This window comes from Electrophorus electricus, chromosome 10, assembly GCF_041902795.1.
Source record: "Electrophorus electricus isolate QZ-2024a chromosome 10, ASM4190279v1, whole genome shotgun sequence".
Lineage (NCBI taxonomy): Eukaryota > Metazoa > Chordata > Actinopteri > Gymnotiformes > Gymnotidae > Electrophorus > Electrophorus electricus.
In genome coordinates this window covers 20,875,902-21,020,080 of record NC_137506.1, presented here as the reverse complement: position 1 = coordinate 21,020,080, position 144,179 = coordinate 20,875,902, and the positions used below count along the sequence as shown (strand labels likewise).

The window sequence follows — 144,179 nt, the reverse complement described above, 5'->3', positions numbered from 1 at the left end:
CGCACCTCATCTTCACACTCTGCACTCGCACCAGAAGTGTATGTGTGAGCCAGAGGAAGGAAACACTGGTGGCATGGATGCTATGAAAAGGACAGCATTCCTGCTAGCCTGCCTCTGGTCACTGTTTTATCTTCATGGCAAATATAAACAATGCTCTAGGTGAGTTAGCACTTAATTACGAGCATCTTTCACTACTATTATCAAGAAGAAATGATGATAGTCTGCTATGGAACTTAATATCCAAGTTGCAACACTTTATACCGTCTGTTACACCATTAAAAACAGAGTAATGTATATAGTGATAATCTGTACTTGTTCTTTTATGCCATTATTGCATTATTACATGCTACTCCTTATATAATAGTTATTGCTATTACAGCATTACAGCATTGATTATTAGTTTTGTTGTGTTTGTTGTATTAGTTTTCGCTGTTGTGTTGGGGTGTGGTTTTTTGCGTATTTGTCAAGAAAACTGAATACGTGCAGGGCAAGCGTTTTTGCATTTTAAAAATAAGGACAGGACCCGTAAACAGTTCCATTCTTGATTTTATAACTCTGTTTAGCCAGCAGTGTAAACCTACCAGGCCAGCACTGATGGGCAAGTAGTATAAACTGTGGTGTCTGGATTGTTTAAAACAAAAAAGCACCCAACAACCACGCAATAGAAAAGCACTTACTCTTCCAAACCACATTAGCTGGTGGATGGGAAGACGTGCCAGCAGCCACTCAGCAGGCGGGCGGCTGAGCCTCGCTGCAGTAATGAAACCCTAGGGGAAATCTCCAATTTTGCAGCATCATAGCTGCTTCTCTCTCTTTTTTATTTTGGAAAGCAAGTGCAATATCTCCCAACATGGGACAGATGGACTGTTTTGACACATGATCTTTATAAATACATGTTATTAAAGTCTGACAAATTTGCATTGAACTACATAGGTGCCTCCAGGGTGCTTGGTACAGACATGGCTTCCAGGAGGGGCTTTATGTGGTCAGAAACGACTGATCAGTGCATCTCAAAATAAAGTTCAATTTAGGGCACACAGCTGAACCTCACAACTGTCTTTTCTATTTGCACAGCAAGTGAAGTATAAATTAATTAGCAAGAGCTCCAGAAACTGCCCTGGGTGGTAATTAGAAAACATGTTTAACCCTTAGGAGTCTTGGACTATTTTCACCATTTTTTAATACTTCTGATTTTGTCTTTATATACCACCTTAAATAATGTTTACTATGCCAGTGTTTTATATCTTTTTTTTCCAGCACATCATCACATATATAACCTCTTGTCAACTAATTACTTTTTTCCTCTTTGACATATTTTAAAATACTGGACCCAAAAAACACAAATTCAAATTAGAATTTTTTATTTATTTATTTATTTTACAAACATACTCAAAGAAAAGACAGGTTGCAAATATGAATGTAAAATAAAAATAAGAGAAAATAAAACTCTATGCAAATATTGCATTGTTTCTACTTGGTCTATGGACAGCAAAGAGAAGCAAACCCTTTCGACACAGGTTGACTGTGTTTTTATGCTGTGCCATCTTGATCCAGTCCTGTGGTTTGATCACACAGGCATGATCAGCAACTCCAGAGGGCTCCAAGGGACAAAGAAAGGGAGTATCTTCTTGTACAAGGCTTAGAGTTTGACAGCACAGCACCAGCGCCAGAGTGGGCACCCACGGTCGTGTGGGAGGGAGGGTGTGCTAGGTGGGAGCTGATCAGGCCAACAGCCCCCCCCCCCACACACACACCACCATTTATTCACCAGTGCAGGGAGCTGGATCCATCCTCCACCCACCTGCTACAACACATGCCCTGCACCAGCTGCCCCCGGTCTCCAGTGCCCGGTCACCTCGCATGCCATGCTGGACACTCTGGCCTCCGTGAGTGGTGCCCTGTGGCGATCACTGCTGCGCTTTGGTGCCGTGAGCGATTGGTGGCATGTGCTGATGGGGGAGTTATACATATAACTCTACCCCTACCAACCTCAAACAAGGCAGGCATGAATGAGCGCCACATTCTCCTGGGTTTTCTTAATAATTGATCAGTAATGGTGGTCAGTGGTTTCGAATTGAAATGATGCATTTCTGTGCCCTTTCTTTCAAATTCTACTTCCCATAAGTTTCACAACTTGATTATCGAAGATCAATATTGAAGAACAAGAAATCTTTGACTGTGGTTTGTAAGCCAAACACTAGTAGAACAGATTATTTTTCTGCAGTAACACAATAAAAATTCCAGAAGGTCATCGTGCATGTAGCCCCTGTAGCCCCTCTGATTGGTTCCTTCCAGAATGGCCCCCTTCCTCTGGATGTTGGCAGGTGTGCTTAATCTTATTTAGTCAAGGAACTAATGCAGTTAAACTCTTGCTGGAGGATGACTGGGCAGCATGTAGTTGAGGAGATCAGTAGATGGAGAGAGCCCTGCCACTCTCAGGCCCGAGCACTGTGGCTGTGGACCAGAACAAGAGCGTAATGAATGAAAGGGTCTAGCTGCAATGGATTTGCAATGCAGTGCAGTCACAAGTAATGCCAGCCTTCCCAAACCTTCACTGTGGGGTTAACTAGCATGATATGGGCTAGTGACTTTTGAAATTTGATTAGGGAAAACCTAAATGAACAGTTAATGTTTCATTATACATGTTACAAGTGCTGTTATTGGAGGACAAATATATGACAAGAAAAAGGAATGCAAACCACTCACGGTGTGCGTCATTCTCAAAGTTCTAAATACCTTCTGTCCAGGCAGCTGGTCATCCCCAGCTTCTCCACTCAAACCAGTAATGCATGTGGTCCTTTCCAACTGGGAACTCCCATAAGACACATCTGCTACCAGCCCCCCAACCAGACGTCACCCTAGCGAGGGAGACATCAGGGGAATCACAGAGCATTGAGAATTTTTACTGCCTTTTTGTTCATCAAAGAAGAATAATGACTAAATCCTGGGCTTTATATTGGAATAGCAATGCAGCCCCTGTGTGTCAAAAATCAATACAAATATGGGACTAAACAGTATGAGGGGAAAAAATGCAAAGAAGCACCCATGCGTGTTGGCTGATATAGGAGTAGCATTTTAAAATGATCGATGAAGCAGCGCTGCCGATGAAGCATCTGCCGTTCTCAGCTGTTGGCAAGCTTACGTCCGGGATGCTACTAGGAACACTTGCGGAATAATGGGAGATTAGGGCTGCTGTAAAGCGTTAGGACAGAGCAGGACGGCGCTCGAGGTGCTTGTGTCAGCCTCAGCCAGGAGACGTTCCCACACGAGGTGTTGAAGGCCTGATGGAGCTACGCCACAGTCCGTGGGGTCACGATGTTCCAGGCGTCAGGCCAGCCATGCGTCACGGTGACAGGGCAACTCTCCTCAGAGCTGTCCGTCCTCTACTCACTCGCCGTGACCTTCACTCCCTCGTCGGCACTGGGGGAGAACTGTCAGAAAGCTGATGTGGGCTTTGCTGTTTGATGTGCATCTGTACGCTGGTTCAGAGATCTGCTCGTTCACTTTGCACTGAAAAGCAAAAATACATTTGTGAAGAGCACATGGATGAAATGGTAATGATCGTTACAATGATCAATGATCCAACAATATTGGAATCAGTTCAAATGGACAAGACTGTTTTTTGTTGTTGTTTTTGTTTTGTTTTGTGTGTTCTTGTTTTTTTTTATTTTCTGAGTTCCTAATTTATTGCAGTTGTATATCGTCTTTCCATGGATGCTTGCACACGAGAATGGTTAAGCCTGTTTTCTGTTGATTAGATATTCCCTCAACAGTGCCTGTTCCGGGCAGTTGCTCGAGTTTCAGGTAAAAGATGAATCTGTATGCGTTCATGGTGCGTGTTGGTGTAGAGCTCAGTACTTCCCTCATGTTTGTCCTTCCCAAATCACTCCTGGCTCTTGAGGGCGCCTGGTTTTAAGGCAACATAACATGGCCGGAGGGCACCAGGGGGTTCTGGATTAAAGAAGCTCCTATTGCTGCTACAGAATGAATCTCCTTTGGGAAGAAGAGTACGAGCTGTGCACCACCCCACCCCCACCCTGCATATCTAGTGTACAGTGCAGAGAACTCCTTCCTGACCTTGAGGGATCAATGCGTTGGCGTGCGGGAGCTCATAAATACAAGTGAAGGATTGCCCCAGGGGTCCCGAGGGAGGGGCAGAATTGGGACGGGCACGGCAGCTCAGCTCACCCAGCCACACCTGCCCGCAGATTAATTACAGCCGCTGCCACGTTGCCACCTGACCCTTCCGCCAGACCCTGCGGGAGAAACCCCCGGAAAAAAGCCTCTTTGGCTTCTCTCCTCCCTCTCTGCCCAGGGGACAGGAGGTAACGGGCTGACCAATGCCAGTCCTCTCCGTTACTCACTAACGCCGGCATCGGAGCCGGACTCGGCAAAGGCAGGGTGCGGTTACGAGGCATTCTGTTCCCATGCCAAAATTGTGTTTCCTCTTTAGTGTGTTTCCCGCTGATTGGGACTGATACTTGTGGTGCAGAAGCACGTCTCCTTTTGACCATTAGCGTCCCTGCCTGATGCCGAAGCATAGCGAAACCCACCATTTACCATCTCTCCCCTAGGAGTCTGCGCAATCATTAGCCAGCGCTCGACGCAGCCATAAGTAATCCTGAAGAAAATGAGGTAAAAAAGAAAACACGAGGCCATTAAAACCGCCAAAGGCAGAGCATTAATGTGTAATGATGCTTAATGTCTCTGGAATGCGCCTGTATATCAGTCATCAATTACCCCAGTGGAGTATGGCATTTAGAAAAGAAGGATCTATAAACATGAACCTGCCCTGGGCTGCTCAGACCCTGCGCAGTGCAGGGTTGGGGGTGAAGGCCTGGGGGGGGGGGGTTAGCGGGGGCCAGAGAGAAGTGAGCCACAGCGGTACACCACAGATGGAGCTGTAAAGCTGTGGGCAGCCGTGTGCAGTGATACATCGGCTCACCTTGTAACAAAGTGGGATGAGGTGACAGTCCGTTGACAGGACATCTATCAACCCGTTTAATAGTGACAAATGGCAATGGATTGCTACGTGGGGCCCAGCTCCATGGCCAAGCTGCTCCTAACGGTGGTACCAGGCCGTGATGAGAAAATTCAGGCCCTGCAGGTTTGTGGTGGACAGCCGAAAAATGGAAGTGGAAGCCACTCTCTCTGGAAAATTGCTCGGGGTTCAAAGGAAAACTACTAAACCCCTCTACTTCACATCTATCTGTTGAAAACACAGCGGCGAGAGACGCAGGCAACACGAAGGAAAACATTAGATCAAAGAACTTTTGAATCTTTGGTTCTAGTTGAAAGTTAGTGGAGCAGGGAGGAACCTTTTGTGCAGTGGTGCACAGCAGGAGGATGTACAGTGGTTGTCTTTAACCCAAAGCAGGTCTTCATTTGTGTGAGAGGCACACATGGTAAAGGCATGTCAGCGCACTGCCATAGATTTAAGTCCTTCTGCAGTTACTGGGGCTTTGTGTGCAGGCTGTCTGTGTCATGTGCCATCTGTGGCCAGGTGTCCTTGAGGATGGGTGCCCTCCCACACCTCTCTCCAGCCACGGTGCTCACAGGTCATTCTGGTTGCACGGCCAAGCTGAGGCCTAGTGAATAGCTCCAGTGCACCAAACTGATTTGATATTGTTGTTAGTGACTATTATTATTCTTAGAGATTCGTTACCAAATTAAAACTAAATTACAACTCTGGCTTATGTAAATTTATGCAAAATTCAAAAAGGGTTAGAAAAGTCAAATTTGAGGTGTCACATATGTCGCATGCCCACTGATTAGCAAACGTTGGTGCTTAATTGGATTAGAATTTGAAGTCTATTTTGGATGGTTTGTGAATGTCAAATAGGCAGGTAGTTTGTGGTGTAAGAATCAAGATTCCCACAGGAGTCGGCAGGAGACAGCCTGTCAGACGTTTCTGAATGTCATAAGCCTCATTTACTGCCACAAACCAAACAAAGGCTCTGTATCTCCATTCGTCAGCTCCAGGCGTGAGGTGTTGTTCTCTAAGAGATTTGCATAGTGCTTCAGCTTGTAACTTTGTCCTTGTCTCACCTCTTGAAGGGAGCACCAGCTTGGAGATACGGACTCAAATACAGCTTCTTCCCCAAATAACACACAGCTGTTTAACCCTGCAAACTTGAATACATATGGAATAAAGGGGAAAATGTTTGTTTGTTGTTGTTGTCAGGATCATTTCAATGTGCGTTAGATATAATTTATATGGCATTAACTCCATCTCTTACAAACAGAACCTGGCAAAGGTTTTTTGTCTCGTCTCTTTGTTCTCTGCTATTTGTACACCACCCCTTCATCCTCCGTGGTAGGAGAGGCTCCACAATTAGATTGTAGGTGACAGACACAGCCAGATATTCTGGATATTCTTGAGTGACAGCAGGTTTGCGCATGTCTGCTTTCACTGCCTACTTTGAGTGTTAGGCTCTGCAACCAGCACTCAGGGGCATTTAAAACAAAGTTTAGATTTGATATGGAAGAGCCTGTATGTCATGTCACCATCACTCTCCAAGGTTTTTTGTTTGAGGATGTGCGCGTGGGCATGCATGCGTTCGTGTGCGTGTGTGCCGGCTCGGGAGGTGTCATTTGCGGTTCGGAGGGCTGGGAAGCCGGTTTTCCTCAGCTTTCCTCCGCACTGCAGAGGAAGGTGAAGGCGTGCGCCATGTATCAATCCAGCTAAAGCTGGCGTGCCTGAACTGGCCCAGAAGCAGCAGCACCACCAGTCGCACTGCTGAGAGCGGCTGGACGTGGGATAGGAGCGCTCTGCGACAGAGGGGAGCACACCCGTTCCACCCCACACGCCGGCACGCGAATGCGGAAGTGTCCACAGCTCACCACATGCACTCCCAGCCTTCTTAACCAAAAGACTAGAATACCCTCACACCACTGACCTGCCCTGGTGAGATATGACCGTGTATGAAACACGTGACGTAGTATGAGGCAAAAAAACAGACATTCCTGGAACATGTGAACTAGCCCGTGAGCTGCTTCTGGGGGTAGAGCCTGCGAAGGGGCATGATGTTATTCATGAAGGGTTGCATGCCAAAAGAACATGAAGTGATGCAGCCAAGTGGGTGTGTGTTCCTCTCACTGTGATGTGGGTGTTGGATCGGGTCCCCATGGTGGGATGTAATCCCTCCCCCTTCACTGCCTCTGAGGCATTTGCTGTTTCATGTCTCATAAAACTACTGGCCTCCTTCATCCGGAAACAACACCAATCCCATAATCCACGTGATTTCATCACGGAGCGATTAAAACAGGAGCTGAGAGAATGAACACGGTTTTACATAACGAAATATAATGTGCTTCTCCAAGGACTCCAAGAGATGAGGCAAGAGTGATAGACAGACAAAGCATGGCAGGGTGTCCAGTAGTGACAGTGGCCTAGAGTAACAGTGACGAGAGGCAGTGACAACTCTTGAACGTTTTTTCACACATGGTTAGACGCTAAGGCTAATGGAAATGCAGATGTATGTGACTGCACACGCGAGACCCTCCACGCTTTAACCCTGCTCCTGCCAGCTGTTGGGTAGCAACCTTCCCATTGCGAGGCCACAGCTGTATGACTGGGAAGGGCTTGCCATGCCCGGCTCAAAATGTGATGCATAATTAGCATTTTTGGCACCGCCCACTTCCTCTTCCATGGTGAACAGAAGGACGCTGTGAGATGGAGGGAGGATAAAGGAGGAAACAGAGGTGAGGGCAAAGAGAAAGGGAAGCTCGTGCTTTTAGATGAGACAGCGCTAAGCTCGAACGAGAGCCTCTAAGCACGAGGGAGACGGCCTGGATTCAAGATGGCTGTTTGTGTTATCATGTTCCTCCAGAAAGTTAAATGAGCACAGTATTTGTGTTATCCTGTCCCTCCAAAATATTAAATGAGTGCAGTGACCCCAAATAGTTCGATGTTTCACCCTGATTTGACTGCCAATCTCAGTTGAATCATCCCAAAATGTGGTTGTGGAATTAGGATAATTCCATTCTGGATACATGGGGGTGCTGAATGTCGGAATTGCTTGGCTTCTCCCGACAGTGTCACAGTTCCTGTGAACCATGTGTTCTGTTTTTGTGGTCAGTCTGTTTCCATGGCGATGCACACCATGTAATTTTGTTCTGGATTCTGTCCCTGATCCCATTTAGAGTCCTGTCTGCCTGACCTGTTACTGGATTCAGGTGTTGCTAGTTTCTGTTCATTTACCTGTGTGTAGACAATATATAACCAATGTGCTCAGTTCTGTTTTGTCTGTTATTATGGCTATGCCCACATGTTATTACTGTCGTTCATTATGTGCTGTATTCCCCTCCATGTTTCGCTTTGTTTTGACTGTGTTCAGTTTAGTTTCTTTGTTTCGTTTTGTGTGTGTGCCATGTATTGGATTCACTTTGGCTTCTGTTTATGAATTTTCCCTTATCTACAAGCCTGTGTCCTCATTGCACTCGTTGTTACATCTATATTCTAAATATTTATTTGTTATTGTTAGAGGTCACCATTATTCGTACCTTTTAAGTAATGACTGAAAAAGGATGGAACACGTCCAAATATAAAATAAATTCTTATGCCATGTTAAGAAGGCAAATTGTTTAATTGGGTGTTTCAGCTCTTTTGTCTGGTGTGGAAAAAATGGAAGCCAATATCACAAATGAGAATATGAACAAAAAACTAAAACATTCAAACGGTTCATCATAGGCAAGATTTGACCGATTAGATTTGATTATGTAAAGTCTTAGGTTACACACCCAAACATTATGGTCATGCAAAGGAAAAACATTTAAAACCCTGAAAAGTGGTCCTAGCCAAACTTTTCCCACTTTCCACATTACCACTTCTATGAGCTCAGGGGGACTCCGAAAAGGCTTTGATATTTGCCCAGCTCCTGAACTCAGCAGGTCCAGCAACAGTGAGCTTATAGGGATGCCCTTGTCTGGGGACATGGGGGCTTAACTGTGCTTTTCGCCATACTGCACAAATCCCAGGAACCCCAGGCCTGGACGGTCACCGAGACATTCAGTGCAGTGTGAAAAAAGAAGGAGCGAGTGCAAGTACTGTTGGGAGGAATCAGGCTAAAAGTGAACATTCTCATGTTTAGTAGCGCTGTGGTTTTCTCGCAATGTGCGAGTTGATGTTGGGTTCTGTTTTGTTGCCTTGCTCCTGGTGCATAGTCACACCGGGTGTGTTTAGGTAAAATAGTGAGACCGACATAGAAACTGCAACACTGCATTCATGTGAGCGGGCTAGCATTGGCATTTATTCAGACCCAATACACACAGCCTTATGAACCAACACACAGCCATCAGGTTAGAAAGCTACACAGGCCACCTGCTTCATACTAGCCCTGCATGAACCAGAGACAGACTTTATGCTAATATGTCCAACAGCACCTGCTGTGAATGTGGCATATTCAGAACAAACTCTTTACTGGTGATTCTAGGTAATGTTGTGGATGTAATAATAGCAGACCACACCTTCACATGAACAGCATTGTCCTAAACTGCTAGCCATTCATTATGAGAGTTCAAACTAGGAACCTGTATTTTGAAAGAAATAGTTGTAACACAACATCTTTTATCTTTTACTTCTCACTCATATCTTCCACCTTTAAGGCAGCTGGTCTAAAGCCTCCAATTGTAGGATGTGTTATTTATGCATGCTGCATAAAAATTTATAATTTCGATACAGGATAATAGCTTCTGTTCTGAACAGTGCTAAAACAGTGTTCTTGGCAAACTCTTATATAGTTAGAGACTAGGAAGTTTGACATGAATTATTCACACTGATCCAGTTTAGTGCTTGAGTAGCAGATATCAGCCATGGATATGTGTATCTGTGAAGGCATGTTTTTAAAGCCCCTGCCCCCTAAAGGAGACTCTCAGAGAAGACACCCATGCTGATTAACCCTTCACTATACTAGGAGCTGTTTTTACACATCAGTAGATTTTGTTAATTTATTTGTATGTTTATTTGAATGGAATTACCCTCTCCCCGTGAGTCTGGCCCTGTAGTGCCTTCATATCAGGAGTGAGTGGGGACAGAGTTCTCAGGGCTGTTGCTGGGGTAACCTGTAAATCTCCTGCTTGAGTAGCACGGTTTCCCTAAGCCTGTCTCCTGATGGCTGATATGTCCTCGCTGGATCAGGACATCGCTGCTCCTTGCTCTGCTCTGATTGGCCGACCTGACCCTGCTGAAAGAGGGTGCTCAACACTGCCATTTAAGCTCACTGCAGAAGGGTTCAACATGAAAACATGGTCTTCTCTTTTCTGTATAATAACCCACACAATGTTATGTTCCATTTGTGTGTGTGTGTGGCTGCATGCGTATGTGAATGTTTTGTGTGTATTTAATATGCTAAACGTACAGTGTAATGTGTGTTGATCTTGAACCGTGGTTAGTGTGTAAAATGACCTCTCAGACCAGGTGTTTAAATCTGGTCTATGTTGCTACACTTCCGGTATGAATCTTACCGGAAGTGTAAGTGAAAGGAGCGGAGGCCCTTTGATCTCTCGCCTGCTGCTCGTTAATCTGGAGCAGGTCATTATTCCTCGCTTTTTACTTCTCAAACGTCTTATGATAAACCCACTGCTCTCATTAAGACAGCCTTTGTGGAAGCTCTTTCCCTGTACACAGGTCAGTCTCACTCACAGAAATGGCCAACACTACCTGCTTATCTTGCTGCGTTCATTCCCAGTTTAACGCAGTCACAAGAGCCTCCCAGTGCATTGTGGGGATTCTCCTGCAGTTCTCCGGGCTGCGAGGGCTGGCAGAGGCCACGGTGGCTGTGGGATCAGAGTGCATCCCGTGTGTGAGTAAGCCTAATGCACTCCAGTGCCTCCGTATTGGACGGCACCTTGCTGTCCTGCCCTACGTGCCCTTGGGCCCGGGGTACTTGTCTTCCCTAACTCATCCCCAAACTAACTCCTCTCCTCTGTGTCACTGTGAGGAGACTGAACGCCTTTTGGAGACCTGTGGGACGAGAGGCGGAGGCCGCTAAGGCGCCGGGAGCCGTTACGACACCTGCGTCTACCCCGTCATCACACAGACCCCTCTGCTCTCCCTGTTTACCCGCGGCTCACACTCAGCCACCTCATGTGGGAAAGAGCTCTAGTAAATCTTTCACATGCTGTATTTATACTCCACTGCCTTCAAGCAGTTGTGACCAGCTGTTATGAATGAATCTGGCGAGTCAGCCCTTGTGAAACATTTTATTACCATGAATTAATGAGCTTTATGGTGGTCTGATTGATGGAAAAAGCAAACAAAAATTGCTCCAGAGTGGTTTTTTTGTCCTGTTTTGAAGTGAACTGTGGTGCATGTTGGGAGGGGGTGTGTATGTAGTCAAACACACAAGCACATGTGCATCTCACACGTTCTTTTACTTTTAATCAATTAACACGAGGACTCACTGAGCTCACTGTTCATTTCAAACCAGTATTTTCTGTTTTGTATTTGTATTCAAATTCGATATTGATGGCCAGTTGCGGTTGCATGGACGTGGGCCTGCTGTGACAGATGGACAAGAGGAAGCGCCTCAGCCAGTCTGGGCCTTCAGCTAAACATCTACACACGCAGGCTAGACACAGTGGGACTCTTCTCACGGATAAAACTGACTGACCTACGGGAAGAATATTTTTGTTGTTGACATGGTTTGTAATTTGAAACATGACCATATTTGGTACAGGATGATAAAGGATGGAGTCGATACAGGAACTAAAATTCAATTGTTTCTGTATGTGTGTATATGTGTGTGTTCAGTATAGAATAATATATGATGTCTGTAACATTTAATGAGGTCCTCTGTAGCACATACTAACAATGTTTTTGCCAATATAATTGATGGGTCGAGCATGACTTTGCATTATGGGGTGTGTGTGTGTGTGTGTGGGCGTGTGTGTGTGTTTTAATGGGGGCTAGATTGGATGATAGCACTGACTTTCAATACCTTTGAGTGATGCGCACCTGCTCGGGCGTGGCAGTAGTCGACTACTCCTCTCTTAATGCAGGCCATGGCTGCACGGCCCGTTCTCTCTCCTACCCGTCTGCTTATCGATCGCAGATTTTCATCAGGGCCAGACAGTCAGGGGCAGTGCGAGGCAGGGCCACAGGTAGTACGTAAATCTGCACGGGAGCATAGCAGCGGCCATAAGTCAGCGTGGCAGCTCAGGCGTGGCTCAGAGCTTCGCAGCCCTCCTCTGCCTAAACGCCCTCCTGGACCATAAATCCAGCAGCAGGCTGAAACATGGCTGGCAGGGCCGACGGATGCTCTTAATGCTGCTGGACTGACCGCTTAATCACAAACTACTGCCCGGGCAAGCTGCTACTTCTCGCCTCTAAACACACACCTCTGCACTCTCTCTCACCTTAAGCCTGGATCACTGATATTTAGTCCTCCTTTATCTACTGAAAGAATGTTTTATTAGGTATAAAAATGTATTTATTTATTATTAATAAAATTTATTATTATGATTAATGATTAAAAAAAAAAACTAAGTGGTTATTTGTGTATTGTGTAAAGTATGGATGCCTGAGGATTTTCCCATGCAGAAAGACATGGTGAAGTTATGGTGAACATAACTTCTCTGTGACTGTTTCTACAGTACATAATGGTCAGCTAGGTGCAGTATGTATTAGTCTTCATTTGCAGTGGTAGATTACAGGCTCCCTACTTCTTCTTTATTGACCAGCTATTGGGAAGGCCGAACTGGAATGCAGTGCACACTGTGCTTGGTGACATACACTCTTAAACCCCTTTCCTGTTCTCCCTTTATTAACCGTCTACAGGGGATACTACATTACCCATGTATCCGCTGGAAAAGCTCGGCTGTTGTTGCAGGAATGCTTTAAAGCCGTGTTTGTGTGTCGGACCCGGAGCGTCAGTGTTGCATCAGCTGGACTGACGTGGAACTCTGCAAGCTGGGGATGAGACAGGAGGAAGTGGTAGTGGAGTGTGGTATGGAAGATTCATCTCTGTTCCACTCCATTTGGAATGGCTTTCCCGTTACTGTACAGCCAAAAGGACTGCCATTTCTACAACTGCCTTAGCACTCAGGAGAACGTCCACAAACCAATCGGTGCTAGCAGGGCCAGTCATCCGCTTGGGCTGTCTGAGTGATAAAAGCAAAAGTGTTTCCTGTCTGGACCACATCACTCGTGTATTACTCCACCTGGTGTTGCATGCAGCCAGTTGAAAAGTATAAGGGCCTTAAATGGCACTCCCTGAGTTCTGTGACTTATGCCCCCACCATATGCCTGGAAAGCCCCTTCAACCTTAAGCGAAGGTAGTTGAAACCTTCACATCTGGATTGGCTCGATGTCTTTACTTTGCGTCAAGTTAAGACATCTCTCTCTCTCTCTCTTGCTCGCAAAAGACCACAATGCAACAGGGCCTCTCACTGTTTATCTGACAGGGGCTGCCTGTTTGGATTATAAATTAACTGTTATTTTCTACAGTCACAGCACAGGAACGGGCTGAGGAGGATAGTGTAGGTGAGTCACTAATATAGCATGTGCCTATAGAATTTCTGCTCCTTTCATGGTGCAGGGAAAGTGACACGTTTTTCAGGCTGGCATATCTGTGTTGTGTTGTGTTACTGTGTTGTGTGGCAGAGAAGGCGAGAGAGTGCATATACTTCTGTGTGATGGTGCGATCTGTCCATGTGTGTGTGTGTCTGTGTGATGGAAGCTGCTCCCAGAGATTTACTGACGTGTGACAGGTGTGCTGATCCATAGACAGGCCCATGATAAATGCACACGTCATTCAGGACACCAGGGAGCCGTCTCTCACCCACACGCTTCTGAAGCAGCTCAATCCACACTGGTCAGCAGAGACATGGAGCTGAGGGAGGCTACACTCCCCCACCCCAACCACACACACACACACACACACACACACATACACGCACACTCATGCATAACCTCACAACCTCATTGCTCTGATGAGCCTAAAGTCTGATTCAGTATTTTTTTGAATGCTATAGCTCTGTAATCTGTAATCCCCAAAAATGATGCTCACAACTACAAAAAGATTTTGTACTCCAACTGAAGTGAGTTAGATTGCCTGGCACATAGGCCTCTACATCTGCTGACATGCCATTACTGAATGTGTCATTGTGCATCTCATCAGCGGGAAGCGGCAGCTCTCTCTCACTGAGGCTACGGTACTGAGGGCTCAGTCTCGTGGTAACCTGAACCCTCCGCTTTATAAATACATTGACATTGTGCAGCAGGACATGCAGAGGCCAGGCATTTTCACTGGCTATTTGCTTTCACAAGTGACAGGTAATACTCTGCTAGGGCATTGCCTCCACTCAGCACACCTTGGATCTGGATGACTGTGCTTTCTTTGGTGCTGGAACGCACACAATGCTTGTTAAAGGCATCAGCAGGTGGGCTCTTCCTACAGAAAGAATCAGAGAGCTCTCCTCTCCTCTCCATTTACGGCATTTAGCCGACGCTTTGGATAAAAGCCGCTTACCCTCCCTCCCCTCCCCAGTTTTTGGTCCTGTGTTCCTAGAGGTCTACAGGCAGAGATAGCAGGACAACCAGAGTAGCCCATCGACCCCCTGGACATTTCCGTAAGGACCACCTTTTTCTGTGGTATTTTAACCATATCCCTTAAGGTGCTGGTCTGAGTTCAGCTCTGTCCCTTAGGCCAGAATCAGAAATGAGATTGAAAAAGGCTGATCCAGGGTCAGTAAGTGAAATGTATGCTGCAGCTAATAAGCGAACTTGGAACAACTCCAGCTTCTTTCTCATGCCTACTTTGGCAGAGCTGTAGCGTAATGGGGGTGGGGGACAGCATTGCTCATTAACAGCCAATGAATTTTTAACAAGGTCAACAAATCAGGCTCAGGAGTAATCGCTGCATCGTTCATGGATCTCTTGAAATGGGAGGCAGAACTTGTATGAGTTTGCAGGAACCTATGAGCACACACTGGAACCCACAGCAACGGGCCCCCAGCCATAATGGCATTATCCTATGCTTCAGAAGTGCTCTTGTGTGTGTGTGTGTGTGTGTGTGCATGATTCAGTGATCCAGGATGCATGTTGTGCATTAAATTATGATGTACCCTTTGGAAACCTCAATCCCTGATTCCCCAACTCCTACAATGACCTTCACCTAGAATATCAGCACCTGGCACATTGCATAAAACAACAGCATGTGAAAAACAGGGAGCATTCATCCACAAAACTTGTCGAGTTGTGTGTGTGTGTGTGTGTGTGCGTGTGTGTGTGTGTGTGTGTGTGTGTGAGTGAGTGAGTGAGAGACAGATTGTGTGTGTGGTTCTGAGTCTGCAAGGCCTCATGGGACTCATAATGTCCAGATCCAATTAACATCAATATTGACAGAACCTATATATCCACTACATACCTGTCTTCTTTTATTTAAAATGTGCAGTTTGCTTTGCAGTTAATGCACATAGCTTCATGTTTTATTTGAATTTAGTAATATTTTCACTGATGAAAGAAATATTGGACATTTTGTGTAACCTTTCATATAAGTTATATGTGTAAAATATATATAACGCTCTCCTCCCACGAGTCACGTGGTTTGGCCCGCCCCGTGCAGTGGGAGGATTTGTTTGTTACTGTATTTGTAACCGCGCCTACACACACCTGCACTTCGTTGGTGTTTTATTTTTGTGTGTTTACGCCCCTGTCAGTGTGTGCAGCGCTGTTGGTCATTGCCTTTGTTCATGTCGTTTACATGCTTGTTCAAGTTCACAGCGTTACTGTTAAACGTATCCGTGGCCGTTCTCAATATGTCAATGCCCCTGTTGTTGTGTTTATCGTTTACGTTACATGTGAGGGCCTTTGTCTTCCATCTTTTTCAATCAATGTCTGTCTACATCTGTGCGTCCTGCGCCTCGCCCTGCGGCACTCGTAACACTGCTGTTTACACTGGTCAGCACATCGTGACCGACCAGCAACACGAGGGAGCTACTGTCAGTCATGAACAGAAAATTTCATACAGGAGCTTTAGTTTCCCCAAACCACAGAATCCGAAAGTCACAGGATGAGGAAAGGTTAACATCAGCCTCTGAGGCCCCTGCGGTCCCCATCATCCCCAGGCAAACCCAGGATCCTGAAGTCCTCAGGAACACAATTACAATTATTACAATACCTAGCGATGTATAGTCCACTCTTCATTCTCCATCAATGTGTGTTGGAATTGCAAACAAAATAGCAGATTGTATTGTATGGTTTTCCTGCTGTTGGAAATGCATGCCTCATGTCTACTGCAGATAAGACACTATTATAGCAATTTTTTTCAATTTTTATATAATGAATAGCCAGGAAGACCAACTGTGATATAAAAATTCTGGAACCTCAAAATTGTCCACTTTTATTATTAATTTAAGCCCATTGCACAAGTAATGCATCCAGTGTAAAACCTCTGGATTTTATCATTTTGTAGAACCTTTATAAACATATAATAGACATTCATGAGGGCTAACATTTATATTTAATGTTTCAACTGTGCATTTTCACACTTTACCAGTGATTTAGCCATCGTAGCCTCAGTGGAAATCCCATAAGCATCTTCATCGCAACCTCGTCTCCTGTCCTCATTAAAATAACATTAACATTGTGATCCCAGGTCATCACATTTGCCCTATAGTATGTGACATGTCTTTGATAGAGGCCTTGGCCTTGACTTGGGGAGTGACTCAGCCTGAGAGCTGCCCACCCTCTGCTCACATTCTGCCCACCCTCTGCCCACCCTCTGCTCACCCTCTGCCCACCCTCTGCTCACATTCTGCCCACCCTCTGCCCACCCTCTGCCCACCCTCTGCTCACCCTCTGCTCACATTCTGCCCACCCTCTGCTCACCCTCTGCCCACACTCTGCCCACCCTCTGCTCACATTCTGCTCACCCTCTGCTCACCCTCTGCCCACACTCTGCCCACCCTCTGCCCACAATCTGCCCACCCTCTGCTCACCCTCTGTTCACCCTCTGCTCACCCTCTGCCCACACTCTGCCCACCCTCTGCTCACCCTCTGCCCACCCTCTGCCCACCCTCTGCTCACCCTCTGCCCACCCTCTGCCCACCCTTTGCTCACATTCTGCCCACCCTCTGCTCACCCTCTGCTCACCATCTGCCCACCCTCTGCCCACCCTCTGCCCACCCTGTTTCCCACACTCTGCCCACCCTCTGCTCACCCTCTGCCCACCCTCTGCTCACCCTCTGCCCACGCTCTGCCCACCCTCTGCTCACATTCTGCCCACCCTCTGCTCACACTCTGCCCACACTCTGCCCACCCTCTGCTCACCCTCTGCCCACCCTCTGCCCACCCTCTGCTCACACTCTGCCCACACTCTGCCCACCCTCTGCTCACCCTCTGCCCACCCTCTGCCCACCCTCTGCTCACATTCTGCCCACCCTCTGCTCACACTCTGCTCACACTCTGCCCACCCTCTGCTCACCCTCTGCTCACACTCTGCCCACACTCTGCTCACCCTCTGCTCACACTCTGCCCACCCTCTGCTCACACTCTGCCCGACATCTGCGTGAGATCTACCAGAATGGGCAGTGCCAGGCGACCTGGGTTGGCGACCTGGGTTGGCGACGGTGTGATGTGGACAGCTCCAGTCAGAGCCTGGCATGTGCGTGCATGTGTTTGTGGTCGCCTGGTTGATTTGTGACATTTTGTGTGTGTGTGTGTTTGCGTGTGTGTACACGTGTATGTATGTGTGTCTGCCCAATTCTGGTCTGGTAATAGGCGTCTGACAGACAGGGGTAGTTGAGTGTGCATCGCATACAGAACAAGCAAATCAGGGGAACTATGTCTCTGTGGATCGGCCTGCCCATCATTACTGTGCATCAGGAGCGCGGGCCTGCTGTCCTGTCCGCATACTTTAACAGTGGACAGTGGACCAACGGGTGGGAGCGGGGGCTGAACTACATGCCCTTATTTGTATGTAGAATGGCAGCTCTCTATTTGAGGTACAGACCGTGTGGGGGTGGTGCCAGTGGGGAGGGGGGTTGTTGATTGGTTGACGGGGAACATAAACAGACCAGGATGATTGATGTACTGGGAATTTTATTTTGATGAACAGTGTTGGATTAATGTGCTTTGATTTGCTGCAGGCAATTAGAAATTAGAACAGCAGGGGTCAGGCCGACATCTTTCCCTTATCCTCCAAACGCAATCCAGGTACAGACAAGACAGATGATTGTTTTCTCATCACTCCCCTTTTCATCAGTCCCTTTGAAAAACATGCATGATACTGTGTTCCTTATTTTTGGGCAATTGTTCCACGAGTTCAGCCAGGTTGGCCAGGTTGGATATAATTAGCAATTAAGGGGACAGTGTGTTTGGGTAAAGCATGCAATGAAAATATGAAACAGCACTTACAAATTAAATAAATAATCTTGAAAATGGAGCAACATTCATAGCCCAAGCTTTGTAACATCCCCGCCCTAGATATTAGACTTTCTCATTCGACTTCCCTTTTTAAGAAAAAAAAAAGTTCTGCTTCAGCCTTCATGAGTGATGATCGTAGGTAATAGGTCTGTTGTGTTCTGTTTGTGCCTTTAGTGCATATTTATTGTCTGTTTTAGTCTCAATGTGTTTTGGTGTTCACTTTGCATTTTATTAATTATTTTTTATTAAACATTTTATTGTGCAGTACTTTGTAGCCTTGTTTTAGAAAGCTGCTATATCAATAAATTACTTGATTGAAATTTCATTCTGCTGTACCCAGCAACTTCACAGAATTTAACTGTTCTATAAACCGTAATGTAGTGCTTTCAGTTTTGAACACCTGTTTTTATTTTTCAATAACTGATGCAAGGGAATGAAGCTAAGAGATGCTGTAACAATTCAATGGGAGTTGGTTAAACATCACTCTTTATGCATTCAGCAACCACTCTGCAAGGCCCTGTTTTACCGCTCCATTAATCCATGTTGCGCTGCTCCTGAGGTTTGAAGTGGCTGGGAGTTGCAGCCCTGTGTTTACAGCTACCCATTACCAAATGACTGAGTGTTGTCCTTCAGTTCAGAGCACATCTCCACACAAACACACAGGTGCACACGTGCCCCCCCCCACACGTACTAGGGGCGGCGTGAGGGAGTGGCCAACAGTGCGCTGGCAGTGCAGTGTGTGCGTTCCGCACCGGAGGGTTGCTGCAGGGGAGGCCTGGCCTTTGATTCCCCCACTGCCTCATTTTGCACCCCGACCCTCACCCGCTGACGGCCTCAAAGCTTACCCACGGTGCCATAGTAACCGGCCTGAATGAGACAGACAGGGGAGGGAGCAGAAAGAGAGATTGGCAGCTGGGACACTAGAGAGCACTGTCTGACTCATCCTGCAGGCCTTGTGTGTGTGTGTGTGTGTGTGTGTGTGTGTGTGTGTGTGTGTGATTGTGTGAGTGAAGGAGGGTATTCTAGATGCAGGAGTGCTCTGTGTGCTATTATAAGATGATAGGCACCTAATCATTGCTATCCTGTTGGCCAAATTATGAGCATGGAATGAAGTGATTGTGATGTATTGAGTGTTTCTTATAGGTCTAATGATGTCCAGCACAGAGCCTTTTATTAATTTACACACAGCTCTGGCATGATTAAACATACACTTCACTCTCCAAATAATCAGCCATGGAGTGGAAATACAGTTCATGGCTATATTGAGGTTTCACATCTAGTGAATTTGCCAGATTAGTAGCATTTTAATATTTGGATTCCTGAAGGGATTATGACATTATGGGAATATAACATAGGGGAAGAGCCCTGATGCAGCCTCAGCAGCCTGACCACTGCAGGGTCTATAGGGCGCGGTGTGCAGCCAAGCTGGCCTACGCTCACTACATCCGACACATGACACAGCACCTCAGTGCTGCCCCCAGCCATTCTGCACAGGCATGTGGAAAGTGAGCAGCTGTTTTAATCCCCGCCCACCCGCCTCTCAGCCCGAGGCTGCTGCGTCTGAGGCCAGTCTTGAGAGCCTCATGCTGGAGATTATGGGAAGCTGTAAATGTAGGTATTTAGAGAAGCATCACTAAACATGTACAGTAGAACACCCAGAGGCTATGACTCAGAAGTACAGAGGTATTTGAGATCCTGACTGGGAGGTTACGCCATAATGCTTAATGTCTTGCTTTCCTGTCCTGACACCATGAATAGCCACAAAATACATGGTGGGAAAAAAAATTAATCAAACTGCGCATGAATGATTAAGGAGAAAAAAAAAAAAACCCTCCCTCTCTACGCAAGGTCAGCAGATAGGAAAGGAAGAGGGGAAGAGAGGTCAAAAGTGTGTGTGTGTGTGTGTGTGTGTGTGTGTGTGTGTGATGGGGGGGTGGGAGGGAATGTAATTGATCATGGTTGAGGATGGCCTCATGAATAGTTTTTTCAGTTATAGTCTCTAATATAGTGGCAACATCCTATAGGGGATGCACTCACGGAGGTGGCTTTTCTCACCACCTGGGAGCACTAGGATGCGGGGACGCCCCTGCCAGGGACTGTGGAAGGGTGAATTGGGCTCAGCAGCCCTACAGCACTGGGGCCACCCTGCAGTGGCCACTGCTGGACGAGGCAGCCGGTAGAGCTGGATTGGTGTGAATGTGGGATGCTCTCCTGTGTGCGTATGAGCATACGAGCATTCTGGTTTTGTAGTGGGTGTCGGGCAGCAAATGATGACCCCAAGGTGGCAGTAAGGGGGAGCCAGGACTCCCTAAGTGGGAGGCTAGCTCAGCACTGTACTGCCAGATGCTGAACCTATGGACCCCAGTTTCCACTATAGGATTAGTAACTATGCCATTCAACTCTACACTTCTCATCATGTTATTCATAATTTATAGAACAGACCATTGGTAGAATGGAACAGAATTTGCAGGTATTGACCGACTTACAGGTATTGACAACCTCAGGAGAATGAACAGCTGGTCTTGCATTTAGTGTCTTGTTCATAAACTTTTAAGCGTTTTCAACGTTTCAACGCTAATACACTTACGTAAGATGCATTTGCACAAAGTTTTTACATGACTACAGTTACTGGACACATGCTGTTGATGCTTATAGAGGAAATGACACTAAGAGTGTATCAAAGTTGTAATGGGACATGAGCCCCACCCCCAAAGGCTCAATTGGCCCCTCCCCCCGTCTGGCATGGTGTCAAAGATGGGTGGGGCCCACCTGGCAACCCATCCTGTGCCTCCATATTCGTTTGCATTTCCGCCAGCAGGCAGTCCGGAACTGCTTTCCACTGTGAGGACTTCCAGAAGCTGACAATGTTTTGACAGTAGCGGTGAAAGTTCTGGAGCAAGTTGTAAGGCTGCTCAGTGACTTTTGTTCACAGATTAGTAATCCAACAAAAAGCAAATACACCATATAATCCCTACCTTCCGAGGCCTGAGTACGAGTTAAATGTCTGGACATTTTGTGAGTCGTTCGGAGAATCCTGTTTGTATCAGGAAGCGTCAAAAAGGCCATACTGACATACAGCATGAAGTAGGACACAGCATTAAATTTCCATATAAGAAAGCTAACAGGCTAGTTACCTTATGTTGGGACACACCCATACACACACTCATGCACACACACATCCACATGTACACAAGGCCCCTCAGAGGTTTTATTTTTTCTAACACATTGAACATTACCGTGGTGATTAGCATGACAGCCAATGCTCGTAAACAGTGTTGATTTGAGTGTCTAACCGCTGAGGTGAACCGCTGGGAGAATTATGCGTGTCAGCACAGTTGAGGCTAAAACGAGGCTCCATCCATCACTCTGCTCCCAGAGGCCTCAAGAGTCATTGGGCTGCGATAAATGGGCCATGAATTTCAGGCAAGAAAAATGAAGGAAAAAGCAAGTCAAAACAGAGCCATTGGAATCCAAATCCAGGGCACAAGCCAAAACAGAGCCATCAGAATCCAATAATGGGGCGCAAGCCAAAGAGCAGAGAACCGGCGTGGAATAAAGAACAGGCCCATTACCGAGGGTTTCTCACAGGGCCATGACACTGCAGTTCTCGTCCCTGTACAGCAGGTATTCCCCTCTCACAATAAGCTTTTAAAGCCCCCAGTGGAGTCCCCAGCCAGCGCCTCACAATTCTAATTAGCCTTGAATTCTAATTAGTTGGCCCAAATGAAACAAGCCAGAGGATTAATCTATAAAGATAAATGGAATAGCACCATTGTACAGTATAAGACAGCAGAAATCTGTTTTGCTAATTTAAAAAGGAGGCAGTGAGGATTAGAAGTTTAAAAGTTGACTCAGGGCTGTTGACTCGGGGGTGAAGCCTCATGCTGTCTGCTGTAGCCCCCCATTCATGTTAGCTCCTAAGAGAAGCATAGAGCACCAGAGCTTCCAGACTCAGGACCACCTGTTCTCTTGTGCCTGGCTGCATAGCTCCTCCGCTCCGGCAGAAGGTGGTGGCTGATCCGTAGTCCCTGATTCATAGCGCGGGGAGGAGGTGCACTGGGGGGGGCGATAACTCACAGTGCAAAACCTGAGCTTTGCGGTTGCTGTAGACAGTGATTCGGTGCCTGGGAACCAGTCAGACTGTGAGAGGTGTGAGCTGTGAGCTGCACATATGCACCCGCGAAGGCTTCCATGCAGTAATACAGTTCCACAGTCTCCCCTCCCTACTCCACCCACCCACCCAGCTGCGCTCCCTTCTCCTCTCCTGCCCTTTGTTTTTTTCCTTGCACAGACTGTACCCCCCCACCACCCACCCCCAGCACCACCACACCCCTCCCCCGTCTGTTGGTCCGCCTCGTGCTCCACTCTGCCTCCGCTCTACCATCGGATCCGTGGCCTGCAGTCTGACAGGCAGCCAGGCTCCCGCTGAGACCCAGGCGAGCGGAGCTTCCCCGAGCATCTCCACTGGGCGTGGGCTGCAGTCACCCCAGACGCAAGCAGCGCTTCACCTGCGCAGGATGGGAACGCTCTCCTCCACATTATTGCTCATTCTCCATTTGATTAATGCATTCGTCTGCACCGTACCACTGGATCCAGGATGCTGTAGAGACCACGTATTGTTGTCAGTACAGAAAAAATTGTCCACAAACAGTAGTGTCCTATTACATGAATTACCATAATATTGCCTCACATTCAGTCATGGTCTTTGAATGTATTGGAATCTATTAGCATTCAGTATACAATTACGTTCTTGGTGACTGAGATTTAAAATATATTATGAATTAGATTTCCAAATTAGTAACAGAAGTACACTTGGTTTTGTTTACATACATTTTATGAAGGAAATGTTGTGCTTTAGTAAAGGTGATGCAGGAGCAGGATGTATACTTCCGTTCTTTAATTTACTTACTTTCAAGGATAATTATATAAAACTGCTGATACTGATGAGAAGATGCAGGTAGACTGGATTATAGCTACCAGCTGCTGTTGCATCATTACACACACACACACACACACACACACACATGGAAGATGACGCTTATGCTTTTAACTAGACTGCACTGGGCCTGGCATGCTGCCTGTCATCCGCACCTTGCTATCACCTTACATTTACCTTGCTGCCTGTCACCGCTAGCTTTCTGCTGGCTCAGAAGGCAGTGCTGCAGAAGATATAGGCTGTGTGATGGCTTACTCTGTTACAAACTAGTCCACTTTCTTAACATGGTGAATATTTTGCTCTTATGTTTAGACATCAGTCACACAAATTGTTTCTTGTCACCAAAAGCTATAAACAATCTTCAGTTTTCGTCAATATTTTACCAAACTGTGGTCACTGAAATCTCATTAATATAATGAGTCGTGGCAACAGCGGTGATTTTGCTGGGCTTTTGCCTGAGATGCCGCCGCACTAGCGTAGCCCTGTGGAAGGTGAGCACTGAACGTCACTGTAGCACCCAACACACTTTCATTGACTTTGCGTGCTGTTCTTAGAATTCGCTCTGACTCATTTTCCTTTTCTGATGTCGCTGCCTGATGGAGGATAAGTTCACACAGAGACTTTTACAGTCATCTGTGTGCGTTTAATTTCCCAGAAGACATGCTTTCCCTAGTAATGACAAGGTTTAGTATTGAAACAGAATTATTTATGAGGTCAAATTAATTGAATCTCTGCTGTTCCCAAAAAGTAGAAATACTTGCTACTTTTTCACAGCTCATGGAGTCCTCAACAGACGGGGTAATTCCAAAACTCTTGAATACATTGTTCCACCTTCATTTTATGTGTTAATTGCTGTATGAAACATGAACCAGCATGAGAGTGAATAACAGTGTTAAGTCACCAAGGTCCATTCTCACCATGGCCCATTCTCCAGGGAATACTAAGTGCGGCATTAGAGGGAGATCGGATCAAGGGGAGATCGGGGGAAATGGCGCTATTTGCCCTTCTGGGTATTACCCCGCCCATGAAGCAGTGGAGCCAGCAAACACAAGCTCCTCATCTGAGTTGTTTGAGAAGGGGGTGACGCACTGTTGGTGAGAAGATAAGATGCGGTTTGCTAATGAAATGAGCCTGCCAAGGTCTGCAGCCTCAAAAAGAGACTGGGAGCTGACCTCTTCTGCAGGAGGACGTTGTTAAATTTTGCACTTCTCTGACTCGACGCCATCCATTCGACCACAATTTGCTTTTTTATTTAGGGGTATCTTCCTTTAATTAAATGGTTAAGCACACCACACCTAAAACTAAATTCATTTTTTGCTCTTGTAGTGCAGCCAACATACAAACAAACAAACAAACAAATAAATCTCCTCATTCTTAATTCTGGGCATCTGTTCCACTATCACTCACTGGACCATTCTTCTCTGATGCAATGGCTTTGTGCCATGATCAATGTCTGCTGAATTCTAAGGACCTTTTTGGAGTAAGCAGTTAAATATATTAATTCTCAGGGTTTTCCATTCTAGCAGTCTGATCCCTTCTCTCTCGAGACACTATCTGCAGGGACATCAGAATGACTGGAGGTGAGGGCGGGGCATACGTTTGATGAAGACGGGGATAATTGGAGAGACATGAAGGAGGCATCAGTGATGTGATGAAAGGGCACAGTGCCGATCTTCACGGGTTGGCCTGGATTCCACCGAGGGCTGTGCTGACTTACCAGGCAGCTGTCACTGCGACTCTGTCAGTCGTGAGTCGGACTTTTCTGGAGAAAAAAAACTTTCTCACGCATGCTTCCATTGCATCCTTCTCCTGTCAACCCAAGCAGCACAGACAGCACAAAAAAGTTCCGTGAGGAGCAAAGACTACACCCTGGTTCTGCTTGTTTTTATCTTCTCCAGCCAAGATGTATTAAAATGTGCAGCATAAAGACTGAACTTGCCATTAGCCAGTGAAACCAGAAAGTGGTAGACACCTTTGCCTAGAGAAATCACACTATTTGTGCCTCTCACATAATCTGTCTGGCAAGGAAGTGTTAAAAAATAGCAAGTGTTTGGAGTGCGAGGTGTTTCTGGTAGGAGCAGCTGTTAGATAGTCAGTTTTCAGTCTGCTTTCACTTCTGCTCCTTCTCTGAGTGGTAAAGGGGCAGCGGGGAGGAACACGTCAGTTTCTGCACACAACGCTGTTAGAATCCCATGTTGGCCATGAGGACACGTCAGGACAGCAGGCATCTGCATGGCCTTCGCATGGGACTCTGAATGAGAAATAAAGTGTCAGAGCAAGATTGCCTGAGGGTAGTACTGGGAGCTGCTCCATGGACAGTTAGTCCTGCTCAGGTATGTGGCTTTGCGTAGACACAACACGGAAACCTGTCATGCACGGCCATCGTGTTAAAGGCACAGCGGGCAGAGCAAGGTGCTAGCAACACCAAGAGCTCGGTTTCAGGGAGCCCACATCCGGACTCACTGATAAGGGTGTAAGCTGCTCTGGATAAGAATGACTGTCCGAAGCTGCAAATGTAAAGTGCGTGCGCATGTAAGCACGGTACTGTGTCTTAGGCACACCAGTAGAGACATGTTTAACTCCAGAGCTCCACTTTTATTTGTTCTTTCCACAGGTTCCAACCCAGAATACTGGACACCCTGGCATGAGGATAACTCTTGTTTTTATTTGCAATGCACCTCTTCACATTGCAAGGCCTGCAAAATCTCCATCCCTTACTCACAGCTCTTAAGGCTTAAGCGAGATGAACTTAGAATGAACATCTTCTCCAGAAAAGTATGGAAATGTGTGGATATTTCTGTGGATTTCCTAAGGAGGTGATAGATGATGCCTCGTGTTTCACCTGTTCAGAGAGTGGATGCACTGATCTATAAACCACCTGCTGGTAAGCCAACAAGAATTCCCTTGGTGCTCACGTATCATCCTACAAACAAAACAGTGGCCAACATTAAAACTTAAACCCTTCAGAATCCTCCAGGACGATGGAGAGACCACATCCCTTTATAAGGATTCTTCACTAATCTCCTACAGATGACACACAAACATCAAAGACGTGCTCTTCTCAAAAGTGAGATAAATGACCACTCAGATAATAACTGTGCTACTGTAGTCTGCAACCACTCTGGATGTGCTAAATGTCCTAACACAACAACTAAAATAACCAGCATGAAAGGATCGATTGCTATCACCCATTTCTCCTCATGCATTACTGCAGGAGTTGTCTATTGTATCTCTTACAAGAGATGAATCAGCTTTACGTTGGAGAAACCATTATTTAGTTGAACATCTTTGGACCATCAGAATTAAGGATTTGTCATTCCACTCGACCGGCATTTATATGTTAATGGACACTGCATTACTGACATGTCTGTTTGCATTGCCAGTTGTTGCTATGGCAGCAATAAAGTTATTAAACTCAAAGAAAAAGAACTATTCTGCACTCCCTGAACTTGAGAACCCCATGAAATTAATGATACGCTTTAAACATCTGCTTTTTCTAATATAAACTTGTTTCACCTCCTAGAACTTAATAACAACTGTGCTTGCTTAGCTGATGAAGCGCCTCTATTCAAAGCGCAGTTTCTCTGGAAACCTTGTGTACTTCTCTGCAATTTTGAATGCGGCTACGTTTTTTTTTTTACAACAGGATATATAGAGTACTGTAAAAACAGCCACCATTAGCTTTGCAATAGTATAATGACTATATATAATTATTTCTGTCAACACAGAACAAACAGAAAATATAGGAAATATGTACACATAATTTTTAAAAACACAATTTTCATAACAAAATGGCTTCTACGGGCAAAAGATGATATTTAGTGTGACCACCCTTGCACATCTTGAAATCTTTTGGAGAGACAATTTTCTGGTATATTCCACCTGATTTCTTTCAGCACTTCCCAGAGTTCTTCTTTAGATGTAGGCTTTTCCTGCTATTGCTCAAGTGTAAGAGCAGGTCACTAAACACTTGCCACTGTAGCCTATACAAGCTGTTTTTTAATACAGCAAACACATTTCCTGTATTTTCTGGTTGTATTTTAATAAAGAGATGGAAAAAATTATATATGGTCATTACCATTGCTAAAACAACAAATATAATGGTGGCCTAAGGCTTTTGCACAGTATAGTAAAAATGTGTGTGTGTGTGTGTGTGTGTGTGTGTGTGTGTATATATATATATATATATATATATATATATATATATATATATATATATATATATACACAAAGAACATTCCAGTAGCAATTTACCTGCACAGATAATGAAGGACCTCTGTCCAAAACCTTGTGTATTTCACTACAATTTTGAATATAGGTTATACATACATAAAGCAGATGAAGGACCTTTGTCCAAACTAAATTGTCCTGTTTCTCTGATGTGTGTGTGTGACCACATGTGTTTTAATAAATGAATTTTAATATGAATTTTAATAAATGAATGGAAATGAAATAACATAGCTTATTCACTTTTTTTCAGTGTACATTAAGTATGTACTGTACATAGTGAGCAATAGCCATTAAGCTCCACTAATGTGACTCTTCTCTCAGGAGATATACGATGTAAGCAAATCTTGTACACTCACCTTTGAGCAGTATGACCCAGAATCCCTGGTTGAGGTTTCTGTCCTGAATATTTTGCTCCCGCTCCAGCACAACCCCAAGCGGGGGTGTGTGGATTCATGGATTTGTGATGTCCCAGCACTGTGGCAGGGAGTACTGGGGCTTTCATCCTCAATCTGATGATGCTGAAGAAAGCAGACAGTGATCAGACAGCTCTGCGGCGGCACGTCCCCTGTGTCGGGAACGGAGGGGCCGAAGCAGAGCCGCAGACGGCTGGAGACGCCCACCATGACACAGAGAAGAGCAGCAGACAGGAGACACGGTGGGCTAGTGCTCCACTGTGGAGTAGTAGATAGATGTGACATGGTCAAAATGCAGTTAGGTGGTGCAAGCAAATATGAAAAAATAGATTTGCTGATACATTCTCTTGTTTGTAATGGGGAGGGTGATCATCAGTAATAAAGTTAGAGCTTGATCTGTAAGAATAAAAAGGGGTCATGAGACATGCATTTGTGATTAATAGGTGTTTATTATAGACCCATACAAATTATTTTTTGTTTTAGGTATGAATGTATTAAAATAGGCAAGCATCTCAGGTAAGGTTTTCAGGATACTAGTATACATTTGAACCTCAGCAAAGATTTTGGGGCGTGCAGGTTCAACATTTCTTAACTTATCAATCAGGAGTAACAGCTTGTAGCTTCTCATGGTATGAATGATAATCATTGAAATTCTCTAGAGATTAAGTCATCTCTGAATATTAGGTCATGTCTAGCACAGGCGCCGTGACTGGAACTAGACTTACATATTGCGAAGCCTGAAACGGACCCTTCCTCCATTCGCTGCTTTTCTCATTCTCAGTCTCTCACTCCCTTTCCTCTTTCTTTCTTTCCTTCTGTTGTGGTGTTTTAAACACATTTCGCATTATCTAGAGCGTCTGAGATTATGTAATGCACAGTTATGTCTAGGTGCAATTCCACAATCCATCATTCTTCTTAAACCATATCTCTAGCTCCTTCTGAAGAATACTACAGCTCCTGCACTTTCAGCCCTCTTTACCTGACAAATAAAATCTTTGTAATTTTTTTACTTATTAAATGTATTAGTAGAGTGAGACTGAGAGAGGGGGATGAAGAGAGAAGAACCAGAGTTACTACAGCTCAGCCCTAGTAATGGTGCCAGCTACCACAAATGTGCAGTGCCGCCCCCCAGGGAAATGGAGGCTGGGAGAACGAAAAGCGTAATTAAAAAGAGGGGGCCTGACCGGGGCTATCGGGAAGCAGCAGCGCTACAGTGTTCCTGTATGCTGAGCTGGGTGGAGAAAGAGGCCCTGCTGTAGCGCACTCTGGGTGGAGAAGGAGGCACTGATGTAGCGCACTCTGGGTGGAGAAGGAGGCACTGATGTAGCGCACTCTGGGTGGAGAAGGAGGCACTGATGTAGCGCACTCTGGGTGGAGAAGGAGGCACTGATGTAGCGCACTCTGGGTGGAAGTGATTGATCGCCCTTCTGCACAAATGTTTCCAGCATAAATTGTGCACACAGGCTGCAAGACGGCGATGGGAGGGCCGATGGCACATGAATCACACGTTAAAATGGAATCCAATAAACGGGAAGGGATGATGGGAAATCTTAGTTTGTCCCACAGGCTCTTCATTCCATGCTCCAATACTGCATGAAACAACTAGTGCAGGATCGCAGAAGCCTGCGGTTTTTTCTCCTCCGAGAAAAATTCCGGGACAGGAATATGGGTGTGGTGGGAGCAGAGCCTCGGCCAGGCACACAAGGCTTAGATTCCTGTCCCTGCCCCTGCATACCTGGCGATGATGGACGTGTGTGTCCATGACATCCTTGGAGGTGAATTACATGGTCGTAACAGACTGTTCCCATATCTCATGGACTGGCATGAAAGAAGGGTAGGAAATAGTGCATCTCACATTAACCATGTGGAGTGTAGAACTCTTCTTGGATTTTGTAATTAAGATCTATAGTTCTCTGTATATTTCTGTATATTAATCGATATGAATTAATTCTACTTTCACAGATATTTACACATGCATTAAATATGCCATCATAACCCATATGATGCATGATCTCAGACCTCCCCACTCCCCTACAGGACTTGGCTATGGTGTAGAGCACAGTACTGTGGCACGGGCACATCTATAGCTGTCCCTGCTCGTCATGTGACCCCAAAGCCTCCTTTAGAGGGACTCCAAAGTGTCCTCATCTCAGTATAACCATGCTCTCTCCGTGCTTCACTTTGTACATTGTGAGCAGTCATTGACACAGAATGTCAGCAACTAGTTAAATGCATTATGTGAGGTGTAATCTTTAAATGGCTGTTTTCTCTCTTTCGCCCTGTTCCTTATTTATTGGCTCATCTTGTTCTTTGGAACGAACCTGGTTTATTAATATGTAAAGTGCAACTTGGTCATTTGCTTTTGGTGGAACAGGCAGAAATGGCCTGGGACCTACTTTGGGACAGACCACGGGACATGTGCATGCAAGAATGCCATGAGGGATTCCTGCAGCACTGATTTACACAGCTGGAGGATGCTGGTTTCAGCTAGAACGTGCCGTGTCCTTTCCAAACAACTTTGGAATGACTTGTCCTTCTTTCCCGCTGCAAAGAATATAACCTGTTCAACCTTATTACAGCCACCCTCTTTTAATTACTCTGATTTATTTTTAAGGACACATGACCATTCCACTGCCTGTAAAATACAGCCAAACTTGCTTAAAATTTACAACTGATATCATTGTGGATGTTGTTGTTTACTCTTTGAGACTACACATCAGTGTGCAACATTTATCTTAACGTGCTTCATGAAAACACTCCTTGATTCTACTCATACGATACTTTTATTTTAAAGCTTCTTAAGATGTTCTTAAGATAGTGCCAACTACTGTGACACAGTCAACAATGCCATCTCACCAAGGTTTTTTACAGGGCCTTGTCAGACCTGTCATGGCTCTAGTGTGAAGGATATTGACCACCTTAGACATCAGGCCATACTTGGACATTGGACACCTCCAATGTGGATGGTAGATTATCCTAATATAAAACAATATGGAATAACTTCAGTATTAATGCATCTTTTGGCAAGCTGAGTTGGTATTTTGGTCCTCTATTTGTCTTAATGTAATGTATTGAGCATATACAAGTTTAGTGTACAGTAATGTACACCAGATAAGTATACCCGCCTTTTCTAAGTCTTACTTCATTTTAGTGTAATGGTTTGCTTTAGTATAGAATACATACCTAGAAGTTGTACTATATGATTTAGAGAAATTTTCTATTCATCACTATTAATTAATATTAATAGGAAAAATACACAAAAGTGGATGTTAAAACATATATGAGTTGTATCTCAAATCAATATGAAATCTGTATTAGTTCTATTGGCGTATAAATTACTCTAGCCCTGTATATGTTCATGATATGTGAGGACGATAATTTGCCTTTATTTACAACATGCACACCAGTGAGAGTGAGAATATGTCAGCAGTCATAACCTGAGAGTAGCATCTGTGAAGTGTGATTTAATCAGCTAGCCAGTGAGTCCCACAAGAATAAAGATCTTTACACTACAGTGTCTTACACAAATTGAGAGGGAGGGGTGCCCTAGTTCCAAAAGAGTAGAGGGACAAACACCAGTGTCATACTTAGATTTTAAAAAGAAAAATCTCTGCTGGGAGTCTGTGTGCAGATCACATCAATCAGGAAAAAAAATGTGGAAAGTGCCATATGTTGTGGGCTGATTTTACTAGTTCATCTTTATGCAGTTTTCTAGCGCTGTTTGTGCTGCAACCTCACACTAACTGTCAGAGCTGTGCTAGTGGATAATTAAAGCTCTCCTGTGCGCTCTCTCTCTCTCTCGCTCACTCTCCTCTGTTTCATTTGGCTGTGTTGGACCTAATCCCATTGGACAGGGAGTACTTTGTTACTGATGAAGGTTTGTCGTCCGGCGTTTTTTATTGGCTGACCAATGGTGCGTAGCATATACATTTATCAGGAACAATTGGTTATCCAGCCAGGGGTGTCCACCCCACCTGCCAGTTGGGTTAGAGAGAGAGGAAAAGAGGTGAGAGAGAGATGGTGGAGGTAGGGATCCCAGTGCAAACAAGCAACAAATTACAGATGACATCAAAGAAAATCACTGACTTAAATTTACTGTGTCAGGGTTCTGATCCCAAGCAGTCTAATTGGGGACTGCCTGCCAGACACAAATTTTCAGTGTAATGGCTCAATAACAAGCCTTTTTTATTGTCTGTTTGTAACTAGATCTCTCAAATGCACTCACATATCCATCTGGAAATTCAACTTTAGTTTAGTGTTGTGAACTCAGTGTTTGGTAATAGTGGTAGATATTGAACTCTTCCGGTTTTCTGGCTTTAATCCAGTCTCTGAGAACAGCTAATACTGTAAAAAAAAAAACTACATTTCATCTACAGTAATATATAGAGTGATAATGTAAAGAATGCATTAAACAATTCATTCATTCATTCATTCATTCATTCATTCATTCATATGCATTTAAATAACCAAAGTAGTTGAGGAAACACCACAATTTAAATGTAATAATATAATTATAGTATTAAATTGTGAGACTGTATTTATTTATTATTATTTTGTATCATATATATCATGTTTTTTATGTTAAATCTCCCCCAAACACACAGACATTAATCACCATATGAATTGAAAAACTGTCAAACCAAAAGAGATTTGGAACCAAAAGAGATTTAGAAATATATTTTATTTTGGATAAAGAGGTCAGTAACAGACACAGTAGAATTGTGTGACTTCCTGAATCATTTTGGATTGTGTAATGAAGAACAGGGAGGTGAAAAACATCAACTTCATCCATGATTTCTTTCTAATCTGCGGGTGATATTAAATGTACATGCCAGTATGATTATTCTACTGTCTCTTTCCTCCTAGTAAACACTGACAATCAAAAATCATCCAAACACATTATGAGAGAGACAGATAGAAATAGTGGAACATTGACAGAAAGGCAGATTAGGTGCCCTGAGATGACAGTCTCTAAATTTTGTGTGAAATACATTTTTTGTAGATGAACCTCCTTCTCTTGGAATTCAAAATAGAGATGTGCAGTCTGAATACATGAAGTGGGTTTTTCTTCAGAGGATCATTCACAAGGATCTGAGAAGCAGGAAGCTTCTACGTACTCTGCCAGTGATAGGTGACCACACTGCAGTGCTTGACTGCATTGTAAGCAGACAAATTTCATAGCTGCTGGCTCAGTGCATGAAATATACCAGCTTTGGATTTTTTTTGTCTTTTTCTGTTTGTTTGCAAAGCTTTGAAGAAACAGTGTGAAACCTGATCTGGCCTGGGAACACGTGTCTCCCTTTCAGTGAGTTTAAAAGCCAGACAGAAAGGGCAGTGGGGAATGGGAAACAACACTTTTCTTTTCATCAATGTTACTATATGATGCTGGCTTTTTACGATTAAAGACGCAAATAAATGAGCTGGGTCAAACCTAAGGTCAAATTTGAGGGTTTGAATACTTCTCTAAGGTGACTGGTTTGGTGACTGGCCATTGCAGAGTTTGGGTTGTGCCTTCCTTTACATGCTGAGTTACCACTGATACTGTTAAAGTGCAGCAGACAGTGCACAGGCAGGGAATGATCTCAACTCGAGTTGTGATCATTTAAACTAGCAAATAAAATGGCAACAGGAAATGTACCTGCACCTTCTTTATTTGCTAGATCTGGCTGGGAAGGATTTTATAAGCGAAAAATCAAAGATGAATAAAAAGTACTCATGACACGGCACCTGCCAGTAGCTGAGACATATGACATTATGTAAGAATATCAGTAAATATTTCTGTTATGGTGATCTAATCTCCAGAATGTATTGTAGACTTAGTGTAGAATAGGAAAGCAAATAATTTATTTTACATCTGAGAGATTAATTATTTAGGGATTATTGTTACGGTTTCCTAAAAAGTCCTATATAGGTGGAGTATAAATAGTCACATGACTGTATGTATGTGGAGTATAAATAGTCAAATAACTGTGCATATGACAAGTTTTCAGTGATATCTTGAAATCAAAATCAACCTCCACTGACCATAAAAAGTCATTACAATTTATTTTCACTCTATAGACTGCCTTGAACCTTCATATTGCTCCTGTGTCTACCATAATACCAATTATCATTTTCTCCTTTTTTTTAATTAACATTTAAAGGAACACTCTGCTTATTGTATGTTTGACTCCTACAGATACCTAGAATTTAGTTGTGTCTATGTTAGAGCACAAACGTAGCACACAATACTAAACATTTCCTAATATAATTAGAACATACACCAACAAAAAAGTATTTTTGATGGTTGTTTATATACTGCTGGATTTATCTTCACCAGTATGTAAAAATGTCTAACAAATTTGTATTTATTTTAATGTGCATTCACTTCCAAGTGCATTGTAATATTTGATGTAATTCAATTAGTTGCATATTGTTACTACGGTTGTATGATGTGAGCAGTAAACTATAATAACATGCTTTTAATTGAAAAATCAGGATTTAAAATAAATTAATAATCTGTAAATAAGCAAAAAGGCTTGATGAACATTTAACATTTCTGATTATAATAAAGGTGTGCTTGTCAAAAGGAAAGAAAGAAATAAGTAGTTTGTGCATTGCAGAGTTTCATCCTGTAGTCAAAAGAATCTAAGAAAGGTTTGTGCAGGAACTCGAGCACACGTCTTATGAAATGACACCTCAGCGCCACCATATGCGTTCTCATCTGTGAGAGCCTGGATTTAATTCACACTACTTCATTCCATTTACATTTACACAGATGTCTCTACACTTGAGTAAAAATGGAAAGGACTGGAGGCTTGGTTGCTTAGAAAAAGGACAGTGTAGTGCTATCCAGTGTAAGCTTGCAAGGCTCTTTAGATCAGAATTAGGATAAAGTTACACTAAGAACTCCCAAAGAGTACCTGCAGGGGTTTAGACATAGCTATTAGACTGATTTTCTTTTCCTTTAACATTTGACACAGTTGCTCAGTAGACAGTCTCTGGAATAAATGAGCCTGTTTAATCTCTGAAATTCTGTCATATTTTAGGCACCTGCAAATTTCAGATGAAATTGCTGGAATTCCTGAGGATTTTGTTTGCATCTTAAAAGAAATGGCATTTCAGGAAGTTTAATATCACTCTTGGGCAGATCAAAAGATAACAAGTGTTTTGAAAGAATGTAGTCAGTAGTGTTTGTCAGTAATTAGGATTTGTCAGTGTCAGGAGCCACAGGATCATCTGGCTGTGTGCGGGGGTGGTGTCCTGTGTCTCTATTGATCTGTCCATGTTAAGCATCCTACATTGTGCCTCACAGATATGAATTGAAATCTGATGCAGAGAAACAAGTAGCACGGATAGCATTAAATATATTTAACCGAGCCTCGCAACACTCACATGATGTAAAATGCATCACAGCATGCATAATTGCATTCATACATAAACCAATCATTTTAAACCATGAAAATACCAGGATGAATATTGCAGAAATCTACTAGGGAGAGAGAGAGGGAGAGAGAGAGAGAGAGGGAGAGAGAGAGAGAGAGAGAGAGAGAGAGAGACTGCAGTACATGACCCATGTACAGTTATTTTCACATTTGGCAGGGGGGTTTGAGTTTATTAAAGCTTTTTTTCTTTGTTCCCATACACAATGAAATTCTCTCTGCTCTGTTCAGTGACATCTTCCTTCAGCTCGCTTCCCAGTTTATCAGAAAAGTCTGCAAGAATCTCACAGATTCAAGATCAGTGTGCAGTCTTGGAATGTTGGTCATAAGACTGAAGAGGGGAGCAGAGACAGAGGACTCGAGTATTGCACTGCGCTGTCCGGCCAAACAGGCATCATGCGTTTTCTGTCCTTTTGGATAGTCCTGCTATGGTTTCTGAGTGTTGGCAGCTGTGGTGGTCCCCTCTGAGGTGCCGAGCGACACGGCCGTGTCCGGCTCCTCTGTGCTGAGGCAGACCCTGCAGAATCATCCCGGCAGCTGCTGCAGTGAGCCCAGCCCCACGTCATCCTGGACGCTCGTTTTGCAAGCTGCAAGCCACAGTGTGGCTACAGTGTTCATCACTTTTACTTGATCCTTTCTGTTTGTGTTTTGTTTTTCCTCCTGACCTTCAGGAAGGGCAGGCAGTGGCGCCCACAGCTAGAGCCACTGCTCTGTGCTCTTTCTCTAGCAGCAGATAGGAACACCAGCGGGAAAGACCAAGTCCCAAGCAAATGCAGTGTAGGCCCAAACTTTCTTGACAGCATTCAAATACTCTCTAATATACTCTCTTAAACATGCATCTCTTTACTTGACTTTAGAATTCTGAAAATCATACACAAAACAGGCCTGAAGATGAGAAAACAAAGAATGCAAAATGTTTCAAATAGGCTTAATTAAATCTTTAGTATCTCTGGGCACAATTATGGATAGTGTTTGGAATAAATGTAAAAAAAAAAAAAAAAAAAAATTCAGTGAAATATTTTCATAACCTATACTGACAGTTAATGCAGCACTTTTTTCTCAGCCAAGGCCTTAAAAAGACTGCACGCGCCTGAGAAGCATGCAAGGTCATAGGGAGCACGAGGTGCTCCTGAGTTGCACAAAAGCCTTGGGTCTCAAAACGGCACTGGTTTGCATTCCTTCGGTTTTTATTTGGAAGAAAATAGTTTTGTTCTGATTTGCCTGGGTTACACAGACTCAGTGAAAAATGTAGCACCAGAGCAGCTTCTCATTGTCCATGTTTTTGCTTGTTATAAAATTATATTTGTGCCATCGTAATTGAGCTAATTTTAATATGGTGAATAAAGAGATTACTGTACGTATATAAAAAGACCAGCATTTTATTTCTTTTCCGGTCATTTGCAAAGTTAAAAGAGAGAAAATGCTGTATATAATTTTCATTTAAATCACAACGAATACAGTTAAAGCAAACCTGTGCGCCGTTTAGCATAATCCAAGCAAGGAATACGTTTTCATAATGTATATAATTATCATTATTAGAGATTGTTATATGTATACATATATATTTTATGTACAAGTATGGCACTTAATTACACGAAAGCAATAAAAGAGTTCACAGATGAAAGCAGTGGGCGCTTTGGTGTGTTTGAAATGAAGGACGTCACAGACCTAAGCGGCTGCAGCAAATCCACCCGACAATGGTTTGCAGGTTAGCGATGAAATGGTGACATACGTTAAGGTCAGTGGTACAACATAGGCAACAAAAGAGGTTTATTGTATTAATCTGTTCTTAATCTAGGGTGATCCACAGCCTAGATACCATCATAGGCTAGATTAAATTGCGATCAAGATTCTCCTTCAGTCAACCGCTGTGCGTTGTGTTGCTAAATATGATGGTGTGAAAAAATCGGTGGAAAATCGTTTAAAAACACCGTTAAAAGCCCATCGAGACGCAGTTGGCTCCCGGTGTTAACTTTTTTTTTTAGTGCAAAACGTATTTACTCTCTTCAAGTACGATTGAGATCACAAGAGTAAATACGTGAACACATCAATATGCTCTCTTCGTGTAGCGCTTTTGTGCTACAAGCGTCGCTAAAAAGTTGCATCAGTGCAAGTAATAAATCGGTTGACAAACGTGCCATCCATCCTTGTCGCTTAAGTCCTTTAAAAGACTATCAAATAAAAATCTAACCACTCTTTTAGCTGATGAAACGTTAGTGGCGAATGGAATCGTCCATCTTATTGTTAGATCTTTATACATAGCATATATTCATTCAGAGTTGTCTCCTCAGTTACACATAGGCAGAGTCACTCGACTGAGTGCGACCGAAATTAGGCACACTCATACGGGGCAAGTCTTTATTTCTGATCTCATAAATTGACTTCCTCCTGGCCTGCACTCCTCTTACGGCCGTTTTGATTTTCCTCCATCCCAAATGGTTAAGTTCGGCCAAATTCAGCACCACACAAAAACCACTGACCGCAAACATGAAGACGAGAAAAACCGTTTTCTCTGTGGGTCTGGAGACATAACACTCAACCTCTTTTATGCACGGGTATCGATCACACTCATACACTGCGGGGACATTGAATCCGTACAGGAAATACTGACCCACCAAAAACCCGATTTCCAGAACGTTTCTGAAAACAACTTGAATGATGTAAAATCTCGAGATGCCCTCTTGTCGCCTCATTTTGGACTTTGGAGGCTTCGTGTTCGCATTGGGAATCTCTTTGACTTCCAAACAGTCGGGCTCGGCTTCTTTTGTCGAATTTTCTGTGTTCTGAAGTACTCCGTTTACAATTGTGTTTTTTATCTTTTTGCTGTCCTCGCGTTTCAGTGGATCTTGATCCTTATTATCCACTGTAAGATACACAGTGGAATACCGTCGGTCCCTTTTTGCTGACTGATGAACAGAGTAAGTGATAAAGCAAAGACTCGGCGTGCAAACCATTATTATTTGAAATACCCAATATCTGATGTGCGAGATCGGAAATGCTTTGTCGTAACAAGCTTGGTTACAGCCCGGTTGTAACGCGTTACAGATAAACATGGTTTGTTCATCATCATAAACTGTCTCTCCAACTATGGCTACAATTAGAATCCGGAAGATCACCACCACAGTTAGTAGGATCCTAAAAACAAGCACAAAAGGGAACGTATAAATGTTTGACCTTTTACAATGTATTAAATCAGTTTCATTTATTTAAATGAAAACGAGCTCATTCAAGAAACACTGAGCTCGCGAATGTTTGGGAGCTGTCCAGTGCTGAAAGTGAAGCGCTCTCGCTGATGTGTGCCTGAACGCGAGGTATATGGCGCACGGATGCATTCTATTCTTTACACATCCGCATAACTAAAATAATTTTTATTCAATTATGAATTCAGTAAATGTGTGCGCACGTGTTTCTGAGAACAGATTTGATTTGTACTTCTCTCTTTTTCTTTCCAAAATGAGTGAAGCAGGCGTTATCGCCAGTCTTGACATACATACGAATGAAAAACTCCTACACTCTAAAAACCTAAGTGTGAAATTAAAAATGTATTCACAGTCACAGACAAATATGATGGACTTTTGTCTTACCTTCCTATCATAGTAGAGTGCTGCTGGACAGCAGCTTCCAAGAGCCTCTCGAGTATGGTCCATTCCCCCATGGCTGTTCATTCGGAGACGGGAACACACTGCACGAAATCCACGGGAAAAGGTACTATTTCCTTTTTTTTTTACTCTCCAGAGGGCTCGATTTGATCTGCCACACGCATCGATCGCGAACCTTTTCCCCGCGCTGTGGCAGTAGCAATGCCAAAGCAGAACGCGGCGATCCCACGTTTACTTATCTTCGAGTCTGAAGCGCTGATTAATATAAGCCCTCCTATTTCCGATCTTCAGATCAAGTTTATAGGTGGCGCGGAGTCTGGGTGGCGGTAGGTTGGGTTTAATGTCTTGCTCGTGCTAATCCCCCTTAAGTAGTCGCCTCCTGCGTCACGCGCAGACAGGTTTGTGGATATCTGCCAAAAAATGTTATTTGCAATGTTCTCTAGATATCAATGTAACATTTGATGAAACAGAAAAAGCGAGCGGTCTCTGACTGGCACTGGTAGAATTACTGAGTTCGGCACAGCGATGCTGAAACTAAATAAACTCAAGGATGCAGGCTACGTATTCGGGGCTGAGCAGTTATTGTTTAGAAGACAGAAAGCGTCCCGTTTTTCTTGAAGTCAAATACTTGTTGCTATTATGGACACGACTGTCAGCAAAGGAATAAGGCCTTTGCTTCTGCAATCCTCTCACGGATTGTAGTAGTCTAAGTTATTGTTACTGCGACCATTGATAATGCATTTGTTGGGCCACCGCGAGCGACTCATCGCAAATACTACCTGAGATTCTTATCGCTTTACCACTGCCTCTTGTCTAAAAATAGAAGCTTCATCTCTGACCCCGCCCTTCGTTTCCCACCCCCCACTGATATATTCAAGTCTACCACGACGTCCAGATCACATCCACATGAATTTTCATTGGGCTATTTTAGAGAACGAATAAGTATATCAGCTAATGTGATTTGTGATGGTTTTGAAGGTATTAGATTAATTGCCTAACGAGGCCTACTGTAATCATCGAGTGGGGGTACATTTGAAAACATTTATAGAAATCTGGGACACATAAAGGTTTTAATGAACACACATTTACTGTATTTATCACTGAATTTATACAAACGCTATCGACTAGATACTATCTGCATGGGACCAAGTGGAAAACCAATCCAGCAAACCATTTTTATGTGAGGACATTACCATTTCAAGGACAGTATTAAGGGTAGGGATTAAAGCAGCTGTTCACGTGACATTGTTTTCCCCCTGAATTAAAGTCTGAGGTCAATTTGTCATAAGATGGCTTATCCTAGCACAGTTGGATAATCTTTTATAAACTCAAGTTAAGTCTTAAGTTAAGTTTTAACCTCCTAGTGAAGGCATTGCTTAAAAGACTTCAGGTACATTAATCCAGGGATACCTGAAATTTAAATATGTACAAACTGCAAGTTTTCATCCACCTGTTTTTTGTTTATACCCCAAATACCTGCAGGTTTCTTTGCAAGAGACCATTGATTTCATGGAGTAAAACTCCAACCTTCTTGTATATGCAGGACATTATAAATCCATATGTAAAATTTTAATTCAAAATGACATTTATGTCTGTAAATGTTTAGTTACTAAATGATGATGATAACTGCAAATGTAACAGAGACCAAGGTGCTGACTGTAGTAATAAAGATTCATATGGCTTTAAAAAGCAATTTTGAGGAACTTTAGAAGGTGTGATAAAGGCTCAGAGCAGCAACCACACCATATAATAGTATTATATCATACAGTGATTTCTGTATTATGGCATAAGTTCAATTGGATGCAGAATGTGTCTGGGCTGCCTCCCAATGAAAGAGGGCTGTAAGAGAATCTTGGGACAGTGGAATCTCATTTCTGATGGAGATCCCCTAGCCATCAGCCAGCTCATAAATCTTCTCCAGGGAGGAGAATGAGACAGCAGGAGCTGTCTCATTATCCAGGTCCAAGGCCAAAGAGCAAAGCCTCTCCTTAATGTCTCATACAATCTCATGCTCAGCTATGAATGGTTGTGATATTTAAATCCTTTCATGTATAATTTGCCATACTGTAAAAGATATTTTCTGCTGCAGCTATGCATAGTCATCCTGTCCAGACAATGACATGCAACCTGAAGGCACAGTCTCATGATAGTATGACCAAACCCATAACCCTCCTAAATGAGTACACTGTAGGTCACACCATATCCTGAGTCAAGGACTATACTTAAAATAGTATCATAATAGTAAAAACATTAAATGTCTAGTAGTGAGGCTATCTTGCTCGAATTTATCCCAATCGTGGCAAAGCATAACCTGTTGTATATCCAGAAGCATAGAGGGAAACTCCAGCCTGGAGAGTGACATGCATGATTGGGATGTTTAAGTTCTCGAACATGATCTGGGTCGTCTTCTCTCTGTCAGGATTGGGGTTGAGTGAGGCCTTGATGGGCAGAGTGTGGCTCCTCAGGGGCCATACAGACATTGCTATAAAAAGTGTGGTGCCAGACATCCATCATCCCAGCTGATGAGGCCATGCTCAGTCGAATACTTCATTATCTCTCTTGCTCTGAGCCTCATGTAAGGATCGTTTTGCCCCAAAGGGCTTCTCATACAAATCAAATGGAAAACATATGTGGTCAGAGACAATTCAGTTAGGTAAACAAAGATGTGATTTCCAGCTGGTAAAGACTGAAGATTAAAACTTAAGATTTCTCTGAAGTAGCTTAGTTAGGTTTATGGAATGAGTGATTGTTCGAAATCATGGTGCAAATCAGTGAATAAGGCCTACAGCTCACCGTTTATTTAAGAAAATTGTTTTGTTTTGTTTTTTGTGAGATGTGATTGTATTTTGTATTGTACGTCACGTCACTTTTAAAACATGTTTTTTTTTATGCAGTAGCTAAATTTGCTACGTAGTCTTGTTTCTTTCCTATGAAATGTTTAAAAGCACAAACTCTGTATTCGTATTAGCGTTACGCGCAGATATTCACTGGGAATCCTGTTAAACGTTTTGATGCTGTGATCCCAACTAATGTACTCGGCGCACTCAACGGATAAGCAGCGACAAAAGCCTTTACAAAGGACTGCGCTTCCACGCGCAAGTTCTCGGTTTGTGCTCTGATACCCAGCCGGCGGGGGCGGGTTCACTTCATTTAATTAGTCCGAAGGCCACCAGAAGATTCGCCGTAATGAATGGGACGCCATTAGATTACTTTACGCTTGCTAACGTCTTTCATTATAAAACTAGTCTTCAGACGTTTCGTTTGCTTCAATTGTTCAATTCGACACTGGATCCAGATTTTGATTGATGTAGTGTGAATCGGTTTCAGTTTTCCGAAGGCAAATTTATATATATATATCACTGTTATTAAAACACTGCAGGGAAACGAAATTCAATACGTTTTGCGTATTCGGTGATAACATGTAATATGAGTTATTCGGGGAATAAAATTTCCTAATTATTCTTTGATTACAGCATCTAAGTTCCCGTTTTTATACACCAGAATGAAGCTAGTAGGTCTACAAATGCCAGAGTCAAGGGTGGTTAAGAAACGATTTTGAGTAGTCGATGTTACGGTGTCTGTTCTTGTGGCCCTCCTTGCTCGAAAGGTTATTCCAAATTCAGCGTGCTATAGCGTTCAGATATACACAGTGCATTAAAGCTTCACTGTGACATACAGCTGTGTGCGGCATGAAATTAAATCAAACCCCAGGGCCTGTCTGTTATTACTGTCTGTTATACTGTCTATCAGTATGACCTTTAAATAAGCATACGTATCCCAGTGCGTGATTTGACACAGCGTTTGAGTCGATATGAAAAAGATGCTCAATCATCTATAGAAAGTATGAATACATTTCGTCCTTTGCTGAACAGTACCTGTGACTTGCACCATGACGTTTCCAGGACAGAGCATACTGAGTAAAGACATATTTAAACAAACGCATATTTAAACAAACGCCTAAAGCTAGTCATATGACACATAATTGGGCAGAATCTTTTGCATTGGTCCTACTGTGTAATTGTGCTCTGGCCTGACCTACGGGTGTCTGTGGTTTTAATGCAAGGAAGTATTAAATCTGTGAAGGACACAGGGGGTGAGGTTTTATTTATGTAACACATGCTCACACACGTACACAGGAAGTAAATTCCATTTGAAATCAGTAATTGAACTTGGGTGTGTATCACCACTGCCACCCTTCACGGTGGAGATGGAGGCAGCCCTAAGATTCCCTGAGCCAGCATTACACGTGGGTCCTCTCCTTGGCTGGTGCGCAAGGGCCAAATTAGAAAAGCAGCATGAGGTTAATTGGATGCTGCATGTCCCATATCCTTCCTGTGAGTCCATCACATATTAGCGCAGCAAGGCGGCCGGTCCTTTCTCCACCCTTGGTCTCCCACTCGAAAGAAATATCTATAGCCAGGGCCCAGTCTTAGCTCCCGGTCACACATGGCTCCTGCACGTCACACTGGGCCCTCACTGCATCGTCTGCCTTCCACCAGCACTACGTGGGGGGGAGAGTGGTGGTTAAAAAAAGAACAGACTTGAAACTGGGATGACTTTGGCCAAAATAATCTTTGCTTGGAGTATTTGGAAGCAAGAGCTGAGTCTGCACGCATGCCATCGAAGGAAGGCTCACAAGGCGCACCCATAAATATTGAGTTTTGTAAAACAGCCCGAAAGAATCATTGTCACTTACATCATACAGTAGTGACACGGAGAAACTAATGTTAAACAGCCCTTTGAAATGATCATGAAATATTCATGGGTCATATATAAAAGGTTTAATCTACAGCTGCCATGCTGTCTGTATGAGTGCAGCACATGTTTCCAGCATATTCTGGGTGAGTCTAAATGGGGGAGATTTGGAAGCTGGAATGCCATACTTTCAAAATGGATAACATGGCAACGGGTCTGTTAAAGTACAAGAGTATTAATTTAACTATATGTTTTGTGTGTCAGAACAGCCTGAATAATAAAGGAACTGCAGTGCAATGGTCATGCCACACACAAGCCCTTCAATATGTACCTAAAATGAAGGAGTTTTGTTCATTTTGTGTATGGCCCTTCAAACCAGTGCTAAGGAAACTTGGCCATTTTCGTAATCAAAGCAGGCATATGGGTGAATAGAGAATCCTCTTTAAAGGGATGCAAAAGTGAGTGGAGTTGGGACGATAATTCCATGAGATTCTCTTGCACTCCCACCGGTCAGCTTTCTGCCCTCTGCCTCTAGAGGGCAGGAGTGAGTGAAGCTTCAGGAAGCAGTCACCAGGATGACGACCCCACTCCATAGTGCGCTGAAGTAAGTAGCACTGTGTTATGTTGGGAATACTTCTACATGCAAGCAATGTTACTTGTCAACATTCACAGAGATTATATTTAGTCTGGGACAGGGATGCTGAAGTACATTTTTACTAACAGAACATGATAAAAAGAGCTTACGGGGCAATCTAAGAGTCCTTGAGTGGCAACTTTGCTTCTTCTCTCTAGCAGCAGTGAAAGCTTCTCAGGTGACATTTTTTGGGAACTGACTGTTTCCAATAACTTTTTATAGGGCAAAACAGCATTTCAAAACCTCATCATCTAGACAAAAGGTGGGGGATTTTTGTATTATTAGGTATAACAATACACAATAAATCTCAGCAAATATTTTGCCACAGAAACGGAGAATTGAAGTAAATATCTTTCTGGACCATTTACATCCAGTCTTGGATTAATTTCTAGATCAATAGGCCAGTTTCCCACCAGAAGCCTACACCTCGAAATTCCAGTGGTGATGCAATTTAGTCTACACTTAATCCATGTCCAGGAAATGGGTCCCAACAAGAGTTCTATTTTCAAGATTTAATTGGAGATAAAGACATAAAACCTTCCTTAATTTAGATTATTTTAAAATTTCTCTTGGACATAAATATATATGCTTTTATTTTCTGTATATTCAAGGAAGTACAGTCTACAAGAAAGCTGATCTACATCGAAATCTTTGCTTGTATTGGATTATTAGTGTTTTCAGGTTTCATTTTAACATTCTGATCACCATTCAGCTGACTGTTTAAATAAACAAATGAAGTTCAATTTTTGCAAGTCAAATATAAAGCAGGTGGAGCAGGGATGTACAAGAAAGTCAGTACAATAGTAAACTGAAGGACATGAGCAAATTACACAATTAATGCTTTTAAATGCCATCACAGCTTGTTATAAACTTCAAACAATTTCTAAGCTTTTTATAGAAAAAAAAAAGCAATAAAAAGGCTCTTGATGGTGTGCCTCTAGGGTGAGTAGGTGGGCCAGGTGCTCAGCACAGAGGTTTGCCATGCCTCATGTTCTGGGCGCAGGTACGGCCTAGGTTGGCGCCCTCCAGCAGCAGGTCTGAGAGTCGGTCCAGGCCGAGGCAGGCAGTGAGGGGGACGATGAGACCATACAGCCCTCCCAGGAAGATGCTGAGTGGCCAGCCCAACACTAGTAGCACGAGCAGCCAGATGATGGCCCAGAAGCAGGAGCTGCAGCTTGCCATCCTGGAGAATGAAGCAGATGAAGTGTGCTATAGTTGCAAGCTCATCTGTGAGGGCATTCTAGCATCACTTTGTTCCCCTTTACTTCACAAACAGACCAGGACACAAACTCCATCATTTACGCCTAAACTCTCCCTTTTAATTTCACTCACAAATACTCTGGGTGGGCATATGTTTAGTGGACAAGGCTTTCCTTTACTCATTGTGTACTTAGCACATTACATGTGATACAGCCTTTGAATACTGATCCTTCACAATTTTGAGGAACACCGTTTTGTTGTCGTTACATGAAGCAAGGCATTGTGTTCCTTCAGTGAGCTTGTTAAAGACATTGCGTGACTATTGGGCAATTCTGCACATGTGCACTATGTATGTGACAATAAGTTCAGTCTCAGTCTGTCACATTCAAGTTCCAGGGTCTTTAGGATATGGCACCTGGGGAGTTCAAAAGGTGTGATGGTGTCAAACAGAACATTTGGTTCTCTATGCTGGCCTGTTGTAATTCCATTGAGTGTCAACAATTATTGCCCAACCGTTGCTGCCTAGGCCGTATGTGAAGAGTTTCTGGAATTATATGGGGCACATGTGAAACCTTTATACATTACACTGTATCCACAATGAAACTGAACCCTCTGAGACAATTAGTATATACACGTGTCACTATGTCCTGAACCAAGGTGTTAATGCAGGAGGGTCAAAGTTGCAAATCAAAGTGAAAAGAGAAGCACAATAACCATCATCACGTTGCATAAAATCAATGTTGGGAAAGGGTGATTTTCGTCAGTGATGGAACAGACTAGAGAAGTGAAACTGCATGTAGTTAGCCACTGCTGACACAGTGCTGTTTGTTTACACCCACTCAGCGGCAATCTTGTGCTTATCTCGTGTTTCTGGTTTATGTTCATTGTCCTTCCCCCCCCCTCCCGGCAACAGCAAAAGTCCATTTTACGAGTTATTGCTAAACACTGAAAATAATTTAGGGGGGGATTTATTATATATATAAATTTAAAAAAAGTGTGTATATGTATATAACACGCATTATATGCACACACAATATATACACATAAATAACTAAATTAACTTCAACAATGAGTGAATGACAAATACTTAGCTACACTCAAACCCAAAAGACACACGGACATTTACAACACTACCAGCTGGATTAAAAAAAAGGTCAAAGTCCGAGAATATAGAAAGCAGTACAAACCTAGCAGGAGATCCTTCCTGAGTCAAGAAGAAAAATTTGAAGATAACCCGTGTTTGATAAGTGAATAATTTCTGATCTTCAGGATTTCAGGACCCTGTATCCCAGACCGTACATAGAGATGGCTAACTGGATCTGCCCACGTGAAGCCAGCAAATTCCTTCTGGTTATGGTTAATGTCTTAGGAGGTACTGGACAGGCACAGACACGGGAGGGGCAGTGAAGCAGTAACCGTACTACACTATAAGGAAGGAAGACTTCAATGGAAAGTTGCACAATTCACACATTCATATATGACTGCATTCACAACAAAATGACATTGATGGTGAAAATGACAATAATGGTTTGTTAAACTGGCCCAAATAAGGCTCCATGTGGAGCCACGAGAAGGCTCAAATTTCACAAACTGAGAAACAGTATTGCAATTAATCAGTTTTCCAATACTGCTTGATGCAACGTGTGATTGATACTTTTTTTAAAAAGAAAAAAAATTAGAAGACAAGATCAGTGAATACAATGGACTGATTTTACCATTTCATTTTATTACAAAAGATCATTTGCTACAAAAGTTACAAAAGGCAAAATAATCACTCTATATCATCCCATTTCTCAATAGTAATCAGAACGGTAGGAAATTAAAGACAAAACCAATCCTCTCCGGTGGATGGAATGGCAGACTGACCAATCAGAATCACTGCGACTGGGCTAATTCTGAGGCTCCTCCTCCTCCTCACTGTCCCCACTGTCGCTGTCTCTACCTGGGTGTTCAGGCATTTTAGCATGCTCCTCCACCTGCTGCTCCGTCACGCTGGGCTCCTGCTCCATCTTCGCCTCTGCCTCATCACCTGCGTCCTCAGTCTTCTCTGCGTTCTGGCCTTCCTCGGTCCCCTCATCCCGCTCCTCCCCCTCCCGCATATCCACGTCAGGCTCTTCGGCTGCCAGCACCTGGCGAGGTGGGGGCAGGAGCTGCTGCTGCTGCCATACGTGCACAGAAAGGAAAAGAGGCAAACCGCACTCACTGTGGGGAAACACCAGCATCCAGAGGACAGGCACTATACTGAAAATTACGCTCAGTGGGTTTTCACCTTGCAACACTCAACTCTGACCCCGCCCATGCCCCAGATGGAGTGAGGAAGTGAGTGTAGACGGTATATGGAATGGATATGTCTCACAGGCTGAGCGCTCCTGATTTGGGAAGACTAATAGCTGAAAACCATTAACATTTTGCTCCAATGTGGAACTATAAGGCGGGGGGGAGGCACAGTCTCCACAATACAGCACATACAGCACAGCATGCCTTCATTAGCACTAATTTATTCCTCATCTAAAACTTTATGCTTCAGCATGCAGAGCTAAAAGAATTGTTACATCTCACCCAGTTCCAGCTCCATTAAACATTCTAAAAAAAATTATCACTTCTTTAAAAAACAAACAAACAAACAAAAAAACCCAGAGATGAACATATCGGTTTGATCTGATGTCAGGGAGAGCAGAATGCGAGGGAGCCTTACCTGTCTGTACTGCTGGCTGTTCTGTATCATTTGCATGTACATATTGTACACCAGGTTAGCCATCTCAGGCATGCTCTGTATGACTCGATCAGGCTGGTTGGAGCGCTCCTCAGTCTGTGGGGAGACACAGGGAGAGAGCGCGAGACACGCAGTGCTCCTTTACTCTCATTTTCCTTCCAGAAATTCACATGAAATTGAACAGCCTGTCTGTGTAGTGTCTGATGAGTGCACACTGCAGAAGAGGGACAGGAGGACACATCAAGAGCAGTGCATTCGCTTCACTGACAGAGGAAGAGAAGGAAGAGAGATCTTCCCACTGAAACAAATCCACTCAAAGACTGTTGCAGCACAACCTCCTGACACAGCATAGAGGCCACCTAAATGCATTTATTCCATTTATAATGTTTTCTTTCCAGTCGTATTTAAAATGCAAAGGACAGTGCATCAATGCCCCCACCCCCAATGCCACGTTCACCCGCAGCTTGGTAACGGCCATCCCACAGTGGCCAGCTCACGCCGATCTTCACCTCTCAACAGTGGTTTTCACCTTCAGACATTCAGGAGAGTGTAGTTTTAAAGCACACCTCTTATCCAGGAGCTGCACATGTGCCAAGGGATGTTTAAGACAGGCTGGGTGAAGAACAAAAGGTGTTCACAGTGCTGAGCTAATCCAGCCTGCTTGTGCTATGGAGCAGTGTGCCAGAGAAATTAACTGCTCCTGTAATTAAATGTTCTCAAACAACTCGTCGGGGTCGGCTTCATTTTCACTGTTAATTGCTGCAGCCAATGCACATGCATGTCCGTGTGTCTGGGCGTGTGGATACTCACCGAGGCGTAGTACTCGTGAGGGCGAATATGCAGCTGCAGCGGCCGGGCGGTGAGCTGGTTGAAGGCTGGCGTCAGCTCAAAGCAGTTCTGGAAGAGGGAGACCCGGGCGAAGATATACAGGCCCAGACGGGCTCTGGACATGGCCACCACCAAGCGACGAACGTCCCTGTACGCATGCGGAAGAGAGGACAGAGAGAAGAGAAAGGTAAAAGTCAGGAAAGGTGGTGATGGAGAGGAAGAGAGAGAGAGAAGAAATGCAGAGCATAACAGAGCAGGTATTTTTCTATCCATGCAGAGGAATTAAAAGACGAGCTGGCCAGGGATACACAGTCTCTCCTAGTAATAAAAGCTAGTTAAATTAAAGATGTTTTACAGTCTGGACTGAGAATCCCCATGGACATCCCCTTTAATGAAGGTAATCCAGTTCATTTAAAAAGCCTGATAAGACTTGTGCCAAAATTATTTTAACCACTTACAGTCCACACAGCAGTCTGCTCTCCTGTACATGTTCTTGGGCTCTGCAGCCCCTTGCGCCCACGCGCACACACACAAGCACGCCCAAAGTACTACTACCCTTACTATATGAGAGGACAGGATTATCACTGCAAATTTCCGACTCATCTGTGTGTGTGTCCATGTCTGTCTATAAAATAAAAAACACAAATCACTGTAATACAATTCGATGCTGTCTATCAATGAAAGGTAAGGATGCCGTCAATAAAAAGCTTCCATTGGCCAGGGGGGAAAAAAAAAAAACACAACCAAAAACTAAAAGGTGCCGAAAATGGTATTTACTAATTTGCTTAGCTGTTAAACGGCTTGCGTTGGAGTGTATGAGTGTATACAGGGTCTCCTCTGCAGGACTCTTCTGAGTCACTTATTTGTATCTTACCAGGTCAGCGGCGCAGCAAGACACTCTGTGGTGAAACGCAACACTAGCATTAATGCACGAGCACACGGTGCCTCTGTGTCTGGACAGAGGCTGCTGCCAAACCACTTCAGCATGAGTCACTGCTTCCCCCATCATTCAGAGGCCAGTGGAGAAAAGGGCAACTCATTATGAATGGAGCTGGGGCAGGTGCAGTTGTACGGGATTAGCACTGCGCTGCCTGCTTGATGATAACAAGATGTCTCACAATGCTAATGAGCTTCATAGCCACAACAGCTCCCTGCCGAGAAAAGAAAAAAAAAAAAAAAAAAAAAAAAGGAAAAAAAGCCAAACAGACCTCTCGTACGGTTTGACTGCTGCACGGCTATGAAATGACTACATCTACTCAAGACATCTTCACCAAGTCCAAGCTAAATGGAGTGCAGTGGAAATCATTTGGCAGCTGGAACCCTGCGTCTTGGACTGAATTAGGCCACAGAGTGTTTGGATGGACAAAGTGGAGCCCCATTTACACCCCAAGATGGCAGTCTGGATTAGGACTGTATAAAACATTGATTGTTAATCGCTATGATTACACAATACTGGTACTGTAGAATTACTGATATAATTCTGGCATTATGTGTGGCTCTTTACACTTCCCTTTTGTCCTGCACAGGGAGCGTGCTATCTAAGCTCAGAATGTACATCATGTAAGATAAAGCATGCCCATCTTTAACCATGTCTTGGCATGGGTTCACCAATTGTTTTTCAATCATTTCGAGGCCCATCACATTCGTAGTATGCGGTCTTGTGATCATATGTGATATTTGTGTGTTACCATTGCCTGCATGCTGTGGTTAGCTGAATGGTCCAGCTTCGCTGACAGAGCCAGGTGTGCTAGGCACAGGAAAACGATTTCACTGGTTGATGTCCTGCTATTTCAGCTAGCTTTGGAGCTTATGGAAACAGCATACAAAACGGATATGTCCATTGTCTTTACTTGTGCAGTAATCCAATGCTTTCCTTCCATCAGCATTGTAGTCAGCTCCGTTTTCCCCATTTGCTTTGAGAGGTCTTCCTAAGTACCACTATTTCCATAGCAACCATCCAGTTTTACCTGAATAGTACTGTCACCCCACAAAGCCATCAGATATGAGATGAGAACAAGAGTAACCTATTTTTAGCACCAGAACCATAGTTTGTGGGGCTTTCTGGAACAATATGAATGATCTGTTGATCAGAACCTGTGGGCTACTACGTTTTCCCATATCAAGATAACATGAACACACTACAGTCTTGCATTATGCTTTCTAGAGTGTTTCTCTTTTTTTTTTTTTTTTTTTTTTTAAATGTTGGATCAAGTGAATACTGAGAACACCTCAGAATATTCATCTGGGATTTGGTCAGGATACTTAAAGCGCACACAGACAGACACACAGACAGACTTACTTAAATGTTTTGGTTGCACATTAATGTCCTGCAATGTTAGTACCGCAAAGACAAATACCGAAATAACGATAATACATAGATATATTGTAGAACCCTGTCTCTAATACAAACACACTCTACAGACTACTTTTTCACCTGAGTGTCTGCGCCTGAGGTCTGATTCGATGTGAAGGAGACCATCTCCGGAGGTGGTCAGGCTGATGCAATTACATTTTCACCGAGGCCCATGCTGTGTACGCACTTATGTTTTTCCTTATCCATATAAAGTATCCAGAGTCGGATCACATTTCAACGCAAGGTGTAAACGGCGTCTGACACTCAAGGGCATGATGAGAGTTCCGCTATGTTTTTCTATGGGGCTCTTTCAGGTGTTCTCAATGGCGACGGTGCTTTTAAGGAAATGATGCTAGTGGAGCATAGATACAAGGCCATAACTTATTCATTAGGTAGAAACTCCATTTTCAGACTGCAGTTTCAGCTTGCGTGGCCGAGCCTCCATCAGCGGCTGCAGTAAACCAGCTCCTCTGAGCTACCAGGCATGCTCATTCTCAGGGGGGAAAAAGGCACGATCGCTCTCTCAGGGAACAAAACAGCATTAAGTCAATCTTGAGCCATCTATTAAATATGTAACGGATTACAATAAGAGTTATTAGTGTCACATACCCGCTTGGAAATAAAAAGGCTTTTCTGTCTGCATGAACGGAGAGCACACGCAGTCAAAGACACACACACACACACACACACAGAATTATGAACATGGTTTTTAAGAATGGGCCTTACAAGATGGAGCTTTGCTTTGTTTGATATTTCAGCACAATCATCAAGATGATGACATGGAATGTTTGGTTTCCACCGTAGCCAACCGGCTCATATCATCCCGCTCATATCATATCACCCTGGTCATATCATGCCTCTACTTCTAAATGAAAACCTGCTTTTAAAATGCAGGCTAACGCTTCTGACTCTAAATGGGGTTCAATAAAGGGAGCAAGAGAGTGATGGCAGAGGGGGAACAGCAGTGAGGCAAGAGGGAGCGTCGGCTCAACGCCGCTGCTGCCTGCGAAGGTAAACTGCTTACCTCAAGTGTCCCACGGCTTTGGTGCGCACCAGTGAGAGAATGATGTAGTCATTCTGCTGACCCTGGAACCTGTCCACTGTTGTCACCTGCATGAGAACATCTAAATTTGTAAAGGCTTTTTAAACAACCCCCCCCCCCCCCCACACACACACACATACACACACTACTGCCAGCAGAGAGAGAGAAGCTGCTCCAGGCTGATAAAATCAGTGTAGGCATCAGGACAGGACTGCCAGAATGGTGACTGCCTCTGACTGATCAGGGCCTGATAAAAAGAGAAATGAGCCTATGTATTACTCCACTAAGCAGCCCTGATAGCCCTGCCCCACCGCACCCAGGCGGAGAGCAAATAAATCTTAGCTTGGAACTCGTCCTAGACATCCAACATGGCGGTGCTGGGCCTTTTCGCTGGACCACAGCAAAGGAAAATCAGCAAAGGAAATATAGGAACATCTATTTCAAGCTCCCTGTTGCTATATAGAACAGGTGTAGCACCAGGAGCAACAACATGTCACTTTACAATAGTGTGAGGTGGGGAGATCTGCAGGTCTTGACAGGCCTGTCCAGAGCTACAAAGCTGGCCTGGCACGACCCTCTCCCCTGAACAAACAACCCCAGGGCCAGGCGTGAGCAGTCATTCCCGACCCCTAGAGGATCAGGGGTCTGTCTTCAGAAATGCCATGAGCTAAATATGCCGCGCTGTCTCATCCAAAACGCTTCGCCCCGCTTTTTCTGGAGCCTGCGGCGCAGCAAAGCGGAGTGGGTTATTTTTAGAGGCCGGCGAGAGCTCTCCAAGGCGGAGTGTTTTCTGTTCCGCTAAGCCATTTGTGCGGAATGGACAGAAGTGTGGAGTCACAAGCCACAGCTCGGTGTCACCCTGTTGAGGAGCAAAGGTGCTCCTGGAGAGGCCCGGGACCTAACCCAGGCTGAGCTGTGGGACGGGCGGACCAGACAGGCAGGTGCCACTCATTAGCACCCTGGGCCTGCTCCGGCCAGGGGCCAGGGGCAGGCGTCTCCTCTTGGCAGATGGCTGTTGAAGGGGAATATGGACGTGCGCGCCAGGCTGTCTGGCTCTGCCTAATTAATGGCTTGGGCATTACGTGGGCTCGAAGCAGAACAGCTAACTGCTCCATTTTTTGCAGGCAGCGTGGTGTGGTGTGAGACAGAAGCGAGGACTTGTCACCGTGGTGTGGAGCTCCAGTGATATGCTGTATCCCTCTTCATGTCTCATTCCCTATCCTCCGACCGCCCTTCATACCTGCCATACTGCAGGGTGGTCCTGCGTGTGCGCATATATGTGTGTGTGTGTGTGTGTGTGTGTGTGTGTGCGCGCGCGGTGTGGCTGAGCTCTAAAGCAGTGGGAGGAGTCCCAAGGGACATGAGGCAGGCCTAATCTCCCCTGTGCTCTGTTCCACTCTCCTGCGCGAGCACCTCCACTGGCTTCGCAATGAATACAAACCAGCCTGACGCCCATTACCCACATCACATTCACAAAGGGCTCCATCAGTGTCCATCTCACTCAGGCTGCTTCTGTGTGGGAGAAGGGCAGCTATTGGTTTATACCCCCTTGGTGTTGATGCAGTTTTTATGCTCATCAAAAGGCTTCTTAACCAAGAAAAAGGGCCTGAACTGATGAGGAGGAAAAGGGCCTGAGATTGTGAAATAAACATTCCTCCCCAAAGGTAATGAGCTGAATTTCATCTCCATATTTCTCCCACTCCAAGCCCGCATGCATATGGAAATGTGGTGCCAATTTCCTCTGTGGCCGTGTACGGGGTGTGCAGCACCCCCCCCCCCCCCCACCACACACACACACACACACACACACACACACACACACACACACACACACACATGTGCAGAGTCTAGTATGTGTCTAGTTTGTGGACTTATGTTTGCTAGATTGCCTTTCTCCTCTAGCCTCTAATTAGAGTGCTGCTAGCAGCCTCCTGAAGAGGCATTTGTTTAGTTTTAGCAGGCATGACAGAGTCAGCTGAGTGCTGGCCATGCGCTGACCTGACTGACCTTTCTGCTGCTCAGCAGCCCTCCCTCCCTTCCTTCCTTCCCTGCCTGTCACTCAAACAAACCAGTCACTTTCATGAGAGAGAGAGGGGGGGGGGGGGTGGCTTTAAATACAAAAGTTTGTGGTGGTTAAGAAAAACGTTCACTGTAACATGGTAGAACCTGATTTTAAAACATTTAAACGTTTTTTGGTTGTTGTTTTAAATGTTGCAGATGTTACCTCGACTAGGTCCCCCACCCGCACACAGCAAAGAAACAATCCATCTGTCTGAATCCATCTCCTTTAGGTAACAACATTAAAATTTGTTAATCTTGCTTAGCTTTGCACATAAAATATACCAGTTGGGGCTCGCAAACTCTACAGGACAGCTGTAGTAATCAGTGTCTTTTTCAGTTTGCAACTGCTCGTAACTAACAGTAAATGAAATTTCTACATGAAACAGAGATTAGTAATAGAAAAGAGTAGATAAGCTTTTAGTCCCTGACTGTTTTATATGTGCTCTAAAACACTGTAGCTAGGTAGAGAAGTCGTTAGCATGCTGATATTTGTAAATCTAAGATAACACCAGTATTGTGGTCTGAAGCAGCAGCAAACAGACTGTGTGTGATGCACTGTGTGGGTGGAGTGGCTAGCAAGGCACACCATGGGAGAAGAGAACCTGTGAATGCTGGAATCATGCCTTCATCAGTGCGACGGTGGAAGTAACCCTTCGCCAAGCCCCCCCCTTACTGTTGCCTGTCAAGCTCTCACACCCACAATGTTAGTCTATTAATTTTTCAGTAATGCCAGTGAGTGATATTCCAAAGGAAATAATAGCAAATTTCTGGAATAATAGTTGTGAAATATCAGTAATAAGCAGACAAACACTACAATAAGAACACATCTGCGAGTCTCCCTCAAGATCAAAAGACAGGGCAGACTGCACAAGCATGGTGCCAAGGGCCAGGCAGAGGCGGAGACGTCATGCTTACCTTGCTTGGCTGACCGAAGAAGGGGTTGTTGGCACACCGCTGGTTAATGACGTCACGGATTAAGTGCTTCTGCCCGTTGTATGTGGTCAGTATGCTGATGCGCTCTGCCGGGTAACCAAGCAGACGCATGTACATGAACAGCGCAACGGAGTACTCAGCCTCGGCCAGGTTCTACACACACACACACACACAAACACAAACAACAAGCAAACAATGGACAGTTGTTCATCTGAATACGTCTCCTTTAGCCTGAGCTCTTGCTCAGCTGTGGACATAAAAGATGATTCGTGTACTGTACAGTTACAATAACTACAGTTCAGTTCTAATGGTTGCCGTCATTGATTTTGGAGTCTGGTACCTCAACATCATAATCAGAACAAATGTGTAACATTAGAACTAACAATGTACTGCAGAGACAACTGCAGAAAATACAAATAATGATTTAAAAAGCCTCTATTTAAATGTTTTGTAGCCAGTGCAATCAAAAGCTGTACAACAGCTAGAATTTATATCATATATGATTTAGCAGTTTAGTCTGAGTGTACCATAAGTGTGATGCACAACACTGGCTACACACATCCCTGATAGAGGCTTGAAGCATGGAGTCTCACCCACGTCCTGAACTTTGAACTGGAATATAAATTACGTGAGATGAGTTCAAACCACTTGCAGCATAGGGAATCACTGCAATGAAATACATCAGCGGGACTCTGGGAAATCATGTGTGCGCACACGACAGAGTCCGAGAACTTGGAAGAAGCGTCTAGCTGTGGCTTACTGACCTGCTGCTGAATCCCACACAAAAACATCTGACTTCTGACTGACAATACATTAAAAATGCAACAAACTGGTCTACGAATAAATGTGGGTTCTCAATGATGGCCTCTCTCTCTCTCTCTCTCTCTCTCTGTACACACATCTGGGCACTCAGCTGTGAACACCTGTTAACAGAGGGCTCATACTGCAAGAATGTATCTCTGCATCTCTACAAAGCCACGAATTAAACATGAGCACCGATACTATGTTCAAGAGGCTGTTATTGGTGTAACTTTCATCATCATAATAAAAAGAAATAAACAAAAAACAAAAACCCACTTCATAAATAATGACAAGCATCCCTTTTTTGAACAAGCCAGCATGGATTGTCTATTGTTGCCCAGTGTAGGGGCTTGAAGATATGACTGCCAAACATTCTGATGAGATTCAATTTCCATCCATGCATAGAAAGCCTCAAAGGAGCTGTTTATTTCAGAACAATTAAGATCCTAATTGAGAGCCATGCGTGTCCGAATCAGTATGATACCTGTGGTCGAATACGACAGCCTCTCAATGTGCATTTCACCATCACATTACAGTTCTTCACTACTGAAACAGACAGGTTCTTACTTCTTAGACGCCCATGGTCCTTCACTGCTGTTGGCTTTCAGCTGTTTAGCCACATTGTACACGTTGTCTAAGAACTGCAGCGCGGTATGGAGCAACATTCTACGACATTATCCAGGTTACCATGCATTACAGCACCACCCGAGCTACGCCACCACCGCCCTTCTCTGCCCTCTCTGTTGCACCATCCATTGCCCCCCCTGCTTGGCCAATTGCCCATGACCTCCTCCCAAGCCCTATGGGCAGGAATCACCAACCAGCAGCTTCATTTACTACAGCACCACTGCTTTGGAGAGTGACTCAGTGCTGTGGTACGGATGGCCCTTGGTCTAGGTGAAAACCAAAGGACAGCATTAGCATGTTTCATAATCTCCTCCAACTCTTACGCCGTGCTATAACGTAGAAGGTATGCAGTTAATTCAGTGACTGGCAATAAATAAAAAGGGCATTTCAGTATTGGGGACAAGAACAAATATCTGAGCAGCTGAATATTTAAAAGGCTAAACAACTGAACAACCCACTCTAAAAAGTACTTCAAATGTAATAAAAGCATACTTTCTTAAGTTTAACTATCCAATATCGCAAATATGGAAATAAAAGACGGTAGAGGACATCTGAGAAATTAATTATGCTTCATTAATAATTATTCTTCAGTGCGGACCATCCTTCAAATGTCAAAGGTGGTTTTATTTCTTAAAGAAAGTTTTATTTCTTAATAAAACCTTTAAATACCTCTGAAATGCTAACAAAACAGAACTCACACAAGCTAATAAAGGATGCAGATTTGTGCATATTTACTTAGCTGTCTCCCCATACCTCCTATACCCACTGAGTTATTGTGTTTACTTTGTCTTTTTCTGTACAAGCTGTTTCTCTTCATAGCGCACACACACACACACACACACACACACACACACACACACACACAGCTATGAGGAAAGCAGGCATTTTTCCTGTGGCTCTCTTCCACCTTCCCTCCTGTTCATGTCCTTATACAAACATGATCTAATATGCTGCAACTGAACAGACCTCAGTAACCATGGAAACAGTGTAGCCTCAAACCATGGCCTCAGTTGGTGCAGTGGCTGAAGACTGACACATCACTGATAGTGAGGAGGAGGAGGAGGAAGAGGAGATGGAGAGAAGCTGATAGTATATCCCTCTCTTCTTGCAGGAAGGAGGTTTCATTTTTAGCATCAACTTCACCACAGATGTCCATTCAGTAAACCAGAGGGCATATGTGAATCAGCATACATAGACAGACTGTCTCACAAACATGCACACGCACACACTTCATGCCCCCTCTGAAAAACCAGCACCTAGCCTAATAAACATAGCCTTCAACGACCCCGTAACTAAATCCTCTCAACAATTAGTTGGCCAGCGAGAAAATCAATACTTCACATTAGGCTTGATTAAGCGGAGTGAGAACGGCCCAACTGAAGTGTGACATTTTACAAGCGGGGGCGAGAGGGACAGGCCTTCATACTGCATCCGATGGGCTGGTGAACAGAGCCATTGGCAGCAGTTGAGGTGGAACATTAGTGTGAATGTACTTTGCCTAATGAGGTGGAGCTAATGGGCCTGGGAGTAAGTTCTGGCTGGCTGGGAGTGTACCAGCCCTGCGGAGGCCCATGGCGGTTTGCTCAGCTGGGCCAGGAGCCTTTAGTGATCCTCCAGTCACTACTTCTCCCCTATACTCTATAGTTCAGTTGTGTGTGCATGTGTGTGTGTGTGTGTATAAGAGAGGAGAGTGAGTGTATGAGAGGCAGATCTAATGAAGGCAGCTTCCACTAAATTCCTGAAAACAACATGAAGAAAGCATAGCAAAACTCATGTGATGTTTATGCCACATGATGTCTAAAACGCATGGTTACTAAACACTTAAGAACAATGACAACTTTCAGTGCTCATGCAGACACGAACATCCACGAACAGATGCACACACGCAGACACACTGACAACAATGTCTTCACTTAAGCTCTTGCCACGAAGTTGACTCACTCAGGCAGACATGAATGTAAGCTGTGTGCATGTCTGTGGCATGGCGGTCCACACACACACCTGGTAGAAGTAAGGGTTGGGCTCAGACTCGCCAACTCCGTTGAAGTCCTCCACGTTGATGAGCTGGAAGTCGTAAGTCAAGCCCGGGTTGGGTCCCTGGAACTCAGGCTGCCTCTGGACATGAGGCAGGTTCCCCAGCTGCTTGTAGCGCCAGTTGTACAGATTGCACAGGCTGCAGCACATAGGACACAGAGCCACAGGGTTTAGGAAACAAGCGCCCCTAGATCCCTCCATATGTACCCGAAGCTGCAGGCATCGGGGGAATGGTGAGTGGGCTGCAGACGGAGCTGTCGAACCTGGCCCGAGCCCTGCCCTGGGCATCCAGGTCCACCGTGGGCACGCCCAGGCGCACGAAACGTGTGAACAGCGACTGCTCCATGTTGGAGTACTTTTGGAAGGCCATGTTTTTAATGACGGGCGGGAGCTGGTGGTGATCGCCAATCATGATCCAGCGTTTCAGGCGACTGTAGCCGTCTTCTGGGTTCTGGCACAAGGAGAAGAGGGAGGGGAGTGATGGGTCATATTACATCTACAAAATGACATTAAGTTAAAAGACAGGCCATGTTTCAGAGCAGACCAACACAGGAGGTTCTCAGGTTCTAGTGGATGTAGTGGCAGACAGGTTCATGATTTACCTCTAACCTAACTCAGGAATTACTTCTAGAACAGGCAGATGCGGTAAATTATCCAAGACATCAAAGTGTACAGAATAGATGGTCCAAAGGACTGGAGGTGGGAGCCAAATGTGGACTCAGGTCATTACTCCAACTTAGCTGGGTAACTACATCAAGAGCCTTGGCTCTGCAGAGCATCTAGCCAAGCTGACCAGGTGGCCGGGAGCAGAAAGAAGAGCCTTTGACTGTCATCGGAGCCAGCCTGGGTGAATGGGGGAGCCTTCCCAGCCTGCTGCTTCACACCAAACCCCCCCCCCCCCCCCCACACGTGTCCATATGCTCTGACCTTCAGTGAGCTGCTCCATTTTTAGGCCTGACTCTTTCAATGGTTACTGCCTGACTCTTTCTGACTCCTCTTGCAGGCACCCACCAGCACATCTGTGTGTGTGAGCAGCTCTGCTGCCCGACAGCCCGTAACTTGGGCAAACTGGGAGAGCTCTTGGTGAGTGCAGTGGCAGAGCAGAGTGCTCCTCTCCCGCAGCGACGATGGAGGTTAGCCACGACTAATAAGGCCCAGCCATACGTAACGAGGGCTCGCCGCAGACACTGGGAACGTGCAGAAATTGTGTGTTGTCCAATCAGCTGTCGAGAGGTTACCGGGGGAAAAATGACCGCAGGGCACATTAATCGTGGCACGCATTAAGAGGCATGTTGGTGTGGAAACCAAACTAGCTGTATGAGAAGTAACTGAAACCCAAATGAACTGCTATGTCGACTTACGGTTAACAAGCCACCCCAAGCCCAGCTGAGGGGCAGTCTGAGAGTCAAGACAGACGTGTTCCTAGCTGAAGGTGGGGAACAAAGCGAGGACGTACCTGCAGCAGGAGAGGAATGAAGGTTTCAATCTCCAGGATCTGAGCTGCCTCTTCCATCAGGATGTTGTCGTACTGGAACACAGAGCAAAGTCGTGTGATGATGTGCTCAGCAGGGCGGCATATGTCGGCAGGCTGTTTCTCTCACTGGAGCACCTACCTTGAAGCCCAGCTCCACGAGGTCGTGACGCTTGAGGGCGGCGTGCGTGCAGGTCATGGCGATGATCTTGGCCTCCTTCACCAGCAGGTACTTCGATCGGTCCAGGCCACTGCGCAGAAGCTCGAACGCCCTGAACTCCTGCAGGAAAGAAAACAGGCAGAGGCCTTCACTATTACTACTGGCACACCTACAATTGGCAGGGGCTACAGACGCTTACAAAGACGAAGGCTGCATCAACCACTTTTTTTTTTGAAAAATCAGCCAGCCAGTTTTTTGCAGCTAGCCTGGGATCATTTTCCAATCAATTTCCTGTCATCTATTGTAAGTAAATGCTGTCTGTTTTCACTGACAGATAAGGGGGTTAATGCCCTCACTATCACAGCTTTGCCTTGCCATGTGAAAGGGGTTGGAGGAGAGGGGCTAACCAGCATGCTGGTTCCTGTGGTGGTCAAAACCCAGTCGTCTCTTAGGCCAGCAGGTCATAAATATTTGATATGTTACTATTTTAATATTAAACCGATCCAAACGTGCTGTATTGATGAGGATATTTTCTGCGCCGCACGCCTGTCCGTTCAGGGCCCACGGTGGCCGAGCTGCTTCCTGTGCTGGGGCTGGAAGAGCAGAAGCAGCGTTGCTGTGGCAGGCCGTCTGAAACACGAGAACCCCGTGTCCATTACAGTCGTGCCTCAGAGGCATCCGTCGTAGCAAATGAACTAAAAGGGACGTGCCGGCATGGGCTCCGTTTCAGACCTCCATGATGGAAAAAACACAGGCATGGATTATATGGTAATGCCAGCACTTTAATGCTCGGTTTAGGAGACACGTGATGCTCCGCTAGTTCAAGTTCGGTTTATTACAAGGAACCTCTGCTTTTTGGCACCCTTGCTCATATGAATGGATGGAGGCAGAGAGAAAAAATGGAGGATGAGAGTAATATGGGCGTAAAGGAATGGATGAATACAAACTAGAAGCTTCTGGATTCGTTGAACTGAAAACCCCTAGCATAGCACTGAGCACAAAAATAGAAGATGCAGAGAAGTTGACAGACATTTATATATTATGAATTAGTTTATCAATGTATTTCTCTTGTTAATGTGTCTACATAAAGAGAAGGTGGCAAGATGTTTTAGAGCAGGACTTTTGATTAGTGTCACTCAATAACAAGAAGTCTGTCCTTGCTATGCCTATCTATTCAGACGACCACGAGCACCCAACTGGCTGGTGACTACCTAAGGACTTGCCCAATGGCCTGAGACCATGCACACTGACCTCCAGCTGGGTGAAGATCTTGCGGATGTGTCGGTAGCAGCCTTCTGCTATGTCCATGTCCTCCTGGTATGTCTTGCCCTTGAACACAGGCTGGGGTGCATTGGAGAAGTACTTATGGAAGGGAAAGTGTGAGGCCACATCCTGCGGGGTCACCTCCTGGCCCGGCTTACGCCTGACCTTGCTCATGTACTCCTCCCAGCGAGACATCACCTGCAGCAGGAGAGGAAGGGAGGAGAGACAGACACACACACACACACACAAAGAGAAAAAGAAAAAAGTGAGATAGTAAGAGAATAGAGAGGAAAAAAGGATTGATAGAGTGGAGTGTGAGATGTTTTACTGCCTGAGAATGTCACGGGCTCTTCCCAGCAGGATACCCTGCTTAATTACTACTGTGCATGTTTTATTGCAGGCTGTATCAGGCTTATGGCTCATAGGACACCCCCCCCCCCGACAGTATAGTGTGTGTAGCAAACATAGAAGGCACAGAGCTGAGACTAATGCAACGATGTGAAAACTGAGAAGGAAACGTAAATAAATAAATAAATAAAAATACACCACCACCACCCACACAAGCAAAGGACACTGGAGTGCTGACATTAACTTCTCAGAATGAGGTGTCTGAAACGCAAGCATGCAGAGCTATTGTGCTCCATCAGGGCGGGGCTGCTATACCCACCCCCTCTCTAGCTACTCCAGCTGAAAGGGCGGGGCTACTATACCCTCCCCCCCACCGCCAGCTACTCCAGCGGACGAGGCTGCCCTCCAAACACTCATTATCTCCCTGCATGTTCACCTGCACAGGGCCTGTGCTGGAGGCAGCCCCTCAGTGGGCTGCCTTTGTCTTAGCCCTGTGAGGGACAGCTCTATTTTGGGCAGTGTTGCTGATGTAATCGGAAAAGGCCAAAAGGGTTTTGCGATTGAGCTGGTAATTCCTGCCCCTGTGCCTCGGTATGTGCGGTAATTACACCTGCGCTGGTGGGCTCGGGGACCGTTCGGGGGGCAGGCAGTACAGTACCTGGTAGAGGTAGAAGTGGCCGGCGGTTTCGCAGGTGTAGGACACATCCCCTGGGACGTCCAGGCTCTCCTGCAGGCGCGCCACCTCCCGCAGAAGCTCCAGTCTGCGGGCCAGCACGTAGTTCACACGCCCGTACCTGAGGGGCGAGACGCCGGGTTGTTAGGTCTCCACGCTGGCGGCTAGTTTGCAAAAATACAGCCATGGCTGCTGCTTGGCCTGTTGGTATATACCACCTTCAACACTCAATGCAAAACTGCACAAAGGGGAAAAAAAAAAAAAAGTATTTACTGCAATTCCTTTATGAATAAAACCAATATTTCCCACTATTCCCAAATGTACATTATATCAATCATATGGTAAATCCTGAGTGGTCAACCATGTCGCCACTATTCAGCCCTTACTAACCATAGAATCTCAGACCTAAGGATCCAATACTCTCAAAATGTTTGTGGAGAGTAATAAAGGGAGAACAGGAGTAGATACACACTCACTCATTGTGATCCTGACTGTATAAACCGGGAAGCTTAAGTACCATGTACACGTACACACACACACACACAGACACACACAGACACACACAGACACACACACTATTTATGGCCATATGCTGTGCAGCACAACTGAAGCCGAGTGTGTTCTCCCGGCCTGACACACTGGCTACCTTGTTAATCATGTAATGATCAGTACAGCTCAGGGCATGAGGGGCATGAGGCAGGTCCCCACAGCTAAAGCCAGGGAGCAAGCTGCAGGAGAACACACACACTGTGCTATGAACAGGGCTTACAAGCTGTCCCACTGTACTACAGTCCAATGTTTCCAATTAAAATAAATAAATAAATAAAAAATAAAAATAAATAGATTGTAGACTGTACCTCAGAGATTTAAAATGAGGTTGAGATTTTCAAATGCATTTTAGCTGCAAATATCTATAATGGAAACCTGACATTCTGGTGCAAATGAGAATAGGAGGTTTGCTAAAGGTACACTGGCCAGGTGGTATGAGGGCAAGGGGCTCCAGGAGTCACGCCGCCGTCTGCACCCACATAGAGTTACGGTCTACACCCATGTAGAGATACGGTCTAGACCCATGCAGTGAAGTGGCCTACACCCACATAGTGGACCCTTATACATCTCCGATCCTTAAACTAAACTGGATCATAACCTGGACCAGTCTGTACATCCATGAGGTCGTCTGCCTTCCAGCCAATCTGTCCCTGGACCAGTCTCTACCACAGCGAGGTTGTTTGCGTGCCTGACGAGGGAAACCCTTGTCCTTACAGAGCTGCCCTTCCACCAGATCTGGTGCCAGACATAGACACACTATTGGCATGTCACTCACGAGTATTAAAGACTATGATGCCACTATAATCCCCCCACTTGCTGTATTAGTTCTAGTTCAGATTAGTTATTTTTTGTTCTTTTCCATCCATGTCATAATGCTGTCTGGAGTCGACCAGAGGACCATTGGTCCCCTTTTTGAGTCTTGGTTCCTCTTGAGGATTCTTCCTCTCTTAGGGAGTTTCTCCTCTCCACTGTCACCTTTGGCTTGATCTACTGGGGCTTGGATGCGGACATGTATAAAGAGCGCTATATAAATAAACTTTGCTTTACTTTCCTTTACTCTACACCCCTGTAGTGAAACGGTCTACACTTGCATAGGGGTACAGTCAACACACACACACACACAGTCAAAGATTTTACCTAAGTATAGCGGGAAAAATAAATCTGGATCAGTTAAGAACACTGAACTGCCAAACATTTTTCTTTACTCTTATTTCGATTCTTTTTAAACGGTGTGGCTGTTAAATGATAATATATTTTTTTGCTGGTGCTGTAAACATCCCTTGCTGGACTTGGACAGGACCTTTCTTTTCTCATCTTCCACAGTGTTAATTATGTTCCACACTTTCTCCTTCCTCTTGCCACTGGGCCAGAGACCCAGTGGAATTTGAATATTGTTAGTCCTCCCCCTCGACATCTAGCTGGGCCTCCTGTTATCTGCATAGTGCATTCACGCCCCTGTAGAGCAGATGTGGTCGCACCATTCCCACCAATGCACCAACTCGTTTTCAGCGAAGTTGCGCATGTGTGGCCATCTGGGATTATGCCCTGCCTACCACCCTCACCTGCTGAAATCCTTCTCAGTCTCCAGCTCCTCCTCTCCATGGCCCAGACGCAGGAGGTGGCGCTCATCGATGTCCAGGGCCATAATCTTCTCAAACAGTTGGTTCAGCGCCTGGGTGGGAAGATTGCATACACAGGCTGGGTTTACACACATTAACTACAAGTGGGTTGTTCGCACTCTCCCGGCAGTGTGAAGTCTTTCAGAAGAGCCAGGTGGAGGGTATGATTCGAAAAGCGCCACAACAGACGCCACACTTAATGGAAAATATGTGGATGTAAACACGACGCCCCGCTGTGTAAGGACAGACTGGAATCTGTGATTCAACACAAACATTCAGAGCTGTTGGAAGAGGGACTGCTTTGAAATTTGCCTGCACGAGTTTGCGGGAGCATTTTTCAGTCTGGGTGACAGCCACCGGGTTTGAGAATTCCCTCGGCCCTAGCTGAGCATTTCAGGGTACAAAGCCATCACTGTCTTGTGAATACCATTTCAAAAACCCATCATGTGGTGAATGTGAATGAAGGAGTGTAGAGGGCTGGAGACATGGTGCAGCGGTAGGGAGGGGCTTGGCGGCTGGAGGCAGTGTCGGGCTCTACCTGATTAGAGTGAGTCACGATGAGAGTCCTTTGCTCCGGGAAATTGTGGTACAGGTTGGAGATGATCTGCACGGCCACATCGGTTTTGCCTGTGCCTGGGGGGCCCACCACCTGGAGACAGCGGGGGAGTAGAAGAGGCAAAGGAGGACAGTTAGGTAACGAACGTAGAAAGGCCCTGCTCAACAGGATGCAGGGCATCTGGCAAGCAGGCACTCGGCTCGCCAGACCACTATTATTGCCCTCCCCCACAGCTAGATGGATGGTTTCATCCAAGTAGCAGCAGTGTCAGGCACGTGAGGTTGCGCACCCTGCAATGGGCTCAAGGGCGGAATGCAGGAAGCCATCAGGCCTGGATGGGTTCAGTGTGAACACCGCACTGGGTGGGGGCTGGCGCAGAGCGTGACCAATTGGGATAGATTGGGCTGGTGTAAACACAAACACAGATAGGATGGAAAACTGCCATATTATTACGAGCGAAATGGCAGTGGCTGCAGCTCAGCTAAGGATCACTGGACCAGGCATCTTCCACACTGCATCCAATCACATTTTTCTAATACTAATTACTAATACTGGGGGCAAGGTGGGGAACCCAAGGCCTACAGCTGGATTGTGAACCAAGTGCGCGCCTCTTAGTTATACGGCTCCGCCTATGGCCCCACCTACAACACTATCTTCCGGGTTTTTGCACGGTAACAGCAAAGAGCCACCGTCAGCGAGCAATCAGCAGTGTGTGGACACCTCTCGATCAGGAAAATGGTGTCAGCCATGGAGGGGCAGCAAGGACACTGCACCCCACTGAAGGCCTCTCATGGCTGTACTTCAGCCCCACTACGCCTGCTCCCATGAAGGGTGGGGTTGTCCAGGAGAAATAGCCTCCATTTTCCAGGGATACATCAATCTGGGCAGATGGTGAGTTGAGGGGTAGATTCACTGTTCTCAATAATGCTGTAAAATGGTACCCGGTGTTACTGCCGAATTTACAACTGGTGAGTAGTCCAGGCTGCACGAGGGGTAAACCTGCTTTAACTGTTCCAGCATGGTAACCTGCATAGCAGTGCACAGGCAACAATCAACACTCTCTTAACGCAACAGAAATAAAAAGTTTGCCTGTGACAAATGTTCAACAATATAAGGTAAGGTGGTACCATGGTAAGACCAGGCTGCATGCCGGCACGGATGGCCTCGATCTGAGTCGGGGTGAAAGGGATGGTGTTCCTATTCAAACATAAAGCAATATCTGTATCAGATCAAGCTTTTAACACTCAAGCTGCATTCATTCATTTCAAAGGACAACTGAAAACAGTACATCAATATCAATATTAAATTAAGAGGAGGACTACAGAAATTTGTTTGATCATGCAATTCAGTAACAAACAGAAATAAATCTAGCCAATTTGTTTATAGTTGGTCCTAGTGAAGTTTAGGATATTCAGTAATAAACTTACTACTTCAGTAAACTTTAAATAATTGGTTTCTAAAGCTCTACAGCTAGCAAAGTCCAGAGACGCAGGAGATTGGCAGGGGGGGGAAATAGTGTCAGGGTTATTGGCCTGAACCTGACTAAGGGGTTGTGACCTCTCCTCACCGTTTGGGCTGATTATAAGGGTAAGGTCCCCGGTTTGGAATCACATGGGGATCCACTATGAGTGTGCAATCTCCCTCCTTCTGTTCTTCAATGTCAGTTTTCCGCCTTTTCCCCTTCGCATTCTGTACAGGGAACTTGATTCTGAACAGGCACAAAATATGCAGATTTCAAATCAAAGTGTGAATTCATTTTGAATCTGGACCAAAATACACGTCTAACTGGTCTTAGTGTCATGGAACAGCTAAGCGGTAGTCTGACTGCAGCAGAAGGCCTGCACAACTGACCTGAATGGAGGGACCTGCTTGTCTGGATCTTCCACTGTTACGCTGATCATGTAACTTGGGAAGCAGGACTTAAGATGATCAATGGACAAGAATGTATCGTTGAAGTCCAGAGATGAGATCTGATTGGGCATCTTGGTGTAATGGGCACTCCCAGGGTCACCGTATCCCAGGATGATGTCGTGCAGCCAATCAGGGACAACACACTCGGTGTTCATTAGATTACGGATAGTCTCCAGCACAGCCTGGAATAGACAGCATTTACTTAGACCAACTGTAACAATCCTACACTACACTTTAACAAAATGGACAATAAGGAAAAATAAAATGTCTAGAATAATAGAAAGTGGTATGTGCAAAAAACATTCTTCAAATGCATCTGTACAAAACTAACTAGCTGAGGTGAAGGCAGACCAAAGCTAATGATGAAAAATCCATTTCAATTCATCCCATGTTATAACCTTTTGTTAATTCTTACTTAAATTGATAATGTGGTAGATATTAGGCTTGTCACAATACCAAAATTTTGACTCTGATACCCTGTGTAACATCACAATTCTTGATACCAAAACAATACCTTGGCATAAAAACCCCACAAAAACATACAGGCCTTGCATTGTCTGAATGTAAAATGTTTGTTGGATTGAACGAAAAACATTACTGCAAAAGTTTGATTTGAAAATGCAACCCTGCTAAATAAAGCAAGTAAAATTACTATAATAAACTAAATACTTCAAACTATCTTCTTTAATTACATTAGGGAGTTTCTTTGCCTGTATAAGGTTCTTAGCTAGGAAATCCAGTGCGTCAGTGTGGTATCAGTCTTATTCTCCTTGGACTGCTCTGTTTAGGCTTCTTTGAAGACTTTGCCATATTTTGTCTCTAGTACAGACATATGATAGACTGAATGGATGAAGTTGTGTTCTGAGAAAGTAAAATAAAGGAGTAAGAACATTCATAATAAAGTGTATACCCTATGCTCTGTTTAAAACATTAAAACAATATTTTACGATTCAAAATTAGCCCACATGAAATTGCACAAATATATGAATAAGACGAGTAATTAGCATCTCAAAACCAGTTATATTCTCCATGAAACATTTCACTAATCACTTAAGAAAGCTCCCCCAGTGTAACCTTTAATTTTGCTAACCTGTTGTCTTTTCAGCTCTTTGTAGAGTTCAGGCTCCTTCTTGGTCAAATGTTTAGCCAAGTTGCTGGCATTGCTGGTTTAGCAGTGAGAGATTTAGAATACCTTTTACATACTGGTTTTGTCATATCGACTGGCTGGCCATCTTGTAGACAAAATATACCCACACTTACAAACTCACTGAGTCTGTTTTTCTCAAAAGTCACGGACATGAGAGATCGAACTTGCTAGCTTGGTTACCGCCTGCATAAAGTCAATGCTGCATTCTCGACGCACGAGCCAGCTTGCGTGTGTCGCCCATCCGAATCAAATTAGCACGCGTTGATTCGATTCACATATCCAGAATACTGATACAGTTCCTCAGGCTACATTCAGTACTGAAAGCATTGAATGCTACAGGATCGAATCGTTTGCTACATTGTAGTATTGAAAAAGCAGCAAACTTTCGTGCAACTCTGACATACAGAAGGGGAGTCTGAACTGCCCTCAAATGAGGCTGTGCTGTTAATAAAGCCTATGTCACTTCATTAAGAGCAGGCCCTGCTCCAGACCCTGAGGCTCTAACCTTGAAGTTGTTCTCCTTGGGCTTGCGCCGCATGATGATGTTGAAGGTCTCATAGGGGTCCTCTGCACCATTCTGGATACTGTTGGTCATGTCCTGTTGGTACTGATTGGGGTCCAGCCACACCCGGAATGTCCTCGAGTCACCTTTCAGTTTGGGCTTTGGATCAGGGCCTAGAGGCGAGCACAGAGATTATTTTAACATGGCTGACTGAGGTGGATGTGCACATGTAACACACCATTTGGGAAGCATCTGTGTGTGTAGCTGTAAAATTGTCAAAGTAAGCTGCCTGCTGATGTTTATTTGGGTCAAAGTTACCATTTGGCTTAACTGAGCATCATTTATTTGGGGCAGTACTGGCACTAAGATCAGAGAAGCTATTCTATCCTTGCTACATGGGTCCTGTGGTTATAGAGGGCAAGCCTGTCCATTGTTTCCATGCTGTACCAGGCTGTCTCCTGAGCTCGTAAAGGCTCAGCACTTTAATCCTGCAGATGGATTAATGCTGCGAACCTCAGTACAGCTACTCATGCACGACACGTTCTACTGATACCCCGGAGTCGCGAAGAGGCTTAGGTTTGATCCCCATAGGGGTCGAGACACTGGGGATCCTCTTGGGATGATTTAAATGCGATGCCTGAATATGGAGACACAAGTGACTCCACATGTACACCCACTGGCTTTTCACACATGTTCTTTCCTTTAAATCCTTCTTCACAGGGCACTTTGTAGGTTGGGGGGGGGGTACTTTATATTATGTACTTTCACACTTTTTTTGAGTACCAAACAGTACTATATTTTATGTACTTTTGCACCCCCCCCATGAGTATTCAATTAATTACATGAATTACTAATTATAATTAATTCTAATCATTAATATAATAATTACTATTAATTGAGCCCATGAAGATCCATACATGTGACTTTCTTTTGTAAAAATCATTTAAACCTGATGTCCTACTTTAAATGAAGCAGTCACTAGTGTTTCTTCTGTTCCTTAGGCAATAAGGAACAATAAATTGAAATTTAGCTCCACTGCCACGAATTGATTTCAGTACTGGAGATGTACATTCTACAAAATAAGAAAAATAATATACAGCATTACTGTATTTTAAATGCCTACATGAATCGAGGCAAGTGCAAATTAAGCATATTTTAGCATTTTAAAGTACAAGGTTGAACAAAAAAGAATAAAGACTCAGCGCTCCTTAAAATACACATCAGTTCTACAACTTAAGTTGATCTCCAGGTAAGTAATAAGTTAAAAGTTTTCTAGGTTATAGTGGAGTCATTGTAATTATATGGGGGTGGAGCGCCATAATGCTGGCTCAACACGTCGATGTCCCTCAGCCAGAGACAGTGGTCTACTGTCCCCACCCCATTACCTGGGAGGCCTTCTGCTACATGCAAACAACCATGTAGGAATCTGACAGATTATCAGCCTCTGTTTGCTGCTGTAGCTCTTCAGTACAGAGACGCCACTTGTACTTTTGACAGGATAAGGTCAGAGAGGGGATGGTTCTGGAGACGGGACTAAACGCTTAAAACCAGACTTCCACAGGTGAGCCTGACCTCAGGGCAGGAAAGTGTTCTACTGTCGCACTTCCACAATTTCCTGCTAGCATGTGCGGTGCACTCTTGCACACCAGTGCAACAGCAGGTTAGGTGATGTCCTTACACCGCTGTGGAACGTTCTAAAGCAGATGCAAGCGTAAACCTGTACAAAGCTTATTTTCCACTGAACAATCTTAATTGGCCAGGATGTAGCTAAAACACTGTGACAGAATGAGGGTGATGGATTCAACATATTAGTTTAGGTAGCATGGCATCAAATGTCGCGCAGTACCAAAAACTAAAAATCCCCACGTCTGCTGAAATAAGGGGATGTCTTCAACCCCAAACATGTTACTCACCATTTATATGTACTCTTACTGTGTATGTATTTCATCTTTGCCTGCAAGCACAGCAACACAGCTGAAGCTAGTATGTGAAATGTTATGCTGGCCTAGAAGTATTTCTGCATTCTGAGAGAGATGGATGAAACTACTACTGAAAAATTCTTCCATATCATAGGATTATAGAACCCTTCCACCGGTTCAAAGGAACGTACTTGAACAGCTAGTCTGGTGAAACACTGGGGGCGATATTTATGCAGGTGTGCCCTCATCAGGTGTTAAGGCAGCAGTGCGGTGGAGAGGGGCGGGGCCTACCTTCCTCGATGACGCGGCCCTTCTCGTCCAGCATGCCTTGCACCTCGCAGCCCCGCACGTACACCAGGCCTGTCTGCTCCACGAAGGGCTGCCGACGGTCAAAGCGCGTGCCGTAAAGCAGCATGGGCCGCACCGTGATCAGAAAGCAGACGTCATGCTTACGCAGGCCTGAGGAAGGTGGAGGAGGAGGAAGGGGTGGGGGTAGGGGGGCGATCAAGGTGCAGAAAGGGCTCCGTCAGCACGGGCTGATCTTTAAAACATAAAGCCTGTAATTACGCAGTCGGAGGGAGGCAGGGAGGAGGACTCCCTCCCTCACCACCACTGCAATCCACACCTCTGAGACAAAGAGCAGGACAGCATACGAAGACGAAGACCGGGGTGGAAGAGCTGGGGAGACGCTGCCTTGTGAAGCTACCGTGCACCTGGGCAATTCTCAGTAGCTCGGAGCTCTATTTTTAAGGTAATGAGGGCTAGGAGCCTGATTAATGCTCAGGCAAAAATTTCTTAACACAAAACAAAACATCCTTTACTAGGATGTCCCACTGCAATGTCATACTGCCTTCATTGCACTGATGCATAACCCCATTGACTGTGCACAGCTTACGGACTGGACAACAGGCCGTGATGCATGGCGACTACACCACGGGTAACACTAGGAAATAAAGAATAAATAACTAATACGACATGACAGGAAAGGCAGCAAGGTCACAGATAGGGCAGAGCAAGTAAACGAGGCAAAGGGTGATTAAACAGTGAGCATAAAGAATTTAAAGGTCTGGTGCAGCCATTTTACGAAGGTGAGCAGGAAGCAAGCATGTGTGCGCGCGATGGAGGCAGCAGGGCGCCCTCACCCTCCCACTCGGCTTTGATGTGACCCTGCACGTTGAGGTTGACGGTGACGTCCGCCCGCACGCGGGCCGGCCAGTTCTCTCCGATGTTGGGCTTGGCCACCTCCACAATGGAGAAGGACACAACGGTCTGCGCCATTCGGGCCCACCCGCCGAACACCACTCCACCATACTCCGACTGCCTGCAAGAGACGCCAATCCAGGCAGGCTCAGTGATCAGACGTTTCTGGGACAGAGACAACCCTCCCCAAGTCGCACAGTGGGGGAGTGCAGAGGATGGGGGGGAAAAATAAAGAGGCGCTCCGATTCAATAAACTGAGCTGGGAGTATAACGGGGCTCACGGTTTACTAACCATGGCTTCATCCGCAAGACAATGTCCTCTATGTCCTGTCTGATCTCATAGGTGGACTCCAGACGGAAAAGGTTGAAGTTCCGCAGCAGGTAATCGTGAAGAGTGAGGAACTGCAGGTTTAGCTTTGGCAGAGCCAAACAGCCTGGCCATCACACGGAAAGACATTTAGACAGTCTGTTCCCCAATCACCAACTTTTCAATTATGTTGTAAGCGGTTTTCAATATGTACACTTGTCTTCATCTAAAGATGTGTAAGATGACAAAAATGTACATTTTTAACATTACCAAATAATTTGAATGAAATTACATCATGACATTTTACAAACTTGACTTGCACATGGACCTCTAAGAGGAAAAGATGTCTTTGGGACACAAATATTACTTTATAAAGTCCAAGGCAGAAGAATGGCTTTCGTGTGGATAACAGGGAAGAAGAGAAGGTCTGACCTTCGCCTGAGTAGTATTCAGTGGGAACAATGTTCTCATCCCAAATGATCTTCTCAGTTGGATAAAGAGGCATCTGGTTGAGTTGCTCGATCTGGGAGATTCTTCGCTCATGGCGGGACACCTGGACATATGCCAGAGAGAAAGTGAGAGCATACGTGAGAGAATTTGGGTTAATGAAAACTCTCCAGAAGGCCTGTTATGTACACGCACACGCACAAACCTCCAAATCAGAGAGTGGCACAGACCAATATGTGCAGAATCATGTCAGAGTACAATATATTATCTGCATTCATCAGCAGCTCATCCTGAACCACTACTGTTGTGTGATATTACTGTTGTGTGATATTATTCCACTTTTCAGAGAGGGCAGCAGGTCAGACAAGAGCAGCTCCTCTGAACAGTGAGGCTAGCTGGAGTCAGGGTCTGACCTTGACCTAAACCCTGTCACGCTGCGACCTAAAAGGCATAGTAACCATAGCGTACAAATGCACGCTGCACAGGGAATCTACAGTTTAGCGTGCATTCACCACTTATACTGGGGACTGGGAGAGATTCAGTTCTGAGGCAATTCAGGAACTGAACAGTGTGTCTTTCTTAAAGAACTGAGTGTGTGTGTGTTGCTGCAGTCTGGTAGATGAAACAGCATGTGAGGAAAAAGTGAGAAATGAGGATGTGCGAAGCTGTGCCTGCCGAGCTGAGTGGTGGGTAAAGAAACCCAGGTAGCAGGCACCACTATTTCAGTCATATTATACACACACACAATCACCCCCACACCTGCACTGAACGCACGGTTAAAACACCAGGAACGGTGACAGCAGCATAGCACAGGAACGTTGTCATTTACTGCTGCTGCTAACCACGAGCACGCACAAGACCCTCGCAGGGACCAGGTCTACCCAGACAGGCACGGCATTTTATCCCAGTGCGTGTATGTATGTGTGTACATGTGTGTGTACTGACTAAGTGTGGTGGAAACCAGAAGCTTCCAGTTGTTTCTTAGGCCAAACTGCTGTGGTCAGCTTTTGACAAATATGCCGAGCAGTTGAAAGGAGCATTTTATAAAGGAATAAAAGTGGCACTTCTGTAAGGTTTTCCACACAATCAATTCTATTAAAATGTAAATAAATCTATTGTGATGATTCATATTTATTAGGTGATGTGTCTAACAATAAGGACACTTTTAATGACAGTACCATTATGAAAGTATGAAAATACTTAAAAAATAAAGCCAGTCAGCACAAGATGGCCCTTCCCTTGGGACAGCGTGTTTCTAAAATAAAATGAATGAATCAGGGAATGTGGCATGACGTTTATCCTCAGTTTAATTAAATGCTTTATTGCATGTGTCCGATCTCCACTGATGCCCATAGCACACGTATTAACGAAGGCCTAATCTTTGAGATTTCTATCGCTGTGAGCAACCCAGGCCACTTTAATTGGCTCCAACAACATTGTGAGTTAATTATGGCCAATTCTGTCCTGGACCCCCGAAGGAGGGCTGGAGAGTGTAATTACAGTCTGAGGAGAACGCAGTGCGGTGTGCTGATGAGTGCAACACCATGTTCGAGGACTGTTGTAGGACTGCGGGCGCTCCTGGAGAGGCTCGGCCGTGAGGAAGTTCAGGGGCGGTCCGCCACCTTCACCCCTACTCTCCACCCATAGCACTTACTCACCCACTCAGACAGCAGCCTCGACGCCTGATTGGATTCCAAAAATGAAGAGCCAACAAAAGACAGCTTCATCTGCATTTCAGGGTCAATGTCATAAATTCATGGCATACCACGCAAACACACACCCCCACCCCCCCAAAACAAAAACATTAAGTGATGTGGTTGCTGGGAAGCTGTTAGGCTAGACAAATTGCAGTTTTTCTGTGTCCTGCTTGGTAGCTAAAACGAAGGCTGCATTTTGCTTCAAAACCTACCAGAAGCTCCAAGAGAATCTCTTTGTCATAGGACGTGTCGGTTCCTTCTAGAAGCTCTGGCAAAAGGCACAGGTATGATGCCACCCGGTGGAGGGTATTGGAACTACAGGAAGACAGAGGTGAGAAATGTTAAGGGCACGTGCAGCTTCATGTCCACATGACATTTGCACAAGGCAATCGGTAAGCACAACAGCTCAAGGTCGCTGTAGAAACAGGTCAGCGTCAATATCCTTGGTTTAAGAAAATCGAACTCCTCAGCATGTGCCGGGGATGTCGAGGAATCACAGCTCTCTCTAAAGGTCATGTGAATACCTGTGAAGGATGCTGTTATTGATATGGCACAGGCTCCCTACAGGGTTTACATAAAACTAATCACGGTTGGCTATACTCTTACATGATACCTTGTTAATATTCAAATTATAATATCTCCATAATAATACAGCATACTCCATAACTTGAACCTCCAAAGCCACTCGTTTTTGTGAGTGAGAGCGTTTTGCAGCTATGGGTCTTGTTCAATTTGATCTGCACATTTGGAGTTTTCTGAGCTTATCAGCTTTGTGACTCAAAAGGCTATGACAAATCTGTGCCTGATTTATCCACTTAAATAGTCAGATAAAGACCTAAAATTATCTATCAAAAGACGACTCAAGATCATGGCTAATTTTACTAAAGCTTTCATAAGCTCATAACTTGCTGAAACTGAAAGGGGGACAATAAACATGGATTGAAAAAATTGTGCAAAAATAGAATCAGTTCTCTTCCACACAGACCAGCCACACCCAATCACACACCAGAAGAGCTGACAAATCAGCAGTCCTCTGTGGCCCTCTCATCAGTGCATGAGAGAAAGAGAGAGAGGCTGCTTAATAGAGGAGAAATTCATCCACACAGCTCCCTCTCCACTCCAACCAGCCCTCTCATTCACTCGCATGTTCGCCTTGCTTGCGCGCGTGCACACACACACACACACACACACACACACACACACTTTAAATGGGTAAGCTTCTCACAATGACCTCGCTAACATGAGCTGACAAATCAGCTGTTCGAAGAGTTTATTGTCAAGCTCTTGCAAATCAATTAAATTAATGAGGCTCATCCCATCTTCCCATCTCTCTGCAATAAGTCCAGGTTCAGTAGCTTGAGTCCTGTCATTTGTCAAGTCAGTAAATGGTTGTAATTCAGAGCGCTACACGGTCACTTGCCCCTCTGATGGAATGCAGTAATGTGATGGACGCTGGGCTGCAAAGATTGCCTTCAATTGTGTTTTAAACACTTCGGATAATTAGAGCAGCAGGGTAAACGAAGTGCGCATGCCATCGTTAGGGATTCTAAATGTGACTCTTGACTTGTGCCCTGTAGTTGGGATTTCATGAGCAGTAGCTGCCGGCATCTGCTTGTTCACATTCTGGGAAAATGGGTGTGTGTTAGTGCCTTGCTGTGTTTTAATGTTTAGTCATTTAATTTCAGTTCAAAGTTAAAAAAAAAAGAAAGAAAGAAAAAAAAAAACTAGCTTATTCCAACTGAGCACTAAAAACTTAAATATTAAGCAGAATTGATCCATGTCCCTGTTTTCATTTCATTTCATCTTAGAGTTGCATCATTAACAGACGATTAGGACCTAGAAGCCTTTTCATACATTTTGGACGGCTATTCAAGTTTTATTTATCCCATCTGCTGCCAGTGATGCTTTGTATATTCTTCCAACAGTCCAACAGGGTGATGCAGAGCTATAAACCATAACTCCTTAAACACAGACTCCATTATTAAAAATAATAGCTTTTACTTTGCAGTTTCAGTAAAATCGGGTGAGAAAGACCCTTTAGCTCGTTACCCTACTATTTAGCTTGTTATCCACATGTAATTTTCTACAGAAACAGCGGTAGTAACAGTGAAGCGATTGCAACCAGGTAAAAAAATATATATATATGTTGAGAGGTTTTTTTCCTTGGATAACTGTGGTGGTTGGTGACAGTACTGAACCTTCATCAAAAATGCAAGGACTTGATGTGCACTGAATTGCAGAACTCCTGGAAGGGCTGACTGCAGATAATACTGAACCATGCAGAGGAGTACTCCACCCAGAGCCTGGAAAAGCCACAGACACGCACCACTTCTGACACTCTTCTACTGGACATCAAAGGGTGATGACGGCCAGGAGCTGATAAACCAAAGCCAGCAGAAGCCAGAGCAGATGTGCTCCTCTTCCAGAACACCTCTGGTTGCTTTACGCTCGTCATTCGCAGTGGTAATCAGACCGACCTCTCCTCTTACCTGAGATCGCCGAAATGTTTGGTGAGCGACTCCCGAGTGTCCACGGCTGCTACGTTAGAGAGGGCGAAGTCTTGCAGCTCAGGAAAGTGGGCAAAAGCAGCTCTCTAAGAAACACACACACACAACCCTAGTTGATCTAGCATTCCACATGTGTATATAACCAGCACGGGCCCATACTAATTAAGCCCCCTGGAGTGCACTGATCCCAGGAGCCCCGCCCCACCAAGCCCTGGATCTGAGAGTGGCCCTGTTTGATGTGCCTGGGAGCAGGTGCAGGGAGCGTAACCTATCACAGTCCAGTATACGTCAGCCAGCTTTTTGATGCTGCTAACTGATGTGATCAGCACAGCGGCTATGGTGGTGTGGTGCAGGGCTGCTGTTACTGGGTTTGGTTAAACGCCGCTCTCGGCAGGCCTGATGAACGCCCTCAGAACAGACAGAGGGCTGAGCTGAATTGCTTTAAAATGGAGGAACACACACCGTGTGTGACGCGTGCCATGTTGAAATTTAGCAATGGCCAAGTAAGAAAACATTCAAAAGATGACAGACTTCATTTAAACTTAAGTCCGTTTTTCTTTTTCAAGACTCGTTCTGAGTTAAACGGGATTTAAGTGCTCAGCTGGCAGGTGCTCTGATAAGACAGGCCCTGGGGCACAGTTACCTGCAGAGAGGTGATCCTGTCATAGTGGAGTGTGGTCATCTCTTTCTCGGTGAGGGCGTTCCCAGTTTGATCGTTGATCTCAAAGCCAGTGTAGAATTTTAACATGTCCAGCAGCTACAGAAACAAAAATCACTGATTCAGCACATCCGAGCAGTCGTTCCCAAAGGCCTTTATATCAAGATTCCTCTTCACTCAGATATTATTAATTAATGCTTTGGAAGCAAGTAGTACAGGAGATTAAGATGAGTATAAGTCCCTAAAACTAAGCAGGAATAAACTTTTCTGCAGCTGTGAACTTCCACCTGGCAGAAAAGGTGACCCTCTTTCTCTCTCTGCATGAGGCTGGACAGGTGGCAGCTGACCACCAGGTGAGAGTCGTCCAGCACTGTGTTGAACCAGCGGCGGGTCGGGAGAAGAGCCTGCCAACAACAACAGGCGCTTGGTAAAGCCTCAGGAAAACACAATTCTCAAAGTGACCAAAGGAGGTCACATACAGATGCACTCAGATTAAAGTACTTTCACATATCCCCGTAACACAAGAGATGGTCAAAAGAGTCACCATAAAGCTCTTCGTGATATGCCAGTGTACATATTCTCTGATTTGGCAGGACTTTTCACATGGCTTGTGATCTTTACATGACCTGTTCAGTTCAAATCAAGTCAGCTGAAGACCTGCCGCGAGAGCTACTCTCTTTATGAAGGCAGGTGCCGGTGCAGGTGGGGCTTCAGCACTTCTCCCTGCCGAGCAGTCTGGTCTGCAGCCAGGAGGAGTGAACTACAACAGCGACGGCCACGACTGGACCACCCGATATGGTCCATTTTAAGAGATATGGACTGTAGAGAGGTCTATCAGCATTCAACTTCTGCAGTAATGCACCTCCCCCAGGACTACTGTAAACTGTTAACCAGAAGAAACCAGTGCTGGGAGCAGCATTGCACTCATGGTCTGCGCTGAGAGAATGTGGCCCACAGCAGGTTGGAAAGCTGAATGTGGTGAAGAAGCTACAGGCCAAATCATAGGGAGAACAAGGCTGCTGGGTGGCGACTGGGAGGCAGAGGTGCGACCAGCACAGCTGAACGCAGGGACATGAAAGGGCATCGTCTGCAGTTCACTCAGGATGTTGTCCCTGCCGCCCTTACCTCCAGGTCAATCATCAGCTCTATGAACCTCTCGCAGTAGTGCACCTTCTCCATAGCGATAGGGCCTGGAAAGGGAGAGGGGGAAAACGTCACACCCGCATGTCGTGACACAACCGACAAGCAGATCCTCATGCTGACCAATGCTAGCTGTCCCCCATGTAGGGCGGGGCACGCTGGCAACAAGACGCCTCACTCGGCCAAATGAACACACCTTTCAAAAGGTGAAACCAGTAAAGGGAAAGAGTTGCAGAAAGCATAAATTGAAGGGAAGCACTTTATGGGAACCGAGCCTGAGGGAATCTGAGCAGTGGGTCTAGCACAGCCAATCAGGCCTCACTGGAGGGGTCCAGTACAGCCAGTCAGGCCTCACTGGAGGGGTGGGTCCAGCACAGCCAATCAGGCCTCACTGGAGGGGTGAGTCCAGTATAGTCAGTCAGGCGTCACTGGAGGGTTGGGTCTAGTATAGTCAGTCAGGCCTCACTGGAGGGTTGGGTCTAGTATGGTCAGTCAGGAGCAGCAAAGAATCAGGAGGTGCAGGATGGTGCAGGGCCACAGTTCAGAATTCAGTCATGCCAATATGTATAATGGAGAGGCACTTAAAATACTTTAAACTAATTTATAGTCTACTTCAATTTGTTAATGCATGCAAATCTATTTGTTATGCTGGGGGGGAGGATGGGCAACAAAAATAGGCCTTTCCCCAAGTAAACTTCTAAAAGACCTTTGCTGTTATTTCTAAATATGAAGAAGCCAATGAGCAAACCGGGTTAGGGTATAAAGTAAATAATACAAGTTAAGTCAATAAATGCACAAACAAAACCTCAAAGCAAAATCAACTGCATCACAATTTTGCTGCTGTCATGAACTAAATAACTTTTCTCCACAAGCTTACCTGATGGAGGGATAGACATGAGCACAGCGAGGTACTTCTTTATGAGGGCAGAGAGGAAGGTTCTCTCCCTTTTGGCCCTGCAGGAGGAGAGATGGACGATGGGTTATACATTACACCAGCATCCATCTGCTCAAACAGGTTCAGTGAAAGAGGAAGAGAGCTAGGGAGGTGGAGCAGGAGAGAGAGAGATAGAGGACAAGAAGGGGCGAGAAAGAAGAGAGGAGAGAACGAGAGAACGAAACACGGGGAGGGTGTAGACTTAACACACGACGCATGCGGCAGGTTATTCAGGCCATCACCAATTACAGGACATCATCTCCTGCCTGTGACTGTGATGCCTCCCTTCCACATGTGCTGAATGACTTCTATGCACAGTTTGAAGCAGAGAGCAATGTCATGGCAAGAAACAGCACCCCAGCCCCCCCTACACAGGTGCTGTGCCTGACCGTGGATGATGTCAGGAAAACCCTGCGCAGCGTCAACCCACAGAAGGCTGCAGGACCAGACAACATTCTGGCCGAGTACTCAGCGGAGCAGCTAGCAGACGGACATCTTCAGCATGTCCCTGAGCAGCACCACCACCCCTACGTGCTTCAAGGCCTCCGCCAGTGCCTAAGTGTCTCCAGGGTCCTGCCTCAACGGCCACCGTCCTGTCACACTCATGCCCATCATCGTGAAGTGCTTCAGGAGGCACATCGAGACACAGCTGCCCCCCCCCCCCGGACCCCCTACAGTTCACATATCGACATATTACACAATCCCTACCACCCTTCATCTGGCCCTTACCCATCTGGACTATAAGGACGCATGTTAGAACACTGTTTATAGACTCCAGTTCAGCATTCAACACCACCATAGCTCAGAATCTGAGTGAAAAGCTGAGGCCACCGTGCCTGAACGCCTCCGTCTGTGACTGGAACTTTCTGACTGGAAAAGCCCAGCCAGTGCGGCTCAGGAGCAGCTGCTACAGCGCCACCATGCTGAGAACTGGGGCTGAGGACTGTGTGCCTGGTCCACTGTGATTCACTCTGCTGACCCAAAGCTGTACAGCAATGCGCAACTCCAACCAAATCAAGTGTGCTAATGACAACTGTGGAGGGTCTCATCAGCAGGGATGACGAGTCAGCACACAGAGAGGAGGAGGTGCAGAGGCTGACTGACTGGAGAACAGTGAACAACTAAATGTGGAAAAAACAAAAGAGATGGTTGATTTCAGGAAAGAACAAGGTGATGACTCTCCAATCAATACTGCATCCTGAGAAGCTCCGTCACTGCCTGCTGGGGAAATTGCTCCATTTCGGACTGCAATACCCAGCAGAGAAGTGAGGACAGTTGAGAAGATCATCGTGGTGTCTCTGCCCTCCATCATGGACGTTTACAACACCTGCTGTCTCCACAAAGGCACCAGCATTATGGAGGATCCCACACACCCTTAACACAAACTCTTTGCTCTCCTACCATCCGGGAGGAGGTACCAAAGGATTTGTGCCCATACAGCCAAACTGGGCAACAGTATCTTCCCCCAGCGGACTCCTCAACTCCAGGTGACTGACAAACAAATACTGAGTTCCATTTAATAATACTGTGTTCTTAAATTAGTGTACTGACTGCTGTATGCTGTATGTATCTGTTAAAATATCGCAATGTGGTATGTCCTTTGCACATCCACCTACTCTGTGGATTGGTGTTGCCCTATACATTATCTGTATTTTCATATTTACTGTCTACTCTTAAGTGCTTCTTTTGAGCCGTACCATGGTCCTGGAGGAATGTTCTTTTGTTTCACTCTATACCTGTATATAGCCAAAATGACAATAAAAAGCCTTCTGACTTGACTTGTACGTACTGCTCTGCTGCCTTCAAGTCCATTTTCTCATAATTCTTCTTTATGAGGTTCCAGAACTTCTGCAACTTGGGGACTTTCTTGAGTTCCTGCTGGAGTCTTGACTGCAAAAATGTCAGAGTTTATGCTCAGACTAAAATCTGGACACACTATCAAAATCCAAGCAAATCCAGTCATAAAAACAGAAAGCTATGTAGCTAATGGAGTTTCTTTTTCCCAGACCAGTTTATTCCTTGGCAATTTTCTTCAAGTTTCTTTGAAAAAAAACAAAAAAACATCTGTGCTTTATGGGTTTAAGCCAATACTAACTTGCCTTTCGCATTTCAAAATTTCTTCCGCATTCTAATTTATTACAGTTGCATAAATGTTGATACTTGATAAGTTAATAATAAGGTTAGTATAACCACAGTACTAACTTTATTGAATTTGTTTTTAACAAAATTAACTCTTAGCTGCTGTAGGAAGAGTTGAATGTGTATCATTCATCAAAAAAAGATATGAAGAGAACATCTTAAGCACAGCTGCCAATACTAAGTATCAAGGTTACAGAGCTGTAGAGTGAAAAGTGTGTGTGTGTAGTGCTGCAATGCTCACCGGTAGGAGGCACATCCACATAGGCAGAGAGATGAGCTGCTGCACCTGTTCTCGAATGAGATCTACCTCCTGTGAAGCAAGAGACACACACATACACACGCACACACACACAGAGGCATAAGAATCTTATTTTTCTCCACACAAGTTACATAAATGCCAGTATTAGCATATAATTATAAATTACCATATGCAATAATTATTTTAAATACAAGAACAGTACTGAATGCATCATTGCACTGTATATGTTATACTATCTGACTTGGATGATTACACTATAGCATAGCAGTGCCATCTAGTGGATGTTTAAAAAAATATAACGGTATAGGCTGCAAAAGCTACTCAAACCAACCAGGCTGTTGAAACAGTGGTCAAGGAAGAGCAGCAGAACTGTCTGTTCCCGTAGGGATAGGCCAAGCTGATCCCCTGTTAGGCACGCCTCCATTACACACTTAAAGAAGTAGGGGAAGTGGGTAGGCACTTTCTTAAAAACCTGAGTAGAGACAAGAGGGTTTCCACATTCCATAATGAAGAGAAAGAGTAAAAGCAGACCATAATAAATATCACCCATCTGATGACCTTAGATTCTGCATTTACCTCCCAAGCAGGTACATTCTCTCTGAATTTCTCATTTACTATGCAGCAGATAGACATCAGATAGCTGTTACTGGACACTTCGGGGCTGTAGTTGACCCACAGGTAATTCTCAAGGTACTGGCTATAATAAACAAATTAACACAATATGAATATCACATGCTTCAAAGCTCTAAAAGTCGAGATGACATGAGCCATGTCACTAACCTGAATTCCAACAGCATGATTTTTCTTATTGCAAATCTGAGAGCAAACAAAAAGAACAAAATCAATCAACACAATACATTTCAAATGCACCCTCAGTAGACAACATAGTTTTTGTTCATCCAAACTTACTCTGTTCAGAACACTTACTTTGATTTGAGAATCTCATTCTGATACACGTCTTGAATGACCTGAAGATAAGAAAAAAAATAATTTTAAGAGTAACTGTATATTGGTTGTACATGATTTGGTTTACAATCCTATTACACAAGGCAGGACAATATTGAAACAAAGCAGCGATGCCTCAATATAAATTTGATACCCCCAAAAATACTATAAGTATAATATCCCAGGTTCTGCAGTAATATATTCCAGGACTCTAGCAATTATTATAGGCAGTGGTTGCCACTAAGTGTTCTTTATTAGAATAGAAGTTTGCACTAATGCATGAGGTTTACACTTTTATCATTGACTCATCAGTGATAAACAATAAGGTTAATATCGAACTGAGCTAATTAAATAACGGCCTGTAATGGCTCAAGCTAATCACAATAAATCACAGTATTCAAAATGTAAAAACCCATTGACACTGATTCAGAACAGTAACATTATATTATAATATTATATAGTAATATTAGCAAACTTTCTTTGACGTTGCAGATGTGCTCTATACCTCAGAATCAAATGGCAGTTTATTCTTGGCATGGGGAGCCCAGTATCTGTTTGAGAGCTAAGAAATAGAACAGGATAGAGAAGAAAAAGAAACAATATAACATTCATCACAATACTTAACTTTAGAAAATTAAAAAAAACAAAAAACAAAAAAACAAACAAACACCATGTGGTGGCCAGGTTGTGGTCCACATTCTTCGTGTTGACAAACGTGAAAAGACACAACAGGTAGAAACCTTTCGTGTTTACAGGAATACTAGCTAATTAGCCTGCTGTTAGCTAGCAACACAGGCAATAAGTTATGCGTTACAGTGCAAACGTAAGATAAATTACTTTAGACTAGTAACAGGTTATTAAATTACAAGGCTACACATTTGGTTAGCAAGATTAACAGCTGGCTGAAGTTTTCACCTGGGTAACATATTCTGCGTTGATCTGAGACACCGACGGCGCGGCTGTCTTTTTCACCCGCGCGTCCTTCTCCATAGCGTCAAACCTGAAGTAATTTTAAAGTAAAAAAAAAACCAGAGAATACATATAGCTGCTAACAACAGCGCACACCGCAGAGTGAACTAATCTGCCTAAATATCTTAGTAATTCAGAATTTAGCAAAAGGAAAGTTAATGCGAACAGTAAACAAAATATGTAGCTAGCCTAGCTAACTAGCCTTAGCCACGAGCTGGCGTTAGCTCTCCCAGTTACGTGAATGGAATTAGACAGAGGTTGGCTAGCACTAGAAAGCTAACATCACGCCGAGTTAAAGCAAACTGTCTAGGTTAGCCGCTTTTAATCAGTGTACCAATTGTTGTGGTGAAACGTAGTTGATGGATTAAAAGCCTTATTTAGCAAGCTAGGTAGGTACCTATATTACCCAAACGTCATTGATACGTTATTAGCGAGCTTTCTTGTTGGTGTACTAACATGCGTGAGCCCACTAACGGACCTAGTGAAGCTAGTCATGATACGCGCGTTCTTCATTTTTTCAAAATAAAAGTCAGAAAATGCAGCTAGGTAATCTTAAATAAAAGACTGAAACGGACTTTTCTACTTTTATGTAATTTTATTTCATAAAAGAGCCTCGGACTAGGAAATATTCAAGGATAATCCCAGGATCTTTTGTTTATAGGTTTAGAGGGTAAGAGCTGGCTGTATTAATAGGTTAGCGTTACAATTTTATAGAAAAACTAGAGCTACATACAACCTTAGGTTTCGACAGGGATTACGTTTTTCTATATGAAATAGACATATTTTGGTGGGACCTTTTCACATTTTTGTTCATAAAGTGGGATTTATTTTCCTAAACCATTAAAGTCACAGATATGTCAATAACTGATAGAAGGCCTATATCTTACATTGTAGCACAGAATTCGAAATATACATATGAGATTGGGGTTTAATCTTAGAGCAACAACATTATAGAAAGACCATTAACATCCTCAGAATGTCCCAGTTATATTATATTAAGCAAAAACAGCAGTAAAACAGTTAATGTGGCAATTATTGTTTTAATTATATTTAGTATGAATTAAATAAATAGCTTATAACAAATGTAATATACAATACAATATACAATAGTATTTATATTATTATTATTTATTGGTTTTATTAGTAGTGCTAGTACTTAGGCAAATTTCATATAACAATCAATGTGTTGTATATTTGTGGATACTTGGAAACTGTGATTTCACACATGCTGGTTCAGCTTTACAGCTGCAGTTCCGTTTGAGAGTAATGTAGGAAATATTATTGCGCATGATTGAAGTTTCTTTTACTTGGGTTTTCAGACCCATCTTTTCATTTTAAAGCTACCAAGTAGCCTTTGCAACTTGTCCACAACTTTGCAACTTTGTCAAATATCCACAATAAATCTCACACTGTAAAATCCTAAATATAGGACACTTACAAATATCTTAAGATCTTTTTTCCCCAAACATGCTCAGCATGGCCACTTTATAATTCAGCCTGCTAATAAACATTTGGGGAAGTCGTAGTACATGTATACTTGGGGAAACATTATATGCATTGTACATTATACACAAGACAACCGACATTAAGGAAGTTCCAGTGGTGACATATATCTGGTCCAACAGATGGCAGTATGCACAAAGAAAAGCCATAGAAGGAATTAAGAAATTATGAAGTTATGGTAAAAGATTCATATTTGCTACAGTGGGAGTATCTTGTGTATATGACTAACTTTGCACCTCTTGGGTTTTAACAAATGTAGTTCAAACCAGGTTTCATTTTGTACTATGCAAGTTAGAAATATTCCAATACAGCTATTCTCTTTCACTTTGCCATCTCAGGCCTGAAAAACCAGGAAAAATAAACTTAAAACATCAGTTGAAAAAGCTGCATTGATATGCAATATTTTTAACATTACAGATATTATTAGTTTGTAAATTATTCCTTGGATATCGGGAAGAGAGAACACCATGTGTTTTGATGGGTTTCCACTGCAAAAGTTGAACCTGCAGCTGACAAAGACATACATAAACATCACTGAGGGATTTCAAATGATTGGGCTTTCTATGTTACAGTCTTGGACCACTTCCTGACAGTAACTGGCCAACACCAAAGACAAGCTGTAAATATCCAAAGTAGTTTTGAACTACCAACGCTATTATTTTCCTTGCAAAAAGGTTGCTAATATAACCACTTGAGGGCACCATACTCCACTCAATATACCTCCATCTTTTCTACGTAAAATATTCCTGCTGTGATTTTTATTTTAAACCACTTATCAGTCATAAAACAATACATTTAAAAGAAATTGTATTGCTATAGCACCCATACAGAATTGCTGAAATAGTTATTCTAGGACTTCTGATTTTTCAAACAGTAAACATAATTAAACAAAAAACAGACTGCTTGAGTTCTAAATAGGAGCCTGGCACCTAATCTCTCAGAAGTATTAACTATTTCCTGGTGAATTATATTTCCATAATAAAGTTAATTTACAGCATATTGTGGATCTTAAGCCTCTACCATAGTGCAATTCATGTATTGGGGGGGGGGGGTAATCTTTATTAAGCACAGCATATTTAGGTGTGTAAGAGGCAGCTGTAACGTGGCGTGTGGGCCGGCGCTGGCCCTCTGGGGGAGGGGTGGCTCTCTGCCTTGGCTCATGACTCTCACAACGACACAGCTGTTGACTGCACCGGCAGCCATGGTGGACTTGGCGCGGGCGGCCCTGAAGTGCAGCCAGCATGTGGGGCTGTCGCCACTACAGACACGGTGCAATCCTTACCCTTCTCAGAGCAGCACCCTACAATCTGTGTGGTCAAACATGCAAGGAAGTGTGTGCTTCGTTCAGGTTCCTGCCAAACACTTATGTTTTTTGTCTACGAAAAGAATACTGCGTTTGTAGGTAGCATTAATAATCAATTACTAGTTAATTATGAACCTACTACATTTACATTCATCAGGTCTCCCAGCTTCCTGAAACAGGGTGTACCAAGTATTCAAAAGCAAATTCTAGGTGGATAAAAAATATCAGCAAAGGAATACGTTGATAGTAAAGTGGACGCAGAAGTGCATAGCCTGTTTGTAAGGCCCTCCAGATTCTATCTAAGCTGTAAATAATTATATATAAATAATATTAATCATTTAAAATATATAATGTTTATGTTTGGGAGAATAGCTTGTTCCATTTCTAATAAGCCCATCTGTTAAGTTGTGAGCGCCACGTTATTGTTTACAATTGAAAATAAACAGAGAAAGAGAGATCAATAGTTGCTAACATGCAGTCATCCCAAATTAAAAAAAAAAAAAAAAAGTAAAGATGAGTAGCTTGAGTGAAGATGAATGCCAGTCCATTTCACAGCATCAATATAGTTCATGATCTTCAAGAAATAAATGTTCCAGGAGAAATGGATAATAGGTCTGTTTTTACAGAGCCCCATCAGAAACACACCCACCCCACACCCACACACTCAGGGCTCGGTACAGTTTACCCTGCAGCTCCTCTCCTATTAATCGCTCCCTTAGAATCAATGGAGGGCATGAAGAGACATAATCTCTTCTGGTGCTTGTCTCTGATAGCCCATTACAAAATAACAACACATTTCTCACGTGTGAGGCACAAGAGAAAACGCGTCTTAGTCACAAAGAGGAGAAACAGTGTTGGAATTCTGCACACTGTCCTCAGTTCAAAAAAGAGAGACAGGGCAAGAGAGAGAGAGAGAGAGAGAGAGAGAGAGAGAGAGAGAGAGCGAGAGAGAGGCAGTAGGCGCTGGTCAGACACTGCAGTGGGCGGAGTGGAGGCTTTCTGTAGCCATGTGCTATAGCCTCTCTCTCTCTCTCTCTCTCTCTCTCTCTCTCTCTCTCTCTCTCTCTCATGCCAGCTGCTGTTGGATGGCCTCTAACTCACTCTGATAAAGAACAGGACGTTGCACAACACACGTATGCCATGTGCTACAGACACACCCACAGAATACACTCTACCATTACACACACAACTGAGTGCAATCTCCTGTAAAGAGTATTTATTGCATCTTGATATTAAACAATAAGAAACAGCCACAGCTGCTGCTGGCATTCTGAACTTCTCTTGGGGCTTAGCTCTCTGCGCATGTATTTCACACAGTCTTGGTCTTTCCACAGTCTTTCCTCTCACTGAGCAACATGCTGGTGAGTGCAGTCTCGTCGGTCCAGCATGGGGTCGTGGGGTCAGAGGGTGTGGCCTTTGCCCTCGGCTAGATGCTGAGCCAGCAGGAGATGTGGAGGAGAGAACAGTCAGGGAGCTCCAGCACAGGGACCTGAACCAGCGCTGGCCTGCTCACACCGAGCACACTCTCCAAGCAGCCCTCCAGCCCTGCGAAACACACACACACACACACACACACACACACACACACACACACACAGATCATAGTGTGTTAATTCAAACTGACCTTATTCCTGCGAAGCTCTTCTGTGTGGGATTGAACAAGGCTACAGGAGCCCAACCTACAGGTGCCGTGCTGGAGTGAGTCACTGCACTAATCTCTCCTACCAGGGAGAACACACAGCTACTCCAGAACTGCACATGTCCTCAGCTCCTGGCAGACTGTAATGAAGCTCCATACATATTGTGTGTGTGTGTGTGTGTGTGTGTGTGTGTGTGTGTGTGTGTGCACGTTTATACATACTTGCACACACTAAGCTACAGGACATTCTCCACTGTGTATAACTCCCCCCCCCCACACACACACACATGCACGCACGCACGCACAGGCCATGGTAAGGGGACCTATTAGCTCTGGGGAGGATGGAGGGAGCTATTCTAAGTCTACAGTGGACATTTGAGATCCCTCTGACAGCAGTCTCTCGGTTTACTTCAGGCCTGCATCTGCAAACTCCTTGTTTGCGCCTGCTTCACACTGGGTAATTGGTGACAAGCGCTCCCATTGGCTGGCTGGATGTCACTGGCTGCTCTGCTCATTAGCAGGGTGGCGTCTGGGTGGCATTCAGTCCGTTGGCGGAATCCTTGCCTTCAGGTGCAGGTATGTCCACACTCACCCAGGATAATGCCAGTCAAAACCACTGGATATTTTTAACTCTAGTGTGACTACGTAAACCTGGGTGACCTCATACCATGAAGAGGTGAAAGGGGAAGATAAGTATAAAGAGTACTTAGCTGATAAACAGGAAATGGCTGACTGGCGCCACCGTGCACGTGAACAAGTGGGGATGAGAGGAGGAAAACGGAGACAGAAAGGTGAAAGCTTCCTTCAGCTCTAGTTGATAGGCATGAGTGTCTAATTAAGAACAGAGACACTGGGGCAACCAAAGACTCAAAGAGCTCATGCTGGATAATTAGCTCATGTGTGCAGACTCAGAAAAAATACTGATGAACAGAGGACTTCCTTTCATTCTGGAGCAAAAAAAAAAAAAAGGAGTAGTGTTCTTATCAAAGCGTGAGGTGCACCCTGGGAAGCTGAGTCCTCCTGAGAGCAGCGGAATCCCCTGCTCTGTACCAGGCAACATTACACACAAATCAGTGGGCCCAAAACATTCGTGCCGCCCCATCCGTCCCTGCCCACTCTTCCTTTTTGTACTCTTCCTTTCGCTTTTGGCCTAAAGAAATGCACCACTGCAACAGCAAAGGTGAAGTGTAGCAAGAAAAACCGGTGAGTTGACCCTAGTGCTCACATAGTTAGGGTTCTCCTTCAGCCCCTTGATTACCCAGAGCCACCGCACACATTATAACAGCTCCCGCATTAGCAGAGGATTGGGACTAAAGCAGAATGCTAAGGCATCTTGAGGCAGGAAAACCTGCAAACATTCTCCTAAATTGATATGGTTTTTTTGCTTTTGTCACACCGATGACAGCGACTTCCATAACAACCGTGAAACTTTTGAAACGACAAGCCTAAACATTCATATTTCTTTGTAGTACAGTTTTTGGGCAAAATTCTTTAAAAGCACAAATCACCCAGAGTCTTGCTGATTTTTTGTGTGAATGCTGGCACCTCTGGGCCTATGAGGCTCTTACTGAAGACAGCGCCTTGGGCCAGTGGGTTTTAGCCGTGCTACGGTGCACCTCAAACTGTCTCAAATTAACTGATAAACGGCACAGACATCAGCAGGCGTGGGCTCAATGAACACGGCAGGGACCCAGGCGAGCAGCGGGGACGCATGGACCGGTTTCACCACGGACACATCCACACCACGCGTGCGCTTATGTGTGAGTGTGTTTGTGCCGGAAAGGGAGAATTTGCTTCACACACCTTCTGTGCTGTTAAGCTACAGACAAAAGCAGGAGGCAGATGAATATAAAAATAGAACATAAGCAGTCGGCGGGAGCAGAGGAGCTGAGGAAGCCCGTTTTATAGTGCCTCCACATGACCCAGATTACAAATGCCATAACAACTAGCATGTGGAACATATGTCTAACATATCAACAGCAGACAGAGCCTAATAGACCTGCTCCCCCAGACAACTATGATGGCTGAAAGCTGAACGTGCCAAGATAACGCAGAACAGTAGCATGTGCCCGCTTGATGATGTAAAGTTGATGCCAGAGAAGGAAAGAAAAAAAAAAAAAATTGAATTGATGTGGCATCAGTACTGAGAGCCAGTGGTACTTATTCTGTGTGATGACACTGGTCTATAGCTGTAATGCCAAGATGCAGATTGTGTTTACACACCGTGTCTTTACGAACTGTTCTGAAAAACTAAGAAAAGTGTTCAACAAAATCTGTGCCCTTGTAGAAAACGACATGTTTTCCAAATATATGCCGCTTGTTCTACAGTATACTATCGCCACCATCGCATACTTCTGAGAAACAAATAATTGTGTGGTCTAGACACCCAGACAAGACTGTCCTCGTTTCTATTCCTCATCTGTGGCCATAATTTCATTTCCCACAATAACAAGTTACAGCAAGGCCTGAAACTGACGGTGAAATCTCAGAGCTGGCTTGTATTCAAAACACTAATTGATTGTTTCAAAGGGAAGACAACAATTGTGTCAAGTTGATGAATGTCTGGGCCATCCTTTTCTAGGGACGCGAGAGCTCTCTCGGGACGCTATAAAAGTTTTATTCTAAGGAAATGTCCTGGGTTTCTCTTGAAGTGGACCATGAAAGCCATGAACAAAATGTGGGATCATTTAAAAAGAAACCTTCATGGATCTTTTTGATCCATTTCTAAATAAAAGAAATACACTGTATATGGCTGCCTGCGAAAAGAACGACATTCACATTTATGCTCTGGGTTCAACATTACATCTGCGACATTGCAACTACGGGGTTTGTATAATGTGCTGAATCTCATGGTGTTGCTATGAGTACAGAGTGAGGATGTTTACCTGCGCAGAGTCCTGTGGCTAACTCGCTGCTGTCCTTGTAGAAGACTCTGGCACACAAAGGCGAGAGAGCCTTCTCCGTCTGCCCCAGAGCCTGCTGGAGGGAGGTGCCCAGGGCCTGCAGTACGGCCTGGGTGCACGCAGGCCCAGAAGCAGCTGGGGTCACGCTCAGGGACAGGCTGGCGTACTGCCCGCTGCTGGCCTGCAGCACCTGCCACTGGATAGCATTACCGAGCACCTCGGAGGTCCGTTGGCACGAGGTCCTCCCCGCGGGCTCGTCGCGCACGGCGATGACATGCAGCTCCACGTCTGCTCCTCTGGGTAAGGAGGGCACCACTGCCACTTCCAGAGGAGTGCTCAGGACCTTCTCCACACTGCTGCAGGACACCTACAAGACAGAATTCGCTCGGTCAAACACCCACACAAAGCACTCGCTCAACGCCCACATCTGCTGGGTCAAACACCCACAGAAACCACTCACTCAGCACCCACATCCGCCGGGTCAAACACTTGTACATAAATTACTCACTCAACACCAGCGTTCGCCGGGTCAAACACCCACACATAAGCCACTCACTCAACACCAGCTGCAGAAATGAGCATTTTCGAAGAGCTTCATCATAGCAGTCTTACTATATCAGATACACATCACATATAGAAAACACTCAACACATAGAAATCAACACACAGAAAAACCTTCTCCATAGAGGGCATTTTCAGAGTAGCACCAGACCTGCACAGGCCATTTTACCCCATTTCATAACACACCTCTATTAGAAAGCGGGCATGATGGCTTTAAATGAGGTAATCTATAGAGTTAAAATCTCCTTTCTCTTGTCTGGGTGCAGGCCATTATCACCTCTGAAACGTCTTCTGCCTGCACCCTGCACAATGTGCCCCCCAAATAACACTGAGACGGCCTCATCTGCTAATGGGAGAGAAATAAGCATTTTATAAAACAGTCGTTTTGTCTGGAGTCGATAGGGCAAAAACACTTAACCTCCTTTTCAATTTGCTGGATCAATTTTCATCCACTTACACCCCACTTCTGCAGTGCAGAATAATGACAGGTTACATACACTTTATTTTGAGATTCACTCAAAAAAAAAAAGCACCCTGACTGAAAAGTCCCTGACAGGAGAAGCATCATTTCAGCCCCCCCAATATGACCCAACCCAGCGTCTGTGTGAATATGGCACTTACCTCGAGATTAAAGTTTAGCAGGGGCCTAATTGTGTATTGACAACAAATTGACCACAAATCTCTTTGAGCGCAAGGCCACAAATAAACAATGCAAGTGTGTGAGCATGTGCAAGCGTGTCCACGCACGTGTGTGCGTGGGCGTGTGTGCGGGGATGCTGCTGGGGTTAATTCAGAAGACGTATCTGCTCTTAGCATTCTGACAATGCTATACACATTTTTTCACTTTTGATAAGTGTTAGGTTAGCGCTCCATGTGCGTGAGGTATTACACTGCAGGGGTCAATAGTCATCGAGCGGCAGGAGAGGAGGCGCCCACCGTGCAGCGCCCAGCTCACTCAGACTTAAAGGCCAGCCCCGAGACCTCGCCTCACCTGCCTTGGAGCTCACTGCCGCAGAGCACCAGCCCAATCCTCACGGGTCACTACCTTCAAAACGGCCCGGACTTTCCGGCTCGGTTTTCCCTGGCTTGTCTTAAGCTGTTATAAGTCCACTCTCGCTTTCCTCTGCCTCCCCTTTATTTTGTTATTTTACAGGACTTTGGAAGTGAGAGCAGCCCGGGCAAACCTGCCCCTCCCCCGAACCCCTCGACCTTTTCGGGGCGCTGCGGCGCAACTTCATTAGACCCCTGCAGCCAGATGTGAAAACGCTTGGTCGCCCAGTGCGCCCCTGGACTAGAAATGCTTTATTAGATTAATCCAATAAAATAAGGAGGTGACAAATGTTGATGTATGGCATGCCTGAGAGCGCCTGGACAGAGTGTGTCTGAAAGCGGAGAGGCCCCTTTAAGGCAATCAATCTATTAGTCCAGTGCAGCCTGCCCCGGTGAGGCTGTTCGCCCACTGTGCGCTCTCCCACTCCCTCCCCTGAGCCCACGCGGCAACAACTGCACTCCCATTACCTGACTGACATGAGCAGTATTTGTTTTGCCCATTTCTTGCCCCCTCTCTCTCTCTCTCTCTCTCTCTCTCTCTCTCTCTCTCTGTGGAGTGTATGAAGTCTGCCCGACACAGGGGGCTGGGGGAGGGGGAGGCATGTGAGCCGAACAGTAAACACCATAATAAGGAGCTGGTGTAAAGCGGGCTAGCAGCAGGGAGCTGATGGGGCCTGGATGCTTAGGCAGTTCCCCTACATTTCCTGCCCAGCAGGAGGTCTTCGTCAGGCGGGCGCAACGGCTGTGCTTCTGGCTCCCCACTCTCCCCCCGCTCCCCTCCGCACTTCCAGCCTGCAGAGCTGGTCACCGGTGTAGCGCAGAGCCGAGCTGCCTCCACGGCGCCCCCTGCCCCCCGTGCCGGGGCCCGGGCCGGACAAACCCCCCCAGAAACAGCACGATAAGAGTGCCAACAAGAACGTTTTAATGCTCAGGAACACGTAACGCAGCAGGGCATGGGTGGAGCCTGAAATCCAACCAAAATACATCTGCAATCATATAAGACTTTGAACATTTGAGGTCATATGTTTTAATGCATAAACCCATATTATAGTTGAGTATAATGAAGTTAATACCAATCTACAGGTGCAATTTATCTCGCATAAAAAGATTAACCTGGGTTTCACGTTCACAAGCGTACGTGTGCGCACACTGCACTCCATAAATAGTATTTCACGCACGTAGCGATGGTGCTGTGCTCCCAATTAACCCTGCGAGCTTCCTCCTCCACCCGATTAGAGAAATTATGAACGCAAGGCAACTGCACGGGCTGCTGGGCTGTGTAGAGGAGGACATCGTCATGTTTCTATTAAAGAGCCTTCCGCTCGGATCGCTCGGAGTGCGGCAAAGGCACCGGAGGTGAATGTGCTAAATGTTTTGTTGTCAATCCTTAACATTCTGTGCACTGGATTTTATAGTGTGAAGAAAAACAGCTCCTTTCTGCTTACCCATCCAAGCAAACGTGACAGGACACACGATATGAAAACAGTCATTAGTGATCGATACAGAACAGCTACAGCAAAGTAATGATTGGCTTTCTGTTTTGCCTGATTGATGTTACAGAAAAAAAAAGAAGAAATGAGACCTGTCTTGGTTTGATTTCAGCATCTCATGTGGCTGTTATTGGAATGTGCCTTAAATAAGGAAAACTGAAGGCCTGTATGATTTCTACATAGTTTTTGTTTTAGAACTATATGATATTAATGATTTATATTAACATATACAACTAAGAATATACAACCTTTTCTGTAAAACTCTTTTGAGATGGTGTTCATCACTTGTCAGACATAACTGTCTGCTCACCTTAGAGACAGCCTTTACCTGCAAGCAATGGGACATCATTTCAGTCTGTGTATCTCAAAACAAGGGCTCTGGGTTATTTTTTTTAACATCTATGTAGATTCACACACACACACACAAACACACACACAGACACACACAGTAATTTCTAGCCAAAGAGGGTGGGGCATAGCATTGCTAAACAGTGAACAGGTGGTCAGGTGGGGGACTGCACACCTTGGCTGGCTCGGTCAGATCAGGCCTGAACTGCTGCATACTTTTGTTCCTCGGCGGCAAACATAAATGACAGCGGCTAAAGCAGCGGGCCACCTGCAGGGAGGCGTCTCTTCTCCCTCGGCCCTGCAGCCTGTCAGTGTTTCAAACCTGTTTGCAGGGGTCACGGTGGAGGACAGGGTGGAGGCCAGGAGACGGCCAGGACGTGGTGTCACTGCCTCCTCCATTTAGAGCTGCTCCCTAGGCTCCAAAAATTACTGCAGGACGAGGGGCTGGCGGCCTTTATTAACCGCACGAAACTGGCGATCGCAGAGCAAAGGGGCCAAGGGGCGGGGGGTGGGGGGGTTTAAGCTGCTCTGGGGTTTCAGTGCAGCTCCGGGGGGGGAGATTAAGGAGACTCTGAGAAAGACATCTGCCTCTGTGCCAGCCTCCATATCCTCAAAGACACCAGCATTTCCCAGAACATCAACTTTTCATGAGAGCTCGTCCGGGGTAAATACGAGCCACTTCTGTGCCCTTTTTTTCCAGGAGGTGGCACAGGCTGCAGTGGATTCCATGAGGGTTACACACTCAACCTTTTCTCCATAAACTGTGGTTATGTATGAAACATTTGAAGCTGCCTTAACCACCGTCACTTGAATACGCAGGTTATTCTGCACCAAGTACATTCATTCCTGTAAAAAAACAAACTGAAACGCTAAAGTATCGTGTGCGTACCTGCCTGTGCTCATCCAGCAGTCTGCGTTGCCAGACCCTCCTCACGGCGGGGATGTACGCGCTGTGGGTGACGTAGCAGTGAGCCTGCAGCGCGTGGTGCAGGTGGAGGCCTGGGCCCACAGCCCCCATCACTCTACTCATGTGGCCGTAGCACAGCTGGGCCTGCCGTGCCGGGCCGCCGTGCAGCAGCTGCATAGTGCAGGGCACCAGGGCTATCTGCCCCGCGCAGAACACCGCCTCATCCACCTGCAACGCAAACCAGCAGCCTGTCAGCGAAGACGTGTCACGTGTGCTCGTTATGCATATGTGCCATGTGGGTGTCCAAAGAGAGGGCTTAAGCCAGAAGTCCCTGGCGAGAGTGTTCAATAATCCCAGAGATGTTTAAGGCTCCATGGTAGCGGGGGGCCATAAGGCGATGAATTTTCACAAATTTGACATTTTATAGAGAATAAATCCCTTTTTAAAATCAATCCCATGTGTTAAACTTTTGGAGTGAAGACATGCCACCACTGAGCAGTACTGGACAGTAAATCAGAGATTTTTAAAAACAGGGAATCATTTCAAGAGGACGCCTGTGCCTGCACAGGTCACTCTTCGCCATCTTACAGAACCAATTACTTTAAATCTTAAATTAAAATTGCATAATTAAACGTGGGTGACAAACATCAGAGATCCGAAAAGTGTACCTCAAAGCATCAGTAAAAGCTTTATGTGATTAGTAGTGTCAATTAAAAAGTTCCACTTTATATGTCACTTTAACACCAATAATTCATGTTTCACACCATCAATGAAAACATGCGCCTGTGTGTGTACTTCATAAACGCAATTAGCAGCATGATAATTAGCTGAGAAGGCCGGGGGGGGGGGGTGGAAGAAGAAGAAGAAGAAGAAGAAAGAAAAAAAAACTTCTTCCGACAAAGTTCCTTGGCCCAGTAATCCTCACCCTGAAAATCCAATAGCAATCAATGCTATCAGCTATGCAAGAGCACAGGACAGGTCAGGCCCTGAGAGACGGATAACTGCTGCGCTGAACAAATGAAACCCAGGCTGCAGTGCAGTGGTCAGGGTAAATAGCTGCAGGTGACATGGTGTTAATTGGAGCTTGGGGGGAAGTACTTAGCAGGGAGGAGGTGTGGGCTGGATGGTGACCTCTGCAAGGATCACTGCACACCAAATCAATTGATGCATCTCGTGGAACAAGGTCTTTAGCCGATTAGCATACAAACATGGGTATCACGTTTCCAAACCAGATTACCAGGCTAAGACAGAAGCCTGAGCATGGATGCTTAGTGTCGACCACCCACCCCGCAAACACCACCACCTCTGTCTGCTGTAAATATGAACTAGAACATAATGTCACATGCAGGACAATCTTTCGTGCTAGTTCTTGGAAATTCAACCATGCCCCCTCCCCTCGCCACCAAAGAAATAAAATCAATGGTTGCAATTTGAAAACAACAGAACAACAACAAAAAAAGTGCTCTGCTGGAGGGGGGAAACAGTCACATCAATTTCCATAGTCATATGGGTTTCCCATGATTCCTAGCTCCTGGGTTCACTTGTCAACTTTGATGAATCTTCAGCATCTGCCTCTGCTGTTCCAAATTACCAGGGCTGTGGCGGAGACGGGGGGGGGGAGGGAGGTTGCTCCCCTCTCCACAGGCCGGATCAATCATCGGATAATTTACCTGCGAGCATTATTTGGCAAAGCGCAGGAACGATGCATCTTCACCGGCACAACCTCTGCATGTCACAACGACGTCCACGGCAAATCGTCATTGGCATCCCATTTATGAGCCATCAAGTGGAATCAGATCTCTGACCCAGAATCCTGGATCGGAATGGACGTGGAGCAAGGATCTCTCGGCAAGCTGGCTTTGTGACAACAACTCGCGGTTTCACGTTTTAAAAAGGGGGCAGTTATTTGTTGATTTGAATATCAAAAGAGGCCACAGAGAGGCTCCCAAGTTGATGTATATATATATATAAAAAAAATAAATAAATGTAAAAAAAAGCCCCCATAGCTTTAGCAAGCAGGTGCGTAATGATCAATTATTAAGTGGCCAGCTCAGGTTAGCCCTGGCTGAGGGGGCAGGGGCACGACTTTTTCACGGTGAACCTGCACGTGAGAGAGCGAAAGAACAAGGGGGAATACTATTTACATAAAATTAACAGTTCAAAAGAATGAGTTCACACACCAATCAAACTTGTTAATTGACTGTCAATGGCACGTCCCTGAATATACAACACAACTACATAATTCATCTTCCCTGTTGACAAGAAAGACAGTCCAATTTGCATTGGCGTCCAAAACCTGATCAGCAGCCACAATGCAACATGCATTTTTAATGGGGCATGGGGAGGCTATTAATATTCATAGAGGTCAAACAATTGCATATTTCATTTAACTCCCTATAACCAGCAGTGGTTTTCAAAAGATCAACTTCAGACCACAGGATGCAGAAAGAACGAAGGTATAAACCCTGTAGTTACATCTGGACAATACCACACTGACACTTTTTCTCCAGTGTGTACACTTTACTGTTGATGTATGTATGTGCCGGTAAAAATACGACACTCTGTACGTCATCCTGTGCACGCGCGCATGTGCTTGGACGGCTTCGGCAGCGGCCTTCCCCACCACGCCTCCTTCCGTTTTCTTAGCGTTAATCAAATGCGTGTTTCAGCCTGCTGCTTTATCGACCTTTCACTCTGTTGCTTAAACACCATCACTTCTCCTAAGGCCAACAAAGGGTCAAAAGGTCAGGTGGCGGCGAGTCCCCCGCCGGGATGCCGCCAGTGGCGCGTATGCAAATGCCCTCTCTCTGCGCCCCTGCGCGGTCACCTGCGAGCGTGCCTCGCGCCACTCCCGCATGTGCGGAGCATTCTAACGGTCGGCACGGGAATCCGCGAGGCACGGCCAACTTGGGGAAACCAGCGGGTGGGGGCTGGGGGTTGGGGTGTGACCTTAAAGATTTCGCTGAGGGTGTTGTTCTGGGCAGACAAGGAGGTGGGCACTGCAGCCCGGACCATGCAGGCTAAAGTGACCCGCTATTGATGAACAGTCAACTTGCACTCTCAGACCAAGGACACAGTAAGGGGGAAAAGGCATCACGGCACCATAAGATATGCTAATGGCCCTAGTCCCCCATTGAACCCATGCATAATTAAAGCCAGGGATTCAGCGGCAAAAGCTATGTGTACACTGCCTGACCACTCTAAACCACAATATGATATTACAGGGTAAGCACTCAACGCTTTTGGTTTTATAGTTAAAAGAGGCTCGCCCCTGCTTTTCTGGTGAGTGTGATAAGGAATAATAAAGAATTATATCCTGAGGCTGAAACAGGTTAAAGACGGTGCATTACGGTGGTACATGTGCCTTAGGTCACTTTTCAGGACAGCGCATAATCCAGTAAGGACACGGGAATCATTTTTTCTAATTCCAAGGTCCTGTATCCTTTAAATTGATGCCCCTGAGTTAACCACGCCATTTATGCAAATTTCATGGAATTTGTGCATTATTTGGGTATATGAATAAATAAGCGAGGAACATAAATATGAATAAATAAGACGTGAGGAGGTTAAATGGTTTAGAACTGCACATGCTGCCACTGACTCCACGTTTCCCAGGGTTCCCACTCCGTCGGGCCTGTGGCTGCAGTCTTGTCTTTGGGCTCTTTGAGCAGTACTGTGCTCAGAGCCACTCGTGTCTGAGGAGGGGACATGATGAGAGATGGACTCATCAGAAACCAGGCCCTGAGGAAACGTCTTATCCTCATTTCGATAAACACAAAACGTTCAGCGCGAGGCAAACCCTTCCCTTCAGAAGCGCTACTCGACACAAGTCAACACTTTTTAAAAATCCCTTTGTTATTCCCTTAGCTTTACCGTCTGAGCTCTGCTTCTAGCCTAACATATATACACACATATATACAGCACAAGGGCTGGCCGGCACGCTGAATGGTTTCCCGCATCCGACACAGCCTTTAAGGACTCGAGAACTACGGACCCGGCACACAGATACATTTGGGAAGAAATGTGGGAAGATGATATTAGGTAGGTTTGGAGACGAGGCAGTAGCCAGCTAAGGCAGGGCCGTGGGTGGTGACATTGGTGTTGCGCTGCTGTAAATACCCAGCTCCCCCGCCTGTCTAAACTCCACACGCCCAGTGGACGACTAACACTGTCATGTTGGCTTTTGTCAACTTCCTGTTGATTACTTTATTTACTCTCCTCTAGCTGGGCTACTTGGAGCGTGAACAGGGCAGGTGTGGAAGCTCAGGCGACAAAACATGCCACAATGCAAAACAGAGCCATAAACACTCATGGCCTGCAATCGACATCTTATCTTATCCTAAATGTCTTCCCTAATTGAGAAATAATATTAGCTCAGCAATACTACAGCAATACTGCACACAAACGTTTTATCTAAAAAAAGAATTATGATGACTGCATTTTCATCATCTAGCATGTTTAAAGAAAAAGCAAGTAATCAAGTAGCATGGTGCATCAGAGTGGAAATGGGGGCATGTTTCTCCTTTGTGTTAGGGCAAAACACCTCAGTCTCAGCCTTTTTTGACAAATTGGTTGTGAGGCTTTAGTGACTGATGCGCATATCGCAAAAATCATTTCTGCTAAGATTCCCTCTGTGACCTGCCCGTGGGACATGACAGGCTCCACGATGCATCACTCTATCAAACAGGATCTTTCTGGGACAATGCAAATTATGACAAATTCCATCACCCCGCGTGATGCGCCTTGCCGCTAATCTCCCTAATTCCAGGGACGGGGGAAGGTTTAGTGTGCTTTAGCTGAGGGGCATGTTATCTGACTAGACGACGATGGACCAGCAATGCCCATCCCTGTTCAGACTGCACTCATGCGTGTGTGTGTGTGTGTGTGTGTGTGTGTGTGTGTGTGTGTAAAAACCCCAGTTTTCTGTGGAGCCAGTCTGGCTCTGAGGCTCTGGTGCACACGGGCTTTTCGAGTGGCATGGCCGTCCAGCTTCCACCGGGCGCTCGGTCTGACACGGCAGGCGGAGGTGGGGCTCGAACAGTGCTGCGATGGAAATCCCACAGCTCTGAGGTCCCAGCCTCTCCAGGTTAGCCGGACGGACAGCACGGGGACAACCTGCGTGAGTCATCTCTAAAGGCAGGGAGAGGCAGGGAAACAGAGACACATGCCTTAAAACAGCCTGCAGTTCAGCAACCCGTCAACAGATGGCAGTATGACTGCATGAAAGCGAGAGAGCAGCAGCCACGGCACTGCCTGGGTAGGTTTCACAGCTCCTGCACCTTCACAAAATGCTCTTGCCTACATATAGCATTACTGCCTGGATCGGTATTTATTTAAAATAAAAGCCATCAGGTCACTTGAGTGATTATCTGATTACTATGATTTCATAACAGGAAACATCATTATAATCACCTGCACTTCCCACTTCCTTTTGTAATATTTTGTAAATCAGCAACTTTTTTGGGTTTGATAATTATAAAGAGGATTACCACACTATTTCAAATTCAAGGATTGTGCAAACCTGTGGCTTGGTCGTACGCTTTTTTGACGAAAAAGAAAAACCCTTTGCATTGTAAATTCATATTAGGGGTTTCTATGTATTCCAACTATTTTGCAAATATATGGTTTAGTACATTTCATCTTTATTGTTACCACAGTGTCAACACTGATATTCATATCACCAGACTCACTTATATTATTAATAAATCTGTGTAAAACTGAACATGGTGCCCTGGCAATGGCAAAAGGCAGCTTAAAAGAGGACATTGTCTATTATTCATCCACAACACTTTTATATCTGTACAATGGGCTAAAATGACAATGGCTAATGAAAAATGAATGACCAGGGTTAAAAGTTACAACTCAAACGAAGCCCTCAATGAGAAATTAATGACGACACAAGTGGCCAAAAGTAAATGGAACATAAATGTTAATATCATTGAGCCATCAGTTTTAGCTACTGCCATTAAAAAGTAACATCTCTTTAATAAATTAAGACAAAGCTGTGATGCTCGGGCACTGTTGCATGAAGGCCCAATAGCCATGTTTCACCGAGGACACTTACTGTCAGCCACACACAGAAAGGCTCCGGGAGATTACAGTGTTCCGGCCAGGAGAGGAAATGAGCTTAAAAAAAAAAAACCTCACTAAAACAAAAACAGCAGTCCACCAGCAGCTTCTAGAGACACAGTTTTCATCCTGAATACACTACGGAGGCCAATCCACCCAGTTTTCGACCATTCATTGGAATAACCTTTCAAGTCTAACACCATTTGTCTACCATCCCTCCCTCTCTGCTGCCTGATCCCTTTTTTTCAAACTCTCTCTCTCTGTGAGGGGTGAGTCTTTCTCTGCTTGTGTGTGCGATGCCCCTGCTACACACGTACACACGTGCACGTGCGCACACACACACACACCCCCGCACACACACACACCCTCCCCCGCTCGCCGCCTGTCCTGTCAGTTCTGGCCTCTCATCACCGAGAGCATACAAACAGTGGCATGCAGGAATAGAAGCTTTCGTTACCATAGTAATAGGATGGACACAGAACTCCTCTTTCAGACGCTGATCAAACCGGACAGTGCTCGCTGCTTTTCTTTTTATGTATGTATTTGATATTTACTTAAATATTCCAGCGCTAAAACACACTCATCTCACTCAAATACGGCATTTCTGTAGATAAATGAATTACTTCGAAACTGCACTGCACAAAATGCACTTGTCTGCCCAAACCCTGAATGCGAGCGTTTTCGTGAGCGCGTGATGGGTGAAACCTGTTTTGCAGACACACCAAGCGGGCGGCACTCGCTCCCTTTAGCTGCGCACCGCTGCCGTCTGACGGCTCTCCGACACGTGTCAGCACAGAGCGACCGTAAACACACTCATCCACATTAAATCCTCCATTACTGCCAAGCCATGTTAAACGCACAGATCAATCCGCTCTTTTCCAAACCCGACGTCACCTAATGTGTTCACAGCCCCCAAACCGGGCACTTCCGTCCTGATGAAAACGCCGGCTGGAGAGGCAGAGGACTGAGTGGAGCATGCTGTCTGGGATGATGGTGGGGGTTATTATTCTCAACGGAGGTGAGACAGAGTTCCTTCTGTGAGGTTTAACAGATACGTGGCTGATGCCCGCTGTCCTGACACACACGCACACCCACGCGTGTGTGTACAGAGCGGCAGAAGCAGGGCCAGCCCTGTCCTCCTGCCCGTGGCTTGTTGACGCGAACCGAGGCAGTCAGGCACCAATAATACACGCAAAGCCATTCCGAGGCAATTAGGATCAGATGTCAAGGCAGTGCCGTTAATGAAGGAGTGTGTAGCGAGGGGAGTACGGGCGGCGCAGGAGCCCGAGGAGGCGATGCGCTCTGACAGAGCTCCTTCCTGCGTCCTCGCCCAGGACGAGCTAATACCAGCCCTAATGATGTCGCGCGGTGGTGGATAGCGTGCCTAACGTGGGCTATGATTCCGCTAAAGGACTGCCTCCATAGCAACCTGAGCTCCACCAGCGCATGGCAGGTCACACTGGGGAGATGGGGAGGGGGTAATTACCCCCTCTCGGCGTGCAGTCTGCTTCCCGCCACAGAACCGACCTTCGGCGGGTCACAGAGGGTCTCTCACGCCCGCGCGGCAATCGCCTGTGCCGTCACACTGACAAATGCGCGCGCACACACGGAGGGACGCGGCGGTCCTCGTTACAGGACAGGCCCTGGACGCCGAGTGCTTGTCAAACCAGAGCCGCCGTAGGCTGCACGTACGGGCCATTTCCTGGACTGGCCCAGCACGGACGTCTCCCTCCACGCCACGCGCCGCCGGAGGAGGGCGGTCCGGCTCCTCGCGCAGTCGCGGCTAATCCGTGCAGCAGAGGCGTCCAGCCTACGCGCGGCAGCTTCCACAGATCCCCCGGTGAGGCCGTAAAAACCAAACGCTCATTTTTCTTGAAGCCAATTGCAGTCTAACATCCACCTTCCACCCCCCCCCCCCCCCCCAACCCCCTTCGTTGTCATGGGCGACACTTTGCTGTTTTATTGGAGCTGATAGCATCCTCGCATTGTTTGGGCTCCATCGCTGAAGAGCCGTCCCACTGTTCTAGCCTCCAGCGGTTCAGATTATTGGTGCATTATTTCACGCGTGCCTAGCTCTTTTATCAACTACTTTTGAAGTAATGTTAATAGGCTAGAAAATTGAGACATTTATGAAGGATAGGCCGTGTTTATGAAAAAATCCATAAAGTACAGCATGGGTGAGGTGAGATAAAAGTGCTGTTTTAATAGACAGCGGCGAAGGGGGCTGGTCGGACGCCTGATGAGCGCCTCCCCTGACACCGCTCGCTTTTATGGAGTTCATTCTGTTGTATTGAAGCTAAACGTCTTCATTAATCCGCACACGCCACACGTCCTTCCCGCATCCTTCCACGGTAGGAAGCCCACCCGCACCACCTCCCGGTTCCAGCAACGCTTTCCACGCCGTGTTGCGAACGCAGATCTACAGGCTACGAGGGGGGAAATTACGTGTTTTTCACGCCGCTCGTGTAATCAAGGAGGAAACATGGCTACAACCTCTGCACGCTTTCTCTCGGGAATTTGTTTTTGTGTGTGTGTGTGTGTGGAAAACTGCTATTAGCAAAAGGAAATTGCGAAACCCTGGGCACTCACGCTGACCTTCTCCAACACTGAAACGAGGGAGAATAAATCCCACCTTTATTACAGGACCTTTATTACGGTTGCTCTTCCTTCACCATGCACTGTCTGTCAGCATTGGCCTATCACGCGCTCAGCGAACTTGACCCCCGAACCTACTAACAAGAAGGTCAGGCAGCCTAGCTCACTGTTTTAACATGTTTAACCCTCATAAGAAGATTATTACAATTACACCAGCGCGGAGGCAGCCTCCTCCGGCTCCACCCCTCTGACACTAATTGTGGGCGTCAGGTCCTCTTTTCCCAGCTGTGCAGTGGTCCACTTTGACAATTTCCAAAATTCAATGCAAATCCAATTGTAGGTCCACATGAGGCTTCTGTAGAATAAGCTGTCAGTCCCAGCGGAGCGGGAGAGCGTGTGTATTCCCCAAACTGGGACTCGAAGCGCTACATCTCCTTCTAGCCTGTAAATTGGATTAGCACAGAGAATTCCAAGGGTCCCATCCCAGGGCAGGCCATTCACCACGATCTCGCTTGGTTCGAGCAGCACAGCCTCCAGCGCCGCGCTGCTCCGCTTTGGTTTTAAGCTGATGGAGAAACCGGGTTCCTAGCTGCTCTACTGGTGGGATTCAGGAGAACAAGAGCCATTACATTTTGAAGGTGTGCTGCGATGGGCAATTTGAGACTCATGCTGTTAACTAATACTTTGGTTAATGAAGGGTCAACTCTAACCATCTGCCAACACGCAAGCTTAATCGTCTGTTATGAGGGAAAATTGATTTTTTTTTTTTTTAACAGAAAAATGCTGCTCCCCTCCATATAAGTGCTGCACTACTGAAAGATCAACAGTATTAGTGTAGATGTGTTCACTCATCGGACGCTTCGGGAAATACAGGGCGAACTAAGTCCTTTTACTACAATAATATCATCTTTACGTGTAAGGCTTTGGAGTCTGACAAATTCATCTGTGATCTAAGACTTATGACACATAAATAATAAAATAAAAACAAATTAGTTGGAGGAACCGACCTCTGACTCATATCTCAAGGCAATGACCACAACAAAATCTGTCAAGCACCCCAAGATTTCTCATTAACAACATCAGGGTTATTATGCTAAACACGACCTAAAACTAGGACCTAATCAACAGTGTAACTGACGGAAAAAAGGCATAAACAAACAAACAGCAAATGAAACTGTTCTCATTTTTCTGCCTTCCAGTCACCAAAATGAAACATACTGAGTGCCTACAGCGACACAAAAAGCACAGTATAAAGGTTAACGAATTGTGAAAATCACAGCTGATAGGAATCTGACAAATAGCCAAACATCATCATCAGATTCCTGGCAAACAGAATTATGGGGTAGCGAGCGGCACCTCAAGCTCCTACTGCCCAGCGTATCGAACTCCTCTCTCTCTGCCTGGAGGTGACCACCCACGTCTCAGCGAGGCCGTCTGCAGGGGGCCTGGCATTCAACACAAGGCTACAACCGAGGGCATCCCAACAGAGAGGAAGCCTGTACTTGTATTACACTCGGTTAATGACCACTCTTTTTTCATATATCCATTAAATTACGCAATTAAATACAAAGCAATTTCTCTTTTAGCACACAGAAGATGTTAAAATGCTGGAACAATGGGGGGAAAAAATATGACAGTTCCAGGGAAATAATTAAGATGACGGGGAGGAAAAAAAGCACTCAAGCTAGGCTAAGCTATTCTCCTCTCCTTTAAATGGGATTTAACAATTAATCACTAATTATTCCTGCGAACGGGGAGGAGGGCGGAGAGTGCAATTCCCTGAGCGGCTCGGCGCCGTGGCGGCTGGGCGCGGGAGCCACGCCCGCGCCCAGCCGCACGGAAACACTCGTTCTCATTACAAGCGGCGCACGGGGGCGGGGGGAAGCGCATCTGCATGCGCACAGCGGGGGGCTAATTGGATCAATATGTGAAAGCTGTCTACTGCATTAGGACACTGTTAATATACTTTTTTCCAATTTTGCAAATGCAACGCGGAGACAGTGGACGTTATGCGCAGCAGGGTGTGCGGAGCACGGCATTTTTATCCATGACTGAGCTGTTGAATTTCTGAAATGACGCTAGCTGGTCGCAGTTTTAAAGGAAATTAATGCAGAACAGAGCCAGTGAAATGCATTTTACACTATAATGCTTTGTTCCTTCATAGCTGTTTTTGGATGAAGAGCAGCAAAATAAATAAAAATAAATGTGCCATTACTGAACCGCACTGACTGTAGTTCAAATGCCCGTTTTGAGTTTGGGCCAAGATGACGCACAATGAGGATTTACAGGAACAATAACAGTTCACAGTGCATTTCTCAGGGAATTAACACAGGCCTAAGCCGTGCATTCCAGCACTGCGCTGGGCAGCACGGCCCGAACACGGCCGCGGCGCGCGGGAGAAGCTGGATCTGGTTCAGGGGCAGAAAGCACAGCACACATGTTCTCACTCACAGGGCCAACGCGGACCAGAGCTGGAGACTGCCGGCATGAGATGGACTCTTGCGTTGTTGACAGTAACTTGACAAGTATAATCCCCTTCCCTGGCTGGGTAAACAGTAGTGCCAGCCAGGCGTGGAACCACACTTATAGTTCCTGAGTCTGGCTTTGGAGTTGCGACGACTATTTGGTTTTGCAGCGAGGGGCGAGGTCACAGGAAAACCCGGCACGCCTCATGGCAAGCACATGTGCAGGAAGTCGGATATACGCGGTTCCGGGCGCCTCCCAGCTTGTTTCGGCACGTCCGGGTGCGCGCTCTTGGCAACCAACATCCGCTGAAAACCAAGTACACTCTCTGCACGCGAGAGTGCATCAAGAGGAATGGCCATCAGCTCCTCCCCAGAGTCATGTGACCACCGCATGCACCACATGCATGCATGTTCCTTTCACTCTTTGCTAATGAGCAGATCATTACACTCACATGGTATCTACAGCCAGCCACTGTGCAGAGTGTGAGGGTGTACGTGTTGTCGGGGCGATGCCCCCACTGTGAGTGTGCCACACAGAGGGCGAGCATGTGCAGTTAGATAGGCCTTACCCGCACAGCCTGGCTGTAGGGCCCGATGCTGGCCGGGGCCCAGTGAGAGAGGCTCCGCACATGCAGGGTGTCCCTCTGCTGGAAACAGCCCTCTTCAGGAGGCAGCGCCCAGTCGTGGAGCAGAACGTCCATCAGCAGGAGCTGACCCGCAGGCAGCCGTGCCTGGATGCACACCCTGGAGGGAGGCGCGCGTTAGTTCTGGAGGAGCCGGCAGAAGTGCCATCGGCGAACAGCGGCGGTGCTCTTTACCTGGCCGGCGGGCGGTGTCTGAATAACGATCCGTACACGGAGTTGACCTCGCTAAAGTCCTCCATGTCCTTCACGTAGAGGTGAACCAGCACAACGTGCTTTAGCTGCCATCCGCTCTTCTGCAGTTCACCTGCCAAAACAGAAGCGCACGTGCTCGTGAACACAGCAACGATTAGCTTCAGATTCAGAACAACTCACCATTCTGGCACGGATGGGATCAAACTGGCTCCGTACAAAAATAAAATGTGAGGGAAAAAAAATACTGGGCTCTAAAATATTAATTTGTGCCTTTCACAGTGATACAGCGAGGAAGGCTGAGAGCAGATCTGGAGGCAAGGCCTAGAGCCCCATAATCATTTCATACATCATCCAGTTTGTTTTCCCTTTGCAGACACTGGCATTCCAGTGTACTTCACAGGGTTCGCTCATACAAAGAAGTAGTGCATTAAATATTAACTTGTTTAATATTGTCTCACTTCGGTGAAGCCTGTTTGGCAATATGAGGCGATAAACATTAAATATGCTTTTCATCTTCCGCTGCTCTTTCTAAGGAAAAAACGCCCATTTTCCCCCAACTTTTTTCTTCCTTGTGTGAAAGGCTGCACTTTAAAAGTATGCAGGCAATAGCCCAATGCACAGCATACGCGTGGCTGTGTGTGTGTGTATGTTTACAGACGCGTGTGTATTCTAAAGTCTAATCTGGAGTGCCTGTCCTTGTTTGGTGAGCTTGCAGTAGGCAGGCAGGTGATGAACAGAGCCCCTGACACACACACACACACACGCACACACACACACGCACACACACACACGCATGCACACACACACACGCGCACACACACTCTCTCTCTCTGCTTAAAGGGTGTGTGCAAATGTAAAGTGCAGGGGGGGGGGGGATGAAAGCGTCTATGAAACAAAGGGCTGTTTGCTGCTTGTGTTGCGCCGGGGCTGCTAGTGGAGCTGAGTTTTAAAAGCTAAAACTCCACCACAGTTCCCAGTGTCCAGTGGCAGATCTATTTGTCTCCGCCTCCACCACCTGCTCGTGAGATGAATCCCAGAGCCTCTCCTGCTGCTCTAGCTGGAATGGCGGGGCTGTGGTCCGGCCCCAGCCCTCGCGCGTCTGGGTCTGGCCGTCTCACCCTGCAGCAGCGCGAGGGCCTGCTGGGTTTGGCCCTGAACATCGGCGCACTCCGAGGAATCACCACCGATGCCCGTGATCCACTCATAGCCTCCACGGCTTCTGCCCGAGCTCCTGGGCTGGCACTCTGTAATGAAAAACACCAGCATCAGACAGCTAGCAAGGCTACAATGGGTGTGTGTGTGTGTGTGCCTGTATCGACTATATCGCATTGGTGATCCAAGGCAGTAAAGAGAAACAATGACACACACAACACCACGAATGTTTTCATGTGTGTAATTGGAACGCTGTAAGGAGGACGATAATTCCAAACAGACATGAAACAAGCCTGCTGACACAGGCCATGCTCTGGCCATAAAGATTTAAACCAGCACGGCCCTGGGGCCTGGGCCGGCTTCATGGACAGATTACTGTAAGATCAATCGTGAGAGACACCGACGTGACAAGACCAATCAGGATTAAATGCAAAACCATCAGTGTCATCCTGCTCATCTATATAAATCAATAGAGTAGGTCTTCAATGGAGAAAGGAGCTGAAAACTTTTTCCTTGATGATGGATGTCAGAATACATGTCCCTGTCATTCTACACAGACGGGAGGGAATTGCTCCAAGAATGAACTGACAGCCCAAAAGCTCCAACGGCAGCTTTCAGTTACAATCACTACAGGTAAATAATTGGGATTATTCTAGTCTGAGAAAGCAGGTCCAGTTTAAGCACTAGAAAATACTATGCTAAAAGTTATGCATTTGTGAGGAGTTGGGACACCTTTAAAAACACCTTAGGAGGTTTTACTCATATTGTGCAAAAGTAATTAAGCCATGAGGACAACAGGCATATGAAGCCTGTGAAAAAAGAACCCCACTGATCTACCCTCGCTGCATGATCCATACACTCCCACCACACGCACCTGTCTCAGGGAGGACCCGCTCACAGATAAGGTCGCCCACTGACGCAAGTTCTGGTCGCAAGTGGTGGTCGCAGGTTCGATCGGCGCATGGCACCTCAGCAGTCAGCTCGTCTGCGTTTCTCAGGCACGGGCAGCCACCACGGGGCAGGAGGGTGTGTGCGGAGCCCTGGAGCCGAACCCGGGCGAGAATCAATCAGAGAGTAGGGGCCAAGGAAGCACTCCAGCACAACCAGCAGCAGAGCCGGCGTCGCTGCTGTTCCAGTAACCCCGCACGCGCGCTGCATGAAGGTGTGCAAGCATGGAAAAGACGCTAACTTGTTGGTGAATTACATGTGGGGGAGCGTGGGTTTTTTGACACAGGAAACACGGTTATTACAGCTGTCACTCAAAGGCGCTGTCTCGGGCATGACATGCTTGAAGTTTCTCAGGAGCACTGCACTCTCTCTGTCTGCTTACCTCTAATCCTCGCCACTGCCTTCTATTTAATTGCACACAAAAGCAGAAAAACATTTGGCCTTCCCAAAGGCACACATATTACCTGACAAAAGGCAACTGAGTGTCACACATATTAATAAATATTTCAGATCTCTTTAATCCCCTGCTGTCATCTGCAGTTGGCCATATGATAATCAAGTTAATTACACTCTAGCTGCTCTTAGCTACAGAGAGAAGAGCCTGACTAGCATTAACGCGGGACAAACCCGCCCCTCCCCGCCACCCCTGCCAGTGGCCCTCGTCCTGTCTGTGCCCCCCCCCCCTCCCCTCGCCCCCCCTCGCCCCCGCCCCCGAGCACCAGGCCGGTGTTTCCTGTGAGCTGGTGTCAGTGTGGATCTGTCAGGCAGATGGAAAGTGCTTTAGACTGCTGGAAGAGGAAGCTTCTCCCCCGGACCAGACCTGGAATCTTCTAACCCTGCACAACAACCTGCAGGGCCGGGGCGGGAGCACACTGATGTGCTCATAGGCACAGGCTTTTTACCAAACAAACTTCTCACACACACACACACACACACACACACACACACACACACTGTATTAAAAGACAGAAGGAAAGAAGTGTCACAGCGAGTCCCTGTACACTGCGCAGCAGCCCAAGGGCCTAGTCTGCGCCTCCCTCTGCGGCGACAGAGCCACGCATGTCTGAGGCACTCGTTACAGGCTCAAACATGTGTCACTCAGGAACTCTCAGAGAGCGGCACTCCAGCCCCAGATGGTGCCGTTTTGTGCTGCTGTTTGTAGAGCTCCAGACGGCCCAACGTTGATCTGCCTCCAACAGATATCGAAACCCATCTGACACAGAGCCGTCAGCAGAGCGTCGGCCGGCTCCAAACATGCCCGGTCTGCCCTGGTGTTGTGATAGACTTTGAGGCCAGGCTTATTTGGTGCGTCTGGTATACTTCACTCCTCGTGGCAGAAAGCTGGATGAGGTCCAGCAGATGATTGTGATTACCTGGGTTTACCTGAGTGAGAAGAGCCTTAATTTGAGCAGACATGTTTGTTAAGCTACGGCAAGTTTTGGGCAGGAGCGAATATTGGAGTTGTCAAAGTAGGCAGTGAGGAACACACACAGTGAAGGAGAAGAAAGAAAGAATAAAAAGCACGAGAGAGAGAGAGAGACAGGGTGTGTGAGAGAGAGAGAGAGACAGGGTGTGTGTGAGAGAGAGAGACAGGGTGTGTGTGAGAGAGAGAGAGACAGGGTGTGTGTGAGAGAGAGAGACAGGGTGTGTGAGAGAGAGAGAGACAGGGTGTGTGAGAGAGAGAGAGACAGGGTGTGTGTGAGAGACAGGGTGTGTGAGAGAGAGAGCGAGAGAGAGACAGGGTGTGTGTGAGAGAGAGAGACAGGGTGTGTGTGAGAGAGACAGACAGGGTGTGTGAGAGAGAGAGACAGGGTGTGTGAGAGAGAGAGACAGGGTGTGTGAGAGAGAGAGAGAGACAGGGTGTGAGAGAGAGAGAGAGACAGGGTGTGTGTGAGAGAGAGAGAGACGGTGTGAGAGAGAGAGAGACAGGGTGTGTGTGAGAGAGAGACAGGGTGTGTGTGAGAGAGAGAGACAGGGTGTGTGAGAGAGAGAGAGACAGGGTGTGTGTGAGAGAGAGAGAGAGAGAGACAGGGTGTGTGTGAGAGAGAGAGAGACAGGGTGTGTGTGAGAGAGAGAGAGAGAGACAGGGTGTGTGTGAGAGAGAGAGACAGGGTGTGTGAGAGAGAGAGAGACAGGGTGTGTGTGAGAGAGAGAGAGAGACAGGGTGTGTGAGAGAGAGAGACAGGGTGTGTGTGAGAGAGAGACAGGGTGTGAGAGAGAGAGAGAGAGAGAGAGAGACAGGGTGTGTGTGAGAGAGAGAGACAGGGTGTGTGTGAGAGACAGAGACAGGGTGTGTGTGAGAGACAGGGTGTGTGAGAGAGAGAGAGAGACAGGGTGTGAGAGAGAGAGAGAGACAGGGTGTGTGTGAGAGAGAGAGACAGGGTGTGTGTGAGAGACAGAGACAGGGTGTGTGTGAGAGACAGGGTGTGTGAGAGAGAGAGAGAGACAGGGTGTGAGAGAGACAGGGTGTGTGTGAGAGACAGAGACAGGGTGTGTGAGAGAGACAGAGACAGGGTGTGTGAGAGAGAGAGAGAGACAGGGTGTGTGTGAGAGACAGAGACAGGGTGTGTGTGAGAGACAGAGACAGGGTGTGTGAGAGAGAGAGAGAGACAGGGTGTGAGAGAGAGAGAGAGACAGGGTGTGTGTGAGAGAGAGAGACAGGGTGTGTGTGAGAGAGAGACAGGGTGTGTGTGAGAGACAGAAAGTGATAGAGACACAGAAACAGCGTGATAGACACAAAGAGAAAGAAGGCTAGACAAAGAAAGAGATTGAGAGAGTGACATTGGAGCAAGATCTCATGAATGCCTTTTTTTATGAAGTGCTCACGCATGGACAAAGGTGACAGTTCAAGGTTTTTAAGATTTGCTAGTTGTTTAAAAAAGAATCATAGTCTACAAACACAATTACTATTAGAAGGTATAACAGGACATATCTTCTGAAATAAGGGTCTCTATTTTTTTGGATTTTACTAAATGACAGGCTTTGAGAAAGCTTGTTAAGAAACAGGCTTGCTAAGAATATACTTTTCACCTCCTATCCAATAAAAATGTGTGCTTCACCAAGATTTGACTCATCCAGCTGAATGCCAATCTGGAAAAATCATCAGCTTTAAATGCTCACTGAAGGGAACTTACACAGTTGAATCAATAGCTGCAATTATCTAAGCTGCTATATTGGCAAAGCTAAAAGGTGGAATGAAACATGGGACGACACAGATCTACGCTTACGGCAGTGAGCCCACTCCCCTTGTCCTCTGTGTGCATCTTTGTGAAGCGCAGGTATCCGACAGGCGCGAAGGCGTCCGCCGAGTGGACGACCGTCTCCATGGCGTCACTGCAACGACACCGACATCAGCGCCAGGGCCATCTCCTAACGCGACCCAAACGTACGTGGCCCCGGGACGACGCTCTAAGGGGCGGACTGGTAACGTGAACCCAAGGCTGAGCCCACTAGCGTTGAGCACAAACACACAGACAAGCAAGAAGCATGCTGCCATTTCTCCGCCCGCGCAACCCAAGGCGCTGCGCTCATGCCACTCACATGACTATCCTCCTGTTGAAGAGCGGGCAGTCGGTGGTGAAGGTCTCGTACTCGCCGCCCTCTCCACAGACGTGCACGCCGTACTTCTCGGAAAGCTGCCGGAAAGTTAGCGCACATCAAAACACAGCACCACAACAAATTTGTCACACAATGTACTAACAAAACAGTTTAAGATCGGAATTCCTGACAAAGTGCAATACGATTATACTGTTGCACACCAGTGGCACTCTGCTGTCTGTGGGAAGGGGGACTCACGCAACAAATGGCCAACATATGACAGCGAGTTCATTCGGGGTGAAACGACTGCACAACGAACACAGTTTGTGGACAGGTACATGAGTGTGTGTGTGCGCATTTGTAAACCCTGACCTCTTGCAGATAGGACTCCATCTCTGCTAGAGGTTTTCCTAAATGTGTTCCAGGATCCAGGCCTGCCGACACACAGATCACAAACACAGCAGTGATTGAGAATGACAGCAAAAAGCCTGAGTTGACAGTGTTTGTGTCTCTCTCCCCCAGCATTTCTCTTTCTCTCGCTCTCACACACAAACACGCACACACAAACGCGCACACACACACACCTTGGCCCCAGCTCCTATTTATTTGACTTTACAATTGTGTACATAGATCGCTCCGGGAAAGGTTAACAAATTTCAGTCTTGCTGAAAAGTGAACCCTCGCCTGGTTCCTGTGAGCCTAAGCGGGGGGAGGGCTTGTTTATTTGTATGTTCTCTTTAAATATGGTGCAGGGAAGTGAGTCAGGGATCACACATGTGCTCAATATACAACAGGATAACGGAGAGATGAGAGAAAATGAGAAAGAGTCAACGATGCACTGACGAGCTTAAGTGCTTCTGAAGCAAGTTGTGTCGGATATTCCAGGTCACCGTATAGTCGGCCGAAAGTGTCTCGGAATCCTTAGGAATTACCTGGATATTTACGTGGCAAATAAAATGCGACTTTATCAGCGATTAGGTCACAATGATGAATAAAGATGGGAGTATATAACAAACGCGTCACACTGCTGTCTCTTCATTAAACATATGGTTTAAACAATCAGCATCACTGATGGAAAAAGGACGTCAGCCCTCATCTTTTGTAATGAGTGTTACTTCCTTTATTGGCAATAACTCCAACCACACGCAGTCATGCTCCTCAGCCGTGCAGAGTGGTTAGGAGGTATTTTGGCATATTCCTCTATACAAAACTGGTTCAGCTTATGTATAATTTTAGCGTGTCTTGCTCAAAGAGCCTGCGTCAGCTCCCCCCGCAGCAATAGGATTGAGGGCAGGACTCTGACTTGGCCAGTCTAAAACACAGAATTTCCTGTTTGAGCCACTCTGTTGTTGATTTTCGCCTGTGTTTGGGATGGCTGTCATGATTCTTGCCCCTAACCTCTTCGGAGGCTTAGAGCTGAGACAGACACTGCAGACTGCACGGATCTCTCCATACAGTTCGCTGTAGCTGCGCGGATCTCTCCATACAGCTCGCGATCGTCGGTCAATGACTGCAAACCATCCGAGGTTGGAGGCGAAAAGCAGCCCCACACTCCCCCCATCACGCTTCACGGATGGGGTGAGGGTTTGATGTTTGATAGTATGGAGAGCGTTCAAGTATAACTGTGTACAGTTTCCTAAAAGTAACAAAAAAATAGTGTCATCTACAAAACATTGTGCCATTAGTCATGTGAAATATAGTAATATGTTGTTGTTTTTTTTTAGCTAATTACTCCCACCTGGTTCTGATCTCCCACCCATGGCTTTGTTCTCCTGTCTGATAAACATGTGCTTCCTTCATGCCAGTACTTATTGAATAAAAACCACAGCCCAGCTAAGCTACATCACACGCAGACACATGCTATTCTCAGTACACTGCACTGTCCTTGAGAAGGACAAAGAAGGCAGAGTCTCAGTCGTCGTTTTCAGAAAGCTGTAGTAAAGCCCTTGTCTTCATGTGCCCAAACCACATCACTAGACAACATACAAAGCAATAACAGCAATAGCCACCACAGCAGAATCAGTGGATCATTATTATAGACTTTTGTCTATAGACTATAGACAAGAAAATTAAGTTGCAACCCGAGTTCCAGGATGACCTCAGAATTCTAAATCTTTTCCATAAAGGGGAAAAGTGATTTCTCCTGGAGCAGTGCTCAGAGACCAGGAACCATGGCCCATAGCTAATATCAAACTATTAAATGGTTCTGAATAACCACCAAAATATGTCTGTCTCTGCTTTCCCTGGGACTGTCACTGAGCCTAACAACGTGCTCATAATACCATATTTGTACTGGCTCTTCATATTTTCATGAGCATTTATTCAGCAGCTGATAAGTGGAGCAAAATAATACATTTTTATAGATTTTGGGAACCGTTTCATGCATAAAAAAAAAACAAAAAAAACAACAGTTCATTGACAGGCTGAACCCCTGACAAATCAAACACACACACAAAAAAATAAAATAAAATCAGATTCCCCAGACACTTGACATCAAACCGTTCATTCACAAGCCTTCCATTCTAATTGTCTCCAAACGCTGCCCATTACAAGAGTCGACTGAACTGGGTGGAAGAGAAGTTGTAGGCCCTTCTTTGCTCATTTTCCACTCACAACATAAGTGGTATGGGTCCTGACTGTGGGCCCTGAGGGAGAGAGTGAGTTAGGCGGAGCTTCTCCACCACGTCACGCTGCAGCGCTTTCAGAGGCTGGGGAGAAGGGACCTCCACCCTAGCCCCGGGGGGGGGGGGGGACGGGGACGACGACACACGACTCTGCTCGTAATTAGTGTGAGAATATCTAATCTGCTCAGCCTCTCTCATCGTAACCCTGCACAAAGGTAATAAGGAGAACGCCATTAAAATTCAATATCCTTTTTTTAATTAGACATGCCCTTTTAACAAATCTTGATGATTGGCTTCATTTGGCTTTTATAATATGTTCATTAAGATCCTTCTCTTAAATAAAACATCCATGATTTGATATTTACTGCTAGTAATGTGATTCAAAAAGCATTTGATTGGAGGGTATAATAGTAACGATGCTGGTCAAAAGGAAAGTACATCTCAGAGGCAATGCTACACAGCATTTCAAACGCCCATGAATTCACAGCGGCTGCCATTCACACGCAGACAGGCTAATGTCCTCTGCCGTCCACAAATCTCTGGCCTCCTGATTCATTTCATGTGAGGTTCGCATTGCTCTCGCTCTCCAACCACCCCCCCTCCGTACCTGTTATTACCTGACCTGAAGCCAATTACCTCACCCCATTATGCCACATTAAACGCAAATAAGCCCACTTCAATTCGTCTGCCAGCAGCGCGGCCTCGGTGCACTTCAGACAGACAGGGCTCTGCCGAAAGCCCACAGAAACGGCCGTCCTCTAAAAGGCTTTCATCCAGCAGCCTATAAAAGAGCAATTAAAGTCAGTGAACTTTCAAACCAGCATACTGTGCTGCAGCGAAATGGATTCGGAAGCTTCGCTGTTTGCGCTGTGAGTGCTCCGGGTGCACTTTTATACTGCGCGTTTGCTGGGTGTAGACAGGGAGGTTGTAGTCCCATCTCTCAGAATGAATTGGGAAAAAAGATTTCATGCTGATGACAGCACTAAACGTTACCACTAAATGTGGTCTTACTTTGCAAAAAGTTATATAGGTGAACAAAAAATGACCTTCAATATTAATTCCCAAATCACATGGTTGACATATAAAATAGTACAACGGCACAAAAAGATCCTCAAAATCGACCTCAAGCCTTCCTATAACGGCGGGCTGGTCAGGCTCATCGCCATTAAACTAATTCCAATAATATAGAGAGTCTCGCACTTTAGATTTTATCCTGGTGATTATTTCTGTTAATCACAAACAACTACCAAACACTATAATTAACGACCCCTGGAAAGCACACTTTCTCTGGCTACGAATTTAATTGAAAGTAAATCAGGCCAAAATCTTCTCTGACGCTATTATGGAGAGCGCTGAAGGAAAGCCTGGGAGATCCCAGATATCGTCGGCACTAAGAGCGCCGGCCTCGCACGGGTTTGTCTGGAGGTCTGGCGTTGCCATCTGACAGCTTGGCTTTAATCCCTGCCTCCACGAAGGAAAGTGAGGAAAACTTTAGCTTTTAAGTGAATGAAAAAAAAGGATCTTGTGCTTGGTGTGTCCTGTGAACAGCGGTCCCAAAGTCTGAAGAAAACAATAGCGCTTTATCATCACCCCATCAAAAGGAGACGCCAGGCGGGGGGGGGGGATGAGGTAAGAGGCAAGAGGCCAGGTAGAGACATGAGATGGTGAGATTAAGGTGGATCTGAAAATTTGCTCGAGCCCTAATCTGAAATTCAGAGGCTGTACACAGAACAATAGACATGGAGTGAATACAATTCCGGCACTTCAGGGATGTAATCTTTTGATCCAATGAAGGAAATAAGGGAGCGCATGCAATTATAACCTCATTTGATGTTTATCTCATGGAACTAAAAGGGCTTAATCCCTCCTGAGAAGGTGTAATACGGACCGCTATCTGGAAGCCATACAGCAAATATATATAATAAAAGCATTACATTTTCAAATTACAGATCATGGCTTGAAATCTGAAATCTCTATGCAGTAAAAAAAAAAAAAAAAAAAAAGACAATGCAGATTGGCTTAGCTCAACAGGCAGCACAATGACTTTTAGAAGATTTCTGAGCATGTCTAGCCAGTGAGTAATCCCTGTTTCTCACTGGAAACTTAGATCCTTAGTCACAGACACCTGCGGCAAGGTGGCCTCGCTCAAGGTTACGCGGAGCAACCTGAGGGCACGCTCATCTGTTTACTGCCATTCTGTTCAGATCATGCCACTTTAACTGTATCCCTCACCTTTGCTTGTTTTTGGGTGTTTGCTTACGTACTGATGACTGCGACGTCATCGGCAAATTATGAGTTCACCTTCTGGATTATTTGGGTGAGATCACATGCATGGCATTGAAGGCGCTCGTCTTCGTCGCGATGAGGCAGCAGGAGGTTGCTGCTTTAAGTGCTGCCTACAATCTGCTTCAGATCATCACTATGAGTTATCACTATGAGATACTGTTTATGAGCTGGAAAAAAAGCATTCTTTTACACTCAAAGCATATACCCCTTTATATGTTGAGGATGAGGCTAAGTTAAGGTTAAAAATATTACATAAAATGGCCAATTAGGTGAGAAAACTGCAGTGCAGAATTAGTAACTGACTCATGAAGACTGTGCTGAAGGCAGGATGTGAAAGACATGCCCAAGCAGCAGACAGACACAGTGTGTGGAAGAGCAGCCTCTCAGCTTCACGTGCAACTCAAGTCCAGCTCAAGCCAGTGGAAATCGCCTGAGCATCTTCACTTCTGCAAACCAGGTGATTAACTAATTACATGAAGGCTATAACATAAAGATGACGCCTTCTTAGCATAGCCAATTACTGCAGTCTGTGATCGTGAGGAATGTGGGTTAGAAGTGCATGAACTGCAGCTCGGGCCGTCTGAATGACGCCTGCATAAACGCACTGGCCGTGGTACCAGGACAAGTGCACGAACGCATCTACACTGCTACCATGACGACCATGCGTACGTACTGGCCATGCTACCACGACGACCCTGTGAATGCACCGGCCATGCTACCACAATCGGCGCAGCAAAATTGTTTGCGGTTGTATAACTGTGCTGTGCATGCACAGCCATTCCAGAACAACCCGATTTAAAACTACTGCACCCAGACACACTGGGCCAGAGGTTCCCTACAGGAATATTATTTAAGTGTGCGATTACTCACTTGTATCCTCCATTTAACGGCCATCTAATATCACCCTACATCTCTCAGAAGATGCCTCAAGACCACAACACACAAGTAATCCATCAGAAACAAAGCCAGAGATTGTCACCCTGCATCCTGTTTTGATGCTGACATGGCAGAGGAGGGTTCTTTAGCTTCTCCTGTGGTCCGAGCAGGCAAAGCTCGCCCTGCGGCTCACCTGGACGTCGCCCCGGTGCCGCCTGGGTGTGACGTGCGCAGCTGATCAAGCAAGCAGCGTTGGCGCCCGGCTGGCACCGCAGGGTCGCTCTGTTCCCTCGCTACTAATTACCCACGCCCAGGGGCAGGTGAGCAGTCAGTGCCGATAACATCTCGCCATTCTCCCTCGGGCCAAGGCGGGATAAAAAAAAAAAAACAACCTCAAACTTACTGGTGTTAGTTTTCCTGTCTAATTATGAGCTTCCAGAAATTTGGGGAATCTGCTTTCAGAGGCCTGCCTGACGGGTGGCCGGGTGGGGCACAGCCGCGGCGCATGGCTGAGGAGGGCGAAAGCCTCCCGGCGTAGGGCGATTTCGACATCCCTGCATGTACAAAGGGCATTTGTGTTCGCGGGCAAACCAAACCAGCGTCATCAGCATAATTCCCTCCCTGATGTCCTGACTCCGGGCTCCTGGCATCGTGCCATCCCTCATATCGAAGCTCACGGATTTCGGCTTTTGCACGAAGAAAGAAGACTCTGCACATGACAACAGAAGAGAGAGGCCCAGAGAGACTGGAAACAGAGAGGCAGTGTTCAAAGTAAGGCAGCATCACATCAGCACTGTAAACAGACACGCGTTTTTAAGAACCACGTTCTACATACTTGTTCGCACTGAGTTCTTATACAAAAAGAGGTGCTATTAAATTTTGACAATTCTAATGCCTTCACTTCTTTGCTATGTCCCATTATTTTATTTTATTTTTCTTTGTTTTTTGTGTTTTATTTAATTAAGACTGCATACCGTGTAAGTTTAGGAGAAAACCAGCAAATTTGCCACAGATTTAGAGGAAACGTATCAGCAGTCTACCTGTAAAGCTTTTCAACTGGTGCCTAACAGAAAGTGACAACAGGCTCTTAAGTGCACAAAAAAAGCATTTGGATGGTGATTTATTGCTGCCAAGTAGCTGGAGAATAAAAAAGAACCATTTGTGACCTAATTATCATTCATCATTCCTGCTGTCAGGCAACTTGGGTGTCAGGCAGACAGACTAACAACCTTCACACAGAGAGCTAGCCGCAACAGGAACAAAAAAAAAAAAGTTTCTCCTCCTCAACTTTTTGTGGGCAACTTGATATGTATCTCGCCTTAGGCAAGCAACACACAACAGGTGACAAGACACTAACCTTTCCTCTGTCACCCTGCCATTTAACGGCTTAAATGAGACATACAAGATTATAATTTGAGCTACACGCCCCACGTGCTCTGAGGTACGCGTTAACCCAAAACACACCTCGGCTCCCAAACAAGCGCTGAGGCATGCAATTACCGAGGGCTTTCATTAATGGGCCACACATTCATCTGCGATCTCACTTCAACTGTCAGATTCCCTGCCTTATCTTCTCACTGCCTTTTCGTGCTACGTGCGGACTGATGATTTGGGTTTTAGTCAGAGATCCTCTCGTTCCCTCTCCGGTTTCATCCGCCCCAGCCCGGCGGGTTTTCTGCCCCAGGGAGGGCTGAAGGGGCCAGCCCTAAGCCTTCAGTGAAAGGGGGGGGGGGGCGGGGCCGCCGGACTGCTCTGACCCTGCCGGCTGAGGGTTCTCACCCACCCAACGCTGCCACTTTGATAAGGAGGGCGTGGAGGCCACTGGATATCATCTCCCTCAGCAGGGCTGCCTGCTCCCGCCGCCACAGGTAGGCCAGGGGTTGGAGCTGCAATCTGGAGCACCTGGAGGGAGGGTAGCAAAGAGAGAGAGAGAGCGAGCGAGACAGACATTAAACTGCCTGAAAATGAAAGACAAATAAACACAAGTAGGGAACGGCAGCCTGAGAGGAAGGATAAACGCGGAAAGAGATGAAAGTGTGTGAGAGAAGAGAGGCGCTGCCACAGGAGCTCAGAGGGGAAGCAGAGGTGCTCAGGGAGCTGTGACAAGCTAAACTACTTCAAAGGCGATTAAGGCTTTCTGCGTGCCCGGGCAGTGTGCCACCACAGTGCTCGGGCGGGACACACGTGGACGCCCCCACAATGGCAGCTCGGCTTAGGCCGGGCGCGGAGCTGGAGCGAGCAGCGAGATTAGTGAGGGCTGGCCACGTCCCACGGCGTTCCTGCCTCTTAGCGCTGTAGACAAGGCAGGTAACCTGAGCTCAGAGCTCCAGACCAGGCTGTTCGCCCTGAGGAACTAGACCAGGCCCTGGAACAATGGCTGCCTGACATCTGTGTGAACTGACTGACACAGAGAGACAGTCAACACTAGGGGCTAGGAAGAGAGAAAAATGTTTTTAAACTCATTAAAAGCAATCATTCTATCTTTTGAAGAGAAAATACTAAGAAATGAAGACATGTTGAACATGGGTTTATGAGAGAGAGTTAAATCTGTTAAAATATCAGCCCAAAATGCTTACTGCCACACTCTTAGGGAAAACCATAAATTAGGGATAAATATATTATATATAAATATTCCTGCTCATAGAGTCTAATGTTAAAAATGCACAAGTTACATATTCTATGTCTCAATGCTAATCATTTGTATGTAGCTGTCTATCATTAACTTTCACGTGTAGAGCTGCTGCTTAAATAACTGCCGTAGGTTAATGAGCGAAGCCAACAGAGGGAATATGATGTGGTTTACTTACACATGTTCCACCCGAACTCTTTGGTAGTCAGACAGAATGGCCCCAACTGACACAGCTTCAACACTCTCCTTCTCCTGATAAAAACACATAGGTCCATTTGTAGTAAACACATAGGAACATTTGTAGTAAATGTGGTGTACATGCTAACACTAATCTAAAATGCCTTAGTTTCCAATAACTGCAACTCCATGTTCAAAATCAGTGCCCCACCCACCCCACCCCACCCCACTTATTCTTATCTGACTGTGCCATCATATAATTTACGTACTGGAAATCTTGGAAACATGGCATCAGAAATAGGAAAACGTGAAGCAACATTTAGTCTCGCCCTCGATCGCACATATAACAATGTCCAGCTTTAAAACAGAATGGAGCTCAATAGCAGATCTCTTCCTTTATCAAACAGGCAGAGGGGATGTTTACCCGTGGCGGGTTGGATCAGGGTTTCCTGACAGTCTGCGTGTCTGAGATGGCGGAGGATATAGGGGCTGTGTTCTCCACGTCATGGCCTGGCATGCTACAGCACCTGCAGACTTCCCAGGAGCCTCCAGTGCACCGCGCCACTGACCGCACTGATCACGCACCATCAAACCTCTGGCCACGACGGGACGCCTCGGCGAGCCGCAGCTCCTCCAAACCGCTGCCGCTCGCGCGGGTAGCCAGACAGCCCCAGCCTGACCGCTCTCTGGAGCTGGAGCTCATGTGAACGCCCAGGGCACACGTAAGTAATTAACGCTGGCAAAATGATGAAATGTTATATCCTAACGGCGCCATAAATACGCGGACAGCCAGCCACTCTGGAGGGACAACGAGACCCGCCTCGAGTGCTGAGGTGAGTGCAGTTTCATCTGCAGAAAGAGGACCGTTTACAGGAACATGGGCACAGAGGTGTCTGTACGCACACACGTCCGCGCGTACACGCTCACCCTTCCATATATGTACACACACCCCCCCCACAACCTCCCCCCAACCACACCCTTGCAGCTTCATTAGGACATTACATGTGCTGTAATTAGAAGAGGGGCAGCGGTATGAGTCGGGATGCACAAGTTGCCAGTAAATTACCTTGTAGCCATTATCAATTTCCCAGGCTACTGGTGCTTAAGATAACGCCCTCCCTCCCTGTGGTCCTTCCTGCAATTTTTCTCTGCCTGATAAACATGCTGATTAAAAAGAGCAGCATGTAAACCTTTGATACTTTTTTAAATGAAATCCATGGCCTGCCTGGGGCAGACTTCACACACAAACACCTCAGCTAATCAGATAAAGAGTATATACGTGTGGGAATGGGAGAGCAGTGTTGGGGGTGTGTGTGGATCAGGCACATGGAGATGGGGGTGGGGGTTGACGCTTTGTATGTGCGTAGAGACTTGGTAGCCCCAGGCATGGCTACAACAGGAGAGAGAGAGCGTGGTATGATCTATCCAGGCACACCACCATAAATAAATATTATATATCACACACACACACAATATCCCTTATATGATTAAAATAAAATTTATGTGTAGCCAGTACTGTATAGTTGTCCTCCCTATCTAACACTGCACTATGAAGACTGATGACTCATGATGGTAGTGTGTTCACATATTTCAATTACCAAATTAGTGCAGCGTAGGTCCAGAGACGTAGGACCTGACCCCCACGAAACCTGGTGGGAAGCATCCCTTATGCCACACAAACACTCATCCCAGAGGAACACCACTGGGTTAAGCAGTGCATCTGATTGCATTCCTCAGTGACTCTACTCACAGAATGGGATTGTGTCCTACCGATATTTCCAAAACAGAAATGTAAATTATAAGTTATAACGAGGTCTCGGGGCGGCTGTGAAGCGCAGAACTCCCCACGCAACCCACAAAATAAACAAACACACACAGGACAAACCCATTAAAGCCAAGCAGCAGCACAGCGGCTCACTTGTGAAGTCGGACACAGCTCCGGTGACGATGAAGCCATAACGTGCACTGTCACCCAAGTGGCCTTGATTTGAAAGTTGAAGAATTTGAATTGGCTCTCTGACGGGAGAAGCATGCAGGCATGGTTGCCAGGGCGGGACTGGAAATGAGCGAAACCCAAAGCTCAGCGTCATCCAGCAACGGACCCGCCTTGTGTCCTGGATCGCCGGTGAACTTTCCTAACCATTAAGAGAAACCTAATATGGCTTTGTAACACTAGCACGCCTGTGTCCAGCCCTGACATGGTGGAGCTGGAGAAAGGTTCTCACACCCGTTTCTTTCTACTCTGCGTTGGGAGCCAGAGAGCGTTTATAAACAGAGCGGGGGGCCGACGGGGCTCGGGCGGGAGCCTATTTTTGGAGACCGCTTTGTTTTTGGCCCCGCTCGTGTCATCACGGCGAGAACGACAGCAGCGGGGGAGGCCAGGCTCACTCACTTAGCAGGACGTAGCCCAAGCTCAGCCTCTACCATTTCCCACATTCTTCACATAGTTTCTCATTCTGTGCGGACGGGGGGGGGGGGTTTCGGGTTAATCGCGCACAAGCAGAAGTCTGGAGTATACTGCTACTGCAGAGGCATACTCACGGTTGTGCAAAAACACGATTTTATTTCACACTGTTTAAAAGCTCTAGCTACCTAATAATACAGCTTTATTTCTTACAGTTTTAAGAAAATCACTTCATTTTAAAAATTGCCCATGATTGCGGTTGTGGTGTAAAATTAGTTCTCGATGGATCTTTTCTTTTGCGTCTGTTTTCCACCACCTCCGTGTTCCCACCCGGTAGGTCCAGGGAGAACCGGGAAGCAGCCGTGCTGCGAGGCGCGCTGTCCCTTCAGTCGTCCTTTGTCCTCAGCCTCATTCTTGAAGATCTGCGTAGAAGAGGCAGGAGCTCGGCTGAGTCCCGTCAGTGCAGCTGCTTAGCCCCTAATACCCATTAACACGACTCGCTAATTGTCAAATTCATTAACTCGGAGCCCCCGATGTCTTTCATAAAAATGAGTGCACCAAGCTGCTCGATAAAGATGCACAAGTGATTAAAGCTCGCAGGTGTTCCAGGAAGAAAAAAGAAATCATTAACCACAGCAAGACGAGTTGCAGTTTTTCAGGAATCTTGTTTTAAAGTAATACATATATCATAATTCCCTTCCTGAAGTCAGATTAACCCAGCTCCTGCACGAGAGGATCTTCAGTAGGGAATTCTCGGTTACTGCACGTATCAGGTGAAGACTAAGAGTGAACGTGTCCATCAGTGCCCATTACAGATGCCGTGCAGGTTCTCCTTACACGCAGTCAGCTGTGCAGTAGCGGGTGAGGCCTGGGAATCACAGGACAAACACAGCTCTATATGCTGCTCCACTCACTAGGCATGATTCAGCAGAAAGAAGCAGAAAATTAATTAAAGTGCTTTGAATGACAGTTTGCTCAAGGGCACGCAAGTGCATCACACTCTCTCTCGCACGCGCTCTCTCTCTCACACACACAGACACAAACACACACACACACACACACACACACACACGATCATCACACCGTGAGGCATCTCTTCCATGTCAAACACACACACACACACCCGAACACGCTGTTACCCGACCCTTTCGTGAATCCATCAGTGAGTGAGTGGACAAGACATGATTTTAATGGGACCCTCCATTAAATCAGCTCTTCGAATGTTTGTAATGGGATTGGTCCCCTCCACACACATGCTGGCCAGATAGAGGGCCCTGTTGTGACAACACATGTAGGGTCAAACAATTTGTGCTTAATAAAATCCCCAAACACCTTCAGGGCCGGACGCGCACGCGTGCGCTCACACAAACAGCGGCTGGAAGACCTTCTGAAGACATGAGCACCGTGGTTTTTTTTGTTTTTTTCACTACCATTTACCTACCAGCACGGAGTCTTGCCCAAGGTGACACACTCCAGCGCTGGCAACAGAAGCCTGGACTGAGCGGGTCACTGCTCAGGGTCAGACACCGAGTGCGATTCTTCAACAAGCTTCTTCAACAAGCTTCTTCAACTGCAAAGCAGGACTTGTTGGTCCACTTACACCAGTAACGTTAAATCCAGTGTCACAGCCAAAGTGAAAGCACCTGACCAGAGGTCCCAATTACTACAAATAACCACCTACAAAGCCTAAAACAAAACATTTTTGCCGCGGGACCGCATTACCCTTTTGCTACAAATTCATCAATGCATGGCTACACCTTTGGGAAAAAATCCCACCGACCCGTTAGCGCAGGCGCTAGCTGGGGGTTTGGGCATAAATATGCCGCACTGCAGAGCTGGAAAATGTAGAAATTCATCAAGGCTTAAAAGCAGGGAGATTAACGTTGCACGGGTTTCCTCTTAAATATATAAGGTTACGCAGACACCAGGCCAGACGCAGGCTGAGCCGAACCAGCACGGGGCCAAAACAAGCACGGGCCACGGGCTTCACTTCACTTTTGCAGCTGAGGGAAAAAAAGTGAGATTTTACCGTAACAACATGCACAGAAAACTACAAAAAAACCAAAACAAAAAAACAAACTGGAAAAGTGGAACAGACTGCGCAACAGAGTGGTACTGAGCCAATCCACTCTCGTACCTCCGGCGTTTTAGCACTGAGCTGATTCTGCAGCCCCACAGGACGGGGGTTAAAGCCCCTCTGTCTCAAACATTATTGGTTGTTAGACAGGCTACATCTTCTTGGAAAGAACAAAATAATCCCCCATGTCCTGACATGACTTAAACCAAAGACACAAACAAGCAGTAACCGGCACCCAGCCCTCTCTCCCTTCTGAGGCTGCCTGACACACTCGTGCTACCGCTGGTAAGGGGACAGACGCCGAGCCTCATCTGTTTCCTGAGGTTCACCGCAACAATGCCACTTACTAGTGTGTGAGCGAATGCTTTTTTTTTGCTCAAGACTCAGCACGGTGGAACACAAAAATCCATCTTCAGAATCACCGTCAACGGCTCTAGAGACTCAGACATCTTCTTCCCCTGTGGGTGGGGTGGAGCTGCAGGTTTGACACACCGTCCAGACTCCAGACTTTGTTTTTGCAAGGCCGCTCACGGCTTCAGCGGTGGGGAGTCCCGGGCCTGGCCCGAATAGTTCTGCCATGGAAAGCATGGCAAAACAAAACATTAAAAGTCATGAGAGGTTCATTTATTCTTCTGTTTCTTGTTCAGGTGAAAGGAGCTGCTCCAGAGGAGAGGAGAGGAGAGGAGAAAGAAGGAGAGAGGAGAGGAAAGGAGAAAGGAGGAGAGCGGAGAAAGGAGAGGGGAGGAGAGGGGAGGGGAGGAGCTCCTTGTCAGATGGGTGCCCAGCTCCAGGACCTCCAGCCCTTGGACTTGTGTAGCCTCTTTATTTCTGCTTTAGTGAGCACATGCTGTTGTTGGCCAGGCTCCAGTTCAAAGCGTTTTATTGGTAACCCCCTCATCCCCTCGACCTGCACTGTCTGCCTCGCAGCGCCATTGGGCAGCCAGGCTTGTTTATCCAGCCTAAAAATGACATATCAAGGTAGGACTCCCCATGTTTTTTTCTGATGTCAATGAGGTCTCTCAGGGCAACTTCCTTTAACTCCGATTCCACCTAAAAGTCAGGCATCATTGTCGAAGATCTCTAAGGTTCCTTATCCTGACTTGCACATTTTTCCTTTACATTGATTGTTGGATATTTTTTCACACACACTGGATCAGACTGAGACCATCAGTGGGTCAATCACAATCCGCCGGCAATCCTGTCACCGAGCGGCGAAAAGAAATAGTGTCTGAACCTGGTTTACAGAAATCTGATGCAAATAACTCCGAGCTATGTCTTCGGCTCATCTTAATGGCCAGGCTCCTTGGCTAAGACCTGGTGGGGGAGGGGAATGACCCCACTGCAACAATGTTTTACTGTTAGTTGTTCATGCCCTTGGCAAAGCAAGATAAGGCCTATCTTTCGCCATCATCACTAAACAAGATTGAGCAAAGTACATTAGGCAGAAAAATACAAACAAATTACAAAGGCTTTAGGCAAAGCTCTTTATCTGCTGGTCAGGGGACTTTTGGCTCGGACGGGGAAATGACTCTGTGTGTCTCGCGGCTTCCACCCCACTGATTCCACACGGCCGTAGAACAATGTGAGTGGCCATTATCTGAGCTATCCTTCCTCGCATGGAAAAAAGAGAGAGAGAGAGAGAGAGAGAGCGGACGCCTTGCCTATTCCCAGCTCTGCGGCAAATCCGGAGAAAGAGAAATGACGCAGATGAGCGTAAACGCACAAGAGCACTCTGGGATGCTGTCTGTGCTCCACTTCAGAAAGCAGGCGGCGAAGTGTCCCTCTAGTGAGAGCACCTGCCAGCTTCTCTAATGCTGATGGAAATAAGGCATTTTCTCAGACTAATAGATGAAGGTTAGTAAAGAGAGTAAATGGGTTTGTATGCTTTGCTGACCCATAACAGGTGAATGTTTCCCCCCGACTGTATTGACCCAGAGCATCCTGGGAGGCACCTGAGAGGTCATCATTTATGTATTAAGCACGATTAAAGGGATCAATTTCTTCTTTTTTTATAGTTACGTTCCTTTTTAGCAATAATGTGGCAGTAATCAGAGAAGGGTTTGAATTTCGTTCCACACGGCGGCACAGTGCCCCTGACATCTCGGCGTGGGGATGCGATCGATCGGTGTGACCACGGAGCTGGCAGGCCAGTGGCCAGGCTCACACACCCTCACAGCAGGAGCTGCCGCCCCCCCCCCCCTAAACCCTTTGAAGGCTCTGGATAAAAGTTGTCCCCTAGCACCGAGGCCCAGAGACACACAGGCAGAAGGAGAGAAAACAAGGATATGTTTGGACTGGCCTGATGGAGCCTGATCTCAGGAGACGCCCGGCGCTCGTCTGATGATGTCGATAATGGAGCGCCGCTCTGGCCCAGGAGTACACTTAAATGCCAGGGTTAGCTCTGCTTCAGCTACTGTGTTTTTAATGCTTAAACGCCAGTTAGCTCTGCTTCAACGGCTGTGTTTTTAATGCTTAAACGCCAGTTAGCTCTGCTTCAACGGCTGCGTTTTTAATGCTTAAACGCCAGGGTTAGCTCTGCTTCAACGGCTGCGTTTTTAATGCTTAAACGCCAGGGTTAGCTCTGCTTCAACGGCTGCGTTTTCAATGCTTAAACGCCAGGGTTAGCTCTGCTTCAACGGCTGCGTTTTCAATGCTTCAACGCCAGGGTTAGCTCTGCATCAACGGCTGCGTTTTCAATGCTTAAACGCCAGGGTTAGCTCTGCTTCAACGGCTGTGTTTTCAATGCTTAAACGATAGGGTTAGCGCTGCTTCAACAGCTGTGTTTTTAATGCTTAAACGCCAGGGTTAGCTCTGCTTCAACTGCTGTGTTTTTAAATGCTTAAACAGCAGGGTTAGCTCTGCTTCAACGGCTGTGTTTTTAATGCTTAAACGCCAGGGTTAGCTCTGCTTCAACTGCTGTGTTTTTAATGCTTAAACACCAGGGTTAGCTCTGCTTCAACTGCTGTGTTTTTAATGCTTAAACACCAGGGTTAGCTCTGCTTCAACTGCTGTGTTTTTAATGCTTAAACACCAGGGTTAGCTCTGCTTCAACTGCTATGTTTTTAATACTTAAACACCAGGGTTAGGTCTGCTTCAACTGCTGTGCTTTTAATGCTTAAACACCAGGGTTAGGTCTGCTTCAACTGCTATGTTTTTAATACTTAAACGCCAGGGTTAGCTCTGCTTCAACTGCTGTGCTTTTAATGCTTAAACACCAGGGTTAGGTCTGTTTCAACTGCTATGTTTTTAATACTTAAACGCCAGGGTTAGCTCCGCTTCAACGGCTGTGCTTTTAATGCTTAAACGCCAGGGTTAGCTCTGCTTCAACGGCTGTGCTTTTAATGCTTAAACGCCAGGGTTAGCTCTGCCAGGGTTGACTCCTGTTTTTAACATGCGGCAATGGAAGGAAGCATTTATCTGCAAAGGCGACAGTGAGCTGCACGTCTGTGGATTTCCATGACATGTGAGGCAGGGTGAGGAACGAGAAGAAGAGTATATATCCTGCCCCTGGACATTACCTATCAAAATGAGTCCCCTTTTCAGTGTCAGGGAAATCAAATATGAGGGAAAAGGGATCTGAATTTTCTAACACATGGGAAATAGATTTGCCAAAAATATTAGCCTGATTCTGGTTTAAAGTTGCAGAACCCAAAGTGGATACCAAATCGTTCATTCCTTCAGGCTAGTGGTCATACATATCTGTCCTCAGAGAGAGCTGGTATGCTCTGTACACCACACAGAACCCGAGCAATGAACTATGTTTAGAAGACAAGCTTTGTTTTTCTTTCTTACTTTTCTCTCTATTGAACTTGAAACAATATAAAATAATGGCACTGATGTATGGAGTTCACTGGTCTTGCGATTAAACTGGCTGGATCAAAAACTAATTTTTTTTCCAATCGTTTTTCTTCTGTGAAGTGCTTTTCTTTACAATAAAACCACAGTGGTTGATAAAAGAATATCAGACTACAGTCACTCAAGAAATTCTTAATATTGTAGTACCGCATTACTTGGACATACCGCATTACTTGGACATTTGTTGAAAGCTCTTGGAATCCAAGGCTGTGGTTTAAGAGTTTCAACACTCGTTAAGGGCTCAAACACCCACAAGAGCTTCTCCCTTTAATGTAGGAAATATCAAGGCTTGTGTGGTCAGTGAGGTAAGAAGGAAACAGATGCTAACTCTCGCAAGAGAGAGTGCTTCTGACCTGACCTTTCAGCTGCAGACACACGGAGAGACAAGCGCACACACGGGTGAGGGCACAGCAAAAACTACTCCTCTCATATTCTAGCCACGAAGAGAAGATGAGGCGCAGGATTTGAGCTGACTAAAGGAAGCCCCGACAGCCCGAGGTGACCGACACAGCCGAGTTTAATCACGGGCAGGCTTCCACCGCGGCAGTGCTGCAGGACAGGCCGGCCATTCAGCAAGTACACAAACCAAAATCAGCTTCATTTGATATGACATTATTCATATCACTCCCATTTCCTTGAAACCACTGGTAAACATGTCGGAATGAGAGAGGCGCGAGGGGCACGGCACGGTTCCCGGTGTGCCACATCTTCCCTTCCTGCTCGGGAACGCTTAATCCTTTTACATGGCCAGTCAGAGCCGACGTCGGGCCAGGCCGCTGATTTATGAGTCATGCGCTTGAAGGAAAGAGCACATCAATCTGTGGCATGTCCGTGCAATCAGCACACACAGAGAAAACGAAAGAAACCCCCCCTGTAGTTTACCCTCCACACCACACTACCCACAAAACTGCTATTCCTCCCTCGGAAAGCCAGGTTTAAAGATCGTCTTCCTGACTTGGCTGGCCAGGCCGTGCCATGCCTCATGTCTCTCAGATTACACACATCAAAGGCTGAGGGCCTTAGACGGTGACCGAGGCGAGGTGTGGGCGCGGAGGGACCGGCGCAGAACTACGGTGTCACGGCACGATTAGCACCACTGCAGCACTGCTGAAATAGATGTGTGAAAGGACCTTTTTCCCCCCATTGACAACGGTGCCAAAGAAAATGATACCATCTTTTGATATCTGAAAAGGCAGACAGATTCTTCAGTAAGAAGAAACCATGAGGACGAGTATAAGTACATCAACTGTGAGCTGGCAGGACCTATAGGTGGCACTGTTGTACCACAGTACAGATGACTTCACACATCACAGAGAGCGGAGGGGCGTTTCAGCACGCCACGTAAAAATATTCTTTCATCTATGTTCAAGTGTCATTCCCCAAAAAGATTCTAATAACGTCTAATTAATTCAAACTGCTAGGATGAATCTTTCAAAATATCGCACTTCCCAAACAGAACACATTTTTGATGCTAAAACTGCTCTTTTCCTGCAAGGGCGATTCAACAGCTAATTATCATAGGAGCTTTTCCCCCCCTCATTCCATCCACCACAAATCACACTCAGGCAAATGCCGTGTGGAGCACATTATACACTCGGCACAAGGCAACACACAGACATCAAACTTACTGATATTGTTGGCCAAGCATTTAAAAGTCTACATAAAACACATAAAATGGCTAATTAAGAGGAAAGAACATATAAAGGCACAGGACATTATTCCATTTTCCCAACTTAATTTACTAAATGCCAAACCTTTGGACAAAAGAACAAGAGGGACTGTCAAATGTAAAATAGAAGACAATCTCTCTCCTCAAAAACAACGAAACAAAATTAAACAATTACAACATTTGAGAGAAAGTATAACATTTTTGTGTTACAGCTTACAGTTAACATCTCATCACTGAACTGATATAACTCACTACATCATAAGCAATATCAAAGTAAGTAGCATTTCCAAGTAGTATTCCCCCAACAACTGAGTCTCTACATAAACGTGCCTATGTAGAATGAGTGAATCCAGATGGTCAAACTGAGCTATCTGTTGCTCCTCTGAACGCAGAAAGGAAATTAGTGTTTATCATACGGCCTGGTAGCATGAGTCCACAGACGACTGATAGTGTGCTAGGCAGTATTCGGGAGGCATAGCTGAAGTCCCCAGTGGCACCACCAGAAGCACCCTGTGGGACAGCCAGCCCTGAGCACAGCTGGGGGGAGGCAGCCGCACTGCCGCGGCCCTGGAAGTGGAAAATCTGAAGAGCTCAGCAATCGGCAGGCTGGTGCGGGGCTGGGAGAGGCCTGGCAGAGGGGGGGGGGGGGAGGAGGATGGGCCTTTTGGAGGTTGTTAAAGCTAAAAAGGCAGAAAGAGGGGAAGAGAGGATGGTAGGATGTGAGAGGAAGAGAGGCCCTGAGGCAGGTTCACGCCCCCCCCCATACCCTACCCCCATCAGCTCTGCCCGTCTCACTCAGACCATGTCTGGAGAGGGCCCTGCACTGAATGAACATGTTTGCACAGACCTACAGGGAGAGCCCTTTCCCTCTTCCTGTTTACACGTCAGGCCATCCATCCACCCCCAACACCAAAACAACAAGGCCTAAAAAACGCCGCCAAGGTTCCAAGTGCAGGGGAAGGATGCGGCATGGCGTCAATCGCAGGTGGGGGATGCGTTTCGCTCTGTCATGGAAAGAGCACGTTCTCCTGAAGCAGAGACTGGTGAGCTCTCTGCTGCCAGCAGGAAGCTTAGTGAGAGGTGTCAAGTGCAAACTAAAGAAAAGCATCCTGACGGATGCCTCCTTAAACGCAACACATGCGTCAATTATTCAGCCCCCAATTAATATTTTCTGATCAGACTGGGAAAAAGACACCGAATAATATATTCGTGTCAGAGTGCGTTTTCACTCTACATGACAGGGGTGGAAGGACAGGACATCTACCTGCCTCCTGACAGCATGTGCACTGAGTCTCGTGAAAAAGAGATCCTTTACCACACTTCTAGTAACTTTTCACCTTATAACAGAGTGAGACTCACTGAAGCCATATCATAACTTGAACCCTAAACACAACAAATCAGACACAAACCATAACCTAATAAGCTACTGCTTTTTATTCAAAGACATTTTCAGTTAAAAACAAACCAGTGTAAATTGTCCAAGCTAAATTATATTCAGATTAATTTCACTGTTATGGAAATAAAATCATTTTACAGCTGCTGTAAAATGGCAATTTTATTTAAAATGTATTTACTTTAAAAAAAATCATGTGTGTGTGTGTGTATGTATGTATTTCTCTCTCTCTCTCTCTCTCTTTTATATAAGAGAGAGAGAGAGAGAGACACACACACAGTGCGCTGCACTTACTCTCTGGAATCTATGTGTGGGCTTGTGTGTATGCAGCAGTATTAAAAATGACAGAGTACTACATACACACGGAGAGAAACAGCACAGCCAGAGGTTCACCTTCAGCTATGCTCAGTGAGAAGCGCTTTGTTTGCAAAACCGAAACATCCTGTTTCTCTGGAAATGTGCCGTTTTTATTACATTATATATATAATTACATTTTGCCTTTGGTGAAAAGTTACCTTAACAAGTTTAAGTAGCTGGTAAAGGTCTTCGACCTCATCCCCGTCTTTTTGGCTATATTCTCGCTCAATGTTCAGACTACAGCCCTCTATGGTCCTCCTATACAGCGGCAGACCCATAGCCTCTGCATACAGGTCAATGGCTTGGTGGCCAACGGTTTGATACATATAACTGTCCATTTCATCTGGGGAACAGAGGAAAGGAATTACTCGTGCTCCATCTACTCAAGGAAGAAAACAATATTAGCGACTGGAAAGCCCCACTCATTGCAGCATTACGCACTTACCCGTGTTGGCTGGTCGAAGGTTGGCAAGCGCTACTATCGTGTGCCCTGCAGCAACGCACTGAATCATGTTGTAACAGCTGTCTTTGCCACCACTGCACCATGCAACACAAGATAAGAACGTGAATACAACCTGACACTGCACTGCATGGAGCACATAACTTGGCAAAATAATAATAATAATAAAAAATAGAGTTTTTCCCCTTCCTTCCTTTTTTCTGTCTCAAGTCTGTCTGTTTCTCGCTGTCTGGTAGCCTGTCTGTCAAGTGTAAAAGACGCTGGGCGCAGGAAAGCACACGAAATGTGCAGAAGTATAAAAGCTGGCCACCGCAGCGCAATTACAAACACATTGTTGTGGGTATAAACATAAACACCTTAGCGACGGCTAACTTTGTGTGTTATAAGTTTCAGCTAATACATGTCGATGGATTGGCAATGAATCAAATGGAAGAATTATAAACAGAACAGCACCTCGTTACCTTATCAACGCAACAACTTTCATTTTCTTTATTTAAAGTTTACATAAAAAGCCCAGCATAACGTCTTGATTTAGAAGGCTCGTGAACAGCCCCGCTACGCTGACCTACAAGCGCTCACGCCGGTCTGCTAGCCAGCTAGTTTGTAAACACGAGCCGAAAACGTGCAAGTGGTGTCTTCCGGGAGAAGAAAGGCCCCCTAAAATGAGTCGTCCTTTGAGTTGCCTGTGCACAAAACAGCAAATCTTTTGTTTGATATTTTTAAAACAGCAAAGTGCTAGACAGTGTTTTGGAGACTTTTGTAATATGTCGTGTATACTTCATAGAATTCTAAAGACTATTTACCTTGCGGATAAGAGTATTTATTTTCTGTCAAGCTTTTAACTCACCGTACTAAATATGGTTCAGAGAAAAGTCCTTGCGATGCGACGTAATACAGAATTAGTGTGTCTATTCCGCACATGATTTTGTTTGCACTACGGCCGCAGCAGCAATAGCAACCACAACTACTACGAAATTATTATTATTATTATTATTATTATTATTATTATTATTATTAACACCAACAATAATAAAGTGCATTTTGTCAAATACAGTTTATTAATGCAACGTACCCCCCACTTTCCTGTTCCAAATTAGGCCATAAAAGAGTAGATTAGAGTAGACTGAAGGTGCAGTATAAATCTTGTGTAGTGTAATGGAATGCCAACAGCGTTCAACAATCAAGTAGCCCACTTTAGAGGTAGCTGTAAAGGAACTGCAGTCAGGGTGCGGGACGCTGTTCGGCGGTGGTACGTGGACTCTGAGCAGCCTATCCAGTGGTGTTTGCACAGGCACTGTTTCCCTCTGAGGAGCTGCTGTGGCTGAGAGCAAAGCCTTTTGATGCCCCTTTTGCTCTCAGTTGTTGTGCCAGAACAGAATAATTGCATTGCCTTCATGCGCTTCCCTCACCTCGTGCCCCTAAGCAGGCCAACGGCAACCGATTTTGTCAGAATGTACAAAATTGAAAGAGACATCTTCTAAGCCTTCTGCTTTTTTCCAGTGTTCTCTGCTCTCGGTGGATTATTTCCTTATTTAATGGGGGCCCTTTGAAATTCTGCTAGCCCCCTGCCATAGAGTGTATCAATAAAGGGACTCCAAACAAATGAAATTATTTATTTATTTATTTTTGCTTATTTGTCAATTCATTCAGGATGAAACTGAAAACTCTTGACTTCTCTGAACCTCCACATTTAACATTATCATTTGATAAATCTGTTCATGTCACAGGCAGACTGATAAAGGATTCCATTGTTTGTTTTTTTATTTGCAGCAGTATTCCAGCGATTTAGAATAGAGTGTTACATCCTTTGGTAGGCGCACGGGGAATAAAAACTCTTGATGGATAGCACATCTGAGGCGCAGGCAATGAAGTGAATATGAGAGGCATAAATATGGAGGCAAGACAGAGGAAATCGAAAGGCACCCTTGGCCTTTCCTTTAAGGAGTGTGTGCATATGACAGTTGATTTACACAGATACACAAACTAATTTTTGTCACGCAAGGACACAAAAACAATGACAAAGTGTGGCGTGAAATCATGGTGCAGACGTATCGAACAGCAGAATAGGGCAGTCAAGGTTGATGCTGGAGCCAGAAAACTCTCACGCACTGGCTTTATAGCTAACTTCTCTTTATATTGATCCTTCAGAACCAATACAGACTCCATTACAAGTCATTCTTTGTTGTTGTTGTTTTTTTGTTTCCATTTCAAATGAAATGATACTGAAACATTATCATGTTGGCAGACTGTGAACAAATAATGCTAAGTTATTGTCTTTTTTTTGTCTTGAATGACCTTTTTCTTCAATGTGGGCTTTATTTCCATAAGGATCCAGCATCATTTAAGGCCTGAGAGTTCTTATATTAAACAAATCTTCTGCTCATTTTTCCTATTAGAAATCATATGAATTCTGAATAGATCAGCATTGGCTTCACAACTGAGCACAAAAAAATACTGAACATGCATTACTCAACTAAACTCTCCCCCTGAAATTACAATATGATTTAGTTATAATTCCAGGAAGCTCATTTACATCATTTGACAACTAATTTCCCCTCCAGTAAGAGGGCATTTGTAACTTTTCCTATACCTGAGCTCTCCAGGGCTTCAGACACTGAACTTCTGAAGAACACTGTTTGCGTTCTAATTGTTTCATGTGGACACTAACATTGAGCAGACCTGTATGGTCATTTGCAGACCTGTTCAGATGCTGTACAGTGTTACTATGCCTTATGGTGACCTGGCAACCTTCTCATAGTCACCAGGCAGCAGTGCAGTCTGGGTACAGCAGGCAGTGATGGATACAGCTGTACATTATCCTCAACAGTCCTTGCACGCTAAATACCAGATGTCTCTCTGGCCCAGCTAATGACAGTGAATACTTCAGGGGAAGTTTGGGAATCAGTTGGGAATAATTGCTTGTGGTTTGATTAGGCATTTCACTGGATCAAGGGAAGCATGAAAGAGTCTGACTTTTCTATTATTTTTTAAATTGCTGCAGCTCATGATGGAGTTTTTGCACTTCCTTAAAAATGTTATAAGGGTCCTCAACATCTATCACATACATTGTTTTAGTATACCATAACACTGTAAGATGTGGATCTCAGAGGCCTTAGACACCCTCATTTTGTTTTCATATCCAGTGTTATGGTTCACCGCGTTGCTTGGATACAGTACTTGACTGCTGGTAAATGGGATGTAGACCACACAAATCCCCTGAGGAGAAGGATGTATATTCTCCACACAAATCTACTGTTCATGTTTACGCTATGCCCAGGGATAGTGCTTTATTTTGGACATCAACTTCATTGCCAGTGGTTAGAGTAAGTACAGTGAACTTTTCATGAACGGGGCTTGCATCTGCCCCATTTTAAAAACTGATACACACATCACAATGAGCATTATGTTGACTCAACGTTTTAGTTCAGAATTTTCATTTTAATACCATTTGTTAATAACTGAAGTAATGAATATAATGAACATTTTAGGGCATGGAAGTCCATGGCTGTGGCTGAATGGGTAAAATTCGACCACTTGCCCTTAGAGGCCATTTGTCAGTGGTAGGCTCCCCATAATAAACCTTTCAGTGACTTAACCACATCAAACGTGCTTTATAAACAGTGTAACCAGGAATCTGTACACATTTTCACAGACATAGTGATGGAGACATGAATGGCCTGAGTAGATGATTTGGGCCATTAATATCTTAAGCTAACAGAACCTTCATTAGAAAGTCAAGAAAATATGTAAACAGTGTATCTGTCTTCAATGTACATTAAATCCTTCCTCTTTGAACAGTTACTTCTTCTGGTGCTCATCTGCGCAATTTTATTGGCCACTTTTTATTCTGGCTCTAATCCCAACATTCAACTTAATTTATCTATGTTTTAACTATTACTGGACTCCAAGACAGTTTCTATAAGAAAGTACATGACCAGACAAGAGTCCATAATACATTTATCACTTAAAAATGTGGTTAGCCTCAATAATTTTTTTCAATAAATGTGATCTTCTTGTTTAAAATTTTGTTGTGTTTTCAAAATCCCACAATCAAATTACAGCTTCTTTATTCACTCTGAAGTTAGAGCCAAAGGGATATGGTCCATTAAAGTACATGATCCCTTAATTCTACAATATCTTAAAACAACCCCGCACACATACATCCCCCCCCCCCCCCCCCACCACCACACACACACTCTTAATCCAGGTGTTATCTTAATCATTGGCGCTAGCCGAATCTTCCTCTGGTAGAGAAAACAAAATAATGAAATCCAGTATAATAAAGCACCACATTTTCCATTTTTACCAAGCCCTGCCACTTAATCTGTCCAATAGCTTAGTCACTTTTTAAAGATGGATTTAGCTGTAATGCATGAATAAAGTTGATACAAGTTAATACTGTTTGCACTTTGTTACCGTATTTTAAAATCAACTTGTTTCTAGTTTAAACTTGGTAGAGTACACCTACCCTAAACTAGACCAGAGACTAGACTCTGATCATAATTCATGTCTTTTTTCTTTGCTGTCACAGCTGCATGCAGAGGCCAGTGTTCGCCAGCCCTCGGTGGCTCACAACACTCCTTTTATTTATTTCTCCTTTGTCTACAAAATGAAGTAAGATGCTGCAATTAGGACGCGTGCCCTCTGATACACAATGCGAGGAGGGTTTAACTCTTTCCTGACAAACACAATTTTAATCTGGGAAATAGCACACAATCAGAATATTGGATCTGACATGAGACGCAGCCACAGAGGCTCCCCCCACACACCCTCCCCGAGCTTCAAAGCTCTTTCTGCGCCTGTTATGGGTTTCCCCCCTGATGAAGTGTGACACTCTGCAAACACAAAAGTCCAAGCACTCTTGTGGGCTGTGCTGCTTGTCTTGGAGCACGCCAACCAGCCTGATGCCAGCCCGGCAATCCTGTTGTCAGAACAGACCCCCCCCAGCTCCACCACCACCACCACCACCACCACCACCACCACACACACTCAACCACGAGGTGCATGTGTGTCATTGTGTCGGTGGTTGCGTGCACCTTGGCGGCCTGGGATGATGTAATCAAGTACTGTAATCACAGCCACCGCCTGTTCTGCATTGGTGTGGTTGTGGCGTTAGTGGTGGCGTTGGGGAGGGGTTCAGGACCTAATGCCCACTTCCACTCACTGCTGTCTCCATGTGTATCTGAGACCCTCCTCTCAATGGCACTGGCTTTAAGGTGCTCCAGTCCCAATCTCGCAACTGCCTGGACCTCCGCCCCAAAAGAGCCTAATCTACAATCACCCTAGAAACCAGTAGACACTGTGAAGGATTATAGTGCAGTTATGTCATTTTGTGCTGATCCCAGCATAAATAAAGCCTGAAATAACTGTGTCCCCACCCCCAGTTTCCCAGGATTACAGCGCTCCACTGACACACAGGATAAAAAAAAAAAAAAAATCAGCTTTCTGATGAAGGCTATCAGCCTCTCCAGAACTCCAGCCTGCAGCCTGGCAGCAGTGAGGCACTACTACATTCTGTACAGGGCACCATGCAGGGCCTGGCAGCCCTGCCGTTTGTCCGCTGGTTTGAGCTGCAACTGTTTCTCCACACTGTGTCCAATGTCAACACAGCCTCTAAAAATATCTCCCACACTGTCAAAGTGGGCCTCCACTGGGACTAGTGCAAGCAAATATGTAGAAGACACAGAAAGAGACAGAAAGAGAGAAAGACAGGCACAGAGAGAAAGCCAGAGAGGGAGATTTAGCTCTTGATGTGTCTGGTGACTGGCTTCTTGGACACATCTGGGCTCTGTCAGAGGAATTAGGGCCAGCACACTTACTGCTCATCCTGGGCTTAAAGACCACCGAGCCACATGGCAAACATTATTTTCTTACGACGATCAAAGTTATTATCTGTCTGAATCACCATCAAAAGCTTTGAAGATATATCCTAAAAAGCTCATCTTAGCCCTAGCTCATACACACAAACACATGCGCACACACACTCAGACACACACACACACACACACACACACACACACACACAGATCCAGCTAATCAGATTCGTTCAGATCAGCCCTGTGGAATTAACACTTTTCCGTTAATTTTTCAAAGAAGTTCTTTCCATGTATTCAAAAGGTTCCCTTATTCAAACCCTAAAACTAATTCCATCCGTTATTAAACCTTAGTTGCTAATCTAGCCTAAAAGCTGGAATCTCATTTTATAATAGATGCAGATCTGCTATCTTTATTATTTGGTGCAGTGGTGTATTGAGTACTCTTTATGACATGGTGACCATTTACTGCTAGCGTTTGATGTTTTTGAAGTCAGACATTACAGCATGGGTTCAGCCTTGAAAACCTCACCAGGCACATATGTGTGAGCTGAGAGAAGTATTTGTTTCTCCATTCCCATTGTCATGATGCCTATAATCACAGGCCTGCTCGCTGCACTCTACCACAGATGTCTCCTTTCTAACGTGCTCTTTTTATTAACACCAACACATGCTTCTCTTTTCCAACAAAGGAACAATCTCAGTTCAAACAGATCACAATTACAGCTATTACCACTGAGACTGCAAGATCCAGAGTTATGCAACAACTGACATTTGGAAGAAGGACCCTGCCTGAAACAACTTCTCATCATATTCTCACGTTCCGTTCTGTTTTCCCCCATATCCCATGTCTCCATCTCCTCCCTGTTTCTCCTTGACTTCTGTGTCTCTATATCTCTTGTTTTTTTCCGCTGGGAGATGGGGAGGTGGGGGAGGGGTGTCCCGTGGCTTGGAGTTCCATGCGGAGTTCTCGGAGCACTCGTCACAATCCGTGTCCCTCGTTCACTCTTCACACGACGACTAATTAATGCAAACAACGTTTTCAAACAACTGTTTAACTGGACCAATGTTACAACATGGCTCAATATGTGCATAAGGGCAGCTTACCTAAGCTCATAAAAATGAACAAATCTAGAATTTTCTAGAACAAATTTTACCAATGACATGGAGTCAATCAGAACCACAAAGGATATCTTTATTCTTCTGATGACCCTAAGGCAGTTCACACAAATGGAATATTATGAGGCACGTGGGCTACACTTCACTGACTGGAATCCTGGTTCATTTTCGTCCTGGCTTTGCACTGAGGGCACTTCTGAAAGGGTCAGTGGTTTTAAAGCAGTAGTGACTGTTTGGTGAAAGATGGCCTCCGATCATTTCAAACAGCACTGAACCTGTGACTAACCGTTAATAAAAAACAAGCGCCAAGGTCTTGTGTGTGCGCCCTCTCGATGCGCCCATCTCCTCATTCCAGATGAGAAACTGTATACCATCCAGGATATGACCTCAAGTTTACGGCCAGGACCTGTTGCCGCTGAGCGATTGATTGTCGGTGAGTAGGAGCGGCTCGGCCCTGCCTCAGCACTGCCTCAGCAAGAAGCTAACGAGCTTCCATCCACCTCTCCTCGCTGCGGCAACCTCTCCTCCATGACAACCTCTCCGCCGTGAGAACCTCTCCGCTGTACCTTGCACCCACTCTGTTTTCCCCTCCATTTTTTTATTGCTGAATTCCATACGCTGGCTCAATCTTCCCTTCGGCAGGAGTTCTGTGATTAAAGTGTATAAAAAAGCAGGCAGCTCCACTAAAGTATCGTGATTTACTGAGCTGTCGCCCCCGTCACGGCAGGGCACGAAGTTCAGGCCGCAGCAGGAGAGGCCTAATGAAAGCGAAACAAGCAGGGAGGCACCGACCTGTGTTGGGTGCACGTGTGTGTTTGTGCGTGTGAGTGTGCTGGGGGGTGGGGGCCCAGGCCAGTAAGTCACCTCTCTATGACCTCAACCCCTGACCCTGTCATTTCCTGTCAAGCAGGATTCATCTGGCTTCTAAAAGCAGGTCCGATATCTTAAGTATGGGCTAGCTATAAATGACATATCCTGGTAGACCTTCCTTTGCCTTGTGTTTATTAATGCCCTAACCTCCACACCCCTCATTCTCTCTCTCTTTCTCACTCATACACACGCACACGCACACACACACGCACGCACACTCTCACGGTCACACCATCCCACCACACCCATCCTATCCTCTCCATTAGCCTCTGGCTAACCTTTCTTACTCAGAGTTCATGGTCAGGCCAAGTGCATGTGTGCCCAGAGAGAGTGTTCAGGACGCATGAGACCGAGACCCTCTGATGTTCTCAAGAGTGTCCAAGTGGGAGGATTCAGACTTTGTTTATGCAAAGTTATGATGGGAGGACGGGGGGTTGAATTATCAGACATCTCTGCAGATGTCCCGTGTTCACGCTGCCCTGTTTTTTTCTTATATTGCAGTCAAAGGCCATTATGTGAGGAAGCACAGCTGGAGGGAAGGGGGAGAAAGAAAGAAAGAAAGACAAGAATAAAAAAAAGAAAAAAAGAAAGGAAAGACTGAAAGTGAGGGAGAGGGAGGAGGCGGGACTTAAATGTGCCCCAACACATAAAAGAGGTCTCTGTCCTGCATCCATAATAGGAATGGCTGCCAGGCTATGCACCCAGGACGAAGCTTCCTTCTGGCTCTGGCTGGGAATGTTGAGCTTTACAGAAAGTCCCTCCTGCAGTGGTAGTGAGGGAGGCTGTGCGCTGCTCAGCCAGGCCAGATGCGCCCCAGACAGGCCATGGTGCCTCCAGAGGCAAGGTCTGCTGGCCTGGAGACAGCTGAGCGAAGAGCCCAGTACCAGCCACATCCTACAGCAGGAATGAGCTAGCACACACAGGCAACCACCGCTGACACTCTCCGCACCAACCAGGCCCTCCAGGGCTTTCAACACACACACACACACACACACACACACACACACAGAGGGAGAGACAGACATGGACACACACACTGACACACATGCCAAACCCTGTCATGCCAGGTTTTGTGTTTGTCCAGCTCTCTGAGGCTGCGTTTCCCATCAACACCTCTCACCCCCTCCCGCTCGCCTCTAGAGTAGAGAGGCCTGCACTGCCAGAATGTGCAGAGAGACACCCCCCCTCCACTGGCCTATGCCAGTTTTAAGCATGCGAACGCACTCCAAGACAAAGGCATGTGTGATGGACTTCTTCAGCATGTTGTCCAGACTAATGCAGCCTGCTTCACCCTCTGTGTCTCCGTTCTCACCCTAAACAACCCACTCATTTTTACTGCTTAGCGGTGGGCTGCTGTTTCATATTCATGCTGTCGTGATATATGAGCTTGGACTATGATGTCAGTGAAAACACTTTCAATAATTGCTATGAGAAATATCCTCAACCTTCTAACACCTTTCCACGTCGAGCCCTCCCCCGTCTCTCCAAACTTCATCTATCAGCTCAGCAGCAAGCCTTTAGGTGATGTGGGTGATGTATGGCCCCCTGCCATCCCTGTGTTCCACGCCACACTATTTACATTTCAGCATGTAAGCGGGCTACCAGGCCTTTGTGCATGAGATTACCATAAATTAACCACCCAGTCTATGAGCTAAGCAGCTCAAAGAGTCCAAATGGGCAGTGCAGAGACGTTTTTAATTTGACGAAGAAAGTGTTTGCCACAAATACATGTGTACTTATCTGTGCTTCTCCTAGCGATGTCTAATGGACGTAAACACCGGGGAGCAAAAATAACATTTGTGCTGCTGCAAAGACATCAAAACGTGTCCTGCAGGAAGTTTGACAGTGTTCCACAGTGAGAACTTTGAGCTGTGAAGGCAGTGAGGAAGTGTTCCGTGGTGTGGAGCTGGAACCAGGCTGACAGAGCGCTGTAGACATGTGCTGGGAGATCTGTTCTTGGTCCTCCTCTTCGTGCTGCTATGTTTGGGGTATAGATTGCAGCGATTGGTGTCATGGTCTCAGCGGTCTCGCTCTACACACCTCACCAGTCAGAAGGG

At 45.7% G+C, this 144,179-nt stretch overlaps 3 protein-coding genes and 1 pseudogene across 11 annotated transcripts; all 4 read right to left on the bottom strand.

Moving 5' to 3' along the window:
• Window positions 1-32,608: 32,608 nt before the first annotated feature.
• Window positions 32,609-39,612, bottom strand: LOC113572635 (gap junction protein delta 2b). The gene is made up of 2 exons (XM_027002368.3): window positions 38,952-39,612; window positions 32,609-38,502 (listed from the first exon to the last, which is right to left on the bottom strand). The coding sequence occupies exons 1-2, from the start codon at window positions 39,020-39,022 to the stop codon at window positions 37,659-37,661; spliced, it is 915 nt and encodes a 304-aa protein (XP_026858169.1). The 5' UTR covers window positions 39,023-39,612; the 3' UTR covers window positions 32,609-37,658.
• A 1,242-nt stretch (window positions 39,613-40,854) lies between these two features.
• Window positions 40,855-41,517, bottom strand: LOC113572659 (actin, alpha cardiac muscle-like; annotated as a pseudogene).
• Window positions 41,518-47,201: 5,684 nt separating this feature from the next.
• aqr (aquarius intron-binding spliceosomal factor) lies at window positions 47,202-84,693 on the bottom strand. 6 transcript variants are annotated; one of them, XM_027002385.3, is made up of 36 exons: window positions 84,605-84,693; window positions 84,154-84,238; window positions 83,744-83,800; window positions 83,221-83,261; window positions 83,074-83,109; window positions 82,870-82,990; window positions 82,625-82,765; window positions 82,276-82,344; window positions 81,685-81,785; window positions 79,839-79,915; window positions 78,947-79,011; window positions 78,109-78,225; window positions 77,807-77,920; window positions 77,146-77,249; window positions 74,869-74,971; window positions 72,945-73,065; window positions 72,498-72,639; window positions 72,148-72,326; window positions 71,297-71,464; window positions 69,090-69,259; window positions 67,378-67,619; window positions 67,094-67,234; window positions 66,654-66,723; window positions 65,509-65,619; window positions 64,914-65,023; window positions 62,788-62,923; window positions 61,770-61,979; window positions 60,501-60,638; window positions 60,344-60,415; window positions 59,151-59,338; window positions 58,855-59,026; window positions 55,408-55,578; window positions 52,414-52,499; window positions 49,019-49,184; window positions 48,191-48,304; window positions 47,202-47,654 (listed from the first exon to the last, which is right to left on the bottom strand). In XM_027002385.3, exons 2-36 carry the CDS (start codon window positions 84,226-84,228, stop codon window positions 47,385-47,387), a joined length of 4,398 nt encoding a protein of 1,465 aa, XP_026858186.2. In that variant the 5' UTR covers window positions 84,229-84,238; window positions 84,605-84,693; the 3' UTR covers window positions 47,202-47,384. The 6 variants fall into 6 exon arrangements, with proteins under 6 accessions (XP_026858186.2, XP_026858188.2, XP_081577489.1 ...); XM_027002387.3 differs by having other exon boundaries at window positions 84,542-84,687; XM_081721363.1 differs by having other exon boundaries at window positions 84,664-84,673.
• A 2,654-nt stretch (window positions 84,694-87,347) lies between these two features.
• Window positions 87,348-134,950, bottom strand: dph6 (diphthamine biosynthesis 6). Of its 4 annotated transcripts, XM_035532777.2 has the most exons (15): window positions 134,782-134,949; window positions 134,306-134,397; window positions 134,019-134,203; window positions 122,107-122,180; window positions 121,083-121,201; window positions 113,886-113,947; window positions 113,517-113,611; window positions 113,204-113,309; window positions 109,903-110,068; window positions 108,995-109,120; window positions 107,859-107,988; window positions 107,610-107,784; window positions 95,894-96,139; window positions 91,538-91,922; window positions 87,348-88,558 (listed from the first exon to the last, which is right to left on the bottom strand). In XM_035532777.2, the coding sequence occupies exons 1-15, from the start codon at window positions 134,802-134,804 to the stop codon at window positions 88,440-88,442; spliced, it is 2,103 nt and encodes a 700-aa protein (XP_035388670.2). In that variant the 5' UTR covers window positions 134,805-134,949; the 3' UTR covers window positions 87,348-88,439. The 4 variants fall into 4 exon arrangements, 3 of the variants coding, with proteins under 3 accessions (XP_035388670.2, XP_081578221.1, XP_035388672.2); XM_081722095.1 differs by lacking the exon at window positions 87,348-88,558 and having other exon boundaries at window positions 91,760-91,922; window positions 95,898-96,139; window positions 134,782-134,950; XM_035532779.2 differs by lacking the exons at window positions 87,348-88,558; window positions 91,538-91,922; window positions 95,894-96,139 and adding an exon at window positions 100,900-101,041 and having other exon boundaries at window positions 134,782-134,950.
• Between the last annotated feature and the right edge of the window lie 9,229 nt (window positions 134,951-144,179).

What these genes read in the sequence shown, in the direction of transcription:
- aqr (XM_081721363.1), bottom strand. An exon ending in ACAGGATCACCTCTCTGCAG is followed by an intron (nt 77,250 to 77,806) that starts GTAACTGTGCCC and finishes TGTGTTTCTTAG; the next exon opens with AGAGCTGCTTTTGCCCACTT. An exon ending in GTCTTGCGGATGAAGCCATG is followed by an intron (nt 72,327 to 72,497) that starts GTTAGTAAACCG and finishes CGTCTCTTGCAG; the next exon opens with GCAGTCGGAGTATGGTGGAG.
- LOC113572635 (XM_027002368.3), bottom strand. Translation starts at nt 39,022, where the DNA reads ATGGGGGAATGGACCATACTCGAGAGGCTCTTGGAAGCTGCTGTCCAG. An exon ending in CACTCTACTATGATAGGAAG is followed by an intron (nt 38,503 to 38,951) that starts GTAAGACAAAAG and finishes GCTTGTTTTTAG; the next exon opens with GATCCTACTAACTGTGGTGG.
- dph6 (XM_035532777.2), bottom strand. Translation starts at nt 134,804, where the DNA reads ATGAAAGTTGTTGCGTTGATAAG. An exon ending in CCTTCGACCAGCCAACACGG is followed by an intron (nt 134,204 to 134,305) that starts GTAAGTGCGTAA and finishes TCTGTTCCCCAG; the next exon opens with ATGAAATGGACAGTTATATG. An exon ending in AGAGTTCGGGTGGAACATGT is followed by an intron (nt 121,202 to 122,106) that starts GTAAGTAAACCA and finishes CCCTCCCTCCAG; the next exon opens with GTGCTCCAGATTGCAGCTCC.